Here is a 114,157-nt window from a genome sequence, read left to right on the forward strand (position 1 = left end):
AAAGGCAATGATGGACGTGATGAAAAGCCGGGATGGAGCCTGGAACAGAGGAGGAGCGAATCTAGCCCTCCCAAAAGGGAATCGGGTGGGCGGCGACGTAATTTATCAGCAGGCGGCCAGTCCAGGAAATACCGGCGATTTTGACGGAATTGGGGAGCAGATAAACAGATAAACAGATGAACAGAGAGGCCTGGTGCGTGAAGGCACTGTTATTGACTGTGAGAGAGTGTGTTGGCAGTGCCGCTCCGGGTCAATGACCCACATGAGATGATCGGCAGTCGACTGTTGCGGGGGATCGAGGTCAAAGTACGTTGCAGCGAAAAGGGGGGCGACAAGGTGGTGACAGTGCGGGTGAAGAGCGGGCCTAGCCAAGGGAATAAGCCGCGCCCGAGCTGGCGTCAAGTTCGTCAGACGTCGACGGTCGAGCTGGGGAGGCGGGATGGGAAAATCGGGGAGTGAATGGGATGGATGGAACAAGGTTTGGAATCCTGGCGCTGATTCTCTTCGCCGGCTTTGTTGTTTTCGTGTCAATCCCACGTGAATGTACGAAATACTCTGCAAATACGTCTGATTCGTGTGGTTGACCCCTGCACCAACCGGCCAACTTTAGGTTTCCGTTCTCGTAAGGTGGTTTCTTTATTTTCTGTTGTCCGTTGTTTCCGTGGTGCCTTCTTTTCGATTTCCGCGCCAGAAGCTTTGGAAAAAAGGCCACTTGTTTCAATACCACCCACCCAACCCAACCTGTAGCTCTTATTTGTGTCTTTTTTTGGTATTTTTGGTATGTCGTATTTTCTCTATCCCTTAGCCCGGCGTGTGGAGATAGTGAAGAGAAACAGTAGGAGAGGAACGGCGTCGGAGTTCCCTCTCGCTTTGGTTATGGGCAGGGGTGACTCGGCCAGTTCGGGCGACGTCAGGCCGGGCAAACAAAACACAACAGAATATGCAAACGGGCGGTCCAAGGTGCCGTACGAGGACGGCGGCTAGCGACGGCGATGGTCTCTGGATTCGACAGGGGATCAAACAAAGCTGTTAACGATTGCTGCAGGCTGTAATTTGATGCCGGTTGATGTCGGCATGAAGCAAGAGACTGGCCCGGAAGACTGCTTCAGGTTTGCCCCGGCAGACAAGAACAACGGGATTATGAATATGGGACGATGCGCGGGACGGGCAAATTGGGGCGAGAACAAAAGTGCTGGTGGTCGAGCCTTGGCGTTTGTCGTTTGCCGGTCCTGCTTCTATCGGAAGAACACATGAGAACGAATTCAAATTTAAATTCAAATTCAAATCCAACCTTGTCGGGTTCGTGAGCTGGGGCATGCACCCGCGTGGCTTGGCCAGGATCGGTCGAACCGTGATTGATGAGTCTGATGTCGTATTAGAACAGGTTGAGAAAGGATGGGAATAGCCATGGGGTGGGGGAGGACTAAAGAGAGGAACACTGGAAAAGACAAAAGAAAACAGAAAAACGAAAATGAACCACGAAAAGAAATCAGGATCCGCCGCCCGGAAGACCAATGCACGAAAAGGGGCGACTAGGACAAGACGCCAAACAAGCCAAGAATGCAATATACGAACAGGACGCCAAGTTCTTTCAGGGTCGTGGTATCCGTCCGTTTGGTAATTGGTAACGTCTTACCTTGGAGTTATCGTGCGTGGCTGCGGAGGCTGTTGGGTGCAGTCGTTGCGCAGTTGTTTTCGCGGTCTGCCCTACCGGACCGAGGATACCATCACGGGTGGCGTACAATATATGAAGAGGCGTGAACGAATCTGGTGGATGGAGAAAGGACGATAAAAAAGGAAAGTCGAGGAAGAGTCGACGAGATTAAGAATACCACGAGAAGATAAAACGTAGACGAGAACGAGCATAAAGGAGGCCAATAAAAGAGTGCGGGAGCACAAAAGACAGGGAGCAGAGACAGCAGGCAAGAATCAAAAATATGGCTACGTCAGGTGCATTTCTATGTGCTTTCACCAAAAGGTCAAAGCCAAGAGCGTGATTTTGCGAGTGGCTAAGAATATTGTGCGTAAAAAGGGTAACGGATGAAAAAAAAAGTGCTCGCCGCCAGGAAGCGAGTCTTCTTTTCCCGCGTTTCCGTCTCTTCTCTTGTGCGTCTGTTTCCAAAGGCACCATAAACTCGCATCGGACACAGCTTGCTCCGTATCACACACATGGCTCACATCACCACCGGCTCGTCGCGTCGCCAGGTTGCCGAGAAGGATTTTGTGCGCAGGCCGGTATCCTCTACACTTCATGCATGTCTCGACAAATGCCACATGGCAAGTGCAGACGGAGAACGGCCGGAGAACGATGATCAAAGGAAAGACCATGGGACAGTCAAAGGACAAGAGGCGACATCAAGAGTCAAGACGGCCTTCCGTAGGGACACAGCAGCTGCGTCAGGTGCACAGCGTCGAGAAAGAGAAGAGGACAGGAAACGGATTGACAAGGAGAGGATGCCGTGTGCCGCAACGCACGCGCTGTCCGTTGTGCATGCAAGCACGGAAGAGTAGGCAGAGGTTGATTCAGGGCTCACAGGCGAGCTTCTGCCCAGACGCACTTCAGGCGCACATGGACGTACAGAAATGGTCACAAATGGTCACAAATGCATGCGCGCATGCATGGAATGCATGGAATGCATGGAAGGATAGAAGAAGGCCAGGGTAGAGGACCAAGAGGATGAGCAAGAACGAAAGAAAAGAAAAGAAGGGAATGGAATGGGACACCGCGGAGAGAGCCCCGTTGTGATATGCTGTGATCGCTGTAAACTGCATACGACATATGCACACGCACCGGCCGGTGGTCTGAAGGCCCTGCTGTATTCCAAGAGCACGTTTTTTATTCTGGGCCTGCGGGACTCCAAGGAGTTACGCGGTTGCTGGCAGATAGCAACTGCACCTGGCAACTGTGCCTCCACGGAGAACATGCGTTGACATCGCCTCATCCTTCTTGCGCAGTCTGTTCTTTTCTTTTGTGGACTTGTCTCGGTCGTGAGGCCCGTCTTTATTTTTTGTTTGAAAACAAACATTCTCAACATCCCACATTCCTTGGCGTTGCGCTGTTCCCAGACCAGGCCGGCTTCGCTGTCGTGAACACATCGTCCTGTCCTACCCATCTGTACTTTGTGCAACAGTGACGGGTCACAGCCCAAAGATGTTGCGACTCCTTCTTTTTCCCTTCATCCCTCCTCACTCGTCTTTGCGTTCACTGCCACTGACTGAAACATACGATCAGAGACATGGCAAGAGACGAAGTGAGATTGAGATGTGTGGCACAGACGAGAAGAAAAAAGAGGGAGGCGTTGCTGCCAAAGAGGACAGAAACGATACACAAAAGTTCAAAAACAGGGATGGTACACAGACAGATAAAGGCGCAGCAGAAACCAAACCACACTGGGAGAAGACAACAGGAAAGGCCACTGATTTAGTACAAAGGGAAAGGATACAAGACCTAAGAGGACGTATGCCGCATATCATATTGAGGCTGATGGGAGGACGCACAGAGATTTGCGAGATACGGTGGTGGAAAAGGGATGTGGGGAAAATAGGATGGTGAATATTCGGTGGAATCAAAGAATGAGGCTGTATTATCAGAGCGGTTTTTCCAAATCCGTGTTTTTTTCCTTCTTTTTTTTGTTAAAAGAATAGAGGATTAAGGCGTCGTATGTCATTCGACTATTGTCAATATTACATTTCACATTGACGCACATAAATACAAAACTGTTCACGTAACGCCATTATCGACTGACGTCAAAACATCCTTTTGTTTTCCTTCTTAGTGCTCATCGCCCAGACTTTGCCCAGATACGCTCGGCCTCCCCTCGCCGCCTCCACTCTGGGGCATGCTTTAAGCTTTGCGGATCCAGTCCCCACGGCCCACGGAGTTATGTTTTGTACATCGTAGACCGGCGGGGGCGCGCCTCTTGGCTTTTCTTCCTGTCTGGCCATTTTGTGTTTTTCGCGTACGACATCTGTTTGTCGTCTCCTCTTTTATGTTCTTTCTCGCTTCTTCGCGTCTTGGCTTTTCTTCTAGTCAGATTTCAGATTTCGTCCCCAACTCCGTCTCCGGAGCATTACGATACATGTTGACTGATTTTCTCCAAACATCGACATACATGCGTCGTCGTTTCTCCGCACTCTCTGCCACTAGTCTGTGCCGAGGATAGTCTCTGGCCGCGACGTAACTCTATCCTGATCACACTCGACAAGGGCCACCATTGCATAATTTCATTTTTTTTTTTTTTTTTGTTTCTTTTCGCCGGCCGGCCACCTTTCTCTCAAGCGGCTTGCATCGGATAATGCCCCTTGCTTGGCTCCGTAATTAGTAAATAAGAAATGAAATTCTAAGGTAGAGAGGAGAGAGGCTCAACACCTCAACAACTCATATCCAATGTAACGATATGGCTTGGTTTGTTACCGAACGGCTTTAATGCTATTTCCCACTTTTTTTTCTTTTATAATCTTTTACGGTAGTGCAACACTGATGTACGAGGTGACAGTGAGGTACGCGCCCACAATACCGCGTTAGGAGACAATCGGACGTACACCGTAGCAAGGCCCATTGTCGTCGACCGGCTCGCGTTCTTTCAGTTCTCCGCTCGCGAGGCTTGAGACAGTTGTCGGCGATCGTTGACACTGCGGCGAGAGACCTTCTTGCACACGATTGCTGCTTTCGCTGCAGGATGGGCGTCGTGCGAAGATTGGATTTGGTTTGTCTCGGCTGCGTTTGGGTCTCCTCCGCTCCTCTGCCGTTGCTTCGTCGACCTCTTGAAAAGCCGATTCTTCCGCCAACACGACATCTTTTGGGATGCATCGGACATCTCTGCACACAATACGTCGCATTCACATTGGCGGCCGATCTCGGCGTCTGCACTTGAGAACAGGAAATTGCATTTCGGATCCTCATCACAACTATGGACTGTCCATTGTTGTTGCACAGGATGAGCGCCAAGGCGAAAAGCAAAGGCTCCAACATCCACGACGCTCACCGCTGCCTCGAGTTCAGCTGCGGCCAAACGGCAGGTCGGCACAAGCCTCGGCGTTCTTTGACCTCCAATAACAGCAACTACCCGCGCCCTGTCCAGTTAAAGGCGTGGATTTGCATCTTTTTTCGTCTTTTATTTTATTTTTTATAGAAGAACATATGCTGTGTTCCCCCAAAGCAATCACCAACAGGCAAGACTTGGGAGGCCATGGCCATGCCGGCGACCCGCGTACTGCAGCCGCTGTTTTTCTGCCCTTGCCTTTACCCATGCTTCGTATGTCGGTCCAGGCAGTCGGCACCGGCAAACGACAAGAAGAGTACATTGGATAATGGCCATAACGGTGGTAGAACGAAGAGACAACGAAAATAAAACTGCGAGCGCAGGAGTAATACACCGCAGTCCGCGGGATGCCTGCTCTCAAGTATTACGACGTACGACAATCCCGGTCCAATGCATATGCAGGAAGAAGATTGCTTTTGCCAATATTTCCCACATGGCTTTCTGCCTTTCCCCGTCTCGTCGCCTCTTTGTCTCGTTTATTTTCTTCTTTTCTTCCTTTATTTTATGACTGAACTTCTCCGCCTGCCTTGTCATACCTCACCGGTCAGCCACCGATTGACGATGGGCGTGGGATGCTGTTCATTGACGTGGACGTCCCCTTGCGCTCTCTTTGCGTTTTTTTTTTTTGCCCCCAGCCACACGATAAGCGGACTGTAAAATGTGTCACAATCTGCCTTGTTGCAACGAGACTGTGTTGAGAGCCCGGTTTGCTAAATGAAGGCGCTTTCATGTTGCCGTCCGAGGAACCTATGCTGTTGGGAGAACGCCCGTTTGGAAGCCAGGCCGGAAGCCAGCCCAAAGCCATCGCAGGACAAAACAAAGCCCCGGGGCAAAAACTCGTCTTCGTCCAGAACACCAGAGACCATTCCGACGCCGTGTACGACGAATGTAGTGTCATCCACCGCGCGCTGTCCAGCTCTGTTCGTCACTCGTCGTATGCCGCCACAGAGGGATATGCGTCTTTAAGCTTATTTAATGTCACGTCCATTGTGTCGCGTTTCGTTAGATGCTGCACTTCTCTAGGTGCATATCACTTGAGTATCCGCGGGGGTGCAATCACAGCATTTGATTTTATGCTGGTCGTGATATTCGTGCCTCTTGCCCGTCATTCCGCTATGGCGGTCGCCTGGAGTCGCGCCAAGACAAATGCGACAGGCCTATTGGTCACTAAAGGCAACCCCGAATTAGGGCCCGTTGGGGCTCTGCGTCAACACCCCCGCACCACTACACCCTTCTGATGTAATCGCATCAGCGTCATGACGAGTCTTGTGAGCGAGTGAGTCAACGATGTCGACCCTTGCGGCACAGCCTCGCCGGTGACTCGAGCAGAATCATTGCTTCGCCATCGTCCTCAAGGCGGGATGCCATTGCAGCAATATGGCTCTTATCGAGTGACAACCACAGCCTCATAAATGGCATGCGTTGTCTCGGACGGAAAAGAGAACAAAACAATAAATACAAACACATAAAAAGAGGAGTGACAACCTCCACGCGGATCATGCCAGGAAACACGACAGGGCACCATCACAACTGCATTTTGACCCAATCACTATTACTGTCGCCAGAGTAGTGTACGAATAAAACAATACGATACGCCGTCCCTCCACCAGGGGCATCCTTATCAAATATACCTGTCTGACGCTGACGATCCCTAGGTCCAATACAGAGCAACTCGAGTGTCACGGCAAACAATCGCATCGAGCCGCAAACATGGGCCGCAGCGAGACGTCAGGCTTCCGCGGCTATCTTGTCCGCGTCCAAACAAAACAGGGCCGTGTTTATCGCCACCGCAACCTCCGCTTGGTGCTCGACAAGAGCAAGAGCCACGGTCTTTCGCTCCAGACACACCGGCTGTCCGACCACCGCGAGGGAGTCACGTCTCACGATGCGGGCGACCTCGGCAACAGTTCGTCGACGGACGGCCTGCCGGCGGTCGCCTGGCGGTCGTACGCCAGCAAGGACGGGGGCAAGAAGTCGGCCGGCGGGCGCCACATCGGTGGCCACTACACGATGCTCGAGGAGACCTCGCTCGACGAGTTTGTGCAGCTGGCCCACGCCAACCCAACAAAACGGCCGGGCGAGTCGTCGGGCGTGCACGTCGTCGCTCGGGACGCGGCCAGCCTGGACGACGACGAGCAGGTGGCCAAGCTCTACAGCCTCGGCATTCTGTACGACGGCCCAAATGCGGCCGACCCTGCTGCGCCCGCCTCCGGCCCCATCGGCGCCCCACCCCCCACGACCGGCGATGCTGCCTCTGCCTACCAGGCCGACAGCCTGGACACCATCCGCCACGCGGAGCCGCTCTACACGGTGCGCCATGTAGCAGCGAAGCGCAAGGGCAGACGTGTCGCGGGCCACAGCGCTGCGACGTCACCGCTGAAGACGTCGGCGTCGGAGACGGCCGAGGCTGGTGTTCGGCCCGCCACTCAGGACGATGACGGAGATGACAGAGATGACAGAGATGACAGAGATGACAGAGATGACACAGTGACCCCGCTCTACGCACTGAACGGGGTCTGGGAAGACGCCGAGGGCCAGACAATCGATGGCCGTGCGCTGTTCAGCGATCTCGAAGAGTTTGAATATGTTGTGTTGGCGGACGACGACCTGGCGTCGCTGGCTGGGTCTTGGGTTGATCTGGAGAGTGTACCGGACACGGATGACGGAAAGTAAGAGGAGCAAGGCACATGCTGCTTTGATGTTTCATTAATATATCCAAAAGTAAATAAAACGGGTACCGTCGTATACTCCTCATAGCTGTGAAGTCCGTTTTTGACTGCCTCCTATCCATATTATGATATCCAAAAAAATGTAAAATAAAACACATTCAACAAAACAATATCCGCTGCAAAACTGCTGGGACAGCAAAAGGGAAAAAAATTATGCAGGGTATCGACAAATGTAAAAGATCCAAAAAAGGGCTGCAAAAAGTGCAAAGAATGCAGCAAAGCAAATTAACCCAAGTCAACACCAGCACAAGAGATCATGATGTATAAAAGATGGATGCAAAGGAAATTACAGCGTCATGTTGCCTGCGCAAAGGAGAAAAGAACTCATCTCCTTGGCGGCGTTGGCGGCAGTGTCGGCTGTGGCGTTTGTACCGGCAGCACGGTCCGCGGCGTGGCTGACAGTTTCATAGACAGCAGCGTGTTCATCAGGCGGTCTACCTCCGTGTTGAAGGCCAGAGACGCCTCGCCAAAGACGGCCGCTGTCTCTTCAATGTTGTGGCGAGCGTCGAAGACGGTGGCCTGTAATGTCCGCTTCTCAGCCTCGGCGTCGGCCAGCATGCGATCCCGTGCCGCCACGCGCTTGTTGGCCGCGTCGAGCTGTTGTTGTAGCTCGCGGATCTCTTCGCTTTGCTTCTCAACGACGGCGGTGGTGGCGGCATGTTGCTTTCGCTCAACATCAATCTTCTGCAGGTCGCCTGCGTGGGCGCGTCGGCTTACAGCCAATTCGTCGTCGACAGCTTTCCGTCCTTCTCTCTCGATCTGCAGGTGCATTTCAAGCGTCTGCTGCCGGGCAATTTGTATTTTCAGCTGTTGTTCGACGTGGCCGAGCTCAGCAATGTGCTTGTGCAGACTATCAATCTCAAGCGTGCTGGCCTCAACCTGATCTTTGAGGTCGCGGTTATCAATGCGGAAGTCCTCCATGATGTCGTTGTGGTCTTCGATTTCGTTGTTCAGTTTCTTGATGCGCTGCTCTGCGTTGGCAAGCAAGCGTTTGGTGTCTTCGTGTAGATGTTTCTCGAGACTGAGCAGCGAATCCTCTCCAGTTGATACTAAAGAAGGATTTTGCGGGTGTGATGGTGCCGGTGCGGGCGATCGTGGTGCAGGGGAGGCAGATGAACCATTGGCAAGGCTGGTAGCGTGGCTGCCACCGTTCAGGGAACGAAAGTTGTTGACGATGTGCGCGAGGCGCGCGACAACCTCCGGCGACAAACCGGCAAAGTCCAGCGGCGACAAAGGGTCGCCGGCGGGAAAGCTCCCATTTGTGCCAGAAGGAAGTGCTGCCGGTGGCGGCAGGACAGGGCTCGGCCCCGACTGGTCCTCGGGGCCATTAAAGGTGTCCTGCGCATCACCGTTGATGCGATCTGGCGAAGATGATGACATCTTGTCGAGGCCGAGACCGCCTGGTACACCGCCGACGAGGTCCAGCGGGAGAGGTTTGAGAGCAAAGGGGGCGAAAGAAGGTGACGACGGTCGGTCAGTTGTATAAGAGGCCATCGGACTAGTAACGACACTCGCAGTCACACAGTCTAATCGTCGCTTTGTCGTCCCGTGGGATCGTGGGATCGTCGGCCGTATCTGTAATGTTCTTGCGTTTGGCTGGTCTGAGGTAGGCTCGAGGATGGTTCGTGGTATGGAAGGCCGTGCTTAATGATTGCCGTTGTATAGTATTACGGAGTCGTTTTAGAAGGGCTGGCCACTATTGCGTGAAGCTTGATGTTGATGATAAGGTTGCCAACCACCGCAAACACGCAAATGGCGAAATATGAACAAGAAGAAAAGAAAGGCGACAGGAAGAGGCGAGCTCTATCCAAACAACCCCTGGGTCTACTCAATGACAAATGCGGTTTAGCGAGCCACCCTCTTCTCGCGAGCGCCTGGGCCGACAGATGGTGCGACCAGGGTATGCAGAGGTAAAATGACAGTGTCCGACCTGCGGAGTGCGAGTCAAAACGCGGTAATATTGGTGCTGCAAAGCAACAAATGACCCGCGGAGAGGGCGAGGGAATGTCTTTAGAGATGGGATATGTCCAAGAAAAGGAGGCTGTATAGCGTCTCCGCTATTGGCCAGCCGCCTGGAGCTGTGAGGGCTGAGCAATGGCGTCGAGACTGGCGATGATAAGCCGATCCGCAGCGATCGATAACAGATGCACAATGGCAGAAAAGAAAACGTCTCCTGGCACGACGTGAGGGGACGACGGCTGGTAAGGAGCCGATGCTGTGTACGCCCAAATAGGGAGGAGTGACGAAGATTCATCACGTAAACGTGCTTGGGAAGGAAAGAGACAACGACGGCAAGAGCGAAGGTCAACGAGCCGCCCAGACGCAAGAATAGCCCACAAGGCTGGCTCCCGCCGCCTCCCTCAGCATCTTTTGTTGTGGTCACTTGTCCAGCACTCCGCTTTCTCGCTCACCCTTCATCTTTCCCCAGCTCCTGCTGTCCAAACTGTCTCCAGAGCATGTCCGTGGCGAGATGGACAGGCTTGACGGGGTGGTCAGCCTTGGTTGGCGTGCTCCGCCGCAAGTGTGAGTGGGGCTTTGAAACAAACTGGCCAATTGAAAGCAATGGTCAGTGCTGAGCTTCTAGATGTGGGGGGAAGCAACGACGTTCAGGGTTTGTGGTTGGCCGTGAGAAGACAGGAAGGAACAAATGCAAACACCAGAAAAAGCCAAAACGGATGGGACGAGACGAGAGGGGCCCAGGGGTCGCAATGGTGGAAGAGGAATGAGTGGCCAGACACGAGCGAGCGGCAGAAGAGAAGCTGGGCCTCGAAGCTGGAAAACCCGCTTTCTTGGCCGGCCGGCGGCGGGGTCTCCCGAAGCACAAAAAGACAAGGTTTACTAGCGATGACACCAACAGTCAAAGACCAACTGCGGCCCCCAAAGAAACACAAACAAGTCTGACCACGAGCCCACGAGAGCCATGCGCTTGATCAACACAAAAACACTTGAGCTCGAAGAGCACTTCAACAACATCCCTCCGTATGCGATTCTGTCGCATACGTGGGGCGTTGGAGAGGTGACCTTCTCAGACTGGCGGGAGGGCCTAGAAACAGCCCGTAAGAAGGAAGGTTTCCGCAAGATCGAGCTGGCCTGCCAACAGGCAGCATGTGACGGATATGATCACGCCTGGGTCGACACGAACTGCATCGACAAGACAAGCAGCTCCGAGCTTTCCGAGGCGATCAACTCCATGTTCGCGTGGTATCGTGATGCAGAAGTCTGTTACGTCTTCATGAAGGATGTCGTCGTTCCGGGCGAGGACGGCAATCCCATGCCCTTGGTGACGCCAGGCGAGACACCACCGCCGCCTCCTGGCGGGCTCAAGAAGTATCTCGCGGACCCGACGGTGCGCCGTGCCTTCAAGTCGAGTGCCTGGTTCACGCGCGGCTGGACGCTTCAAGAGCTGCTTGCCCCGGCCAAGGTGCTCTTCTTCTCGTACGAGTGGCTGCCCCTGGCTACCAAGGAAACGGAAGGATCGCTCATTAGCGACATCACTGACATCGACCGCACCTATATCAAGCGTCCCGACTATGTCTCCACCGCGAGTGTTGCACGGCGCATGTCCTGGATGGCAAAGCGGCGCACGACGCGTATTGAGGACACGGCATATTGCCTGCTGGGACTCTTTGGCATTCACATGGCGCTGCTCTATGGCGAGGGCCACCGCGCCTTCCTTCGACTCCAAGAGGAAATCATCCGCGTGTCCGACGACCAGACCATCTTTTGCTGGCAAGCCACCAAGATGGGACTCCTGCCGCCGCCATCTCTGTCCAATACAGAGGACATGGTGCCGGCACCAGCTGGAACGGGGAACGCCACGTCGACAAGCTCGATCCAGCAAGACACGCATCGCCAGGCCGAACTAGAGCAATGGACCAGCATCTTGGCACCGCACCCAAAGGTCTTCCGCGATTCGGCTCTGTACTTTGCTGAGTTTGGCAACGCGGGAGGCGGTGGAGGCACTATGGGCGGCTGGAACAGCGGCGGCAGCATGTCCGGTAGCGTCGGGAGCCTAGGCACATCGAGTGGTGCCAATGCGTCGTCACACGCATCGGAGATCGGCCCATACTCCATTACAAACTTCGGCCTGAGCATCTCCCTCCCGCTGCTGTACACTGCAAAAGGTGCATGTGCCGTTCTGGACGTTGGCTACCGCCGCACATCCAGCGACCGGGCGTCTCGTGTCGTTATCCCGCTGCATCGTGTCCGAAACGGTCACTACATCCGCCTGTCCACCCAGCTCCTCATCATGCAGATACCGGCAGCACTGACTGCAACACGCACGCAGATTTTTGTCGACTGCCGCAACGCCCAGTCCCGCGGTATCTCTCTGCTGCTGGGCCAGCGCATCACCGCGCGTTCCATCAATATGGTTGGCGGGGCGGGTAGCAAGCACCAACCACAGCCAGTGTTGTTTTTGACTTTCAACCGCCCCGTGGACCTCGATCGAACGCCGCTGGCCGCGTCGGACATGGACTTTGTGCCTTTCCACAGCGCCATTGAGGTCAGCACCCACCGTCCAGGCACACAAAGCGCCGTGATTCTCTCCGGGAAAGCTACTGCTGCAGGTGGCAACAACGGCTATGGTAACGGCAAGGCGGGGTCGGCCATGACAGAGTCGTTCCACCTCCTTGTGGGTGCCCGTGCCAATCATGCGTCCTTCAGAGGCACCGCCGGCCCTCTGGTTGACTTTCCCGGCTCAGGTCGCAGCGGCGGCAGCGCAGCTACCAAGAAACAACGTGGCATCTTGCCACACAGCTCGTCGTCATCGACTTCCATGTCTTCATCAACCCCCGGAACCCCAACGTCTGCATCCACGGCGACTCCTGGGTTGGGCATCTCGGACGACCAGATCAGCATGGACTGGCACGCCGACATATGGGCGCGACCGCCCCCAACGTTGAGCATATCCACGAGAGCTTCAGGCGAGTCCGCGGCTCTCCAGCCACTTATCAGCCGCTTGTCGGCTGACTATTTTGGATCGTGGTGCACGTCGCCTGCCCTCTGCAATGTATTGTCGTGGCGGTATTCAGCCAACGGCGCATTGGTGGTGTATTTTGAACTGGGCGAGCTGTATAGCTCCGGTTCCAGTGACGAACCTGAAAGGAGCGACGGGAGTGAGCGTTCTGGCACACCAAAAATGCAGAACGGCGACGACGACGAACGGCTTCGCTTCAGCCACTTGCGGCGGTCGCCGACATCGACTTCGTCAATGCAGCAGCTGTTCGATATGATGACGCCGCCGTTGGCCTCAACGCCACCCAAAATGACAGTTGCGGCACGGGACGCACCGGTTTCGATAATGTGGAATAGATAGGCAACTCTGTGATGCTTTGACGAGTTTGCAATAATTCACAGTGTGAAGTTGATCAGCTCTTAGGATGTTCTTTCATGATACCAATTTCATATTTTATCTTTTAAGGTCCAGTAAATTTTTGATAATGTCAAATTTTATGTCCCAGCCATCTGCCGGTCACGACGTGTGGGGGGGGGGGGGGGACATTGTTCATTTCCATGGCGATTATGTGCATGATAAGCTCCTCAATCAGTATGTAGCCATGTCCTAACAGAACGGCTGACTCGATAGAAATGGTATCTGGTGTGCTGTGTGTGAAAGGATACAATATCCAACTCAACTATGCAGCAAGGTCTCGGAGTCACTTATTGTGCAATTTAAGATGCAAATATTTTTAAAGATATGACGATTTTGGTTTGTTTTCCGGGGGAACGCCATTGATAACGAAACTACGAAACTACCTGTCGTAAGTAGAAACAAAGAAAGCCTAATGCAACGAGAGACCCTCTGGTAAAGAAAAGTAAAGTTTACAATTTTGAAGGAGAAATAAATAAATGAAAACGAGCAGCACGTGCATTGCGTCCTAATTTTCACAGAAGGTATGGTCCGTCGAGCCTTATCCAGGCACGCCTTTCGAAGGTTGAAGAGCACGCGAAGGAAATCAACAGTGACAAACGAAAGTAAAGAGAGAGTGAGAAGAATCGAGAGGAGTAAACGCATCAAATATCGTGAAGGCATTTTCTAAACAAGCACGCAAAAATACAGACAACTGACCTTTTTGTTCCCATTTTTGTTTCTCCCTGCGGACGAGCAGAAAACGCCATGGAATACCCTTGAGTCGAAACATGGAAGAAAAAGCAAGCACACAAGGAATTAGGGAAGGAAAAGGCGACAGGAAATCAAAAGGGCCGATGGCAATAAGATGGCGTTATAAGCTGCTTGGAAAGATGTCAGGGAAAACAAGACGCAAAGCGTGCAACGTAATTCACAAGCAATCGTTTTTTGGCGTCGTCTCGCACCATCACCTCTAGCGCTTTTCAGACTCAACGGGCAGGCAAGAATACGAGCTGAAACATCGTTGGGCACAATAGACCGTAGCGGGAAGAGTTGGCAGAAACAATGGCAAGGACAGCAACGAGAAGACGAGAAATAAAACCACTCGACGCGAGCAACACGAAGCGGGTAGTAAGAGAAAAAGGATTTGAAAATATGACAAGTATGACGAAAGATAGGAGAGTTAATCAGCAATGACTAGGGGTTAGAAAAGGAGCCATAACGTGGTAAAGTTGGCAGACACAAGGAGGAAAAGAAAGAGAAAAGAAAACAGCCTTCGACAATATGAAAATGGAAAGACCATCGAGGAACAAAAAAACCCTCATGAAAAACGTTTAGACGTTTTGTGACAAAGAACCGCGCGAAACGAGAAAACATTACATAAGATGCATCCATAGGGTGTAAACCATGTGTGGGAAAGTAGGAACAAACACCAAAGCACAAAGGGTAAAAAGGACGTCGGAAGTCATGAAAGAAATGCCTTTTTTCGTTTTCAATTCTTTTTGCCACCTTGACGCCTTTCACATCCGCCGAACGCCAACACTATGACAGGAAAGCATTGCGCGACGAAGGAAACAGCCTCTTTAGGAGATCAAACTGGACATGGCAAGTCAGCGAACTGGTCTTGTCGGGCGAGACCTTTGCAAGTATCAAAAGACGGCGCTCCACTCACGTTAAACAGCAGGGGACGGACCGCCCGGGGGACCCTGGTTGCCACCGAAAGGACCAGGCCCGTAGGGGCTGACAGCGCCAGGGACGGCGCCGTGGACAGGGTAGTGCGGCGGCGGGGGAGCAGGGCGGTAGGGGGTGCCGACGCCCGAGTTGTTCTGCGAGCGGCCCCACGACAGGCGCACGCGCGAGTTACCGATGGGGTAGCCCTGCATCTGGTTGATGGCCATCTCGGCAGCGTGGCGGTGCACGAACTGCACGAAACCGCAGCCCTTGCCAGGAGGGATCTTCACGTAGGTGATTTCGCCAAAGCCCTGGAAGAACGAGCGGAGCTCGTCCTCGGTGACGTAGCCAGACAGACCACCGACGAAGACCGTGGTGTTGTTGGGGTCGGTGAACTGGTTCATGGGCTGAGGAGCCATGGGGCCGAAGCCGGGTTGGTAATACCCGCCAGCGCCGCCACCGTTGCCCATGTTCCAGCCACCCATCTGGTTGCCGCCCTGAGCAGGGCCGGGGCCGTGCATGTGGTTGCCACCGTGCTGGCCCTGGCCGTACGGGTGAGAACTGATATGTAGTTAGATTGGGACAATTCAAGCCAACAAACAATACCACAAACAGCCGAATGCGTATGCGTACCGAGTCTTAGGCGTAGCAGTCGAAATACGCATGGGGCGGTTGCCGCAGTAGACACCCTGCATCTCGAGAAGAGCACGCTGCTGGTCGTTCTCGTCCGAGAAGCGGACGAAACCGTAGCCACGGGACTGGCCGGTGACAGCGTCGGTCATAATCTTGGCAGACTTGCAGGACGGGAAGCGAGCCTGGAACAGGCTGACGAGAACGAACTCGTTGACCTCGGGGCCCAGATCTCCGACAAAAATGCTGAACTCTGGGCTGCGGTCGTCACTGTCGGGGCAAGTCAGGTTAGCCTTGTTGTAGAGGAATGAGAGAGAGACGCAAAGAAGAGACGTACCGACGATCGACCAGACCACCACCAGAAGCCCAGTTGAGCTTGAAAGCGCGGCCCGAGTTGGGGATGTTAGAGCCGTTCAGGCCGAGGGCCTTAGTGGCCGCCTCGACGGTGTTGAACTCCACAAAGCAGTAGCCAGCGTTGCCAGAGGCGCGATCGCGGATGACCTTGACGTTGACGTTCTCGCCCGAAACAGTGGAGAAGACGTTCTTGACAAAGTTCTCATCCATCCACGGCTCAAGCTCGCCCATCCAAAGAGTCTTGGAGGACTCGCTGCCCTGGGGAAGAGTCGCGGCAGGGGGGAACGAGGAGTCGATCGTCGAGCCGTTGATGGGAGTCGTGTTCGACTCGGCAGTCAGGTTGCCGTTGGCGGGGGGAGGGAAGTTGGCCATTTTGAAGACTACGCTTCGTTAGCATCACAGGCAGAGGACAACTTTAGAGAGGCACAATTGGACACGGCAACGAGGATACGTAGCACAATATCCAATGCAAACACCAGTCCAAGAATATAATCACTTACCAAAAGACAAAAGCTAAAATTGGAGAAGAGCCTGCAGGGAGACAAAGGTATGTGTTAGGCAATGGCGAAAAAAACAGAATAAGATGGCAAAATGGCACAGCCAAGGCAGCAATTGACGATGGTGCGCAGATGCAAAAGGTCCGAAAATCTTGGAGGATGTCAGCAATGTTGAAGAAGTCAGAGGCAACTTTAACCACGTGACGCTAGCGACCGGGTTGATCGACATCTCTCTATAGGCAGGATCTGATCCTATTGATAGAAATCTGCTCAATAAGATCTTGGGAAAGACAATGCCAGGTCCTTCTCTCCAAGCGGGACATATTATACGCTCAGAATCCTTCCTCATCTTGCTTTTACCTCACCGCCTCATAAAAAAAATGCAGCAATAACTTACCAAATGCGTGAATGGGCAGTCTTTTCTCTAGGAAGACAAAGCTGACGTACCGAAATAAGGAACCCAAAGACAATTCAAGTGTGATCGTAAACGTAAACGTAACGCCTCGCGCCTCGAATAGAAAATAGAGGTTGGAGAAGGATTGGTGCGTAGAAAACGTAGACGACGTGGGAAGATGCGAAAACGACAGTGACAGTGCTCAAAGGATGGCAGAAACAGTCGTATGCTAGTACAAGAACTGCGAGAAAGAGGAAAAGTCAGCGACTGCAATGCAATGACCGTGGAATAAAGTTGAAGCAGCAAACGAAACGTAAGGGCAAAGAAACACAAAAAGAAAGAAAAGAAAAAAGGCTCCAAGCGAGGAAACAAAGAACAGCGGATCGAAAAAAAGGAAGAAATGTGCACAAATGACCAAATCGAGTCTGAGCACCAAGACAGGTCGCTTGAGGGTCCAAGGGAAGCTCCCTCTGTGTGCTGTCCTGTCTCGACAACATGGCTATGGCCGGCTGAGAAACTCGACGGACAGGGGTTCGTAACACGCAGCCGTATGTCCCTTCGAGTAATGTCTTTGACGCATCCAGGCACCTCCGGGGAGCAACGACTGGTAGACGGTTGCTGGGTATATCCCATGGTCCGGTACATGGCACCGGATCCTTCAAAAGAGTCCAGTACGTTTAAACGAGATTGAGGGAACTGGCCAAGGCTGGCATGAGCAAGCAGCCACAGTGCCAAAAAAATCCCGCCATTATTCCATATTCCCGTTCCTGGGATTCCGCAGCCTGAACCTTTAACCGCGCGCACTGCTCTCGTGGCAATTCCGAGCGGCCGCAAAGCCTAAAATCCGGACGCAAGGTAGCCCAAAGTCCAAGCTTCGAGATATAGCGCAACGAAATGTGGAAGCAAAATTCGTGCAGACTTGACGATTGGTGTGATTGGCAGTATTGTCAGCGTGGGCAAGGCGCTCCAACAATTCGTATATTGTGGCCGTGAGTCGGATCGATAAGTCGAGGGTCGAGGTTGGTCTCGAAGATTATGGCAAGCAGTTCCGGACACGTTGCGCTGGCAGTCATGACCATAAGAAAATGTCAATCTCGCCTCAAAGGCGCAAAACTAGAGCTAGGCGCTGGCAACCGAAACCCGCAATGGTGTATCTCGCGAGAAACAGCCCCCGTGTGGGATAAAGGCGCAGCACCGGCAACTCTCGGTTCGCAGATCGGCGCGCTCTGGCCCGCCATGATCATCCGCGATTGCTTGCCGCGTCAAGTCCTTGAAGGCGAAATTGCCAACTCCATTCCCGTCCACAGGTTCACAAATGTGTGGGGCGCCGATATGTGTTCTGCCCTGTTCGACAACCGAAACATCCGGAAGTAACGGCGAGATCAAGGAAGCAATGTCGGCCGGTCTAATGTCGGGTTTTCCGGTAGAGCCGGGAAATAGACGGCAGAAGTTGAAAGCGCCGGCCGTATGAAATGGTGTTCTATGGCGGCTTCGTAGGTCGTAGAGGCGTGCGCATAATCGGTATGTCGAATGAGTGCCGGCGATGGTTCAACATTGGAAATCGTTGACGAGACACCTCGGACTCGAAAAGAGAGACACGGGCGTGAGGAAACAAGAGGAAGCAAAACAAGACACAGAGCGACAGGGACAGGGTCCAGGAACAGAGACAGAGGCAGAAACAGAGACAGACGAAAGACAGAAGAAACACTACACAATGCTGACACAGAGAAACTAGGCAGGGCGGCGGATTGTGACGCAGGTGTCGCAAGCGCGCACGAACGAGTCGCGAGTCGCGCCGGCGCGAGAGCAAAAAAAAGCTTACCTTGAATGGCAAATGCTCGATAGAAGAGGCAAACGGCGAGAAGAGCGCGAGCGCAAAACACTGTCGGTAGAAAGACTGGGCGTGAGCGGGTGGCAAGAGAGAAGGAGAGGTGTGACGAGAGAGTGAGGGGATATGCGTGAAGTTGCTGCAATGTTCGTCGGCAGAAACGGAGGAGTAAACAGAATCGACTCGAACGAAAATGCGTGATGCGACAATGACGGCAAAAATCACACCAAAAAGGAAGACTGTGCGATCGGGGACGAATTGGGGAGATGGGAGAGGCGAGGGATTGAGAAAGCACGAACAAGAAGCAGGCAACACGAACAAAACGAAATGCGCGTGACAAGATCGAGAGAAAAAAGATGAGGGAGAGAAAAAGATTCACGGAAATGTGAACAGAAAGAAAAAAGAAAATGACAATAGAGGGGAAGAAAGGAGAGAGTAGGTGGGGATGGGGGGTGTTACGTGAAGGTGAGAAAGGGAGTGGCAAGACGAGGAAAGTGCAAACTAGAAAAGGGAGGCAGAGAGGGAGATAGCCTGCAAGAAGTGCGAACGAGGAGATTTTCGGGGGGGGGCACGGTCGCGCTCAGATTCTAGGATGATCGGAGTGGATGACTGCTGGCAAGATTTAGTGGGTATTAGAGAAGAAGGGAGAACGGCGCAGAAAGAGCAAGCGCAGGGCAGTGAAAGGAAAGAGAAAAAAAAACGAGTTAAAATTTTAGTGCACTAAAAACTGGGCAGAAAAGACGGGCCCAGCCAGAAAAACTAGCGGGAATATTGCAATAGCACCAAATTATGCGAGGCACCTTGTGAAATAGGGCAGTCCCCTGGCAGAGAAAGTGGAGGCGGAACCGCAGGTAGGCGCGCCGGGGTTGGGCGGAAGGTGCCTGTTGTGTAGGTGCTTTCCAGCTTTGTTCGCCGTTTCTTACAGGGCAGAATGTGGTATCTCGCGCACTGTGCAATAGCCTGGCCATTTGCGGAGGAAGGAACGACAACACCCCAGGTGCACGCATCCAGGTCCATCCAGGTGTGCAACTTCGGCTCCTTACTAGTTCGCTAGCGGGGTGGGCAGTGCTGAAAGAGATGTGCGCGTCATGGTATCTGCGTATCCTCAAACTATCTGACAGCAACGCCCAACCCGACCAGCCGACGTCAAACGACCGGCCTGACGTCCCCTGTGAGAGCGCTGGAACGGTCGTGGGAATTCAGCAGAGGGGGATAAGTGCGTAAAAAGGCCGCACAAAGATGAGATGGAAGGAAGTACCAGAGGAGAGCGATGTCTCCACTTTTCTTACCCATTTTTGGCCCTCTGCCTGTATTTTGCACGATTCTGGATCCTCGAGACAGGCCATTGGCAGCTGCGGTTGGCTGCCTGCTTTGCTTGGTGCCCAGGTGCCCTAGCTCTCTTTAGCTTTTGTGCTGTCGCGAAAGAGGTGTCGAGGTGGAACGCGAACCGGAGGAGGGGCAGGCAGGCTCTCGATGCTCTCGAGGCAGCGACATCTCACAGCATTGCCACTTTCGCTTGAATTTACTCGCCGTGTCGCAGTTGCATCTGCATGCCGAGAACACCTGCGAGACCTGCAAGGTCTCTAGAGCAAAGGGTCGGAAAAGATACTGCGCATCTTGACGCTTCCGCCGCAATCTGCAAGTCAAGCAAGGGAGAGGCCAAGTGCGCATTAGCGCGGTGCCGTGGTGGTGTGTCGCTCTTGGCCCTACAGGGTGTGGTCATGACTACGACAAACGACGATATGCAAAAGGCCTGGTCTGACGTTCGGCTTGATCGCTTGCTCTGATTTTTTCTTTTTGGTCTCTTTTTCCTCCGAGTATCTTGATGCGTTGGTGGGCCGTGTGGGCCCGCACTGTGTTTCCTCTCCCAATGCCCGCAGCACCTCTTGGACGCGCTCCCCCTTCCCAGTGTTTCTCCCAGTTTTGCTCCTGCTTACCGAGGGTACTACTGCGATGCACAGAAGGCTCATCTTCCCGTGCATTCGGGCTTGCCTTTCGATGGTTTTGCTCGCTGGTCCTCCCCCCTGATCTCCACTGCAGCTGCAGCGGCATGCTACGAGCATTGCAGGCCCAATGAACGAGCCTGGTGCTGGACGACATCGTCGAAATGGTCATGGGCGTCGCATTTCAGCTGTCTGCTTGGAGGCTTTTGTCTGAGCTCCCGTACCCACTTCTCTTACGACGTCGATGCCACTAGTCCTGCCCTGTCGAACCTGCCGGTGCCTCCTCCAGCGTTTCGAGACCGGTCAAGCCGGAGACAGGACAAAGAGCCCGACGCAGCGCATGACGTGCAAGCAAGGTAGAGTCTGGCAGTATGAAGCTCTAAGCTCCTGATGCTGGCGTATATAATGATGAGGCCACTCAGTGTTTCCTCTCATTAAAATATAGGCGAGTTGGGAATGGTCCTGACATACTCTGGCCATAAAAGGTTTCAGCTTCTGGCCGCGCCGTTCATAACGAAGACTTTATGATTGGTCTCGCAAAGGATCGCCAAGGGACCATCCCTGGCCAGAAAGAAACAAAGGGAGGACAGACGCGAAAAGCGAAAGCAGAAGATCGGGATCCACGAACGCATCCGCCACGGTGTGCGCGGGACAAGGACGACAGAGGCAAGATGGATGTCACAGACGACGAGAAACATGACAAGAATACGAGAGACACGGGACGAGGCGCGCCATGCTATTTACCGCACCCTCCTGAGGCCTGGGCGAGACTGTCGTTGTGTTTCCCTTGGGTGGTCCTGGACGGCAACGCTCATCGCGTGTCCTTGGCTATTTACTACCCCTGAAACGGCCTAGTATTTTGCGCACGTACGTTTAAACGCGTGCGATCGAAAAATTAAATTTAACGCCCGTATTTTTAGACGGTGTTCAGGCTGTCGGGACGCGTCTCTGCGTTCCCCCGGCGTCGTCTTTTCTGCTAATGACTCTGTATTCTCTCTTTATTTTCCCCTGTCGTCGTCCCTGATCTTATCTAGCCGCTGACTCTCTTAAGACCGCTTCCAAGGAATAATCCAGGGCAAATGCCCGTCCGCCTTGATTGTTTTGATGAGCGAGAAGGGGTTCAAGGGGAGAGCGGATCAATTGGTTGGAAAAGAACAAGAACAAGAACACAAACGGAATGTGTGCTCGGACAAACAACGGCACACAAGCTTTGCGAATGCACAGCGAGGTTTTGCATTGAAACTCTGTACCAGACGGCATCAAGAGGCACTTGCTGTCAATCCGAGATCGATCTCGTTTTCTTGCGCCCGCTGTCGTAACTCCTCACCGTGTTCCCGGCACTGTCTTGGCCGGGGTGACAAAAGCGACGTGATGATGTGCAGAGGAGAGTCGGATTGTTTCCATCTCCATTCGCAGTCGACCAACCAGGACAACATGTCATATTCAATCCTACCATCTTACGTGGGTGGGCAGGGATGAAGGCACTTGGGCGAGAGAAGCAGCGCTGCAGCCCCTGCAAGCACGAAACAATGCCTGCCGCCTTGTGGCACTGCTTAATTTGATCTCGACAGAATCCCAGCCGTGCCAAAGTACATGGGAGGAAGGACGAAACCAACTGTGCATTTTGCAATCTACATGCCCATTGCTGGTAACAGGGAGAATTGCCGCCTCTTCAAGATGCCAATATACCTATACCAGACGCGGGAAATAGGCGTGACCAGAAGTACGGCCGTCATAAAGGCTAATTGAATTGAGATACATCAAGTATGTACATCAGGCGTCGTAGAGGAAGTTTTGCATGTGTTGGTTTGACTATGCCAGAGTGAGTTATTTACATTGGTACAGTTTTCAATTTAATTTAATTTTGGTCTTTAAGAAACTCATTAAATTGGACCAAAAAAAAAAAAAAAAAAAAAAAAAAAAAAAAAAAAAAAAAAAAAAAACAAAACATTTTCATGAAACAGTATTGGGCTGTATGAATGTGAAGAATAAGTAGTTGAGACTTTACAACAATAAGAAAACTTATACAAACAATTATTGTTGGCTGGTAACCTCGCCGAATCACGAAAGAGATACATTTTGTAATTGCTTGCTCACCAGTCCACCCGTTCACCGAGCTGAGACTGACAGGGTATTGGAGGCTATGAAAGGCGAAAGACGAGTAAAAACGGGCCGATGTGCATCGCGGCTGTTCTTCTTGCCTGCATTTTCGCAATATCAATATGCTGCTTTCTTGTCATCTATGCCTTTTACACCGTGAAGGCCTTCTCGCCACGGTGAACATGGGCATTGTTCCATAGTGTTTTCTAGAACGAAATTGACAACTCAGCCGTCATCTGTACCTTGCAGATGCAGTAGACGGCAGGCTGATAACTGACAACAATTCTCCGGGACAATAGCAAACCATATGCCGCCTAATATCTGACTTGGACGGAAGCAGATTGAACAACGTGGCTGCAAGATGCCACTGGTACTCTGATATAGTTTCATGAACCAATAAGTGAGATGTTGCCGTGGAGAGCGAGCCGGTAACCAACAGGCGCTGTTTTGATGCTTCAGCCGCGATGCTTGTCATTTGAGCCGAAAGGGCCTTTGTACTGTCTGGCAGGCTTCCCTTTGTTTGACGTCAACGCGATCACACGTGACTGCTTACTCATCAATCATTTGCTCGCTGCTCACGCCCGCACAGCCGTGTGCACGTCACAACGGCCGCCGCCTAGCGCCTAGCAGGGACCCCGCCTAGCCCGGAGCTCTCCAGTGGATGTGGCCCCCTCTACGATGGCCCCGTTCTCGCATGTTCCGGCCAGGCACGGCGATGTTGACGACAGCCGACGACGCCACGTAAACGAGGCTCTGGACGACGAACGAAAACAGCAAACACAACGAAAGGGACTGTATTATAGACTGGCGTTTCTCTTTCTGCAGCCTTTGTACATTTTGCCCAGCCATCATTGTCGCTTTAGCCCTCCTAAGAAGTCACCACAATCGCAAAACAAACCCATAGCATCTCATCGTCAAGCATTTGAAAGGCGATAGCAGTCATCTTTAGCCTCAACTTCACCCCTTACCTTCTGCGGCGTACCCTCACTTACATACATGCCACTGCCGACCTGAGATGGCAGAGCCTACGTCCGAGCAGCGCGAGCTCTCGCTCGTGGAAAAGGTCGACTTCCGCATCCTCAATGTGGCCAACAACGAGCAGAAGCTGCAGGACCTGCTGAGCAAGTTCCTCGTGCCGCTCCTCCTCAAGGGCGCCAGCGAACATGCCTCGGTGCGCGCCAAGGTGGCCACCGTCGCCCAGCGCCTCAAGCTGTTCATCAAGCCGCCAGGCGTCGTCCTGCCCGTGGCGGCCCTCGTCGACCAGTTCAAGTCCACCGCGTCGCCCGTCGTGCGCCACCTCGACATGGTCTTCATCCAGCACAGCATCGGCCGCCTGTCGGCCAAGGACCGCCGTGCTCTTTTGCCGGCGCTGTTGCGCGGCATCTCGCGCGTGAACAGCAGCACGCCCGCGCTCTTTGATATCGTGCTGCAGACGCTGCCGGTCCTCAAGGTGCCCGCGCGCGGCTCGCAAGAGGACGACGCTTTCGCCGAGGCCATTGGGCTGGCAGACCCGGCCGACGCCGTGTACGTGGCCGAGCGGTTTGGTCAGGTGTTTCTGCTGTCGCGGGGCGGCAGTGGCGGCGCAGCGTCCGGCGCACAAATGGCCGCTGCGGCCGATGTGGCCTTTTTTGGCCTGGACCAAGACGACGCCTGGTTGCGGGCCGGCACCAACCTGGCCGACACCCGGATCCGCGTGGCGCAGTTTTTGGCCAGCGGCGCGTTTGCCCACAACGACGACACGGAGGCGGCCCGCTTCATGCCGTCGCTCTATGCCGCCGTGCACACCGACAGCCGCGTGTCGTCGCTGGGCGAGGATCTGCTCAAGCGCACCAAGGTGTCTCTCGAGTCCAAGACGCTTGTGGAGCAGTTGTTTGCCGCTCATGCCGTGCTGCCCCCGGCCTACCGCATCCGCATCCTGAACCTGCTGAGCCGGTCGTCGTTGTCGACCTCGTACACCGACGAGATTTTAAAGGTCGTGGTGCGCGACATGGGCGCCAACAAGGATACGTCGGCCGAGGCGGCGGCGGCGGACAACGGCGCAACGGCCTCGTCCCGGTCGCGTGGCCTGGAAATGGCCAAGCTGTACAACGCGCTCTTCGAGTACATCAACTGGATCGCGCGCATCGGCCCCAACAAGCAGGACTTTGCCATTGGGCGGCCCCTGATCGAATACCTGCAGCAGTACATCCAGGACCTTGGCTGGCCGGTGCCCACGTCGACGGGCGTGGACAACGAGACGCTGCGCGCCAAGGCATACGAGACGATCGGCCAGCTGGCCAAGGGCGCGCGCATGACCACGGCAGAACGCCTGGCGCTGGCGCGCTACTTCTTCCGCTCGCTGACCGAAGACCCCGTTGCCGAGGTCGTTGTGAACGTGGACGGCGCACTGTCCAGCCTGTCGTCTGTGTTTGCGCCAGAGATGGCTGCCAGAGGAAAAGGGAGCGGAACGAGCAAAGCGCAGGAGCAGGAACGGCAGACCAAAGACCGCGAGACCATTGAGCCCGAGCTGCGTGCCATGCTGCTCGAATACATTGGCCTCGATGGCAGCGACGACGGAGATGCGCGCATCCGCCGAAGCGCACGCCACGCGGCCGCCAAGTGGGCAAACAACTGTCTCCGGTTTGCCGACCCCGTCGGCCGCTGGATCGACATCCTGGCCGCTGCGGGCCGGCGCGGCGAGCGCAGCGATGTGGTCGAGGAGGGCCACAAGGGCCTCGACCCGTGGACCTACTACAGCAACAACGTGGACGACCTGGTGCTGCCGCAGTGGCCGGCGCTCGTGCAGACCTTCTTCAAGGGGCGCGTGGGTGGCGAGGCGGCCGAGCACACCGAACCGGCCGGCATGGACGTGGATGCTGTGTCGGTCTTTGTCAACTTTTCCGGTGACATTTTGGACGCGTTTGCGCTTGCCGTCAACTACTGCAAGCGCATCTTGCTGTTGACAGCGCTGACCGACTTCAAGGTCGAGCCCGGCTGGGAGCAGCAGGTCGAGACGCTGGTGCGGTCAGACAAGGCCAGCCGGGACACGATTCGGGCCTACCTCGCGTCGTCGGCCGCGCTCCAGACGTCGCTGCAAGACCTGCTCGAGGCTGCCTTGGAAGGCATGCTCCTCAAGGACAAGCCGGCCGTCGTTGAGCCGTGTGGCCGCTGCTTTGTCGAGCTGGCCTCGCTCGCGCCGCAGGCTGCACTCGCGCACTTGGCCGGCCGAGCGTCTGAGCTGTTGCCCCTCGCTACGTCAAACAAGAAGGAAGTGCGAAAGCTCGCGGCGGCCGCCATTGGCATCCTGGGTGCCCACCCGCTCAATGGCGTTGCCAGCGTGGCCAAGCTCAAGGCCGATCTGGTGGCTGCCGCCCAGCCATGGAAGACAGCCGTGGGCTCGGAGCTGAACGCGACAGAGGGTGCCTTTGTGTCCCTGGCACACCTATTGTCGCGAATTGTGTTTTATGATGCCGCCGACGCAGACCGACGGCGAGCCTCGCTCGTGGACGACGTTGCGGCCCTGTTTCCGACCGCAAAGGAGATCGGCGAGGCGTCCATGTCGTTCCAAGACGCATTGTTTGACGCCCTGTCCCAGCTGTGGACGGCAGGCATTGCTTGTCTCCCGGGCTCTGTTCCCGACGGAAGCGACGCGGATACGACCAAGACGGTTGTTGGATTCGTCGACGTGCTCACCACGCAAGCCAAAAAAGGAAACGAGCGCGCCATCGCCGCCCTGGGCCGCCTTGCTGTGTCTGTCGGTGCTGACTCGACAGCGGCCGGGGCCGAATCCACCGACACGGATCAAGGGGCAGACGAGACGGACGTCACGGCGCTGATCCTGTCCAAGCTGTACGACTTGTACGAAATCAAGCAGGCCGAGGCACACTTTGCCATTGGCGGCGCGATCACGGCGGCCGTGGCCTGTTGGGACGCGGACGTGGTTGAGCTGTCACTCGATGTACAGTCGTCGTCGTCGTCGTCGTCGTCGTCGTCGTCGTCGTCATCTTCGTCTTCGTCTCCTTCCAGCACCAGCCCGGCCAAGCGGGCGCCGTTCCGGATCGCCAAGCGGCCGCACCGGCTGACCGCCGCTCTGGACAAGATCCTGACGGACGGCAAAACAACAAAGCCGGCTCTTCTCAAGGCGTCGGGCATCTGGCTGTTCAGCCTGATCCAGCACTGCGCGCATCTGCCCGAGGTGCAGAGCCGGCTGCGCGAGTGCCAGGTCGCGTTCATGCGGCTGCTGAGCGCGCGCGACGAGCTGGTGCAGGAGACGGCGTCGCGGGGCCTGGCGCTCGTGTACGAAAAGGGCGACGCGCCGCTCAAGGGCGACCTGGTGCGCGACCTGGTGGCGTCGTTTACGGGCAGCGGCACGCAGCTCAAGGTCGACGAGGACACGGAGCTGTTTGACGCGGGCGCGCTGCCGACCGGCGAGGGCAAGTCGGTCACCTCGTACCGCGACATTGTCAACCTGGCCAACGAAGTGGGCGACCAGACGCTCATCTACAAGTTCATGTCGCTGGCGGCCAACGCGGCCACGTGGTCGACGCGGTCGGCCTTTGGCCGCTTCGGCCTCAGCAACATCCTGTCGTCCGAGGCGGAGACGGTCGACCCCAAGCTGTACCCGAAGCTGTTCCGCTACCGCTTCGACCCCAACCCCAACGTGCAGCGGTCGATGAACGACATCTGGAAGGCGCTGGTCAAGGACTCGAACGCGGTCATCGAGACGCACTTTGCCGCCATCATGGAGGACCTCCTGAAGAGCGTCCTGGGCAAGGAGTGGCGCGTGCGCGAGGCCAGCGCGGCGGCCATCGCCGACCTTGTGCAGGGGCGGCCGTTTACGCAGTACGAAGCGTACTACCAGGACATCTGGGCGCGCGCCCTCAAGGTGCTCGACGACGTCAAAGGATCGGTGCGCGAGGCGGCGCTGCGCCTCTGCATCACGCTGTCCAACACGCTTGTGCGGCAGCTGGAAGAGGACGGCAGCAGCGGCAGCGCAGCCGGTGCGCGCAAGAACGCCGTCGCCATGATGAACGAGGCGCTGCCCTTCCTCATGTCCGACAAGGGCATCGAGAGCGGCGTCGAGGACGTCAAGGTGTTTGCGACGCTGACCGTGCTCAAGATTGCCAAGCACGGCGGCAAGTCGCTGCGGCCGTACATTGCGGCCATGGTGCCGCATCTGCTGGGCCTGCTGAGCACCATCGAGCCGCAGGCCTTCAACTACTACTACATGCGCTCCGGCGACGACGACCGGGAGAAGCTCGACAAGATGCGTAGTGCCATGGTGTCGCAGTCGCCCATCTCCGAGGCCATTGAGAACAGCCTGCGCAGCGTCGACGCCGCCGTGCTCACGGACCTGGCGCCCGGCATCGAGGCGGCGATGAAGAGCGCGGTCGGCATGCCGACCAAGATCGGCTGCGGGCGGGTCCTGCAGACGCTGGCCACGCGCCACGCGCTCGACTTTGCGCCGCACAGCGCGCGCTTCCTGCAGCTGCTGGGCAAGCAGCTGCTCGACCGCAACGACGAGGTCAGCCAGAGCTATGCCAAGACGGCGGCGTACGTCGTGCGGACGGCGCCCGACGCCGCGCGCGCGCGGTTCGTGGGCCACCTCGTCGACCTCTATTTTGGAGCCGAGGACGAGACGCGCCGCCAGAAAGTGGCCGACGCCGTGCTGTTCCTGTCCAAGATCAGCCCGGACCACTTCAACGCGCTCGAAGCGCGCCTGCTGCCGCTGTCGTACCTGGCCCGCCACGACGCCGACGACTACGTGCACAAGGCCGCCGACGAGGTCTGGAGCAAGCACGCCGGCAGCAGTCTGAGCGTGGCGCGGTACGTGCCCGAGATTGCTGCGTTGACCGAGCGCGCTCTCGACACGGCGCAGTGGGCGCTCAAGCACGCCGGTGCGCGCACGGCGGCGGCGGCCGTCGGGTCGGTGCTGGCCGCCAGCGACCTCAGCGGCCAGGTCAACGTGGCGCACCTCGAGCTGCTGTGGCCGCTCTACGAGCGCGCACTGGCCCTCAAGACATTTGACGGCAAGGAGACGCTGCTGGATGTGCTGCCTGATGTTGTGAGCAAGGGCAAGGCGCTGTGGCAGGACAACGCCAAAGTAGCTGCGTCTCTGCGCAAGATGGCGACGGTGGAGGCCAAGCGCAACAACGACGCATACCGCGTGCACGCCTTCAAATGCCTGTGGCGCGTGGCCGCGGCGCGCGAGGACGAGGCGGCCGTCGGCATGTGGGACGACATTGTCGCGATTGTGACGCCACACCTGGAGGCGCTCAAGGAGTGGGAGGATGCCAAGGACGGCGGCGACCGCATGGACGTCGACTCGGCCAATGGCAGCAAGAAGGACACGGCGGCCGCGACAAAAGAACGGCTCGTGCGGCAGACGGCGGAGAATGCGCTGGATGCGGTGGCTCGCGGCTACCACAGACCCTCACTGCAGCGCGACCCTCGCGCCGTTCTAGCGGCCGTCTGGGCCGTTCTGGCCCCCTTTGTGAGCAGCAGCGCCTACATCCTCGTCCGGCGGACGACTTGGTACAAGGCCATGGGTGAGCTGCTCGAGGCGGCCGCGTCGACGGATGTGCCGTCCTCGTCCTCGTCGGAAAGCGGCGGCGACTTGGCATTGGCGTACCTTGCGTCTCTCGACGTCGACACACCCGAGGCGGGCACAGAAGAGCAGCGCTCGTCACGAGCCAAGGCGCTCAAGGCACTGGTCAGAGCAAGCAAAAAGGGGGCGTTGGGCGCCGTTGGCAGCGAAGCGGCAAGCAGAATCAAAGCGGCCGTCGACGGGGCGCTCTCGACAGAGCGGTCTCTTGATGTGCAGAAGCTGTTGCGAGAGGCTGTTGCTGAAGGAAAGAAGTAGGAGGAGAAGGCCACGTCTTGACGAAAGCCGAAGCAAAAGAAGACGGCCGAGTGTACTTTTTGAGTACGCAGGGCATACGAGATTATTGTGCGAATATATTGTTTGAAATTGATGCGTAGTCAATCTACATGTATCACTGTACATATCCACGATGTTTGATATTGCATTCAAAAGACGTTGTAAGCGAGACATGAAATAAAAAGAGTAAATAAATTAAAACTTGATGCTCGTTGCCTGTTTGACGAGTGTACGAGTAATAACCCGTCGTTTGCAATCGTAATTGGTGATGATAAATAAACAGACAACGCGATTTCGGTTGCTCCAAAGTTCTGTTCGGCTGCTCTGATTGGCTTATTTACTCGGCAAGACGCAGCTCCCATGGCCCTAAAACGCCCTAACCGCTATCCGCCCCCATTGCGTCACGGCACTCGAACCCCACTGGACAGCTCTAGCAGGACGGCGCGGGGCAGTCAACTGTGCTGGAGCCGTTGGGGGTGCCTAGCGGGGCGAGGGCCAGGCCTCACAGAAAGCTTCGCCTGCCCGCGGCCGCTGCTAATTTCTTCGTCACCGTCGCGCCTGCCTGCGTTCGCCTAACGATTAGTGTCTACCTACCTAAAGCTTGCTGCACGACTCACTTCACAACCTCTTCCTCACGTTCTTCACTTTCACGCTTCACTCTTCACTCTTCCCACGCAGGTGTCTCACGTATCCTTTCTCTCCCAATCCGACCAACGCCCACTCTCGACGACAAATATACGAATCTCGGCTCGTAACTTTGCGCATCTCACACCGCGTCTTCACCTGCACCCAAAGGAGGGGCGACAGGCGTTGACGGCCACCAGCAAGAAACGCCAACAACCGCGTTTGTCCTGGCAGCAGTTATTATCAGCCCACGATCTCGACATCCGACATATCAACGTTGACCTCCTTTTGACTTTTGTCTCTCGTAACGCTCCCCCGACGGTCCCCCCCCACCACACGTTACAATGGATGACGACCTCGTAAACAACTTTGTGGCCATCACAGGCGCGTCGGAGCAGGTGGCGCGACAGCTGCTGGAGATTGCCGGCGGCAACATTGAGCAAGCGGCTGTGTTGTTTTACGACACGGACATGGCCGAGACGCTGGCACGGCAGCCCGCAGCAGCACCGTCGACGTCGGCGGCCGCACAGCAGAGCTCATCCAGGAACACAAGCAGACCAGCGGGCGCCAGCCGGACAGCATCGTCGAGCCGGTCGCGGCAAACACGAGCAGGCGCTTCGGGACAGACCTCGACCCTGTCACGAGGCCGCGAAGACGCCGACGGCGTGATTACGATTGACGATAGCGACGACGACGACGACGGCAACAACCACCACGACGTCGACGACAACGACATGGACTTTGACGAGATCGAGGAGTTTGAAGACATTGACGATGACGACGACGAGCATGCCAACGAAAACGAGAACGAGGTTATTGACGTCGACACGCACATGTCCGACGCGGCGGCGGCAGAGACAGTGGCCCGGTCGGCACAGGAAGAAGAAGACGCGGCCATGGCCAAGCGGCTGCAGGAGGAGATGTATGCCGAGCCGGCGGGCGGTGGCAGTGGCGGCGGTGCCGGCGACGACGACATCCGAGCACCCATGGGCCGTACGACCGAGGTGCTCGTCGAGCCGTCGTACGTAGGCGGCAGCGGCGGCTACGGGAGCTACGGCGGCTATGGCGGCGACTCCATCTACGACCAGATGCGGCTACAGCGGGCGCGGCAGGCGGCAGCACGGGGTCCCCGCAACCCCTTTAACCAGGTCTGGGACGACAACGACGACCCAGATGCTGCGGCCGGCGGCAGCAGCAGCCACCAGACGAGCGGTGTGACCGACGATGGCCCAGCGTCTCTCGGCCCGTCCGTGCCGGCGCCCTCGTCGCGGCAGGCCCGACTGGCCGATCTGTTCCGCCCACCCCACGACCTCATCGAGCATGTCTCGTCCTGGGACGAGGCGCGGGCGATTGGCAAAGACGAGAAGCGCTGGATCCTGGCCAACATCCAGGACCTGTCCGACTTCCAGTGCCAAGCCCTGAATCGCGACATCTGGAAGGACGCGGCCATCAAGCAGCTCGTGCGCGAGAACTTTGTCTTTTTGCAGTACAGCAAGGACGACATCCTGGCCGAGTCGTACATCCAGTACTACATGCCCGGCGGCCAGGACGAGAACCCGGACAACTACCCGCATATTGGCGTCGTCGACCCGCGCACCGGCGAGCAGGTCAAGGTCTGGTCCGGCCGCCCATTCCCCACTGCCCTCGAGTTCCACGCACAGCTCGCCGAGTTTCTGGACCGGTACAGCCTCGACGCGGCCAAGAAGAACCCGGTGCAGCGCACCAAGCCACAGGCCGTCGTCAAGGACGTGGGCCGCATGACGGAAGACGAGATGTTGGAGATGGCTCTTCGCAACAGCCTGGCGACGGCGGGCGGCGGCAGTGGCAGTGGCAGTGGCAGCGGCACTGGTCAGGCCGGCGAGGGATCGGGCGCGGCCTCGGGCTCGCGCAGTGCAAGCGGTGCCAGCAATGGCGTGCAGGATCCGGACGAGCTGACGGGCACGCCGGCACCAGATGCTGCAGCAGAGGCAGAGCCCGACGACGACGGGGCATTGTCCGCCTTCAAGGCCATTGCGTCCGACAAGCCCCACGAAGAACCACCGGCCAGCGTGCCCGCCGCGGCCGCCACTCGGATCCAGTTCCGGCACCCCACCGGTCGTGTGATTCGCCGCTTTGCCACCGACGACCGCGTGGTCCGCATCTACGAGTGGCTCAAGGCGGCGCCGCTCGAGGGCCACGAGGGCCTTGCCTTTGAGCTCAAGGTCATGCCGCAGGGCCATGACTTGCTTGAGGACCTGGACAAGACCATTGAGGAGGCCGGCCTGAAGCAGGCGACGGTCATGATTGAGTTTTTGGAGTAGGGCGGATGGACGGGGCTCTTCTTGTACACGGGTTGCAGGGATAGACATTGGATGCGGGCTTTCCACGTCACGTTGCCTCCCTGCCATGTCTTATTTCGCTGTGTTGTCTTCTGTTTCCCCATGTTAGGGCCAACGTATACAAAGCCTCTGTCTATTATGGAGTAGATAATCTGCTGCTGCCTGGGCCCTTTGGTCATATATTTTGCTAAACACAGCCGTTTTTCACTGATTCCTTGTTGTGATTGTGTCATTTTTAATAGATTTCACGGACTTTGCTATGTGTTTGCCTTGGGCGTATGAATATACGAAGTATTCAATGCCGTCCTTTGCCTGAGAGAGTCTGACATGTCGTGAGACGCAAGAATGGAACTGTTAACGCCAATCCCAGGCGAAAGAACTAAAACAGGTCTTTAGTTGCGCTAAAAAGTACAGTACGGCCGCTGACGATTGGCCAGCCCCGGGCTCTACAGCGGCTATTACAGCGGTCTTTGTTGGCCTTTGCACCTGCTGATTCTGAGCATTCAGCATCGCGGCGTCTTGTCCGAGATTTGTACACATGATCTGTATTTTGCCTGTCACACGTATTCTCCCCCAAACACAACACACACTGCCAGGAGTCCTCACAGCACTTGCAGCAACTGCAGAACACACGTTCAGGGCCTCTCGCACCCACTCCCACGGCGTCTCGACTGCTCACACTGCTGGCCCGCCGGCATCCGCTGCCCGCCATGGCCGACCGCAAGACGGTCTGCATTATCGGTGCGTTTTCTGTTCTCCTCGTTCTTTTCGCACCCCCTTACCTTTGTCGCTCCTGCTGACATCTACAGGTGCCGGCCCGTCCGGCCTGGCCGCGGCCAAGAACTTGCTCTGGGACCGCCGCGCCCGCAGCAAGTTCCGAGTCACTATTGTCGAGAGCCAGCCGCGCATCGGCGGCCTGTGGCCCAGCAGCCGCAGCGACAATGGCGGCCTTGTGCACCCACTCATGCTGGCCAACCAGAGCCGCCATACTGTCCAGCTCAGTGGGCTGGCCTGGGAGGACGACGCACCCTCCTTTCCCCGGGCCTGGCAGATCGGCGCCTATCTTGAGCGGTACTTTCAGCGGTACTGTCGTGGCCCGCAAGAGATTGGTGATCTGGTGGTGAAGCTGAGCCGGCGTGTGGTCAGGGCCGAGCCGATTGACAGTGGTTGGCACGTGTGGACGCAGGCCACCGATACAGAGGGCGGTGATCGCGAGGTGGTGGATGCCGGCGTGTTTGACTATCTCGTTGTGGCCAGCGGCTACTTTGGAAGTCCCAACGTCCCGGAAGGCCTGGAGACAATGTCAACGACGACGACGACGACGACGACGACGACGGTCAACTCTGGGAGCGTTCCCGTTGTTCACAGCAGTGCCTACCGTGACCTGGACACGCTCTTTGCTGGACACCCACCAACGAAGGACCAAAAGGGCAAGATCGTGGTCGCAGGCGGACAGTTTTCTGGTGTTGAGATCGCCGCTACCATCGCCAGCCACTTGTCCTCGGCCGAGCATGCTCCAGGCGCAGCGATAGACACCATACCTGCCGCTTCAGTGCACCACGTTATCCAGCAGCCCTTCTGGGTGTTCCCGCTGCACACGTCGCCAGCCCCTGCGGCCAACGCTCCCCCGTTCCTCCCGTTCGATCTGCCCTCGTACAACATCCGCAAGCGCCCGCAGCCACTGGCCGACACGCAGGGCCATATCACCGCGGAGACGGCTCGGTTTGTCCACGGCCTCTTTGAGACAGCGCTCGGCACCGACCAGGCTGAGATCCACCCGGCGCTCGCCATTGCCAAAGACAGCACCGTGCGCGACGCACCGCCCATGATGGCCGTCAGCGATACGTATCTTGAACATGTCCGTTCCGGCCGCATCACACTGTCGACTGGCAAGTTGGATGCTGTCACGGACACACAAGCCGTAGTTACAGACGTGTCACGGTCGGAGAACGTGGACAACGTGGCCGCGGTTGTACTGGCCACGGGCTTCTCGGCCGCGACGTCGCTCGCATTCTTTCCTGAAAGTGTCAAGCAGGCGCTGCACTTCGATGCAACCGACGCCCGTCAGATTGTCGCGCTGGCCTTTAACGGCACATACCACCCGGCTGTTGCCAACTTGGCCTTTGTGGGCTTCTATCGCTCGCCCTACTGGGGTGTCATGGAGATGCAGGCACGTCTGGCCACTGCCCTCTTTGTGTCGGACGCAGCCTCTCCGCCACCATCAAAAGACGTCGCCTCCTGGGTCCCTGCCACACCACAATGGCCACAGCTGGCCTCGGCACTGGCAGACGATCGTTCCATCGAGCGTACACTGTCGCTGCGTGCCGACCCGGAGCGTACATCCCAGTTCCCCATGGGCGACTACCTGTTCCTGATGCACACATTCGGCGAGGCATTGGGGATTCCGCGGCGGGCAGCCGACCCGGCAGATGCTGCTCTCCAGACCCGTGACGTCGCCCTGGACGTCGTGACACCAGCACACTATTTCGACGGCGACGGCGACCAGGGCGACGAGAACACTGGGGGTGGGCCGACGGTCGACAGCCTGGACACCGTCAAGGCCATCGAACACACGGCCGCCACAGTCAAGGCTGGCCTGCACGACACCCGCTTTGTCGCTCGTGCTGTGTTCCGCAGTCTGCAGGGCACGTGGAAGCTTGACCGCACACTCACAAGCCGCCTGCCCAGCCACCCAAGCGGCCGCTTTGTCGGTACCGCGGAGTTCCGTCTGCGCCAGAGAACCAAGGACGGCATGTCCGAGTCGGAAAAGCTCGGCGAGGAGGACGAAGACGAGTTCGAGTACCTGTACGTTGAGGATGGCATCTTCACGGCTCTGAACGGACCCTCGTTCCAGGCGACGCGGCGCTACGTGTGGCGGTACAATGCGCGCGACGACCGTATGAGTGTGTGGTTTGCGCGCACCGACGACTCCTCGCGCGCCGACTACTTGTTCCATGCGCTCGAGTTTTCGCCGTCGCTGATGCGCAAGGGGTGGAAGGCGACGGCGGGCCATCTATGCATCGACGACTTTTACGATGTGCACTATGAGTTTGGCGTGTCTGGCGTCAACGTCACCAACTGGACGCTCGAGTATGGGGTACGCGGCCCCAAGAAAGACTACACAATCTTCGGAACGTACCGGCGGTGATGATGATGCACAACCGATCATTGCATTTGCTATATAATGATGATCTATGGTAACGGTGCCACGATGGAAATCAAAAATAGATTCTTGTATTGGGTACAATATAAAAGGTGCTGCTGCCATTGACAGACGGTTTCTAAACCAAAAAAACACCGCCTCCAATGCTTCAATGCCGCCATCATGCGGTTCCATTCAAAATCCTTGAAATCTTTGATACGTCACCTTTAACCCCACTGCACGAGCACCTTCTTGCCCTGCCGGCCTTTCTTCTTGCCCTTGCCGGCATCGTCGTCAGCCTCAACGGGTGCAGCAGACGAAGCGCCCTCTGCAGCACCCTCGCCGCCCCACGAGAAGCCCGTCTCTTGGTTGCCACCGCCCAGGTCACGCCGCACCGCCTTGCGGCCGTAGCCAAAGACGGACGGTGGTGGCGGCTTGGGCGCCGCAGGCAATGCTGGGAACGCGTCCTCGCGGCGTGCACTGCTCAGGGGTGTGCTGGTGCCAGAGCCGGGTGCCGAAAGGGAAGCATAGCGGCCGGGCGTCGAATTGCTGCTGCCACCGCTGGTGCCGCCACCGACACGGGCCGCGAGCGTGGACGCACCACCCGCGCTGCCACTGACATTCACCCACGATGATGACGACGCTGCCGACTTCTTGCCGGTGGCACTGGGCAAAGCTGGGAACGCCGCCGAGGTCTGGGGACGCGGCGGGACCGGAGCAGCGGGTCGCGAAGGCGCTGTCCATGTGGCTCCAGGCACTGTGCGACCGCTTGGGTCGCGCGAGCTGGGTGTGCTAATCACAGACGACGAGGACGTCGATGGCCCCCCGAGCCGTGTGCTGTGTTTCAGCCGCAGAACGCGCGTCGACGAAGACGAGCTGGTGCTGTTCGCTGCCGACGGTGCATTGGCCGACGCTGCAGCCGCCCAGCCGCTTGTCGAGGTCGTTGCGCCGTGCATGCCGCCGAGCGTTGGGAGTGACGGGTAGTCTTCTTGGACGCTGCCCTCGGCACCGCCCGCTGCCGCGCGCCGGTCGTGCAGCGCCCTGCGGAGGGCGTCGGCCTTGGATGCGTCGTCGAACAGGTCGGCCACCTCGCGCACCAGACTGCCCAGCGCTGTGTCGCTTGTCTCGGAAAATAGACTCGAAAACGCGTCGATCAGCTGCGGAGCGCTGCGGGCACCCGACCGGTACGACGAGATGTTGTAACGGAACGCGTTGACCTTGCTGGGGTTGCTCCCGAGCAGGTTAGACGCGCGCTCAATGACAGCGCCGTGGCGCACAAGACGAGCGCGATCGGCAGGTGAGAGGCTCGCCATGTCGGAAACGTTCAGGGCGCTCATCGGGTCGAGGAGCTGATCCGTCGAAGATGGAGAAGCTTGCGCGGCAGGGGAAGTGGAGGCGGAAGAGGCGTTGCCCGGAGGAGGGTTCCGGCCAGTCGTTGCCGCGTTCGCATTGGCTGGAGAGGCCTGGCGTGAAGCCTGTGCGGGTGTGGGCGCGGGCGAGGACAGGTGGCTGCCAAAGGTGCGGTTGGAGATGGACTGCGCCGAGTGGATGGCCAGCTGGCGCTGGTACGCAATCTCGTCACGCCGCATGGTCTGGGAGGAAGACGCCGTGGGAACGGGCGCGTCCGCGTTGGGATCACGACCACGGCTCGCACGGCCCTGGTGGCTGCGGCCACCTCCACCGCGGCTCTCGCCGCCACGGACGTCAAAGTCCGCCATGCTGACGACTTGCACATCGCGCCGCACGTCCTTGGACAGCGAGTTGCCGTGCTCGCTCAGCTGGTGCGCCTTGAGATCGAGCTCGGCCTCAAAGACGACAAACTTCTTCTCGAGGCACTCACGGTCCGAGCAGATGAAATGGTCTTTCCGGAAGTGCTTCTCCAGTTCGTTGTAGTTGCGGTAGTAGTGAGGTTGGCGCGAGTCCCGCCGATCACAGAGAAAGCAACGTTCGTGCTTGTTGCGACAGTGCTCATACAGCTTGTCGTCGTCGTAGAAGCGCTCGCCACAGAAGCCACAGAGCGGATGGCCTCGGAAGCCTGTCTGGTCCACAGCGCCCGGCTTGTCGTCGCCGTGCCGCATGTGCTTCTCGTGGGCTTTTTCTGAGAACAGCTCGTGCTCGTGAGTAAAGACCTTCTTGTTGCGGGTACACAGGTCGCACATCTTCTTGTGGTGCGTCGAGCGCACATGGCGGTGCAAGTCGGGCCAGCCAAAGCCGGCATAATCGCAGCTCTCGTCGGGGCAGTTGTACCGCAACAGGAGCACCGTGTCGCCGACAATGTCCTCGTTGGTGTACTTGATGCCAATGTTGTCGTCGGTGCTGCTGATGTCGGCATCTGTGTAGTCCTCAAAACGCCGCGCCGGGTCGTCTGTGAAAATGACATATGGTGCCGGCGTCCGACAGTGCGGGCAGTCCTTGGTCCGGTAGAGCGCGCGCATGCGCAGCGCGCAGATGTGGCAGGTCAGGTGGTTGCAGGGCGCAATAGCATGGTGGATGACCGGGTTGGCGCAGATGAAGCACACCTCGGCGTCGTCACCGGCGGCTCCGTCCTCGCCGCGGCTGCCTTCGCCAGCTGGCTGCGGCGGCCGCAAAAGTGGATCTTTGCGAGATGGTTGTGGGATAGCCGCGGTGTCTCCGCTCTCTGCAGCATCGCCAGAAGCGTGTCGTCGGTGGTCGCCGTTGCCAAGCCGTCCGCCACGACCTCCGCCACCACCTCGTCGCCGCTGGTTGCCGCCCTCCGACGGGCCGTGTTGTGATTCACCACCACGCCCACCACTGCGGCCACCGCCACCGCGTCCTCCACCTTCACCACCCCGCCCACGACCGCCTCCGCGGCCGCGGCCGCGGCCTCCACCATCCCGGCCACCGCCTTCTCCACCGCCCCGCCTTGATTGTCTTTGTGATGGGTTTGCGTTTGCCTGGTCGCCGCCGCCGCCGCCGCCTGTAGTGGATGATGCGCCGCCGCTGTCAGCCATGGTGTGCTGGTCGGCTGGATCGCGGGTGTTTCGGTGGGGCAGGCTGTTGGATAGAAAAGAGGTCGTCGTCTTCGAAGTCGCCTCCGGCGTTCTTATCGTCGTTGTCGTCGTCGTCTTCGCAATCGTTCTCGTCAAGAAAGGGAGGGGTGGGGGAGGAGGGAAGGACGACGAGGAAAGGGAGCTTGAAATTTGAAAAGATGGCACAAACGCCTAGCGCAATGAGATATGTGATGCAGACAGGCTAAAATCAGAAAAGTATAACGAGCAAAAAACGCTTTTGAAAAGTAATGCAGAGTGGGGAGGAGAAACGAATATGCCAACGTCAAGACAAGACAGGCGAATATGTTCGTCTTTAAAAGGAAGTTGTGTCGTCAGCTGCTCTTTCCGTCTTCCAGCTGCTTCCTTCCTGTCTGGCAGGCCGACGTTTTTTTTTCGTTCTTTTGGGGCTTTCCGTTTGAATTTCCAATCGCTCCCTCCCTCTTTCCTTGCGTGTGCCACGACTCTCATTGGCTGATCGGCGGCAGACAAAAGTCCAGCAAAAAGCTTCGCGGTGCTGTTAGCTCGTGGATTTGGTTGTGGCGCACAGACCAGGTACCGAGGGGCAAATTCTTTGGATTCGAGAAGGTGCCGAGCGCCCTTACTACCGCTGGATCGATCACTGTAAAACTGTACCACACTCGCTGTAGCCACCGCTCCTGCCGTCTCAGCTTGCTACATGGTCCTTCCTTTCTGGGCAAACTGACGCTCCCTCTTTCCTCGTTTGTCGTTCCCCTGTTCGCCTTGTCCCGTCAAAATGTGTCATACGGCAGCCATACTGGAGTTTCGACAACGCTAACCGGCTCAGCCTTTGTACCGAGCCACATTGGCAAGAGTGGAAAGGTAAAATGATACGAGCAGGCGCGAGTGGCAGGGGTAATTACGACGTGGACACTGGGTGCTTCTTTAGGGTGCTACGGACTACTGTCTGGTTGGCTGCAACTGCAGACGGTTTACCAACTCACAATGAGTTCGTTTGAGTCATCCTACGGTCGTTACCCGGCATCACCATGCATGATTCAGGAAAATAGTCTTTACTCGGTCACGGACTGACAGTATGACGCATTCATCATTCCGCTAGGCTGTCGGCATAGAGCGAAAGCAATTGGCTATTCTGCATGTTATAGGTGCAACTGTATGCGGTTGATGCTACGGAGACAGAAGCAAAAGCAATTTGTTTGGGACAAGACAGACACCGACGAATCGATAACAAGACATGGGAAGGAACAAATCAAACATATCGGTGTCAGTGGCCGAAAGCAAGGGCAACGGAGGCAAGGTAAATGAAAAACAAAATCAATGAGAAACGGCAAAAGACAAAAGAGGATGGAGATGCAGTCACAAAATACATAAATAAATAACAAGACGAATGCAAAGTGCGCCAGCAGAGAAAAGATAAAGACCAAGACCCGCCATAACGCCATAGTATTTTCACGGTCAGCCTCACATATTTCACAGCCTTGCAGCGGCCTCGCCTCGCCACGCCCATGTGCTCCAATCGCAGATCCCCGGTCGTCATCGTGACGTCGTCCACCATCACATCGTCTCCGGCGTCGCTTCGCACCCCATCCCCCATCAGGTCGTTTCGCGCTCCACAAGATGGAAAGATGGCATCGGTGGTGCTCCCTTGCTCCCTCTACTCCTCGTCCACCGGATATAGGTGGTTGCTCAGCAGTTTGTTCATCTGAAACATGTCAATCTTCTGCTGCTTGAACACGGCCTGCATCTTCTCGTCGCACCGAATTTGTCGCTTGTCCTGCGGGTCTTGCAGCTCATTGCCCTTGATGTGCTCCCACAGCTTCTTCACCACCTGCGGCCGCGAAAGCTGGGACACGCCCACCAGCTCGCCGAGCTGATAGCTCAGGTTGAACGGCTTTTGGAACCCGCCCGACGCCTTGCGCTTTTCCTTGGGCGCGTCACCGTCGCCTCCGTCGTCGTTGTCGCTGTCCTCGATCTTGGCAGAGCTCTTTTTCGAATTTGGTTTGGACTTGCTCTTGGATATTGACCCGCTGCCGGCCTGCTTTCGCGGCTTCGACTTGGACGCGCTGCCGCCGCGTGTTGTCCGTGCCCGCGCAAGACGGTTTTCTTGTGCCTGCAGCTCAGCGGCGAGCCGCGCATCGGCGTCCTCAAGCGACGACGACGAGCGCTTATGTTTCTTCTTGGCCGGGCCGTCCTCATCCTCGTCGTCGTAGTCATGGTCGTGTACGACAGGCCGACTCCGGTCGTAGTCGTATTCCAAAGACACTTTGATCTCGTCCCCGTTGGCGCTGCCACCGCCGTTGACGGCCGGGTCCGGCGACTGCGACTGCGAGTTGATGGCATCGAACCGGGCCTCAATGAGGTCTTTGATGGCGACTTTTTGGTCGCTGAGGTCCTTGCCGCCCAGAGCCTTCTCGAGGGCCTTGCGGACCTTCTTGCGCGTGACGGTCTCGAGGTCGGCGGTCGCCAGGATGGCATCGACCAGCTGCGTGTACCGCCGCATCTCCTCGTCGGTGACTGTCAAGTCAGTATACACTCACATCGACACGAAAAACCAAAACCGACAGGACCCGAGACATACGTGGGGTCGTCATTGTGCCGGCGCAGAGCAACAGGCTCGTCACAACAACTTTCGCAGCGCAGGGACAGCGGAGGAGAGGAGGATGTACGCCGCGTGATTGTGCGGTTGGTGACGGCACCAAATCGAAGCTCGCAATCAATCGCAAGTCGTAGCGACGGATATCCACGTGAACTTGAGATGTGCGACAGGAAGCGACGTCGGGGGGCCCGCGTATCGGCGCCGCAATGGGATGCGGTCGTGTTCGGGTGAATTATTGTCTTGAGTTTGATGCGGGGACAGAGGGATGGCGTGTCGGCGCGGTATCTGTCGTCACTTTCGCAATCGTCGCGGCTGTCAATCGGTGGGTGAGAAGAGGTTCTGGTAACGGTTGCACGGAGGACGTTGCGGAGAAGCTGCTTGCGGGTGGCTGGTGTGGAAAAGCTCACCAGGGTGTTGTGTGCGTGTGAGCGCGGTGGAGAGGTGGAGGTGGAACTGGATGTGGAGAGAGACGACCAAAGTGGAGGCCTGTCGTGTTTGCAGTTGGGTATTGCCGGCGCACGGAATCGGCGTTTTTGGTGCTGGCGTTTGATGTTTAGGGCGCCTAGAGGGTGGCACAGTGGCAGGCAAAGGCTCTTTGGCTCGGTGTGGCTCGCTGGTGGCAGAAAAAGAAAAGTGGGCCCATGCGATTTGCTCAGCTGCACGGGATGGTCTCTGTCGTCCCTTCTACCGCTTGGAATCGCTGTATCGCATATTTTGCTTTATATGTGACGGGGTTAGACGAGCGGCTCGGAGCCCCGAAATGTAAAACAGACCAAAAAGGGTAAAAGAAGAAACGAAGGGGGCCCGGCGGACGCACGATAACAGACTTGGCCGCAAAGTGATCTGAAAGAAAGGGAAAATAAGAGGGCAACAACGGCTGTGACGTAGAGGTGTCGCGAGCACAAAAACCCATGAAAATCCGAGGTGCAGGGGTCACTATTCCTGGCTTCTCGATGTAGTATCTCTTATTCTTGTCTTTTGTCTTTGTTGGGCTCTTTCTCCCACGCGCGTCTGGTGTGATGTCTCTCGGCAAGTGTCTTTGTACTCGGCGAGTTTGCGGGGAGACGCGGAAAGGCGTAGTGTGCGAGTTTGGTCAACCAACAGAGACAAAAAAAGAAAAGAAAACAGAAACTGATAGCGGATGACAAAGGCTCGATACGCAAATCACGATTGGAACCAAATCGGGTGCTCGCGAGAACGACTTGAAACGGCTGGCAAGAAATGGGCAACCAGAAAGGGAGAAGGAATAACAATTGACAGCAAGTGAATGTGGAAGGAGCACGGTGCGCCGGTGTGCTAGAGCAAGGAAGGTACGGTCAAATTATGTCGGGTGAGAAAGAGCTGTAGCCGGAAGCGCAAAAAAAGACAATAATGCATAATACAGGAAGGAGTAGATGGAGTGTGCAGACTGCGGGGACGACTGCATGACCGGAGCGGTGCCGGGAGAGGAAGGCACAACACAAACTAAAATGTGAACTCGTGATCAAGTGATCTGTTTTGGCATCTAAGGAGCGTCACAGTAAGATACGTCGATACTGCTGTGCAGTCACCCAGCGCCAGTTGGAGGCGTTAGCACAGCTGCCATCGGCAGTGGGCCTGGCCATTTCAGCGGCTCCCTTGGTATGGATCCACTAACATGGCAGTTTTCATCGGTTGTCGTCTGCTCTTTGGCGGTTGAGCTGTTACTCGCAAAAGTTAGTAGTTTACAGTTGTTTCAGTGGCTGGAGAGGCTGCTTTAAGAATAGTGGCGTTTATGAACGATGTAATAACATAGTACCGTCATCCAAAAACAATTTTCTTTTCGCATGTAACGGGGCATATTTCACTTAAGAAGACTGGATTTACAAATGGATTAATCGATAATATGAACGCTCAGTATGTCGTACTATTCAAGTAACGTTATGTCAAGTAAGTTTGTTTTGTTTTGTTTTGTTTTTCTTTTTTTGTATTATTTGTTTTGCTTTCCTGTAATAAAACATCCAACTTGAAACTTCAATACATCTACGACCGAGCAACCAAATGTAGCAAAGAATACATGTAAATATTTATACGTACATAATGCTTCATATATTTCACCTATTGTATCATCGATGCGAAGAACAAGTAGAGGAAGCCGGACGTCAAATTTTTTTTGAAGCCATAGTTTAGAAACAATCTGGTCAACTTTTAAGAAGGGCTAATATTGATTGTCTTGAATAATGAACCGACCTCGCTTTCTCCATTTACGAGGAAATTGCCAAGCTATGATCAAGATGGCATATGAGCCACAGGTACATGATAGTAAACAAACTTTGCGTACGGTTTAGACTCAGTCCTTGTCCTGAATTTGTCCTGATGTCAATGTCCGTTCTGCATATCTTAGTCACACCCATCGCGGGTAATTGTCCCTGGCCAGATCTGGTCAAGACATTTCACATCTAATTCCAACACTTCGGTGACGACGGTAATCAAAACAGGCGAAGCCACCTCCTAGTCACTACTCAAGAAAGAGAAACAATATGCACGCAGAGGGCAGCTAATGACAAAGTAGAAAAACAAACAAATGAAGCAGTGAGACCTGCTACATTTAATTGCGTCTCTTTGGGGCCTTTCTGCCTCTGCTCGCCTCCGATTCGGCTGTCGTGGAACAAGCAGGTGTTCCCAATATTCCCAACGTCGTGTTCCGTCCTGCTAGACAGACAAAAGACATGAGTGAGCAAGCATCGATTGGTCCACGCCTCGTTGCTAACTGCCAAGCAAACGAAAAGGAAATAAAAGAACATTGCAATGGAACAACGAATAGGATCAACGAGCCACTCTCGAGAGGTTGCACAAGACGACACAAGCTCGCAAACACGTCGCCACGCAAGCCCACGCAGAAACCCATGCGCCCCGGCCTGCATCATGTTCTTTCCCAGAAAACAGAACATGCAGGAGTACAAGCATGCACGACATCGTCCACCAGGTGACGAAAATGGACGTTCCCCATCGGACATGACCGTGCCCCATGCTCGTATTCTAGCTATCCAGTACACTGCCCATCATTGGTACACTGCCCATCATTGGTGCGTTTGTGTACCAGGACGTGGGAAGATTGACAGATCCGAACGGGCCAAGAAACCTTCCTCAGAAATTTTAGAGTACCTGACGTGCGACTTGCAGCACTCCCTGTTTCCTCTGTCTCTTATGTCTTTATGCCAAACGAAAATAACGCCTGCTTCCGTTATCCCCTTGCATTGCGGTTCGTACTCTGAGACAGCGTACCTTGCAGAACAGACAACGAATTTTTGATCTGGCAACGCCGAGAACGCAAGAGAAGCCGAGGAAAACGAGGAAGGGGAGGTAAATGCACGGCATTGGTTCTCGAGCATAAAAACCTGTCACGGCCAGCACCCATTGTTGTATTGTTGGAAAGCATCTGATCAACAAGCTCACACTAATACCGGAGATCGACCAGAGTTACCTAGAACGAGTTGACAACCAGCCCACAGACTACTTCACACTTTCATTTCCACACATTTATCTTCATCATGGCTTCACCATCTCGAACGAGAACCTCTAGCCTCCTCTGCACTGTCGCCGTAGCCGCCTTTGCTGCTTCGGCATGTGCGGCTCCATCACTTACACCTGCACTGGCAGACCTCGAAGTTCGCGCCTCTGTCGCAAAGACCAACTTTGGCGCCTCATGCACCAACATCGCCTACTTTGGCTACTGCCGCATCGAGGCCGACTGTACGTCCGACGGAAGCGACGTCACAGACAAGAACAAGGGCAGCCTTCAGCACACCTTTCTCGACATGGGCCAGTGCATCGGCTACGATGCGCCTTCCAAGGCCCTCAAATGGCGCAGCAAGTCCGTGGCGCATTGGCAGTCCACGTACTGTGCGCCCTGCAGCCACTGCACCATCGACCCCAAGACGACGCAGCTGACGTGCCAGTGTCAGTATGCGGACGCCACGAGCAACCACGCGACGTATCTGACACTGAGCGACCATGTGTCCAACACGGCGGGCGTGTTGAGCTGCCTCAATGTCGCGGGTGACCGTGACCATAATGATTGAGGGACGTTTCAGGCGACTGGAAAAGAAGGGAGAATACGAAGAGTCATCGCTGTTATGTAGAACCAAACCAAGAAAGACCAGAAATGGATTGGCACAGTCGCAAAAGATCACGATTGCTATTTGAAGACCAGAAGGCCTTAGATTAGTGAAATAAGTATATCTAGATTTTGTATAAAAAGCAGTGGTCACGCATGTGCACCTATTTCGTTAAGCAAACTTCGTTCGCGCCTCATTCAATGCATTAATCATTACCTTCTTGTGCCTGCCCTTTCACACCTGACCCTGCTCACTGTCTTGAAGACATCCTACCTTATCTACATGTTACCGACAGCTACTGCACACACTCGAAAACGACTCCCTAAGAATGATCTTGCCTGGAAGATTGCGGCAGGCGCTTCTCTCGCGGGCCGCATAAGTGCACTGTTTAATGCTGTCGTAGATGTGTTCGTCATGGCCACAGCCTTCGTAGTGGACGGCAATCCATTTGATGTAGCACATTTTTTCGGCGAAGTAGTGAAGTTTGACGTCGTGGAGGACTGTTTGGGAGCGAGAAGTCCAGCACAGAACTGACAGTAAAGGACTGGACCAGTGTGGTCTATATATTGTCTTCGAGAGACACAAGGTAAGTAAAATTGTACATTGAAAGGCAATTTCAAATCGTGTTTTCGCAGTGATTCATCGAACCATTGTCCGTCGTTCTATACTTATGTCATTACATCCCGTCATGTATGAACTGCTCGCCCGGCAGCTCTTACGAGCGCAGGTACTCACACACGGCCTTGCCCCAGCGCACGCCACCTTTGTATGTCCACATGCCGGGAGCATTTCCTTTTTTGAGTCCCTCAATCGCATCGGCCAGGTCGGGACCCACACATTCACTCTTGAGATCTTGCAGTGGGAAAAGATGCGTCTTGAAGGAGAAGAGGATTGATTTTGTGGCGGGAAGGCGTGTCAGAGTTTGGCACTCGACCCGAAGGTGCGTTTGAGCAATGTCAACATCGGTGTCGTTTTCGGCATCGTCGCCTTTGTGAACATGATTTCCATTGGGCACGAACAAGTTCGCGTGTGTTTGGACAGACCACTATATGTATGAGTACGTTCTCGTGAGAGTGGAAGTACAAAGGAGGGCAAGAGAGAGACCTACATTAAGTCGTCTCACGCTCTGGCCAACGGCGAGCCGCTTGAAGAAGCGCTCCATGCTCGGCCCAATCTTATCGTAGGACGGAACCGGCTTGTGGATGTCCCTGAGAAGCAATCCGAGCTTTGCCGACGGGTCGAACCCAGACGGGAAGCAACAGAGGAAGGCCACCAGGCGGTGGCTTGTTTCAGGGTAAGCCGACCCACCATCGCCGGCTGGTGTTTGGATGCCTTCCTCTTGCAACAAAAACAAGTCGTCTTCGACCGTTTCGCCAAGGGTCCGCAGGGCGTCCAGTGGGTTGGTAGGTGGACTGCGCGGAATATCTTGTCCAGTGGCGGCGTTGTGTAGCGACGCTGTGGAAGCCGCTCTCGTAAAGATCGAGGAGTATCGTGCAGGCAGATAGTCCATCAAGTAGGCATATAGCTCATCCACTGCCGCCTTGGCTCCCGGTGTGCCGATGGTGCCCATGACTATGTTTGGGTTGCTCTCCATCAGTCTGCGCCGTGTCTCGATGCGCGCTCGATAGTTGCTGTCGAGGACGATAAGGTCTTCGGGCAAGGAGGACTGCAGCGCCATGGTAATGTGATAGGCTGGCTTGTAAGGACGGAACCGAGCTGGTCTGACTGTCGTATAGTCGAATGCTGGCAAAGGCGTGATAGAAGGTGGAGGCGTGATCTTGCCATCGTTGGCTGACTTTTCTGCGCTTCTGCCGACTGCTTCGTTGCTCCTGGGCTTCTTGTTACGCTGCTTGAGACAGAGACCGACCACTAACGTTGATACGAGGAGGACGATGAGATATAGATCCATGTTGTATAATTAGGAGATAAAAAATCAAAACGTCTAAATCAAAGCGAACACCAAAAGAAATACGAAAGAGGGTCGAGGAATTTATTGCTTGAACCGGGAGTCAAAAGGACAATCGAGAACATCTGGATCCGTCTGTTTTAGACAGCCGCGATATCGCTTTGATATCTCAATGGAGGTCTCGAGCGGGGTGCACACCAAAATAACCACACTACTAATACTCGTCGTAGCTCTGGTTCCTTGGCGATTGGATGGCACCGTTTTAGGAAGGTCGTGCCGTGTTCTGACTGAAGAGGGTGATCACACACGCGGCAACTGCCGACAGCAACCGTGTTGCCTGTCCATGTTGAGTATACATTCCCGATGTAGCGGCCTATGTGGTGATAGAGCCAAGGTCGACGATAAGAAGGGATAAACATGATGCGTCAAGAAGACGATGGCCTGGAGAAACGTGGGACGAATCATGAGAGGTGAAAGCCCCGTCGCCGAATAAACCCCGTCTCCACATAGTGCGTTGTTGCGATGTGAGACTGTAGGGAGTGTGTTAATGGCCGAAAGCGCATATGTCAACATCCAGCATCGAGCAGGTAAACGAATCACGAGTACGTACTATTGTCACCAGACCTCAACTATGTCGTCAAGCTGGCCGTTCTTTCCTCGTGCAAATGGTAAGATACATTCTGCCCCGGCACACCGCCTGGAGCTAATCATAGCAAGAATCACGAGGCTGAGGTGTGACTTCCTTTCCTGGTGTCTCGTACATAATGTGGCGTTGACGGTCAAGGGGGTCAATAAAAGGGGTCTTCACCGCCTTTCAGCTTTGTCGCTGGAGTGACAATGGCGCGCTGCACAACGCGCAGACCTGTTATCGTGACGGCGGACTCCACAGCCGTATCCAAGATCGGCCCCGCCGCCGGGAGGCCATCCGCGCTGAACAGCGTCTGCTCAACTATGCGCATCGCAAATTCAATTATCGAAACCAAGAACGGTTTGCCCGCTTTACGCATTTCTTGGCCTATGACCCAGCCCGAGGTTGAGATCGAGATCCAGTGCCACTTATTGTCGACATGCTCCCATTTGATGAACAAACTTGTAGCCCGAGATGGTAAAGGCCCCCTCTATTGCGATTTGGGTGATGCGAGTGTTTAATTCGAGTGTTTAATTCTTCTGCTAATGTTCTGCAATTCGTCTTGCTCATACGGTTTGTTCCGATTATTTGTCCTGTATCAAGCCGAGGGATACGGAACGGCCCACTGCACTTGCGGGTACTCCGGCCTGCCGTGTTGTTTTGACAGGCCTACAGGAGGTGCGTGGCCTGGTTAGGGGCGAAAAATACTTCTTTCTGTGTATTGTAATGCCCAGTGACCCTGGTGCATTTGTATTTGTGTCTGATACATTCGGCGGTCTTGACGACACAACCATCACATCCGCGCCAAGTACCAAATTGGCAACGTCGCTCATCGGTAAGAAACCACCATCCCAGTTCATGAATGGCACGAGACGATATGGCGCACATTCTGACACTTGTATTCAGAAGTTGGCGAACGACTGGACTAGGTTAACATTGTGGATGTCGAACGATGGCACGCGGTAAAAAGAGACGGACAGGTGTCGGAGCGTGAAGTCATAGCAGTCATGAAGGACACGCTCTTGGAAGAGGACCGATCTCGGAAGCGGCAAAGAGGGACTGAGTGAAGGTTTGCCTGAATGCAAATTCAGAACTCGGAGGGATATAAAAATGAAAGGAATGCGTAGTGTACCTTGGTGGACTGACTCAGAAGTGGCCGATTGGTGTTTTCTTTTTTCGTTTCTTTCTTTCTTTCTTTTCCTTTTCTTTTCCTTATTCTTTTCCTTTTCCTTTTCCTTTCCTTTTCTTTTTCCCTTTGTCTTTCTTTTATTTCGTTTCGTTTTTGTGCTATGCGGTCGCAACTACTAGCGACATAATCGATATTACAGAAGCAAGCATAATTTGCTTTTCCATTTCATTTTATTTTCAATTCTGAATAGAACGACTGTTGAACTGCCCAATGCTCCTCGAGGTTGACACTACGCGCCGTCATGTCCTGTTTCAAATCAATTTTGCTTGTTCCATAACCACGTCGTCGACCATGAAGACCACGCCAGGGCCCGTCCTTCCATAAAGAGTAAAGTACTCTGGAATGCCCTAGGAGTACCTGCAGTTGCTGGATAGTGGGCCGCTCATGTCGTCCGGACCAGGGATGCCAAAGAAAGTGTGCAGGTTCGGCGCGACGTTGGCCAGTGCATATTACGCATGTTGGTATGGTGCTCATGGATTCAGGTGCTGTCTGCCGCATAATTCCCCGTGGCGCGCTTATAGCGTACTGTGTCAGCAATACTGACAGCCCGCAAACGAGCAACGCGACAAAGACTGTGTCGTTGTGGTTGGCGAGGAGGAGATTCTTGTCGACGACCAGACCAACTAGCAGCACCGCGGATTCCCGTGTAGGATGTAGAGGGCAGTGTGGTGTGGGAGGGTCCATGGTTGATCGTGGTGAGGCAAAACGGTATATTCGTTAAATGATGCGTGCTGTCATTGTTGTTAAACAACCATGATTTGGGTTGTACGTGAGCAGTTGTCACCCCAATATTGGCTGCCCCCTCCGTGCCAGTTCCCACCGCACCGACGCAGCCAAATTGTCGTCGTGCTTGGCCACTGGTGCAAAGTGCAGAAGACGCCGGGCCTTGTCAATACTGTAACTGTGTGATTCGATGCAGTACGACAGAGACGCACTTGTGAATTCGGTCGGCGGCTGGGCCTTGCCAAACGAAAAAGCCCAATACGACCACTCGGCCACGGCGACTACAGCGACCATGATCCACGGTGGCAGCACCCAGATCTTGTCGAGGGCCTCTCGACCACGTGCAACGCCCCAGATCACACGGACGTGGTGCCAAAAGGGCACAGGCGAGCCGTCTGACAGGTTGAACGCTGCACCGGCCACGCCGGCGGTATTCCCTTCTAACAGTGCTTTGGCTGCCAGGACGTGGCCGGCCGCTACATTGTCCGCTGAGGCCGCCTCCATGAGCACTCTGCTGCTGTCCTCGGATCGCCTGCCCAACTGGATCAGAGGGGCGTTTCCCTGCGCTGCGGCAAGAATTTCGTAGAGTCCCTGCGTGTGCCGCTCGCCGTAGACATGTCCCGGCCGCAGCACGACCGTTTGCATGTGGCCAGGGTCGCTGTTGGCGGCACGCACAAGTGCATCGGCCACCGTCTTCGTGCGGCAGTACTCGCTCATTTTGGGGCGTTTCCCCTTTCCGTCCCCCAAAACATCGGTCCATAGTGGCCAGTCTTCGCCCGTATTGTCGTGCGGCGGATCGGCATAGACGTCGACGGTCGACGTGTACACGAATGCTTTGACAGAAGGGCATTCGGCGGCTGCCCGCAACAGTGTCGCCGTGCCTACGACGTTGGTCGCGTGAAATTCGCTCTTGCGGCTCGACGGCAGCGATGCCGGCGGCGACGCCATGTGGAACACGGTGCGTGGTTGCAGCGTGTCGAGCAGTGAGCGGACGGCTGCTTCGTCGGTGATGCCGCCTTATGAGTAGGACGAGACGCCATCGACGCGATTGTTGCCAGTGTTTATGTCGAGGACATGGACAGGCTGCAGCGGATGGGCGTCGTCTCGCAGCAGATGGCGCACAAGGTGGTATCCAAGGCAGCCGCAGCCGCCAATGACCAAACTGCCACCCGTTGCGGTCTTTGTCGTGTGGTGTTCAGACATGGTCGTGTTCTTATGTTTCTGTGCATGTGTGCGTGCGTGTGTGAAATGAGACGTCGGCTTCCCTTTCGTTTTCGTGGCTTAATTCGGTCATCTTGCGTAGCGTGTCTATCACAGCGTCCTTGATTATGGGGTTGTTCTCTGGTCGTTTCTGTCGATCGCCGTCGTAACGTGAGCTGCGGAAGGCTGATCTGATTTTGTCCAAGCAAAAGGCCAGGCCAATCGTCTCCTTAGCGGAACGGAATTACAGAAGCCTGTAGAGACAGTAGGGCCTGGTGCAGCAACACAAGCTGCTCGCTATTTCAGTGGGGAATACCGGACCACAGGCGATGGCAAGCACTACAAAAAACCGCACGCCGCCCATCTTGCGACTGGATCCTCATTGTTTCACTTTCAGCATCAGTCAACTTTTTTGTCCGTTTGTCTGTTTCTTAAAAGTCGACTTCCTCCACGAGCCCGCTTAGATTACAGTGCTCATACGGCAGATTTTGACAAATATTCCACGTAGACCATCTAAAGGGCCGTTCCTCCCCTTTTCGAACACAATGGGTCGTAGTCGCGCCCTCGCCACAATTAACGGCCATTCTTTGTCTGCCCAAACGATATGTCGCCAACACACGTCAACAAGCATTATCATCATCTGGAAGTTCACCGACTTTACATCTCACCTTATCCGTACATCCCGTCGACCTCTTTTTTCCTTGTAAGTTCACGCTCGTCACGCTTCGAAGGGCCAACGACGATGGACAGCCGCTGCTGTCGAATTGCTCATTAGGAAGGCAGAACGTGATGCCGTTGACGCACCCGCCCCAGGGCCGGTTACAGTCGCAGACGGGCAGCCCGGCGTTGAAGTCGGCCAGCTGCGACACGGACACTCGCTGATGACACGCCGTGGCTGCTCGGACTCAATGTGACTGTTCCAATCGTCAGGTCCGCCACTATCCAGCTCGTGGTGGCCTCCACATTCACGACCAGCTGCGTGCCGCGGAGAGTGTGTGACGTTGTTGCGAGACTTACGCTAGCAGCGTTTGGTGGTCGCACGCGGCACAGGTGCTGCCCGCGACAAACGCGTCACTCCATTCCAGGTCGTACCCAATGAGGGAAATATTGAGCCCGGTCGGGCCCCGTCCCGCTGTCAGGTACTGCTGGATCCACGGCCGGATTTCCTCGATCGACGAGGCCGTCATACCCGACGTGTCGCAAATCGTTCACTGTCTGCCAAGCCACTTGTACCGCAAATCAAAATACGGCCCGGCCGCCGTCTGGTGGACCGACTGAACCACGGCCGGCTTGGCCTTGCCGGCAAACAGTTCCGGGTCCGCGTAGATGGTGCCCACAACATGTCCCGGCTTGATGTACGCCGACAGCCATGCTGACAAGACACCACCAGACGGCACGCCCGCGACCATTACGGACCATTGCACGACAAGACCAATGAAGCGCATCAGAGCGGGCTTGCCGGATGAACCGGTGGCGGTGAAGTTCATGCGGATCTCGCCCAAGTCCGTCGCTTGCTCGCAAAAGCTGTGTGCTGTGATGATAGAGGTGTGGTCGGCTGCTTTTATGTAGTTGCTTGTGGCGACGGCTTTCGTCGTGGCGGTGTAGCCGACCTGAGCGGCAGCTGCCAGGAACGCTGCCGTGCAATTTCCTAGCTTTCTGGCACATGGCAAACGTGATACGTGTGACATGCGTCGACCAGAATACTGTCTTCATACGAAACGAAGCTGGACAGCGCATTGGGGTTGGTGAGCAACAGGACAGGAAAGTGTGCGGTGTTTTCACCTGTGCGAGAGGGGTCGCCTCTCGAGGGACGTGATGTGGTATTGCTATGTATAGATGTTCGTAGTGCTGTTCTGTAGTGCACATTTGGTAGCCAGTGCGTCGGTGCTTTTAAGGTCCGTGCAGTACGCGGTGTCATGCACATGAAGTATGTCGTAGATAACCTATATTGTGCATAGCGACGTGGTATTAATGAGCACCGTCGACCGTCCTTGGGACTCTAATCTGACTGACGAGATATTTTGGTTCACTGAAAATTTCGGGAAGTCGCCGGCACGATGACCTTTTTGCCAGTATTGGCATTTTAGTATATGCGTCGGTTTGCAAGTGAGTGTTCTCAAACGGCGTCCATGAGCCGAGTAAAAGTCAGTATGGCGATGTCGTGAATCTTGGTTCTCAAGCTAGGCATATTTTATATATACATGTGTACGGAATATACCTCATGACATGACCTTGCGACGTTGTGGTAGGTGGCTATTCGTCGATCCATGTGATATCAAACTGTGTGCATCCGTGCGTCACCACATCCGTTATCTCTATACGTCGACTTTTACGCGGCTACTTACAAGACTCCCAAAAGCCGAGAAGATCATCGTCCAACGACTTTGCCGAGAGCAACATGATTTCGACGTCGACGAAGGACACTATGTTTTGCTGGCACAACAGCCACTCTTTGGACAGCCAGGTTTGTCCGCCAATGAAATTGAGACTCGGCGATTACGGCCCACATGACATTCCATGCATGGAAGGTTCAGCGTGCTGTTCTTTCCAACCTTGCGCGCAGTAGCACGACCGGATTCAACGAAGACCAATATGGGAACGACCCGTACCTTGCATTGATCTTCGAGCGGCCAAGCGCAAGGACTATGGGGACCACTTCTACTGCTCTAGAGGCCAGGATGGAAGGTTCATCGAAGACTGTCAAGACGCACAAGAGTGGGATCCTGCTTCCGGGTCGTGGAACAAGAATTAAGAGCCTGTATCCCAAACATCCGACGATGGTCACAAGAAGGCCAAGATCTGGGCGGCCTCTCACAAACGCCCTAGGTCGGCGGATCGAATCTTGACTACTGTGCCAGCGTGTGCAATGCCTGTCTGGGCACCAAAGCTTGATTTCGCTGTAGGACGCACGTCGAAAGCTTGAAACACAGAACAAACGGAGCTCGAACGTTGCGAATTTGTTTTTCCTCTTCATGCACGTCTTTGTCCAGTATAAATTCTTGGGATTCCTGACTTCCTTTCTCAACCAGCCTCGGTCGCGCGCCGAGTAGCATGCATGCCGTGACAATCCACACAACGACAAAGCTGTAGCCATGTGCAGCCGTGTGCTCCTCTTGGGACGACCGAGTTTCTTTCCGTCGTAAGCCGTACTTTCGTATCTCATCCACAGCTATTCGATTCATGCAGAAGTGTTCTCCTTGGCACACGGGATCAACGAGCTGACTCGCTCCCTCCGTATCTTTTCCCGGACATTGCCACCCAAACCAATACCTTTCCGGAGCATAATGGACAATTTCTCTGACAATTTCTCAAAGAAAACACAGCAGCGGAGGAGGTAACCGCCCACACATTGGTGGGGATGCGTCGTGGGAAATCATCGCCAAGCCACCGAGGCCCAGTAGGATGTGAGACTGGACGTAAGAGTAGAAAACCAAAAGACATTTTCAGTTCCGCGGACGTATCAAAAGCAACTCACGAGAAAACTCGACTGTTTCTATCAATGCCTTCAAACGTTCCGACCAATGACAGTCGCTGTTTCTAACACGTTTTTAAGTTGCTCTGTGTGTCGTGCTCAAAGCCAAGACCGCCAAGGCTATCGCCAAGGTGCGAGAGTGGATCGATAACAAGACCGAATTGAACGAAAAAGACCAACTTGACACCGAACGGGCCACACAAGTCTTTGTCGTCAGAAAGTTTTCGGCGATGCAGACAAGTGAAAAACTAGACGATGAGACGCGGTAGCAAATTCGTCGATATGTTTCTTTCTCATAGAGGTAACGATCTGTTTCGTTATAGAAAACTCGGTCGATGATCGGAAAGCCCACCGAACATTTCCATTTTACTGGATGGCTACAAGTCCCTTTTTTTAAATCCCATGTGGCGTTCAGCACTACTGCATTAGCGCGGGTGCATGTGGGCCAGACAGGCATAATGGACCAATCAACGCCGCCCGGGTTCCTGTCAATGTAAATAAGCATAAACACCAACGGATTGCCTTCAGGACCAACAGAAGAACAGAACCCTTTCCAGGCAGCCAGAGACCTTTCCCGCGATTAGGTCTCGGTCCAGCCGGCCTTTGCCGTCACTTTGGAGTTTCCCAAGCTGTTGTTATCTTCTTGGGATAGAGAATGAAGGTAGCAAAAGACGGGTTGTAGGGTGGGCATCTTCAAAAAACAGTTTGGAGTGCGTCGTTCCTCAAGACCGCCCTTGACGGCGTCTCGACAACTCGACAACTCGACAACTCGACAATAGAAAGCAGATCCACCCAAATACCTAGTGGTACCATGTACGGAGTACTCCGTACGGATTTGGCCCCGTCTTCCAAAAATGGAACGTTCCAAAGATTCATGGCTCTTTTCAGCGTAAACGAGCACGTGTGCAATCCGGGCTCTCTCCATGAATGGCACGTGTCAGTATGCCCCCCTGCTCCTTTGGGCGACCGAGCAAGGTTTCGTTAACTCGTTCTTGGCGAATCCAAGTGCCCGTAGAAGATGCTTGTCGCGTGCGGTCCCATAGGCCAAGCATTCTGCGTCGGTGAACCATTCAGATATGCCAAGCAGCCTAGTAGCTGCGTGTGTGCCACAGGACGCTATTGGGATGTATTACCTTATTTTTCTATTACAACGTAGAACCGACGGACGATCGTTCCACAGCCGCCGTGCAGCGGCCGGCGTTCGACGTACATATCTACCCGTCGTCCTGGTCTTTTCTCAATTTCGATATTGTTCGTTTCTTGTTTCTTCTTGTCTTCCAGACGACCACCTTCAGCCAGCCAGCAACCCATCGACAACGGCCCTCTCACCGGTACACCACCGCCACAATGCCTACTCTTCACCAATACGACTATATCTTCGGCATTGGCACCGTGTTTGCCTTGCTCGATGCCTTCAACAACGGTGCCAGTACGTGACAACAGCACGCCGTTGTTTGCTTTTGTTTCGTTTTAATTTTCGTTCATGTTTTTGTTCACGCCGCTGACTAGATAGACGATGTTGCCAACTCGTGGGCCACGAGTGTTTCCTCCCGCTCCATCACGTACCGCTGGGCCATGGTCCTAGCAACCGTTTGTGAGATTGCCGGTGCCGTCGCCACCGGTGCCCGTACCGCGTCGACCATCAAGGACGGCATCATCCCGGCCTCCGCTTTTGAAGGCAACGCCGGCGTCCAGCTCCTCGCTTTCGCCTGCGCCATCGCCGCGGCCTCGTCCTGGGTCATGTGGTGCACCGCCCACTCCACCCACGTGTCGTCCTCGTACTCCATCATCTCGGCCGTCGCTGGTGTCGGTGTTGCCACGGTCGGTGCCTCGCATGTCCAGTGGGGCTGGAACAAGGGCAAGGGTCTCGGCGCCGTTTTCTCCGGCCTGGCGCTTGCTCCCTTGATTTCCGGCGGCTTCGCCGCCTCCATCTACCTGCTCATCAAGTTCATCGTCCTCCTCCGTGCCAACCCCACCAAGTGGGCCGTCTACACGTCGCCGTTCTGGTTCTTCCTGGCCGCGGCTGTCTGCACGCTGTCCATCGTCTACAAGGGTGCGCCGCAGTACCACCTGACGGACAAGCCCTCCTGGTGGGTTGCTTCGGTCATTGTCGGCACCGCTGCCGGCGTTGCCCTGATTGCGACCCTTTTCTTTGTCCCTTACATTTACTGCCTCATGATCAAGAAGGACCAGTCCATCCGCTGGTACCACATCTTCTACGGCCCCGCCCTCCTTCGTCGCCCCGTCGAGGCCGGCGAGAGCGTCAAAGTCCCCAACTACAACGTTGTCCAGGAGGAAGACATGGAGCCTGAGTCCGCTCCCGAGTCCGCCGATGCCGAGGCCGGCGCCGGTGAGCCGCTCAAGGACAATGCTGTCACTGTCGTCGATGCCAACAAGGAAGCCAACTTTGATGAGGAGAAGTCCCAGGCCAAGTACAGGGATATGATGGAGCAGTCCAAGCGCAAGCTCAATGCCAAGCTTGAGGCCAAGCCCGGCCCGCTCGGCTGGGCCATGCGCACCCTCCGCGACCACCCCATGGGCGCTGGCTCCATCTACGAGCTGCACAACATTAAGCGCTTTTTCATCCGTCTGCCCGCTATGATTGTCTGCGGCGCCCTCTACGGCGTCAACTACGACATCCACGCCGCGCAGACCGGTGTCCTCGGCACCCCTGAGGGTGAGCGCATGGCCCGCGTGTACTCCCACGCCCGCCGCTACCCCAACGAGGTTGAGCACTCTTACTCCTTCATCCAGGTCATCACCGCTTGCACTGCCTCGTTTGCTCACGGCTCCAACGACATTGGCAACTCTGCCGCTCCCTGGGCGGCCATGTACGCTGCCTGGAAGACGGGCACTGTCAACGAGAGCGGCAAGAACCCTGTCCCTGTCTGGCAGCTTGCTGTTCTGGCCATCACTCTCGCCATTGGCTTCATCACCTACGGTTATAACATCATGAAGGGTAAGTCGAAGAAAAGAGTCATGAACGGTCGGAGTATTTTGTGTTGTGACGTTCTTTGGACGCAAGCTAACAAAACATAGTCATGGGTAACAAGATTACGTACCACTCTCCTAGCCGTGGTTGCTCCATGGAGATGGGCGCCGCTATTACCGTCCTGCTCGCCGCCCAGTACAGCCTCCCCGTCTCCACCTCCATGTGCATCACCGGTGCTACCATTGGTGTTGGTCTCTGCAACGGCACTTACAAGGCCGTCAACTGGCAGCGGGTTGGCCTCTTGCTTACCGGCTGGATCCTGACCATCCCCATTGCTGGCACCGCTGCTGGCTGCTTGGTCGGCCTGTTCCTCAACGCTCCTCACTTCTTGACCTCGTAAGAATATATTAATCGGCATTGGAACCTGTTGAGAGACGTCCCCTCTACCCAAACACAACAAAAGTAGTTGAGTTCGGTTGGTCATTGCCTCTGAACAACAGGCCCTCCCAGTTTAACGCGATTTCTTTAAAACATCTACGGCTCTTTTCTCAAATTTCCTCCCTGGTGTAAAACACCTGTGAGATTCATATTGATAGATTCGCTTCGTTTATAAATTTGTTCATAAATTTGTTAATATACCATAAAGCATGAATCCACACATGTGAATCCATAGTCGTGAATCCCATGTCTACCACACGGACTTTACGATTCCCAACGTAGGTCCTGCTCAGTCTGTATTCAGACAACATAATCATAAGTGGCTGGTAGAATCTTCCTGCTGTGTCCTCCTGTCTTCCTCCCCGAATTTTAGTAGCATGAACTAAATACATCGACCATTGAAGTCGTGCCACCCGATCTCTCAGTCAAACCCTACTTTACAGATCTCGGAGATCCGTACTATTGATTCTTGCCCTCCGTTTTCACGGGAATTTATTCTCGTTGCAGGTTCGGGCCGCAGTCGGCGAATGTACAGCACTGACGATCCCGGTTGTCGACGCCAGTGCGCAGTTAAGTCGGTGTTCAGCGGCACTAAAGCTGCTTTCGTGCCCTGATAACAGCGCGCCAATAAGAGCACAATGCTGTCAGGTTTACCGAGGATAAGGTACCACAGCTCCATCGGACCGAGCGAGAGCCGATAAGAAAAGCCACTTTCAGTTATCCGAATTGCTTGTGGGGTGAGCCTTTGGTTTGTTCAACCCACAATGAAGAGAAAGAAGGGGATGGGCAAAAGGCCTTGTCAAACAACATTTAGAGATGCCACTACTTTGTACTCCGCAACCCGCAACATCATGGCCAAGCCTCTTTCTAACACACCCCACTTAGGCATGGCCGGATATTTGCGGAAGACAGAAAAAATGCCATTCACAGGGGAGGCGACAGTTCTCAAGGGAAGTGACGATGAGGCGCCAGGGAACCCTGTAGCATCCAATGAGTTCTGATGTGCCTTGCGCTCGCGTTCTTGTCCTGTCGCCGTCCTCTGTGAGATTGCCGAGTTTCTCAATATTTTATCGTACTCTTTCGCGCCCGCCGGGGCCGAGAAAGATACCACTCTTACACAAACCACTCCACAAACAGAGACAGCTTCAGATTCGCCGTGCTGGCTAATCGAACTGCAGCGGTGACAAAGAAACGACAGAGGCCCATAATTTCCCCATACTTGTGGCCCCTCCCCCCAGACTTTTCACAACCCATTGCCCTTTCAACCCCAGACTTATTCTCCATATTCGGTCTTCGAAGTCCTCGAAACACAGTTGTCAACGCAGCACGAAGACATAAACCAAACTGGTCTTCGGTAATCGACACTATAAGACACGTTGTCCTGGAAGTCGACGGATCCAGAGCCAGCCCCTGCACGGGTCACGCATAATCTACAAAGAGAGAAAAGAGCTGCCAAACAGAAGAAGGCACACCATGGCATCGGTTCCTCCCGCTCCAGCTCTCCCCAAGCAACCCACACAGAACGACTCGGCTAAGCGTCGACGCGCGTCACGGGCGTGTTTGGCGTGTCGGGCCCGTAAGGTCCGTTGCGATGTCATCGTCAGTGGCAAGCCGTGCACCAACTGCCGGCTCGACTTCAGCGAATGCGTCGTGCAACTGAGGCGCAAGAACAGGTATGACCAGGGAAGCGGAAGGCTTGTCCTGTGCTCTTCGACAGAAACTAACACGAGTTTCAGGTGCAGAACAATTGTCGTCCCGTCCGACAATCATCACTGGCCCACCAAGCAGGCCAGCGACAGCGACAATGATGGCGTCCCGAAGCACCCAACCCCGACCGCGCAGCTTGCCTCCTCGACGAAACCACCACCCACACAACTAGCCGATGCCCGCGAACACGAGGCCAATGCACCGCCTCCGTTTGAATGGAATGATCCTCTCGCCGCCGCCTTGCTGACTGCTGAGCCAGCAGCCACCACACAGTCCCGCCCATCCGTCTCAGAGCCTGCGTCGACCGAATCGGTGTCGCTTACCATGGTGGGGTCAAGCGACAGCAGCTTGAGGGACCACGGGCTGGGTGGCGACAACGACTTGGACGAGCTCGACTTGTTTCTCAATATGGAAGATGGAGAGGAACAACAGACAACAAAAACAGAAGATGCGGTGCTGACTTTGGCCCAGCCGCTGGGCGAAGACGACCCCATGTCCTATGAGATCCTCAGTCACACTGTGGACAACTTCTCGCTCTATGGCGGCGGGATCGACGGCACAACCCACGACAACTCGGACTACGGCTGTTCCAGCTCTGAGGCCTGGCAGCAGATGCACTTCCCCTTCTCGCCACCGCTGCTCAAAGCGGGCAACGCCAACCTGGCGTCCATGCCGTTTGCATCTGCGATGGACGTGGACAGTGCTGGTTTGGGGCTGGATTTTGATATGCCGGCAGACACAGGTGTTCTTCCACCCCGACTGACAAAGATCCGTACAAGAGAACCCACGCCAGAACGTACATCTCAGCACCAGCAGCACATGACCTCAGAATCCACGCCGCCGTCTGCGGAAAAAGCGGCATCAGCACCGGCCACGACCGGTTTGTCGACAGGCCTGTCGACGGCTGGGGGTCTAAAGTCGATGTCAACGGCTGTCGTGGCACAGCCGAGCACCGCTAACAACGGCCCTGCATTTGTTATTTTCTCGCGGTATCCCTTCCTCGCTTCCAAGACACTCTGGAAGCTCGACCACGAGGATGATGCCCTCCTCCTCGAGCAGAGAGGTTGTCTGCACGTCCCCAAGAAGCCCATCTTAGACGAGTTCATGAAGAAATATTTCCTGCACGTGCATCCCCTGGTGCCGCTGCTCAACGAAAACGACTTTTGGTCCATCTACAACCGCCCTACTCCGCAGTCCACTCCGTTCGGCCAGATGTCCCTCTTTGTCTTCCAGGCTATGCTCTTCATTGTGACGCCGTTTGTGTCCCAGTCCACTCTCTCCCAGCTCGGCTTTTCATCTGCCCCTGAAGCTCGTGCAAACTTCTATCGCCGGGCCAAGACCCTGTTCTACCTCGAGGAGGACCGCGACGATGTTTGCACGGCCCAGGGAGCTCTCATGCTGACATACTACGCACCCAACATGAAGGACCGCACCAACAGCTTCTGGATGAGCACCGCGATCCACTTTGCCCGCAATGCCAACGCCCACCGCTACTACGATCTCGAGGTCCCCAAGAACACGTTCAAGATGAGCACGAAGCCGAACATAACCTACCAGCGCCGCACCATCCTCAAACGGCTGTGGTGGTTCTGCGTTGTGCGTGACAAAGTCATGGCCCTCGGCATGCGGCGGCCCATGCTAATTGGCGCAGCCGACTTTGACATGTCGCGCCCGGGGTTAAATGTGCAAGATGCCAGCGACGAGATTGATGGATTGTCCGTTTATTCGCCGGCCACCAAACGTGTTTTTAGCCAAGTTTTCGCTGCGTTGTGTCAGCTGTCAGGTGTCTTGACAGGCGCTCTCGATTTGTGCTACCCAGCGAGCGGCACGCGGCCTCGCTCCGACCGCCCGCCCGCTGCAGTCGCCCAGGACTACGTGTCCAAGCTGGACGCGTGGTACGAGGCTGCGGCTGCAAAGTTTCAGGGCGCCCTGGCGCGCATCGGCAGCAACGTCGACGGCCAGCTGGTCCTGGTCACCAACGCCTCGTACATTTATTACTATATTGCGCGTGCCTCTGTCTACAACTACCTGTCCCACGTGCTAGCCACACACCCCGAGGCCGCCGCTAGCAGCATCAGCACATATGGCAGCCCGCCCGCCAAGGTCGACGAGTCCTTCCGCGGTGTGACGAAGAGTCTTGCCGAGCTTAAACGGAGAGACCTAGTCCGATACCTGCCAAATACATTGTACGTTACCCTTGTCTATCTGTGTATTTTTATTTTTATTTTTCGTTTCTCCTCTTCCAACTCGCTAACAACTCAGCGTCTCCATGGCGATACTGCCCTTCAAATGGCACGTGGCTAGTGTACGTATGACGGGCGGCAAGGTGTCGGGCAATGAGACTGACCTTACCATCTACTACGCGGTCTTCAAGGGCTTTGGTGAGCTGTATGAGATGACCGACAGCGCACTCAAGAGCGTGGGGACCATTCAAACATGACGTACGAGAAGGAAATTTATGACAGTGAAATTTAGGTTGCGTATTTCTTGGTATATGAAGCTTCTGAGACTTTGGCACTTTGATTTAGTTTCTCTGTATATATTGGGTCTTATCTTCTGGGGAGTTTTTGGTTTTCCTGTTTTGTTTTTTTGTCTTTCAAAATGAAATTATCGACGACGCAAATACACTAAAACATAACGGTAGTGATAAAGAAGCTGCTACTGTTAATCACCACAACACTTTCCGTCCCCCATTGCCTAACATATAAAACCACCACCCAGTCACGACACAAATGTTTGTAAAGATAAGAAATGGACCAGAAGAGAGAAATCATAAGTGGCATCGGTCAAGTACGGAACGGGTTTCGTCATCTGTCATGAAATAACTTCTCTGCGTCCAAGTGCTCCCTTGGAGTCGATATTGGCAAACGGTTGTGTTCTACAGACCAAAGCGCCTATTGCTTCTGTCACAGTCTTTACTGTAACAATCTACACCTGCTTTTCATTTTTTTGCCGACATATTCGACTCCCACTCTTATTCACCAATTTCGTAGGCACCTTTTCAGTTCTTGCCTTGGGTCTTTCGATCCCAGCCAGCGTCTTCGCGTCTTTCTGGGCCTGCAATAAGGATTCTTCCGGATTTCAGATGCAGTCCCGCCACTCACAGTGCTAATTGCATGACATAACTCGTAATCCTTGCGACCCTTGGACCTTGTTGTCCTTCCATGTCATTTTCATCTCGTATCTAGCAGAAAATTAGATTGAAATTACGTACATATGTACAGGCAGATGCTATTGCTATTTACAGAAAAGGTAAAAAAAAGGGTATGTCTCTTTAATAGTTGTAGAAGCCCGAGTTGGGAACGGGAGGTTCACCGCTGAGCTTAAAGTAGCCGGGCTGCAGGGTCTGGTAGATCTGGGCGGGGTCGTACTTTTTGGAGACCTTGCGCAGGCGAGCAAGCACCTCGGGGCCGTAGGAGCTGAGGACATCCTGGTACATACTGGCGTAATTCATGTAGACGTAGTCGATCTGGACACCGCGTGCCGTGGCATGGGCCTTGACCTGGGTCAGGACATCCGATGCAAAGGCAGCCACGGCGGCATCATCCGAGGCGTTGTCCCACATGGCGGCCACCAGCAGAATGAACATGGGTCCATCGCTCTCAGTGAGGCCCAGCGCGTTGCCGCCGTTGCGGGAAAACTGCTGCAACTCGGGCGTCGTGATGCCCTGGAAGACGATGTTGGGCACGATGCCAGGGATGTTGGTGACGTTACCAACGGTCTCGAAAAAGTAGGAGCGTGCAAAGACCAGCGTGTCGAGGTCGGCCTTGAAAGACATGGTATAGTACATCTCGCGCAGGCCGGGCGGGCTGTCGTTGGCGATCTCGGCGGCCCACGTGACAATGTTATGAATGCCGGTGGTGTCGCCGACGTTGGGGATGGCCTCGAACTCGTCCCATATGGCGGCCGTGGCACCGTTGGCGGCGTCGGCATAGTAAAAGGTGGGAGCGCAGATGTTGGAGCCGCCAGTAGTGACGTATACGACGTAAGCACCAGCATTCGGGTCGTCAGCCGAGTTGACGATGAGGTTGTAAAAGGCCTGGTCAACAGCGTCAAACTCGGTCTCAAGGTAAGTGCGAGCTCCGATATACAGGGCCCCGTTGTCGGTCAACGGGTAGGTTTGTAGGTTGAAGTTGACGACGAGGCCAAAGTTGTTACCGCCGCCACGCAGCGCCCAGAAGAGGTCGGAATACTCTGTGGCACTGGCGCGCACAAGCACGCCGCTGGCGAGAACGAGGTCGTAACTCTCGACATTGTCACAGGCCCAGCCATGAAGGTTGGAAATATACGAAATGCCGCCGCCGGTGGTCAGGCCGCCGACGCCAATGTCGTACAGACGGCCGCCAATGACGGTTAAGTCGTAGGCATCAAGGTAGGCATAGACCTGGCCCCAGACGTTGCCTGGGCCGACTGCCACAGTGCTCTTGTCGGCGGAGAGCTGAATGTTGTTGAGGTTGGCAAAGGAAATGGTCATGCCGCTGGGCACGTTGGCGGCGCCGCGGTAGGCCGAGTGACCACCGCTCTTGGCAGCAAATGGGCAGCCGGTTAGACGGTTGACGAGGACGGCAATGGAGACGTCAGCGGTTGTCTTTGGCTTGAACACGCAGTAGGGATGAACCTCTGCCTGGTTCTGCGACCAGTACGCGCCAATGAAAGCCGAGTAGGTGCTGGTGCCATTGGCGAGCACGTAATTGCTGCCGTAGAGAATCGCGAGGCCGTCGCACGCCAGGGAGCACGGCGACGAAGGTTTTCCGGTCGAGGAGCGCTTGGACGTGGCACCAGCGCTGTCGGTGTCGGCGGCGGTGGCGAGAGGCGGAATGGCGCTGACATTGACACCGAGCTGCAGCAGAGCGTCGGGGACATCAAAGTCGGCAGGCTCGACGGCAGACGAGGGTTGGGCCGCAGTCGCAGAGACTGGGGCGGTCGCAACCTGGGCCACGGCAGAGCTGGTGAGGGCCGCCAAAAGAAGGCTGGCTGTCAACATGTTGCTCAGGCGTGGAGGTGGGTGCCGAGAGGAAAAGGGGGGAAGAAGAAAATAGAAGGAGGAGAAAGAACGAAAAAATGTTTGAAAAAGTCAAGGAAGGAGCAACACAGGTGAGGCAACGATTGAAGTGGAAATGTTGCACGGCAAGAGCAACCCGAAAAAACAAGCGAACCACGAGACACGGTGCACAAAAGAGAAGTGCATACGACGTTGTGATTTATGAGAATAAACAAACCGGGGACATGCAGGTGACTTTAAATTGGCGGCGAGCCAAGGTGAGCGGCGGAGACCCCAGTCCCGACGGCATGGTCGGCGCGACGGACGCGTGGTTTGAAGGTGAGGCGCCACGTGTGGCCGGGGACCTTGCATCTCCAAGTTATGAATTACGACGTATGACGGAGTTTGTCGTATGTTGTACAACAATACAGCATGGACATTGCCATGATTGCCATTGCAATGATTCTCGCAATTGGCAGGAACAATCAAATGCATGCGAAAAATGATGGTCTGTTACAGCTGGACAATGGCCAGCGACCCTGTTGAGGTAGAGCTCGAAATACGCAGAAGAGATAGCTTGTAAGATACAACAATTACCCCATCAGCAACAAAGGGTGTCACCCACTGCGGGCTGCCAAACTTGCGTGGGAGCTGGCAGCGTCAGCCCCCAAATGCGGGTTCTCCACTCGGAATGAAGAGCGAGGACATCAGTGCTCAAGTGTAGCCGCGATACACAGAACGGCGGGGGTTGGCTGCACTCGAACAGGAAATTGTGTACTTCGGTATGTGTACGGGCACATAAACTTTGTTGCTCGTGCCGCAGTTCAATCTTCTGACAAGTCCTCAGATTGTGGCCTGAAATGAGTACGAAGGACAACAAGGGGAAGTCTCCGAAAGAGCGACAACATAGCGAACTTGTAGTCAGCTTCTTTTTTCCTCAAGTAGAGCCAAAGTGGTTAATCGTTCGTCTCCTCTGTTCCTTCGTCTTGTTTCTGAGGATACCTCTTACGTGAGAACCGGAAGGAAAGGGTTAAGTTGTATGTCGTAGTCTCCAGCGTTAGTGGCTACCCTGTTCGCGTTTCGGTCGTAAGAGGAAGTTTGGACAAGTGCATTCGACTACGTCCTCATCATCTCCGTCTTTACCTGTTTCGCCCTCTCCCTCTCGGTCCCCGGAAACGTACGATGTAAGCGTCGCCCGTTGGCCTGTTTCCTTCTCCACTGCCCCTTTTTTTCCTTCCTCCGTTTCGACAGTATTCCGTACAGAGTAACCGATTCGTTCGCTCGCTTTCCTCTCCCACTAACGGCTGCATGAACCCTGCAAGCGTGGCTCTTTAGCTTTGCTGAGGACGCCTATGAGCCTTAGCCAAGCCGTTCAAATGACAAACGTTGTTATCCCCCATTGCTACTATGCATACTTGAGGAACAGCTCTCCCGGGGCTTTTCAAAGTGGAATCCCCGAAAATAAGTCGACAATGTGCATGTTACAGCGAAATCAGTGCTTTCGTAGGCGACACCGGCAGCCGGTAAGTCCGTAATCACAGCCCAAAGGTGCAACGAGTAGCCAGGATGAACGTTTTCCGGGCAGGGGCCCTGGTTCCTGGCAAAGGATTGTCGGTGGCCATAACCTAAAGGAGACTTGTGCAGGAACGGGGCCGTCCTTCAGCCCATTCCGCCTTTACCTTTCTCTCCTCTTTCTGACGAGACTCATCCTTCCTCGGTTTCGGGTTTTTAGCGTTTGGCGATTTGCCTTCCGTTTTTGCTTTCTTCTCCATCACTGCCCATCAGCGCAATTCTGCATGGCTTCCATCTTCTGTGCGCACCATATGTCGTATTCTGACCATCCTCGATCTGCCGATCTGCCCCTCAGTTTACCTGAGATAGGGCAGACAACCGAGAATGTAAATTGTTTGGGAGTACTGGAAGAACGATACCCTCTGGGCACCAGTCGCAGGTAAAGAGGACCAAAGAACTTTGTGATATTACCAGGTTGTCAAAGAAAAGGAACACTTCCTCAAGTCCACGCCATCTTACCGATCACCTTTGAAATATCGCAAAGCTGGACAGGCGGGAGCACAACCCAGACACCAATGCCATCTTCGACGTACTTGGCACTGACTCGTCGGCTCTGTTTTCAGCAGGATCTGCGCTTCGAGGTCTGCCCATACTCTCAGAGGCATTACTGCAAAGTCGGGATCAACGCCAGACCCCCCTGCTGACACAACCAAAGAGATCGATCGGTGTTTGCCATGGAGGCCTTGAAAGGTGGTGGTGTTTCTTCTTGTCTTTCTTCTTCTCGTGTAAATGTGCGTCTTTCCGTTCACCACATTACTTTCCATTCCATTGACTCGACTCGTCAACCCTTCTCGTCATGGCCGCCGATGTGACTGAGGGCTCTCTTCGTGCCACTGGCATTGCCATGCTGGTCCTCACCACTTTTGTCATCGTCCTCCGCATTTTGGGCAACATCCAGCTGTGGTACCAAGGTCGTCTCGCCGTCAACGGGCAATGGTGGCACGAAATTCGGATGGAAGACTTCTGGCTGTTTCTCTCGTACCTGTTCTTCGTCACCGTCTCCGCCCTGTACCTCTACATCGTCCCGGCCTTCTTCCGACTGACCCTTCTGGGCGAAGGTCTCATCGAGCCCTACGCAACTGCCACCGAGGATGCCCTGTTCATCCAAAAAGGCCTCTTTGCTGCCTCCGCCTGCCTCTGGTTCTGCCTCTGGTCCGCCAAGTTCTCGCTGCTGTGCATGTACAAGAAGCTCTTTGACAAGCTGGCCCAGTACAACCGCCTGTGGTGGGCGCTGGTCATTTTCTCGACGCTGGCCCTAGTCGGCTGCATCGTCACGCTGTTCGAGGCCTGCGAGAACATGACGGCCTGGTTCTCCGTCGGCGCCTGCGTGTCTCAGCGTGACATTGTCCACGCTGCCATCAGCATGTGGTACGGCTACGCCGTTGACCTGCTGACAGATTTGCTGAGTTCGTTTCCTCGTTCCCTTTTTCCATTGTCATATTGTGTATTTCACACGTGGCCGCCTTCTTCTAACGAGCTAGTCATGGCGCTGCCTCTCCGTCTGCTCATCGGCCTTCAAATGCCCTTGTCCCGCAAAATTTCCATTTCATGTCTGTTTTGTCTCGGTTTTGTCTGCATCATCGCCTCGACCATTCGTGTTACCCAGATCAATAACGGCACTCGCCAGCCTACTGTGCCTTGGCTGGCCCTTTGGGGTACTGTTGAATCCGCCACAGCCGTCGTCATTGCCAACTCCCCGAATCTGTACCGCACAATCAAGCGGCAAACCTCGCGCGCCAAGTACTACGGCGGGCATGGCAGCTACGAGAACACCGGTGGCAGCAGCAGTGCCCGGCCCCAACTGGCAACCATCGGAGGCACCGGTGGCCGCAGCTCGGGCTTTCCCAGCCGCAACCGCGGCACGATCAATGACAAAGACAACACTGACGACGTCGAGCTGAAGAGTTTTGGTGGCAGCGCCGGCAGCAACCACAGCCAAGTTGGCGACGGTGGTGTGAACGGCGGTGCCCCGTACCCCGGTGGCCGCAATCCAGCAAATATCGGCTTGGTCGACCCAGACAACAGCAGTCAAGAAGGGCTCGTGGATGAGTTGCGTCGCGCTAACGGCGGTATTGTCAACGTGACCGTCAGCGGTGGGAAAATGAACGCCGCTGGTGACGTCGGAGGCGGAAACTGGCAGGGAGGAGGGATTGTTGTGACCAATACACACGTTCTGCAGCGGACAGAGGGCAACAGCTAAATGAGAAATGTCGCGCAGTTCACATTTATTTCGGTCCTTCGAGGACCTATGATGTTATCATTTACGACTTTATTCTTGCCGTGCACTGTGTATTTTTATCGTCTGAAGGCGCAAGAGGCAAGCGCTGTGTCATACGAAATCCATTGGGCTTCCCTCCGCATGACCCCGTTCAGCCTTCGGGAGCCGGCCCGCCGCACGATGGCAGCGGCCAACTGACATGTGGGCATTCGAATCGCACGTCGTTCGAAATGACTCCTCACAACTAACCACTTCGCAGATACACGTCAAAATACTAAACCATACATCGTTTCTTAATTAAATGTAAATTATTGCCCCGGTTCCACTTATCTCCTTCGTCATCTTTTGTTTGCCGGCCGAAGACGGTTGCCGAAGGCGATGGCAATAATCTGCTCCGGACCACTGCCCCGGGATTCACACTGTTGCTGCGGTCGATTCAGTCCTTATCTCGTCACCACCATAAACGAGGCAATTATGAGAGTACACCGGAAGGATACAGAAGAGGTTCTGCGCATCGTATTCCAGTATGCCCATCACTCGTCCACCAACACCGTGCTCGAGGGGCACGAAGCCCTCAGCGTCTACTGCCAGTCTCGCTGCGGTCGTTCATCTACCACATCAACAACTCCATTGTTGAGTATTTCATCACTAACTCCAATGGCCTTCTCCAAGGTCTCTCGGCCAAGTGTATCTATGCGCTGTCAGATCATGTCATTGACTATGTTGGTGGTGAAAGCCGAAAGGTTGTTGAGGGCCTCAAGCGGCTCTCCAGCAAGATGGCCACCTCGGCGCGGAACACGACGCTGGCGTACGACAGCAGACAGAGCGCGAGCCAATACAGACGCCCCTTCACATTGGTTAACGAGCTGTATTTGGTGATATCGTCATATCGTCTGGCTGGACATATATTGCCTAACGTATTTTGACAAAAGATAAACCACCCATTGAATGAGGACCAAACGTGTTTGTTGAAGCAAGGAGCATTGATCATAATCGCTTGTGGTAACTACTTATGAGATAGTGAGACTGGAGACGGTTATTACTTTCTGCAATTGATTGGGTAATTGTGTAAAGACAGTGATGAAAAGTTTTGCGGTTAGTTTAATAAAGAATGATGTAGAATCACGTTTTATTTTAGATCCTCAAGATGTTTAGTTTGGGTAAAATAGTTGAAAATAATTTAAACGTAGACATTTTTTTTTTCTAAGAAAAAGTAATGACGATATTTAAAAGGTTAATAAACAATGTCTTACGACAAGAAATTTTGAGATAGAATTTTGTTTGAAATATTGAAAACGAATAAAATAAATGTATGAATTTATGGTTGTATTTTGATTGGACCCGTAAATTCTCGCAGATTTTAGAGTACCACAGATCGATTCATCTGAAATACCACATGACGGGACGAAGGTCGCTTATTATTTCCCGGCTTACCGCGTACTAAAAGCCTGAAATAGATTCATTAGTGTTTCATTTCGGTATTCTATCTGTATGAGTGTGATCCCAGTCCACTGTGCAGGATCACTGTTACCCAGCACCTTTGTGTATTATCTAGAAAATGCAAAACAAAATAGACTGCAAATGACCGAGGCAGTAAAAGCACGACTGATAATGACCCCCAAAACGCCGTTCCATTTATAAAATCCATATCCTGCAGATTATGTTTAAGACGCACAGACAAGCCCAATGAGTAAGACAGTTATGACGTCGTCACATCAATGGACAGCTTGGGTACAGAAAAGGTCACATAGTCGGTGGAGTAGTAGGCCTCCGACCCAAAGGCAAAATAGCCGAGATAATCGCTGGCACTGGGGAAGTTGGCATTCTTCAGCGAGAATAGCTTTGTAAAGAGTGGTAGCAGGTCACCATTGAACTTATCAGTGGTCTCAGAGGCCAGCCACGTCAGCACGTTCTGCTTCAGACTGTTGGTGCCGTAGTAGAGGCTGAACGTGGTGCCGTTAAGCACTTCCGTTGCGACAGCACCGGTGGCGAGGCCAATGGGCTGTGCAGCAGCGCCAAAGTCGGCAAACCACACCATGACTTCGTACGCCGCCTTGGAGCTGTCTCCCGACTTGGCCTGGTCCTTGTCCAGGAACATATCAACGGCAACGTTGGCGTTGACGTTGTCGGCGGTCAGGCCGGACTCGTCGGTTGTTGCGGCGGTTTTGTTGCCGACACCATACGTCCACTCGACGTCGAGACCGATATGGGCCAGGGACTCAACAGTGGCCGGGAAGACACCGCCGTCCACCAGAACGTTGGGAAATGCGTGCACAGGCTGGCTCTCGGGGCCTTGCGGATACTCCCAGGTGATGGACCAGGCAGGTGCGGTGGTCTTGGTCGGATACGTGCTGTTGTCGTATGTGGTGACCTGGCAGTGTTAGCAAGGCGTTCGAGTGTGGTGGGCCAGAACCGCTGCCGACACGTGCCGGCGATTGTGCGTAATTGTAAGTTTGTGTAGGTGGCAGAAGGACCAAAACGTACATTCATACAAAGACCACCACCTTCGGTAGGATCCCAGCCCCACTGGTTAGGGTTCACTGACGAGGCGTTAGTAAAGACAATGGTGATGCGAGACAACAATGACCAACACGAGACAGTGCGTGAGTGATCGTGAAGCTTAGTAAGCATGGGTTGGAGACGGGAGACATCGACTTACGTGTGAATTCCTGGCCTTTTGTGATTGGCGTGATACCGTATGACTTTTGGCAGTACGTCTTCGTCGTGAGCTTATTTCCCGTGCCGCCGCCGCCGTCGGAGCCGGCGCCGCCGCTGGGCTGCGGGGTGTAGATAGGCGCATCGCCGACGGAGGAGCGCTGGGCGTCAATGCCAAAGAGGATGGCGAGCGTCACGCCGACTGGGATGACGAGCAGCGCAAAGTTGACGAGAAACGGCACGCCGAGAACGGCCATGGTGAGGGGATGCTCGTAAACAAGGCGCGCAGAGCGGGTATTGCGAAGACGGCGGCGAGGAAGTTGGTGACGAGGGCGCCGAAACGGAAAATGAAGCCGGCCGGAGGAAGAAAAATCGGAAAGACGAGATCGAAACGAGAGCAGGAATATGCAAACGAATGAGAAGCTACACGAAAGCACGGGAGGTCGAGGGATATGAGAATCGGCGATTGGGACGGAAGGGAGGGAGAGCGGTGATGGAAGCGGGTCAGGCGTAGGATTGTGGTCAACGAGTACAGAAGACTACCCGGAGGAGAACAAAAAGAGTGAACAGCTAAGGAGCGTACAAAACAGGGCAAAGAACAAACATCGGAATGCAAAGACGTCAGCCACGGTCTGTCGTGTTTCTTTTACAAGAATGGAGCCGGACAAGAGAGGGCAAAGTGGAGATGGTGCAGCACGGCAGGAGTGGGATGTTCAGGAACAAGTACGATGTAGTGATACGGCGACGCCCGTGGTCTTGGGAACAAAACAGGAAAGGAAGGGCGGCGTGCTGGGTGGGGGTTTGGGCGATCGATGACTTTGCTTGGCACCTGCAGGCCTTGCGACTTTCGAAGTGGTGCGGTGTTCTGCAGTGGGTTCTAGCTCCAATCGAGCTCCGCCCTTGCCACCTTTTGTCCAAGCTGGACGATCTTTCGCAAAAAAGGTGCCGAAGTTGCTCCTGTTATGTTTTTTACCCTCTCTGGGTTTCCCCCCTTTGCTGTTTGATTTGATCTGACACGCCAGAATCTGTTTAAAAAGGGGTGGGTTGCCGATGACAGGCCATATGCGCGTATTGAGAGAAATGTGCGTCCTTTGCTCCGCGGTATCTCACAGCGCAGTCTGTGTGCCCAGTCTTTGTGCTCTGTGCTCGTATTACACTCTCCGCGTCGCGTATTTTTCACACTGGAATTGTATTACGACGCATGCACACCCAGGCCGACAACCGAGCGGGTGGGGGGAGGGGCCGGAAACGTCAGTAACGGAATTCGGTTCTTGGGACGTAAAATGATTGTCACACTAAGATACTCGTACTCCTTACACAGTACGGATGACGGTTTGCACGCACAATGCAGGGAGTGAAAGGGTGTGCCTCAAAAAAACAGAAAACAAAAAAAAAAGCATCGGCAGGGCGTCAAGGCGTTTGTATTTGTCCCCACTTATTCCCTGCCGGTCTGGACTGCTTCCCTGGCTCCCTGGTTCTTCGCTCTGCAAGCCCTGTCTGGACTTGCCCATCAAAAGACAAAGGCGACCTGGGCGGCGGACTCCCACCTGTCCAGTGGCATCCGGACCACGCGTTGCTATAATTAGGCACCGACGGTGGCCAGCGCTCACAGAGATACGAACAAGGGAGCCGCAGGAAAAGATGGAAATAACGAGTGGCAGAGGACCAAGGGGCAAGTAGACGACGTTCCTAATATTGGCAAAGAGATGGAGAAGCTTCAGCTGCATTGGACATCATCGTATGTTTCCCATTGTTTCTACGATGTAATAAATAAGCGAAGAATCACGAAGAAAAAATATAATAAAATAAAACAATACAACCACACTGAAAAAATCACACCGAAACTATCCCACTGGGCACTCTCATTCAGAGGCAAAAGACAAGCCATTGGGTGCCAGAGGGCCAAAGACGCGAATTTTTCTGGCCCCAGTGACACCGCACCGTGCTAACCGACCTCCTTACCAGACCAAGCCCCTGCAACGTAACTACCAGAGCCCAGACGAGCCCACTACGAGCCCACCCAACACACCGAACGCACCCACCACACCACTCTAGCAATCCTGCATCATCCAACGCGTTGGTGATAGGCGCCCCATTAAGGCACAGTGGGTCTCGAATCGCGCACTAGCCACTAGCCTCGCGGGATTTTCTGCAGGGGCATTCGGTTCCGTCTCGTACAGCCTCCCAAGATTTTTTTCATTACTTCGTATGCTTCCTTGTCACTTTTCAGTCGTGTTGGGCACTGGCAGCTCGTATTGGCATTAAGTAGGTGTTATTGTCGTTTCGCCAGTCTCACTGCCAACGGAAAATGCTACCATATCATTCCGTTCCCTTCTCCGCTGTGGTCATTTCCCTCACGATGCATACTCCGTCGTGGGCGCTGTTTATAACGCTCATATCGCAGATGAACAGGAAGTGGCTTGGCTTGGTTCGAAGGTAGGCTTCTCCAGGTTACGAAGAGTGCCCGCGTGCGAGAGAGGGTGACGAAGGTGTTTTGTGCCTTTTGCCTGCCTTACGACGCCCGATTTGTACGCGTTGTGACAGCCATTCTTTCTTTGTTTGTCCCTACCCTCCTGGAACTATCTCCCCTCCCCCCCTGTCTCTGCATGATTAGTGCACGGTTGTTGAATTTTTAATAGCAGCCCTGCCAGGAATGGTCACAGACCGCAGCCACTACTCAGTGACAAAGCACATCAGCAACGCAGTAAATTCAGCGTGGCGCGTTTCCGTATGAAGTTTGTTTTGGGGGCACGAGCCGGATGTTTCGCTACTTTGACTGGCCACCGCGCTCATGTACTGACTGGAATGATAGACCAATGAACGCCATGAAACAGGGAAACGGCAAAGGAGAGACGTCAAAGGCTGAGGAGATAAGACGACTACCGAAAAATTGGAGCAGCTGGATGAAAACTGAGATAAACAAAGGGATAACAAAGGACTTGCTGGGCCAAGGGTGGATCAACCACCCAAAAAGGGGAGAAAAGGAGCCAGTGTTTACACAGTGGGTAAGAAGGGAAGAAGAAAATTTTATTGACAAAGACATTGATACGAGAGAGACAGGAGGCACTGTCGCTCTATTGCTGCACAAACATACTCGAAGAGGACACGCCCGAGCTGCCCGACGCCTGCAGTGTTTTCGCAGATTATTTCTGGATTTCAGCACTGCCTGCAAGGCGCATTGCTTTGTCGTGCCGGAGTGGCCGCAGCCATCCTCTGGTGAGTGTGAGTACCGAGAAGGAGTCGAGGAGTCGAGCTTTGCGTCAACAAGCCTGAGATAAGGCCCTGCGTTAGCGCCAAGGCCGGGCTACGGGGCAATATGTACTTGGCTTGGTGCCCGTTCGTACACTGTCTTTTGCACGTACCTTTTGCCTTCACGGTGGGGTGCATATTCCTTTTTGTTCTTTCTTGCTCCATGTATTTGTTTGAATCAACTAGATGATGTTAAGTGGTTCCTGATCAGGTGGACAGTCTCGTATCGCGCCACTTGTCTCGCCCTGACAGCGCCGCTGTTGCGTATTCAAAGCTAATCCCCGTCCTTTGATGTCGTACTCAGTATGAGTACACCGTATCGTCAAGGTGGCCTCGTCCACTGTGCTTTGTTTCCAGTGCCACGTCCTTGTTCGCCTGGCCGCTTTGTTTCTACTAACCCTTCCCTTCTTTCCTTGGATTCTTGGATGTTCTGATTTGTTCAATTCGTCTCCAGTTTATCTCCAGTTGTCTCCAGCTCCTGACTCTGCCTTGTTGTACTGTCCGATCCCCTCTTATCCTATCCGCATTCTTGATTTTCTTGCCTCCTCCTGTTCTCCCTCCCTTCCCTCCCTCCTTCATTTCCTCCTTTCCTTTTCTGTCTTGTCACCAACCTCTCAATTTGACTTGGCCCTCTTACTGAGTCCATCACTTCTTTCGTTCGTTTCTTTTCTTGCCAACCCTCCAACTTTCGCTCGTTCTTTTTTGAGTTTTGTTTATTTGGACCTGGCACCATCATTCCAGGACACACGCTCGTTTGCTGGAGGATTCTTCACGATTGCTGCGTATTAAATATTGGAATACTCCAAACCTCAAACAAAGAACGCGTGCAGCTCGACCAGGGGATCTCTCGGATTAACCCCCCCTTGGCATCCGAGCTCAACGTCAACGGACCTGGAACCCAATTCACTCGCTCAACCTCTGCCAGCTTTCAGCACCAATTTGAAACCATAAGCAACTACATATCATATACTCCGCCGCCAACATACATACGCTCGCTCCGAGAGACGGGATGCAGTCTCAGCGCGATTACTACGACGACGGCTCCGGCGCCGATCAGTCTTATGGCAACCCGGTTGAGATGCACGACATGAACAACCGGAGCCCGCCATACCAACGGATGCCGCCGCCACGTACTCAACGCCAGTATGCTAACAATGTGCAGCCGCCGGCGGCTGACCAGTACAGTTACGTACCCCAGGCCCAGGACGACGGCTACGCAACACCCTCTCCGTACCAGGAACGACCGGACCGGCGCTGGATGACCGGCCCGCCATCCACAGACTTCTCCCGGCCGCTTGTGTCGCCTCGCCAAGCGCCGATCTACCAGTCCGCCCACACGTCTTCGACCGCTGTCGACATGGACGGAGACAATGCGTCGTCTGGTTCCCCCCCCTGGGCGATGAATCTCAACAACAGCAGCGGCTTTCTGACCGAGTCGCACAACATGTACAACAGCGGCTTCCATTCCAACATGTCCTCGCCACGCAACAGCGCCCGCGCCAGCACCACGGACCTAGCCTTTCTGAAACGCCACAAAGCCATGTCGTCCATGACCGACTCGCGCCCTCCCAGCCGTGACCAGAGCCACGTCACACTCACCAACCTGCTGAATCAGACGCCGGAGCCCGTGCTCAGCGAAGACTGGGTCGTACCGGGTACCGTTGCCCAGATCCACAACCGCGACGACGCCGACACCTGGAAGGGCTGGCGCCGCTTGGTCTACAAGTTTACGCCGTACCTGACGGTCCTCAACATGGGCCTGTACCTCCTGTACCTGACGTACCGCATTATCTGTATTGTGTCCGCCCAGAACAGGTTTCGCACCGTTTTTGCCGCCGCCTGGCTGTTTGTGGCTGTCGAGGTTGCCACAGCCATTCCATCGCTTATGCACAACTGCTGGACTGTCATGGCCATCCACAAGCGCCGCCGGCCCAAGCTGCGGTGGATGGGTGACGACGCCCCGACCGTGGATGTGTTCATTACGTGCTGCAAGGAGGACAATGACGTCGTCATGGACACGGTGCGTGGTGCCTGCGACCTCGACTATCCCCGCAAGCGCTTCCGGGTTATTGTGCTTGACGACGGCGCCGTGGAGAGTTTGGCCAAGGAGGTCGAGGCGCTGTCTGCAACGTACCCGAACCTCATGTACATTGCCCGCCCCAAGTACCCCGGCGTGCCCCACCACTTCAAAGCTGGTAATCTCAACTACGGTCTGGACGCGTCGCTGTCGTTCCCCGGCGGTGCCGGCGAGTACATGGCTGCTTTGGATGCTGATATGGTAAGTGTTTGAGAATGAGTTGACGTTACTCCGTTTTATTAAGCTTATGACAACCCGCGTCTTGCGACATGGGTCCCACGTGGATTTTGCGCACCTCAAGCCGGGATGTAAGCCAACTGCGGGCGGTATGCACGAAGTCAGAACTAAAAACAAACCGTAGTTCTCGTGCTGTGGCGTCGCCGTCTGCGCAAGCGTGTAAAAATCCAGATATTTCGAACTCCACAAGACACAGTAAGCTGACTGAATATCCAGATTCCCGAACGCCAGTGGCTGCGTGCCGTCATTCCCCACCTCGTCGTGGATCCCAAGATGGCCCTTGCCTGCCCTCCCCAGCTCTTCTACAACACGCCGCCTGGCGACCCGCTGGCCCAGAGCCTGGACTTTTTTGTGCATGTCATCGAGCCTATTAAGGACACTATGGGTGTCGCGTGGTGCACTGGGTCTGGCTATGTGGCCCGTCGCGAAGCCCTGACTGAGATTGGCAACTTCCCGCTCGGATCCCTGGCTGAAGACGTCGCCACCTCCACGAAGATGCTTGGTAAGGGCTGGAAGACAGCTTTTATCCACGAACCCCTGCAGTACGGCACGGTTCCCGACGATTTTGCCAGTCACCTGAAGCAGCGCACGCGCTGGGCCATCGGCACCGTCGATACGTCCTTCAAGCTCAACTTTTGTCTGTGGGGCGACTCGGTGCGCCAAATGACCTTCGCCCAGCGCTTCTCGGGCTTCCTGTATGCCTCGCTGTCGCTCTACACCATCCTGCTCAACATCTCGCTCTTTGCCATCCCCGTCATCCTGCTGCTCGGCAAGCAGCTCGTTGCGTATGCGGACGAGAACCAGCTCCGCTGGCTTGTGCGCGCCTGCTTTGCTGCCATGATGTCGAACCGCCTGTGCGAGCTTGTCATGTTCATCCCCGCCGGCTACCACACCGGCCAGCGTGGCTCGCGCTACCAGCTGTGGATGTCGCCCTACATTGCGCTGTGCCTGATTCGCGCCTTTGCCCTGCCCAAGTGGCTCGGTGGCCAGGCCCAGGCGTTCACGCCCACCGGCTCCATCTCGTCCAAGCTCAACGAGCGCGACGCTCGGATGCGCAAGAACATGATCAAGCGGCTGTGGGCCATCGTCGTCAACTACATGGGCTGGTTCCACATGATCTTTGTGTACATTACGCTTGTCGGTGTCGCCATGTCTACCTACCGCTGCTTCTTTTGGTACACGTCGGTCAAAGCCGTGTTGCAGGGCCTGGTCACGCACGCCTACTGGCCGCCGCTGACCTTCCTCTTCATTTGCAGCTCTATGTGGACCCCCATTGCCTATGCCATCGACCCGCCCAGCATGCCGGACCGCGAGGAGCTGCTCAACCGCGACCCCAAGACTGGCGTTGCCCATCCCACTGACAAGGCCAAGAAGATTGCCATGAATGGCCAGACCGCATGGTACGAGCTGGAGTACACTACGACCACGCTGTACACCACACTCATCTTTGTCATGTCCTTCCTGCCTTTCTTGTTTTAGAAAGACTCGTTCACGTCACGATTCCTGGCTTTGGTGATGGCAATCCCTCCCGTTTTCTCTGACAACAGTGTACATGGCATTTCTTAGCAGATTAGTCTTTTTTCGTTTTATTTTCGTCTTCCGTGCTGCTTGTTGCCAGCATTTGCTTGCAATTTTTTTTGTTTCTTTTTTACTACTGTTTTCACATCATTTTTTGGTCTCGTCCACTTCGTTACTCTTTTCACTTTACAACAACCGGTACGGCGTGCACGCCTGCCATACACGACGCACGTTGGGAACACGATTTACGGCCACCGGATACAATCGGCGTTCTGCATTTGGAAGGGCTCTTGCCCGTAATGTAATTCAGTACATAGACCATACCGGGAAAGCGCCCGGGCATACACATACGGCAACGAGTATATATTATTTGATATTTGACATTCTATTTTATTTTAAATTATTCCGACTCCCGCCGTTGATTGGCATAGGATTGTAGTTTGTCGAATCGCCAACGGAAATGGCTCAGGCCCGTCTCGGCCCGCAGACTCCAAGTGGCTTGGGCCGCGGACGACAGCCAAGTGTTAAGTCTTACCGTGCAACACAGTGCACACATAACAAAAGTAGACCGTAGGCCGAGAAGAATCTTGCTCTAATTTCTTGATCTTGAACGAGGCGCACATAGTTTTTGTTTGGCTGTCATAGGAGCTGCGTTGTCGTACGACTCGTATTTCTTCGGAGGCCGACGCCACCATTCGCCCAGCTATGGCCACTGTAGACAGTGGGCGTTGCGGTATCTGGAGTCGCGTCAGCAGTTCATATAGCGCATTTCGTTTAGTGTCCAGTTGCTACGTGAGCCAGCCTTAGGAATTTCAAAACACGTTTAGCAAAGTTACGCGAAGACGCAAAATAAGTGTCGAATGTTCTCACAGGGTAACGCACATTTCAGAATCCTCGCCGCATATGGTGATTGGTAATGCGCAGCACAGATCGGACGAGAAACGCGCCGTTGCGCGGTGTATTCCGCCGTATCGGAGCCTCGCCGGCAACAGCACGTCATTACCTACGATGGCGAACAATGCGGCAGAGCTGACGAACCAACGGCGTGGGATAGGCGAAGGCTCAAACCCCGCATAGCACGCAAGACGACCTACGACAGCGCGGGCTGTGTGCGATGTGCTGGATATATGATCCGATGCGCCCACACGAGAGGCGAGATAATTCATTATTTGTTGACTTTGGTGGCATCGGTTGTCGGGCACTTTGTTGTACAGGCGCAGTGTTGCATACGTCTTCTTTCACACCGATATCGATACTTACACTGCAGCAAGGCGGCCGCGCGGTTCATAGCGCGAAGGCATCGAGGACCTTACGGTGTTGCCCAGCCTTTCGGAGTCGCAGAACAAACAAAAAAAACGAGACAAAAACACCCTATCGCAGTAGCCAGTTGCCATGGCACCGCCCATCAAGTCTGTCGCCATCATCGGCGCTGGCGCTTCAGGTGAGTTCCCCAGTGCCACCATCCTTCGCTGTGTACTCTACAAAACACATCTAATACAATCCCCAGGCGCTGCTTCTGCGTCTGCACTTGCAGCAGAAGGATACTTTGACGTGATCAAGGTTTTCGAGCGGCGCGAAGAGCCCGGCGGAACATGGATCTACGACGCTGTACCACCGGTTCTCAAGCTCGTCCCGGGCGGCCTGCCGCACGACATCGACCCGCCACTTGCCATTCCCGAGGTCCTACCGGCAACATTGGCGCCAAATAGCCAAGAGCGGTTCACCAAAACGCCCATCTACGACGGCCTCACGTGAGACAACTCATTGTTCCCGGGGAAGAAACATAGACGAACAATTAATTTGCTAATGCGCTGTCTTGACTGCAGTACGAACGTTCCAGAAATTGCCATGTCCCTCTCCGACCGGCGCTTTCCTTATGGCCCCTTTGTCCCTCACTGGATCCCAAAGAACTACATCCGGGAGTACTTCTCACTGCACGGCGACGACTCGCTCCTGTTCTTGAACACGACGGTGGAGGACATCTCCCAAATCCAGGAAAAGTCCCGCGGTGCGCACAACCGATGGCGGCTCACCTTGCGGAAGCACGACCGCACGCGGGACGTCGACGAGTGGTGGCAGGAAGAGTTTGATGCCGTTATCCTAGGCAACGGCCACTACGCCGTTCCATATGTACGCCGCCCCTTGCATTGTTTTGTCTTCCTTAACCTTGAGGGCCCCATGTCTAATCGCTGTAAATTCAGGTCCCCGCAGTGACAGGTCTGCCTGAATTTCTGGTCAACTACCCTGGTCGTGTAATTCATTCCAAGAGCTACAGATCACCAAAGGTGTACGCCGGCAAGCGCGTCCTCGTCATCGGCAATTCGGCCTCTGGCCATGACGTTGTTGACCAGCTCATAAAGTACGATGGTGTACACCACCCTGTGTACCAGTCGCGCCGCTCGCGGTCGCTGTGGGAGGGCGACGAGCCACCGGAAGGTTTGGTATGGAAACCAGTCATCGACGAGTACAAGGCAGACGGTACGATCGTTTTTGTCGATGGCACGGAATTGGGTCCGAGCGACATCGACGTCATCATCTACTGCACTGGCTACAAACCTTCCTACCCTTTCTGGAACGTGCAGCAGAACGGTCGCCGGCTGTACAACTACGAAGAAAATCGTTTCGAGGGCATCTTTCAGCATACATTCGTGCGCGACTTTCCCACGCTTGGTATTGTAGGCCTGCCTCGCACGTTGACTTTCCGGTCGTTTGAATACCAAGCAATTGCTCTGGCCCGGCTCTGGTCCGGCCGCGCTGTCCTCCCACCTGTCGGCGAGCAACAACTTTGGGAAGAAGAGCGCATTGCCGAGCGCCGACACAACGGCAAGAAGTTCCACGACATTGAATGGGATACAGGCGAGACGGACAACTACCTCAATTTCCACTATCGCTTGGCTGGGTTACCCCAATTGGATGGCAAAGGCCTCACGCCACCGATTCTCAACTCGGCTACACGCTGGGCAATTGAAAACATTAGAAAGTACCCCATTGTCCGGCCGTCACCACCGCCGGATAGGGACGCAAATCGGAGGGCAGCGGAGGATGACTGGGTGGTTATAGAGGGTGTCAAGGATTCGCTTTGGTACATTTAGTTCGCGCCACACATGTTGATTTCCATATTGGATTTGCGTTTTCTCTAGCTAGATAAATGATGATGACCAAGAACCTGAGAGCTAAATCCCACCAGTGCGAAACCTATGCAGCAGATGACACGGCCGGTGCCTCGACCGCAGTAGGATGTGCGACTCCAGCGACATGGGACGCTCTAGACGGCACAGCCGATTCGTACGCCTCTGCATTCAGTGCCGGCCCGCTGTTGACCAGTGTAGTGTACGGAATGGGGTTTCTGACAAGACGGGCATCTCTAAGACCGAGCTGCCATCGGTCGTATCCTTCCGGCGGAATAACAGGCGCGGTCCACATGCCATTGCTGCGGAATTGGTTCGTTACGGCAATCGCTGCCTCGACGGGGACATTCGGAAAAAGCTGTGCCAACTCGTCTTGGTATGTCTCGGGGTCGGTTTTGTTGACAAAGTCAATTCCCTTGGCCAATGCTTGGCAGAACCGCTTCTGCTTGTCCAGAACCTCGGGGGTCACCGTGGCCGCTTCCCGGTAGTACACGCTCCACGGAACGTCCCCCTGGGTCACCATCTCCATGGCCACGGATATGTTGGGATTCTTCTCAACCATAGCACGTGCCGACAAGTTGTCCGTGACGAAGAAGTCACCCATACCTCCCTGAAACAGATTGCCGAGCATGACGCCGTCGAGGTCTTGAATGTAGTCCACGGCCCGAGCGTCGATGTTGTTTTCGCGCAACAGCATCTTGAAAAACAGGCCGACGCTAGCACCCCCGCCAGACTTCATCAACACCGTCTTGCCGGCCACGTCATGCAGGTCGAATCCGTCTGCCGGGCCGTGTTTCAGAAGGGCCAATGGGCAGCGGTTGGCAATCTGAGCGAAGACTGTGTAGTTCTCCACCCGCTCTAGATACATTGACGGCACCCAGATGCCACCGAGGGCCATGTCAGCCTTGCCAGAAGCCAGCGCGTCGAGAACGCCGTCCCATGGCGCAGGGATGTTGGTTACCAGCTCGAGTCCCTGTTCCTGGAAATATCCATGGCGCTGGGCGATGTACTGGGGAAGGTAGTTGAGATTGTGGCCTGTGGCCGTAAGGTTGAACGTCTGCATTATGATCGTAGAATGATGTTTAGTTATTTTCTTTGATGTTCTTTGGGGTGTAGTCTCGCACACATGTCAATTGGTGTGGTATTGTAGTGCCTGTGATTTATATAAAAGATGAACTGGCGAGAGCAATTGTTACTAGTGATGACACTGCAACATTAAAATAGACGTAGGTTTGATCCGTCGGCGTTGTGCGACGACCGCCAAATGTCTTTTTATGGGGCGCAAACTGTCGCGGCACACACCCGTCGGAAATATGCGAAAGCTCGTATCAACAAACTAATGCCAATAATATACCTCATACAAGAGACGGAGTGTCCTCTAAATTTACCATGACTGTAGATAAGACAGTATCGGTTTTTGCCGTTAATGAGTGCAACGTAGGCCGCAAGGCGGTAATCACAGTTCCACGAACGCGTGCCAATACAGAAAGAGACAACGGACGCAAATCGTGTAAGCTAAATAATGTGAGGTACATAACTTAACTGACAACGCTACTCAAGTGACCAGCTATAAACAAATCGAATTCTATTTCAATGCTCACACCACCAGTGCTCTCACAGACGTGTAATTAACGTGCATCCACCGTTAGAGATGGCAAGCCGAACGCCCCTGGTGCTTTACACCAACAGGAACTGTCCATGTAAGCTCAGCAATCCAACCTGAATCCATGTAGAGAGAACTAACAAACAGAAGGGGCACACCGCGCCCATATAGTTCTCGCTGAGCTCGGAATCCCGTATGAGGAACACCATATTGACTACAGTGTGCCCCGGTCCCCGCAATATCTTCAGATCAACCCCCGGGGTCAAGTTCCTACCCTCGTCTGCGGTGACCAAATCATCCGGGAATCCGCTATCGTAGCGCAGTTCCTCGCCGATTCCGTCTCATCAACACACTTAACACTTCGCACAGGCGATATTGCCGGAGCATTGATGCGTGCGCGGATCGCATTCTTTGTTGAAACGTATTTCTCCAAAGCCAACAAATACTACTATCCCGCTATTGAAGCGCCGACAGACGAGGAGGCAGATTCTCTCGGCGCTTTGTTTGCGGTTGCAGTGTCTTCGGAAATTGAACCGCTTCTGCACGATGCAGCTCCCTTCTTCGGCGGCAGCGAGAAATTGACAATGGCAGAGGTGAGCCTTTTTTTGTACTGTCCACTAACGACGGCGACTTGTAGTAGCTAACCGTCATAGGTATTAACTGCATCGTTCATCTTGCGTATTTTCACATTGCCAACAGCCGAAAACCCTCCATTGCCATTGTCAATGATTTTGGATCTTGATTCAAAAGCGCCTCGATTTTTCAGTTGGGCCCAAGCTGTTTTGACCCACCCATCTGTCAATGGCATCTACAACCTGAACGGCTGCGCTGCAGAAATGCAAGAGAGAAGGGCCAAGGCAAGAGGCTTGTTGTAGTTAGCAATGGCATCGGCCAACCATATGGTTGCCGTTCCTAGTAGCCGTGAAGTTGGCACAAAATTGTATTGTATAATCAAGGACAAAGGCAAACAGCACAATACACAAAAAACGATGCCCCTCAACATTGGTGCTTTTGAATAACGCGGCAGTGCATCTGTGCGAAAACAATGACGGCACATAGACATGGTTGTAAAAATCTCGTTAAGAAGGCACGATCCAGCAGCACATCTTGAGAAATATGCGGAGGGGGACGCAACCTCACCGCCCATCCATCCGTGCGTTACTTTCAGGCCCGGCTCGCATTCTTATTAGAACACAACGGCACCTACATTCAAAGTAGTATACTATTTGTTGTGCTAATTGACATGTATTGTCAGGGCGGTGCTTGATCAGGGGGGTTGAATTTAATTGAATCTAGCCACGCTGCCGATTATCTGGGAATCATGTGATTATTCATGCCAGGTCGTGATACACATTGTCCATACCCAGAACCATCCCCTGGAGCTCCGGCCACTGTGCGGCTGAACTTAAAAGCTCACTGAACGCAAAGCAGTCAGTCATGGCTGACATGGCGGTACCTCCACCCACACCGTCTTCCACGGATGGCATAACCCGCTTGGAGGGCTGCACGTTCTGGAGCAAGTCGTTTAGTTGTTGCTCAAACTGCTGGCGGCTCTGCTGCACCTTTTCGGCATCGTAGGTAATCAGCCAATTGATTGTTGCCGACGAGAGTGTGTCAAACACATCGCGACACCCGGCAGCGCCATGCAATGTCTCGGACATTGCGAAGAGTGTTGATGCACACGACTGAAGCGTTTGGATGCAGCTGCCTGTCGAAAGGCTGTCGCGAATATCTTTTGAGTGCCAGAGACAGTAGATGACGCTCAGGCCGGCCATGAACAGTTGATGGACAGCACGCCAGAGCACGTCGACGCGCCCATCGCGCTGCAGCAGTTTTATATTGTTAATCATCTTGCAGCTTGCGTCAAAAGAGATCACCAAACTCTCCGCAGATACTTGAGACACCATAGAATTCGGTCGGTGCAGGAGGAGAATTGCGTTGTTGTAGACGGTGTCCCAGTACGCTTGGCAAGCGAAAATGGATAGTGGGTGAGCCTTGTTAATTTCCGGTATCGTTGTGTACCACTCTTGCAAGCGAGGTCCTACGTCTTGCAACCAGACCGCGTAGTTGGCGCGCGGGTAAGCAATCTTAACCGACCACGATTGAGAGTGCTGCACGTGCATGATTTCGGACTCGAGGTGGGTCATCTTAAAGAGGTGATTCAGGGCGCGTTGGCTGTGAATGCCAAATTTGTCATCCGGCGACAGTTCATCAACTGGGCGGCAGGTGGCAATTGTCACCCATGGGTTTGGGAGCTCTACCCGTATGCTCTCGTCGATTATGCCAAACGGGCGGCCCAGCGTGATGCTGAGAAAACGGTCGAACTGGTAGGTAGTGTACCAAAGACGGCGACGATCACGAAGGACAGCGGGATCCATGGTCAGACGCTTTTCGTCCGATTCCCAGTGTAGGCCTATGTCAATGCACATGCGCAAGGCAATGCCTGTGAGGTGCCATAGGCTGCCCTGTGATGGACAAAGAGCCACAAATTGGGCAAGAAGGAGTATCGACCGCAGAGTCTCGATGTCACTCTTTGCATATACAATGGCGCGCTCGACGCTCGCTATGGCGGATCTGAAACAGCCTTCACTTTGAACTGGGCGACCTTTTCCTGATGGCCCAGGAACGCCGCAGAGTGCAATGGCAAATATCATATATGTGGTGAATACGTCTTTGTCGTTTTGTTCAGAATCCGAACCGCCACTGCTACCACGATATGCGCCGTTGATGGCAGTTGTCGCATGCGACCGTTCGAGAATGGGCAGGTGCGGTGTAAGGTGTTGAAAATATGTTTCAACAAGATGATCAGCCGCCTGATGTGGTGGCAAGGAAGCTTCCTCGGCCATCATGCTGGAAAATGATCCATACGGACGGCTGTGTGACTGAGAGGGCGAGGGCAGTGCATCAACCCGAATGGCTGCCATAACGAGTTTAGCGAGAGTGATGCCGCCACCTTGACCGAGAAATCGAGGTTGTCTTCCAGTTGGCTCCACGACAACATCGCTGACACTCTGCACCAAGTTGAAAAGATGGTTCGGCTGTCTTTCAGTCAAGCTTTCCGACTGCGAAACTCCGAATATGGCCAGGTCACTCGTTGGCGATGATTCGGTCTCGGCTGATGTTGCAGACGTTGTCCGCACCCGCTCTTTCAGTTCTGCGTTTTCTCTGGTCAGTTGTGCCAGCTGTGCTTCTAGGTTGGCAACATAGTTTCGTGGGAGCTGGAAGGTAGTTAGCGTTTTCGTTCCCGCGATATTTAAATCCCGGCCTGCCCTGTGCAATACCTCTGTGTCTTTGCCCAGGTGGTATGTCAAACATGCAGCACCAACCGTGGCGCAGTTTGTGCAACTGGGATACTTGAGATCGCACTACGGGGGAAGCCGACAGTCAGTATTGTGCGTGCTAGCTGTAGTGGATAACGTCCTTGGCAAATGTGGCCAAGATACCTTTTGCTTTCGTCTGCGGCACCTGGAAAACATAGTTAAATGCCATATCCAAGTATATCATTGCCATCAGTGAAGGGTCTTACCTCTGACATGCATTGATACCACGAGCAATTCGGTCGTGCACGCGTGCGTGCGGGTGAAGCCGAGATGTGCCATAGTCTGCCATGCTCTCCCGTATGTTGTGGTTTCAAAGGGATAAAGGCTCAGGGCAACGATTTTCAAATGATTGGCATTGTCAACGGACAGGATCATTCTTGAACTCCACAGTGGCAGTGGCAGTCGGATTTATTTGAGAAACGGTGTAAGATGGCAGATGCGTCGGGTTCGTCCGATCGGGCTAATGCGGGTTCTATTGCATGGAAAGGTTTCTTATCATAACTTGGGATTGATAAGGCTAACGTGCTAGTCATGCATAGATAGCGATGCACTGTTGTGATGCCGCACAGTGGTTCGTTTAAACCGAACTGGCATGATTGCACGTTATCTAAACTATGAGAAACTTGTATCACACCTCGCAGCCCAAACATACTAATGCGCATTCTTATCAAGACATGTTGAACCGCTTATCGCAATAGCCACTGTATTGTACCGGCAACACCTATTCAAGTCGGCTTGAAGCGACACATGCTCTCGTTCAAGTGTGCCAACGAAAGTTGCAATCAAAAGATATGGCGATGATGCGTCGTCGTATTTGCACACGCCAATACCAAATCTCGCCAATATTTTCTCCATTTGTTATCGACCAGCCCAGAGGACAGTGGACTCAGTACAGATTAAGCCTTGCCAGTATACTTAATGATTATTTCCTCTTCGATCTCATTGTGACATTTACAATACAATAAACGAGTTTCAGATGTGCTAGACGAACAACCACGAACCGCACAACAGCTTCTCTTAAAGGATAATATTGATTTTCGCACATTCCAACCACAGACATGGCTGCCGAGCCCGCCAAAGAGGTCGATGTTAAGACCACGGCCATGAATACGATAATTGATGACTGCGCAGAGGGCGAAAGTGCGGCGATCTATATTGACCCAAAGAAAGAAGCAGCAGCGCTGGCGAAATTCGACAAGACGGTGCTGCCCGTATCCATGATTTTTTTGATTTTATCTAGCCTTGACCGTAACAATGTAAGTCCTCCTGTCTGCCCTTTTTTCAATTTCCTTCTATTCTAACGGAAAAATACTTTAGCTCGGCAACGCCCGTGTTTTTGGATTCGATGCTGACATTGGCCTCACTGGCGGCGACTTTGGCAATATAACGACACTATCTAGTGTTTGCACCATTGTTTTTGAACTTCCGTGGGTTCTTGCCGTCCGTCGTTACGGTGCGACCAAGGCAATTGGGACTGCGTTTGTTTTGTGGAGTCTGTGTACGCTGGGCACTGCATTCATCCACACTTACGGCCAGGCCATCGCCTGTCGTATGCTGCTCAATGCAGCCGAGGCGGGCCTTGCACAGAGTTTTGCGTACCTATTTTCAACCATATATCCACGGGAGACGGCTGGCAAACGCATCATGACGACCAACCTCGCACAGTGCATCTCTGGCTCATTTGGTGGACTTTTTGCGTACGCTGTCCAGACAATGGGCGAACGCCGCGGCCTTGCAGCTTGGCGCTGGCTGTTTATCATCGAGTTTTGTATCACGATCGTCATTGGCGGCATTGGCTGGCTATTCATTCCCACGTCTGCCGAGTCAGCTTGGTTCCTGACCAAGGAGGAAAAGGAGACCATGCGACTAAAGAAGCAGCGCGATATTATGCACCGAGGCGACACCAAGTTTGAGCGCAAGTGGATCCGGATTGCGCTGTTGGATCCCTTTGTGTGGATGTTGGCCATCGCCTTCTTTACGTCGTCTATTGCAATCAACGGGTTTGGCGTCTTTTTGCCGACCATTCTTTCTGGCCTTGGGTATGAGCCGTGCCACTACTTATGTCAATGTGAATGCAGCCGCAGAGGCTAACAACAGAAACAGGTTTGCCTCGTTGACTGTGAACTATCTCACAATTCCAGTTTATATCTTGGGCGCAATCTCGCTCGTGATTCAGTGCTATTTTTCCGACAAACTCCGGCAGCGTGGTGTCTTCATTATCGCATCATGCATCCCGGTATCTGTGGGATACCTTATTTGTGTCGGCACTTCCAATCAACATGCCGGTTACGCTGGCATGTTCATTCTTGTGTTGGGTAAGTGTGATTCGCAGCCCCAACTTATTTCCGAAGGCAGACTTCCGGCCACACGAATAAAGTAGTATTCAGTAACCAAGGATGAACTACTAACTTTGACAGGTCTTTATTCTATCTCGACACTGGCCGTCACTTGGATATCGACCAACCTGTCCCCAGACTCTAAGCGCGCCATTGGTATGCCCATTGCATACTCCATTGCCAACATTTCCGCTGTCGTGTCTGGGCAGCTGTATCCTGACCAGCATGGGCCGCGATACATCCCGGGCAATGCAATCTCGGCGGGCCTCTCGGTCGTTGCAGGACTTTTGTACGCCTCCTGCTATTTTTTGTTGCGGCACCGCAACGCCAAGAAGGCCAAGTTGCTCAACGAGGGCGCGACGACCAACGGCTTGGAAGGAGACCAGAGTCTCGAGTCAATGTATATTCTTTAATGTCCCAATATATAGAAAGCAGGATAATGGGTCAGCAAATGGAGAGCATATGACGCGAAGATGCCATTAAATCAGCTGCACAGTTTAAACGCAAGGACAAGATCCGGGCAACAACAAAAGCCTTGTAGGAATCTGTTAAGTATATTTGATATTTTATTTTCAAACCATGTGATGTTTAACTTTCTACAATCTGAGGGTTGTTGCTAGCATCCACCTATCAAAGAGTCATGCAGATGTCTCAATGTATCATCATACTCCCCAACAACCCAGGGGAACTGACCTATTCTGGCTCGCCACCCCAGAATTCCCATTTTTCCATTTCCGGGGTCACCCGCAATGATTTTTCCGAAATGGCTTTGCAGTTTTGACCAGCATATACTGCCAATTGAGTCTCGTACTGCCGCGGCATCCGCGGCAACTACACTTCCAGCTGTAATTATGGCCCACAACTGCAGACCCTGAAGTTCCATCACCGCCAAACTCATCTCAGGTTCGGCAGAGGCTTCTAGCATGCGGTTTAGTTTGGAGGCAAGCTGTAGGCCGTAATGTGTCTTTGGGGGCATTTCTTTTAGCGTTGTAAGTGAGAAAAACAGGAGACCTATACGGCATATTTCTTGCATATGCCTCTCGGACACACTTGGCACAGCTGTGATGAACTGTCGTAGTGCGTTGGAAAGCAGCGAGTACTGGGCCCCGGTCAATAAATATCGTATCCGAGTAGCGGTTGCCGCATTTTGGCTGTTGATCGTCGAATTTCCTTTTGAAAGCCCCGTAGAATGACGTTTGGCAGATGGAGTGCAGTATGTTTTAAACAAAAAGACTGCTTCGTCAATCTGAGACAGGCACCGAGATATTACGGGATTGTGTGAGCATACCGCCAAAATATGACCAAATCCGTCATTGTAGAAAGTATGAGACGAACCGGGCAAAAGACCCGGAGAAAGAGGACCGACGAGAAGACTGCACACCGAATGTCCGTCAAAGTAAGTTGGCTGATCGCTCTCCAGCGAACCGTATAGATCAGCGCTGTTGCAACACGTCATCAGCTCAGGACACGGGGAGAACATTGAATAAAGAAAGAAAGCACACCTACCGAAATATCTTCTGTAAGACATACGGCTGCTCATAGATACGTTCAATCCCCCCGTAATAGTGGACGAGCTGCTTCAGACCCTCCATATACACCTTCCAATTGTCGGGATGGTCTCGACCTCGCTGGCAAAGTTAGATGGGTAGCATAAAAGGCATTGGAGTACTGACTTTGTGAGATCCCTACCTCGAACATGGCAATCCCCGCCACCATGATAATTGTGCTTGAATCAATTTTCCACGGTGTGTCCTGCTTCCTTTGCACAGTCGTTTCCGAGATTCGCTTGTTGACAATGGAAATGGCACGGTGGAAATGCCAGAGCGAGAGGGCACTGTTGTTGTTGCGGGCGAAGTAGCATAGAAATGTGTCGGCACAGCTGATAAATGTGTGCATCAGGGCTGGGTCAGCAAACCCCAATGGAAGACCATACTCTATGAACGGATTGAACCCAACAGCCCATTCTAGCGTGTACAGAGTTTTCCAGACAGTTGTAGTGACTTGACTTTTTGTTAGATTAAGCTTCACAATGACATGGGAGTGGGAGTGTAATGACAAGCCTGAACATACGGGACACGAGTAGATCATGCATGTACGGTTCGAATTGGACGGGAAGCGAGTTAAAGGGATCCACACCGTCGATCTGGCGAATGTTGTAATGGTGAACAAAGCCGGAAACACTCAAGCCAGCTTCTGCACCATTGATTCTCCGTTGTTGGCGGCTCAGTTCGTTGTTTAATTCCGAGGTCTTTGATCGAGCATTTCGGCGAGCGTGGCGGCGGATTCTGTCCTGTGAATGGACGTCAATGAGTCGAGTCCTTGGAGACAAATGGATAAACTCAAAGTGGGTTGTCTGCGCCGTCGTCCTTTGTCTGTCGTCTCTGCTTCGTACAGTCGCCTGTTTTGATTTGTCACCTAGTCCGAAAGCATCAGCAAAAGTACACAGTAATTTATTTATGACAAATGCAAGTAACAACCAACCTTTGGGACGACCACGCTTCCACGGACCCGGAACCTTCACAGGCCCAGCATGGTAAGAGAATATGGCCTCGGGCTCCGACTTGTCCGAAATCTCCGAATTAGCTGCCACAGGGAATACGATTTCAGCCGGGTCGAGGGCCATATTGACGGGAAGGACGTCCTGTACGAAGGCACATTTGAAAATAGATATGATACGATGCAAGTAAGAAGAAAAGCTTAAAACCGCAAGAGGCTGGACGACAGGGTTAATAAATATTTTGGTTTCAGGCCAGCCGAGTGGCAGTTCGCTAAGCCGAACTTGGTATATGAGATACAAAAAATTCAGCCGAAATGGGTTAGCGCAAATATGCCATGTTGTAGCCTTCCTTAACTCCTGGTCCAAAGTCCGATTGGGCCTGTCGTAAAAGTTTTGAGAGAGTCAACGACAAAATAGGAAACTGACATGTTCGAAATGTGTCTCATTTGGGCATAGTTTTGAATGATACTGCCATCAATTTTGCTGAACATTGTGTGAAACTCTCCTCATGTAGTCAAGATGACTGGCAGTTTCCCTTTTGATGATCGATTATAAAAACCCGACACCCATCCTACAATTCGAGAGCATGACTGCACATTCCTTTTTTCAATCGCAGACCATCACCCTCAAGACAACAATTGCCGCTCCTGGACAGCGTAAGAAACTTCATTCCCCCTTCATTAAATATCTACTATGCCCAACTACACGTCCAAGACTACTGGAGATGAGGTGGCGCGGGACTGCAAGTCTCAAATTGCCAACAAGACCATCTTGGTCACGGGGGCCACCCCCGGCGGCCTGGGCGCGACATTCGCAACTACGATTGCACCTTACGGCCCGGCGGTGATCATTCTTGCCTCCCACAGCGTGGTCAAGGCCGGCGATACGGCAAAGGCCATCGAGGCTGTTGCACCAGATGTGAAGACTGTTGTTATTGAGCTGGATCTTGCCTCGATTTCTCAGGTCCGCAAAGCCGCCGAGAATATTCTAGGCTGTGTGGACACGATCGATGTCATCGTCAACAACGCCGGAATTATGGCAGCGCCATATAGCAAAACCGTGGACGGTATCGAATCGCAGTTTGGGACAAACCATGTCGGTCATTTCCTATTGACCAACTTGCTGCTGTCTTCAATATCCCGTGATAAGAAGAAACGGCCTTTACGTGTCGTCAACGTCTCGAGCAATGGCTTTCGTTTCAGTCCCGTCCGCATCAAAGACATTAGTTTTGACGTTAGTCATCCTGCCACTGACAAAATTGAGTGCACCAACAACGGAGCTAACACTATTAGGATGGCGCTACATACGACCGGTGGACAGCTTATGGACAGTCGAAGTCTGCCAATATGTTGTTCTCCCGATCCCTCGCGGCGAAACTCGGTAGCCGTGGTGTCGTATCTGTTAGCCTCCACCCAGGTGTCATTATAGAGACGAGCCTCTCCCGTCACGTTGCCATGGAAGACTTCGCCGAGCTTGGCGTCTTGGATCGAAAATTGGGAAACCGCGAGTTTTGGGACCAACCGTTTATGCTAAAGTCTCCTGCGGAGGGCGTCGCAACACACGTTTTTGCAGCTTTCCACCCGGCCCTCGAGGAACCGGAGCATAACGGTGCTTATCTGGAAGACTCGCAAGTCGTTGATGTCAAACAGATCCAAAGTTGGGCTAGAGATACCGTGGAGGCTCAAATGTTGTGGCGTCTCAGTGAGGAGATGGTGTCAGAGACATTCTCCTACTGATGCTATTGAGCAAGCCGCGTCAGGTTTTTGCATTGGCAGTCGTATTTTGATAACAGGAGATTGGAATGAAGTCGGTATTCGCTTAGTAGCATCGCAGGTATCGGGTGTTTCCAATTGTTCTTTATCGCAATGCGGGCGTCATAGTTTATAGTTTATTGAAGAGCTACTTCTCTTACATATACGGAGGTGATACTCCGAAGTACCATATACAGAAATACCTCGAAGTAACACGCCTTTCCTTTAGGATTTGTGCCTCTGACAATGATTTAGCGAATTCTGAAAAAAACTGACCTCGATAGATGCGAGGGTGGATGTGGGCGATTTTCTCGACGGCCCACTGTATCTGCACTTGTTCTGTGCTCTCAATTGCATACAGGAAGAGCGCTCGAAGAAACCCGCCGTTCACATTATTTTCGCTGCCTTGGTTCCCACAAGTCGACTCTCTTTCAACGGTTTCTCTGATCTCGAGAAGCGCGTCTCGAGAGTCGGGTAGCTTTGACAGCGGATCGCCCAGCTGCCGGCCAATTTCCACGAGCTCAGCAAAATATGCTGCGTTGCATATTGAAATAAGCGTTGTGAGTCGAATGGCGATGGTAGGAGCAAGCTGGGCGCGTAACTCGTCTGCCAACTGAGACTGCGTCACTGACCGGCTTTCCCATAAAGCATGAAGCTGGGCCTTGAGACTAGCCATGCGGTTGACAACCTCCTGCTGGTCCCTGCTTGTCGTACGCGAGCGATGGTATAGGGTCAGCTTCGCGATCTGCCGCGACAATTCTTGGAGACGGCAGTAGAAATGGAAAATGGGGCCACTGAGCAGCTGATACAAGTAGTTTGAGGCATCTGCTTCATGCCCGGGTGGTGAATCGACGTCTGGAATTGGGCCATCGTGGCTTGGAAGCAGGCGAAAGACACGTTTTGATAAAAGCCCCGTGGCTCCACCTCGCGTCGTGCTGGACTGCAGTATTTTCAGCCACGCAACAATGCGTAGAGCCAGCTTCGAGTGTGACGAGACGTCTTGAGACCATGTCTCCAACCTCCTGACGAGCAGCGGACTCGGTTCTTGCAGATGCGGTGTTAGGTCACCTGCATGGATAAACTCGAATAAGCACAGCAGGAATATCGCAACCAAAGTGAGGTGAAAGTGTTTGCCATGATCGTTGAGGAGATCATCCACATGCCGCTTTGCAGAATAGTAGTGAGACTGGGCACCGCTAAGGGGGAGAGCATATAGGTGGCCCTTGTATAGCGCCGAGACAGCGGTGATGCAAGAAAGAATTGCCGGACAGGATTGTCCAAAATGCACAATGTAGCGCTTCGCAAGTTCCCAGTTGCAAGAGTCAAATGGCGTGATTCCAGGGCACTCTACATGTTCGAGAAACAGTGTAGTCATATGTGGCGACTCAGTTCGCAGCGCCAAGATGTCGATGGTCACAGTGAGCTCGATGTCCCGGGATATCAAGGCCATGGATGTATCACCACAATTTAGGCTGGACTCAGAGCTGAACGTAGCTGTCGTTTGATCTGGTGGAGTGCCGTCGGCTCCCACGCTCGTATCGGTAATCACATTGCTGCCACTGCTCTGCGTGTGGATTGTTCGCGTAGCCTTCCACGGGACGAACGTGTCCACGCTTCGAGGGGTTTCGGGGTTACCCTGATCGTCCGGGCATGTTGCAACCAGAGGCCCGTGAGAGAGACGGTATGACGTAACACGTTGGCTGGCCCTACTAATGTTTTGCGGTGTTTGCTCCAGCTGCCCACCCGTTGCAGTAACAGAAGACTGCCGTGCTTTTGCGGACTTGTATACGCAGTCGCGTTTGAGTCTTACGCAATTGCTGCACGACGGCTTCGTCTCGTCACATTTGACTTTACGGGACCGACAAGTAAGACAGCCGCTCCGAACACGGATAAAGTGTTTATGCTGGCTTGACCTTTGCATAATGACCGTGTTGCTGGCGAGGAAAACGGGAGATCAATATGTGCTAAGGAGCGGGTCGATATCGAGGCCACATGTCAGGGCTAGCCAGTTGTAGAGCGAGCTTTCGGTGCGAGCCGACAATGGGTCGTGATGAGGGTCGTTGCTGTGAGGTCGGCTGCATGCTAAGCGAATCGGCAACATACGTACGTTAAATCCTGAACTGGACATATATAGACCGTTTTGTGTTGGTAAACCCGTTGAATTAAATATCGTGTGACAGTCCCCAAAGTTCGAGATTCTCACTTCCCACGTCGACTGGAAATCCAGACGTGGGGGAAACTTACCGAGCTGGACATTGGACTTGTTGCCGACCTGGTTCACGTCTCGCTGTGCTCGTGTGCCAAAGACTGACACGGATTGGTCGGTTTGGCCTGGTTTTTTTATTTAGAGTATGTAGTGGAGCTAGCGTCATTGGGAATTGTCCACGAAGCCTCAGGGGCGCTGTCGCCTCCCGGGGGTGGGATTTTACTTTTTTTTTTTCAACGCCTTTCAGTCGATGCTCGGTTGGGAATGGAATGGCTTCACTTTATCTCGCTTATTCTTGCCGAGCCGTAATAAATATGTACGATTGATTTGGGAGCGGTTTCGAGAAGCGAAGAGGATGGCTCCACTTCTTGTTGTTACTACCGACGCCCGCCTTGCCTGCTTGGCACTGTGGCAAGAGAAGATAAAATTGGCGGCACGTGGCTTAAGCACCTTGGAACTTTGATCACCACGTTGAGGATCACGGTTCGATAATGAAGCTGTGTCGTCGCCCTTCCCAAAGGCGAAGATTGGTCGTTTATTTTTATGGAAATCCAGGTTTCTAGCTAGACCTGCCGTAGTTCAAGTTTTTCCCATATTCTTTTGCAACTGTCGCGAAAGTATGGGTCTCCAGCTCTCAAGATTCCTGACCTCCAGGCCCTCGATCTTGGCCTCATCGTCCCAGCGCCTCAGCTGGCACATCTCTTGGCACCACTTCTCAGCACCGAACGTGTCCCGCTCGTCATCGTTCATCGGACCTCCTTGGTAGGCAAGGCTCCTCTTGCTCGCATCAGATAGCTTGTCCATGTAGCTGTGATCGACCGCGCATAAGTAACGCTTGGCTGCGACGTGGGATTCCACGAGGCGAGCCACCTTCTGCGAGAACCCGAGTGCCAGGAGAAATCGACCTCCCAGGACCTCGTGTCCAACCCGTCCCACACTTTGGCCTGCCGGCTGGCCTCCTAGATTTTGGATGGTACTGGCGCCAGCAAGCTCGCGAAGATCTTTGGCCGGTGCATACTGCCCGATATCGTGGAGCAGGGCAGCAACCTGTGTTTCCTCGTCCACAGGTGGAACTGCTGAGGCAGCCTGTGCGGCACATTGGAGGGAATGTTGGAGCTGGGAAATTGACTCGCCGATGTACGGTGTGTTTTCACAAGTGTGGAGAATGCGTATGATATAGTCAGCGACAGACTCCGGTGTATGGTTTGTCGGAAGGCCCATGGTGAAGAATTTCCCTTCGTGGGTGGTTATAGATGTTGGTTTGGAAACTGACGTGGCGGATATGCAGCTTTGCTTATACTGTAAGCGGGCGTCGAGTATTGAGGACGGACAGGATTAATATATATAATTTTTATGTGGCTTCTTACGGACGGGAAAAGGGCCATTTTCAAAGTAGACTTCGGCTAATTGACGAGTTGGATGTTATCGGTCGGCTGCCGCATTCCTAAGGGACATGACCTTAGCTCCCGTCCCCGTAACCCAAAGATGTAGTTCTAATTACGTCACTGGATGAAGGATGTCGCACGAATGGTTTTCATGCCAACAGTAAAGAGATCAAGCTGTCAATGTGTCCCGTGCTAGGGCTGTGAATACGGTATATATTTTATACAAATTCCACGTCTTGTCAAACGTATGCAAGAAAGTTATGGCTCTAGCTCCGGCATAATTGTATTACGACCGAATCGCACTTTCGACTAAAACGTGACCTGCTTCCCTTCGCCAACACTGAGCATTGGTGAACCAAAACCGTAGGTCAGTGCGCCCGTCGCATACGATTCTCCCTCTTTGCGCATATGTGTCGCCGGCCACTCCTTTCCTCTATGTTCGTAGTATCCCTTGCGCAGATCACCCTCGGACAATTGGTTGTAGGTGGCGTAGATGGCCTTTCTGTCGGAAGTGCTTTTGTTGGCGCCGCTGCGGTGGGCTACATAGGAAGTGAAAACGAGAAGCTGGCCTAATCCGGTGAGAGTATTGTCAGTGCATGTGAGTAAGTACAGCCTCTCGCTTTAAAGTTAATCACGCACCGGCTTCGAGCTCAACCGGCGTCCACGTGTGGGAATCCACCCAGGTTGACTCGATGCAGTTTGTGGCAGGGTCGATGGGGACGTCCATTTTATGACTTCCATCAACGACCTCCAGGCCACCATTCCGAAGGCTTGATGGGTCCACACTCAAAAGAATTGTCAGATGCTTGACACGCTTGATGTGAGTGTAGGCAACCGCATCGATATGAGGCGCAAAGCCACCTGTAGCTCGTTAGTAATCCGCACCCCAGGCAACTCCCATCGACATTACCACGCGCAACGTTTCCGTCGTTCATACCGCTTCCTGATAGCTTGTAGTTGATTTTCTCTTTGAACAATTGCATAGGCTGTCCAGAAAGGCATTGCAAGAGATCCTGCAGCGTAGAACCTCGAAGCAATTCTTTAAATCCTTGGTGGCAGTCTGCGAAATTTTCCGTCCGGCAGAGAACAGTATGGCCTTTGTCGTTGACCTCCTGTAAACGTGTTAGATATTAAACGATTTAGTTTGTAAAACAAAGAATAGATAAAATCTGACCTCATAGGGCATGAACTGGGATGTTTCCGTTGGCACCCAGTCATGAACTTCCTGGGCCCAGCGTTGTATATCCGCGACTTGTTCGGAAGATAGGAAATCACGAACAATAAGATATCCGTTTTCCTTAAAGAAGGCAATTTGGTCGTCGTCTAGAACCATGGTGGCGGAATAAGGTAATCGAAGGGAGAGATAGGCGAAAAGGGGCAGGAATGAAACGACCAAATGTGCTTGTTTAGAAAATGGATGCTTGTGTAGGTGTGTGTGTGTGTGTGTTCTTCAAATTGGAGCGGAAAATGCGATGGCATGTCCAATATAAATCTTTATACAACGCACGCACTCGACAAGATAAGTTGTCATAAGTAAATTTTCTTCCAAATACGGTTGATAGACTGACGTTGAATGCTTCGTCGTAAATATGCTTGTTATGCCCCGTTTTTCGTCACACTTTTGTGGAAACGAGGACTCCTGTTTGGCTGTCGCTTATTCGGCTAATGGCCGTCGCTTGCATTGCACGTCGCTAAGATCAACGGCACTAAAATATGGGACAGAGTCGCACTTGTCCCGCTTATGTAAAGTGCATTTTATCTGGCGACCATCTTGGAAAACGTAACTGTGAATGAGCACCCAATAAATATACCCACGTGGGCTTGGATAGCGCTGGTAAGCTCACCATGCTCTCGCAACCGATGTTGTTTCTTGAAAGATGATTGGGGCATTCGCAGAACCGAATGGCTTCCTTGCAGACAGTGTGATGGTCACAACATCGACTCGACATACATCTTGGTACCCGGTGGACGTTTCTCAACTACTTAAGCTCGAAGCATAAGTCTCGAGCTTGCAATTTCAGTCACCGCACATAATTCAACCTCTCGCTTACATCTCAAGCTTAATTCTGGCTAATATTTCCTCAACTCGCATCTCGAATACAATGGACGAATTTGGTTCCGAACCCAAAACAACCATGGTGGTCAACGAAGCTATCGACAATGAACTACCAGCAGAGGGGAATGTCGCCGACCGCATCACAAAACGTTCTTCCATTACCACGGTTGTGGTCAGCGGTGTGGCGTTGTTTTCGGATGGTTACAATGCGCAGATTATTGGATATATGAACCTTATCCTAGCAGAGCTTTACCCGGTAGCCTTCACCAGTGTTATCAAAACGCGGCTTTCCAATGCGTACCTCATCGGCGAGATCTTTGGTATGCTATTTTTTGGCTATGCAATTGACCGACTCGGCCGTCGTACCGGCATTATCTTTGCCACGCTTTTCCTCGTGCTCGGCATTATCATCGCAACGGCTGCACACGGAACGACAGATCTTGGCATGCTCTGGATGATGATCATTGGCCGAGGCGTCTCAGGCTTCGGTGCTGGTGGTACGTCAATACAACCTCTTTGTCCATTTCTTCCCGCTTATATAATGTAACTCACACCGGATGAACATATATAGGTGAATATCCCACATGCGGCACGGGCAGCACAGAGGCGTCCGACGAGACCGCGTATGGCCGCCGTCGGCGAGGTATGCTTGTGGCTGTCGCAACAGACTTTGCGATCGACTTTGGCTTCGTCGTTGCGGGCATCGTGGCGCTGGTCGTCTTGGCTGCGTACCACCAGAACCTTGGTGACGGTGTGTGGCGCGTCTGCTTTGGTCTCGGATTCATCTTGCCCGTAACACTCGTATTTTTCCGCCTCAGCCGGTTCCAGTCAACCCAGTACCGAAAGCATGCTATGAAGAAAGACATCCCATACCTGCTAGTGATCAAGCGTTATTGGAAGCCTATGCTTGGGACGTCGCTGGCTTGGTTCATGTACGACTTTGTGGTACGTATCTGCTAGCCCAGGGCGCAATGGCTCCATCGTCCCCTTCTTTTCCGACCCACGCTTACCCGTTGCAAACACCCAGACCTACCCGTTTGGTATTTTCAGCTCATCCATCGTGTCCACATTGAATCCAAACAACACAATTACACAAAACATCGGCTTCGGAACTGTTATCAACTGCTTCTATCTCCCCGGGTGCCTTGTTGGCGGTCTACTCATGGACCGGATCGGCCGCAAGCAGACGATGACTCTGGGGTTTTTCCTGTGGGCCATTTTGGGATTTATCATTGGTGGCGCCCTCGGTCCTATCCAATCCGTTTTCCCTCTCTTTGTAGTGCTTTATGGCATTTTCAATGCGTTGGGCGAGATGGGTCCCGGCGTACGTATCTACCAGCCATTCAACTGCAAACAATATTGAATAAACACTAACGGGCAGACAGGTGGCAACATTTCTTTGTGGTGCTGAATCGTTTCCTACGCCCCTGCGTGGTCACTTTCTGGGTCTCGCAGCAGCTGTGGGCAAAGCCGGCGCCGCAATTGGCACACAGGTGTTCACACCAATCCAGAACTCGTTCCCCGACGCCGAGAAAGGTATCCAGGGTGTTTTCCTCATTGGTGCGGCATTTGCTACGGTTGGCGGTCTCATCTCATGGTTTTTGATCCCGTCCATGGACAAGGAGCTGGAGAACGAGGATACTCGCTTCCGCGTGTATCTGGAGCAGAATGGGTTTAAAGGGTCGTTTGGAGATCTGTCAACAGTCAACTAAGGGTAGATACATTTCCGGTAGGTATTACTGGTATTGTTCCTACATTAGCAATTAATTAAGCTAAAGTACTTACTTTGGTCGGTCTATTTTTTCTTCCGGGGGTAAGGGAAAGGGACTGGAGAATACGTAGCCTTCAAATACACAAGAAGTGTTGTGTATAAGAGCCTATACTTGTCACATTTTTCCAGCTGTTACCATTACGGAATTATTATACACATTGACATATGGATTGACAATAGGATTCGATTCTACCAAAATTTACACTTTGGAAACACGTCATGCCAGTACATAGAAACGGACTGGCATGGAAGATCAATACGTATAAATAACACTAGCTTAATATTCCCACCGCTTCAGAGTTTGCTCCAGTGAGTCTTTTGCGTTGCGCTTCACAGCTTGGATCCGTTGTGGTCCCATTTTGGCCCGTACGCGTGACATATAAAACATGCCCGGACTGAGATTTTGAATGAACCAGTAAAGATCCGAGAGCGTATCAATGCCCGGCATCAGGTCTACCGGCCGTATGACGCCTTCTACAACAAATGCGGCGTTGGTCTGTTCAATCAACGTCCAGTCCGCCATCGGCACGCCGGCTTTGTCTTCGTCGGACACAGAAACCAGTCCGTGCAGAAGGGCACGTCGAATGGCATTGGAGGGCGACGTTGGGTCCTCGGGCGTCACGATGTGGAACAGCTCCGGAAACGAGTAAAAGTACTCGTCATACAGTGAGGCCACGTGACTGAAGCTCCAGTCGACTAGTGCCGTGATGCGGCTCGTCTGGGGATCGTAGAGGAAATTCTGCAGGTCTTTTTCCGCCGTTAGTGTCGTGCATCCAATAGTTTTATGCGATTTGGATGAACATACTCATATCACCGTGAACAAGCACAGGGCGCGGGTTTGCCTCAATAGACCGTTCGAGGAGAGGTTGGAAGCCCCGCTCGACAAAGGCGTCAATACGGGCGCGCAAGTCCGGTGCATCCTGCCAGCCCTGCACGACGTCACACATATCCATTCTCTGAATTTGTGTTCGTAAATACCTGTTGGTGTTAGTATGTCATTTCCGCTGGGGTTGAATTACTCGCTGTCACGCACTGATAGCATAGTTCGCGATACGTGGCACATGCTTTCGTCGCGCCGTGGATAGTCGTCGGTCCCGTAATAACCCGGCCATCGTCATCAAAGTTGAGACCACCGTAACCAACAACTGATACCGGAAGCTTGTACTGCTGTAATAGGTGAAAAATCCTGGCGATGTCTGTCAAGACAGAGTTCTTGGCGGCACGATCTAGTTTTTTGAACACCTCATCATTCAGTCCCACGCCGCGCTTGCGCTCTTGCAGGATCCAGCCAGAGACCTTTGTGTCCAAATTCACAGAACGCCATCCGTAAATACGGGGCGTGACGGGCTCATCGAGCGACGCCAGGGCGACGCGGGCGAGAGAATAAGCCGCCACCTCGTTTTGCACCTGGACGGTGTCGTTGAGATCCGCTCCCGCGTCAGTGAAGCGAAGAATAACGGTCGTGGTGTCGGCAGGCAGGGTCTCCGTTCCAGGTTGCGGAACGCGTTCCATTTGTACGCCGTATGTGCTTCTTGCGGTCCGGGTACTGGTATTATTCGTCCTGACGTTCGACCCAGGGGCAATGGTCACGGTATACACCTGGGTATTGTTAGAGCCCAACTGAAGCTCGACGGACTCTACTTGGCGACTAAATTCGGATTGGAGGATGTCATGGATCCACGCCTTGGTCTCGGCCGAGATCGTAAGAGTTTTCTTAGCAGGCATTTTGTTGGTATTGGCGTGCGGTGTTGGGCTCTTATGTGGCTGTATAAAACCGAGGATGAAGAATAGTGAAAAATATTAAAAGGGAGAGAAGTAGTAAAGAACGAGGAGGGGATTATGATAAAACTTAGTTTATATGAATTTTGAATCTGATGACTGTCACACGGCGCGAAACTGCCCTTTCATTAATTTATATATTAGAAAGGGTGCTACAGCGGTAAATTATGCCCGGGTATTTAAATAATAATTTAATACTAATAATTACGACAGGGAATAAGACGTGCGTGAGTATGAAAAAATGACTACACGGGTTGTTTCGGCGTGTCCGACTCACATGCCGCATCCGCAGCTTTACTACTCGGTGTCTCATGGATTATTTTATATCTTTAGATTACGCAGTGGTAAACAGAGACCTGGGATGTTATTACATGTATCGTTTAGAGAACATGTAAAAAGAGAGATAATCGTAAATGTAAAATACGACGCAAATGAGACAACAACAAAGTACAATTATTTCGACAACCATCGTTTAATCCTGTAACCACGGTGCGGGCATTGCTGGGGTTATTTTCCGCAGATCTGCGAGCGAGCCCTGGTAACGGTTCTCCTCGGTCCATGAAAGCACAGCATTAAAGTCACGGCAGTTGTGGCGGCTTTCATGACCAAACGTCCAGAAATCCTCAGTGGCATCCAGAGACAGATCCACGTTACACATCAGAGCCTGCCGGATCCAATCAACACAGTGCAGCGGGTGGTCCATGGGGTCACCGGGGTTTGAGATGCCGGGCAACGGTGGCACGGAGATGCCCTCCAGGGCCCATTTAATGGCTCTCTGGCAGTTAGATCGCGGTTAGTTAAGTTAACAAGCTAAGAATAGGGGGGTGGTAGACATACCAGGCAGTGAAGGTGGTGGAAGACTCCAACCTGATAAATTAAGTGGCCGTCGTCAAGAGGCGATGCTCGGGAAGTTTGAGAAGCATTTAGGTTATTATTTCGTGGAATGCTGATCAGACCCTCGCCATTCGGAAATATGTCGTCCCACAAGGTCTCGTTTGCATTTTCACGCCGATACCCCCAGAGATCAAACACTTCTGTGCTTTTGTAATCCTTCAGATCGTCGTCTTTGTGAACTTAGTACTGAGTGTCCAACAAAAGGCGAAGCAAATTTCAAAACGCATTTTGTTGAGTAAAAATTAGAATCTCACAGGTAAAATCAGTATCTCTTCGCCACGAGGGGCGCGACCAGATGGCGTTTAGTAACAAGAAAAGTAAAATAATATGAGCTAATTCGAAGAGGAAGAACCTCAGTCCTCTTCCAAGCCACGACTGCCGTTTGTTCGGTGGACTGTCGACGGTGGGACTTCCTTGTTCATTAATAGAAGGCAGGATCTCGTAGTTCTTGGGCGCCATCATGAAAACCTTTGAATGGTCTGAAACTGGCATCATCGAGAGAGAATGCTACAAGTTGAAGAACTCTTTGGAGTTACGTTTTGTACTTGAATTTTGTCGGCAATCTTAATATATCTACATTACCCTAGCTGACGACACTCCCTCCCCTCTGTCGGAAAGGCTTTTGTATATGTTGTTTTTAATTAGTGAAACAACTATTGGAACAAAGCGGCAGATATTTTTTCTCCCTTTTGAAAATAATCGGGCCTCACTTTATCGCCGTCAGGTATATTTATATCGGCGCCTGTCCCCGTCTGCCATTTTCGAAGAACAGTACCCGCTTCCCTGTATCTAAATACTACATTTCACAGCTACAACAGTACACACACAACAATGGACTCGGCCCGAAACGACGAACTAAAAGAGCACTTATTGGGCCACTCCTCAAGCGAGAATCAGCTTGAAAGAGGCACAGAGTGGTGCCAGTCCGCAACGTTGCATACTCCGCGGCTCCATTATGTCGTTGTGGTCTCCAACTGCATCGCCTGGCTGTTGGTTGTTTGTCTACTTCTCTCACAGCACATTCTGCCGCTTCCTAGACGGGAATTGTGCCCCGCGCACTTATTGTACAGTACGAAAAACCAATATGCAGCCATTAATACCGCAACCATCATTCTTCATGCTGACGAGCTCTTGTACAGCCCCTGTTAAAGATGCCATCGAATATGAAGTACGCACCTTCCAGTTGGGTTTCGGTGATAAGCAGACACCCTACCAGGCAGCACCATCTCCGGAACTTGACAAGCTCTGGAGGGATCTCTACAGTGGTTAGAAGTGGTCGTTATTTGTCTTAAGTTTTAAATAGCGAACCCACGAGTAGCTAATATTTACATCTTCTAGCCGGAATACCGAGCCTTATCCCCCTGGACGCAGCATTGCGGCTACCAAACATGACAATTCCATTCCCCCACGATGAACAGGGTCGCTACATTATATCGCTGGATGTTTTTCACCAACTACATTGCTTGGTACGATAACAAAATTAGCATTAGCCGAAGAAATAAACTGGGGTACTGCTGACACGTTCTCAGAATATGATTCGAATGGCTCTTCGACCAGACTATTACAAAAGCCACACAGTGTTACAGGACAGAAATTTCGCGCGGCACGATGAAACCGACGAAGAGCTGTTCGGGATGGACCACATTGACCACTGCGTGGACTCGATTCGACAATCACTCATGTGCAATGCAGACACAAGCGTTTTGACCTGGGCATGGGACGTCGCGACCAAGACCAATGTACCGCATGTAGATGTGGCACACGTGTGTAAGAACTTCGACAAGATTCAAGTATGGGCGGCTGGCTATTCGGCGCACGGCCGGGAGTCTGATGCCGAATTCGAGACCGCTAATGATACCTTGTAAGTAGGCGCCCCAAGGACATGGCGGCAATCGAGCCAAAAATGCATCTCAGACTGATAAAATTCAATGGTTTTTCGAAATGTAAAATTAGGAAACGATGAATAGCCGGCCAAAATTCGCCAACAACCAACATACTGAAACTCATACGGCAGCAAGGTCCTGCATGGTCATCGCCTGTAAAGGCGATATTAACGGACGATAAATAGCCGGTCAACAAGTCGCCAACAACCAACAGCCAGAAACTCACACGGCAGCAAGGTCCTGCAGGGTTGCCACTCGTATCATGTGATTTTTGTCTGTCTAATGGCGGCGCAACGGCTGAACTGACGGTGGCGCCAACAGACAGTACGTCACCTAAATATTTATTGTTTGTTTTCAGAATCTAAATTTTTTATTTTTTTATTTTCATATCTGCAAACTTTTATTACATCCATACGTGGACTAAAACCTACGCATCACACGCAAACCATTTGGGGGGTTTGGGGGGTGGTAAGGGGCACCGAAAACGGAAGGTGTCATCGACAAAGTTTAAAATAGTACGGATATCATTTAGACCTGGCTGTGCGTGCTACAGCATTCCTGGTACATCGTTGGAGCAACCTCAATCACGGTCTTGTAATCACCAGTATAGACCTCAATCAAAGAAGTGTCGGTCAGCTCAACATACATTTTTTTAAAGGGAATAAATCAGGAGTGACAGGAAAGAAAGACAAGCCCCTCATTAACAAGAATAACAGTGAACATAAAATACAAATCATACGCCGCTCACCCTTCGTCCTATTTTCAAAAGATGAAACGCTGCAACTACAAGCACAAAAAACAAAATTAAGATTCGAAATAGATTCAGCCTTATATCGTCAAAAATGAAGTTCGTCACGATCACGTTTCCCGTTTCCCTGCTCGTTGTCGGAGCCATCTCCATACCCATGGCCCACTATGCGAACCCGGAAACTGCTTTGGACAAGCGAAGCTACTTTCTTCGAAGCGCCTGGGGACAAAAGGCCCAGGACGACATCAAGGAGTCTGCTTCCGTGAGTGGTCTCGATACCGTGACCGAAGCAGCTGCTTTGCTGGACAAACGGGACGAAGCCGCGCCCGACTGCTACTCGCTTCGTTCTCAATGGAGCGCCGAGGTCAATTCCAAGCGCGGCATTGCCTGCTAGATCCTTGGTCTGTATCTCAGGTGAGCTTGTATACCAGAAACTTCCACTTTTCATCTAGTCATTAACATTTTGATAGGCCCTTTAGAACTACGATAATGTAGTCAGAAGCTCCATGCTTGGCAACACTCGTTTTTCTTGTGTTGTAATCGTCCAATAGCGCCACCGTAGTTTAGTTCCCTATGTATACGTATACCTCCCTAGTGAATTAGAACGGAATCAGGTTGTATTAGCGAGAACGCGATGCTCTACATAATGCGCAATGTGAATTGCTTGTGACTTTTTTATTTTCTGACTATTGCTGTATTTTCAGCACTCCTATATTATTTGTCAAAGAATAGTAGAGTGAGAGTAGCAATAGGAAATAACCATAATTTCCGAGGCGGTTATGGCGGCGTATGTGCCGTGTTCTTGTGATGGCCGATGAAATTGCTGCGCCGCGAATTGAATTGTCATCATGCGTCGGTAGAGGAATCCAGATGAGGTATTTATACTGAAATAGTAGTAATTTTAGGGTGACTTATTCACGACGAGACTGAAATAAGTAAGCTCTCGCATTCGTGAGTTTTGTTTTACTCAGCCAATTAATAAAGAAAATATGGATCACCACCGCCACCTATTTCAGGGCAGGCATAACCATGGCCTAGATACCGACCAGGACGTTGAAATGGATATGTCTAGACGTTTGCGGAAGACCAAAACGAGAAAGATATCATGGATTTACGCTGCGCCCTGGTGCTTATCTTTTCTCCTGTTCATTGTCGTCCTGTATCTAATGCAGCGACAGGGCTCACCAAGATGCGCATTGAACGGAGAGTGTCACGAAAGTCTGCTTTATAGTATGTATTCTCATTCTTTATTTCTGCAGTCATTTCGCTGTCTTCGTTCCTAATGCGAATCAAATAAAAAGGCCCGGCGCAGGATGTCGTTGAATACGAAGTTCGCAAATTTCGCCTTGGCCTGGACGGCGACGAGACCGAATACCAAGGCAAACCATCTCCAGAGCTAGACCGACGTTGGAATGGTCTGTACGAGAGTAGGTTATGTTGCATTTGTTCGCTCACACCAATTCTTTGATGCATTATTTTAATTTTATTCTTAGTGGGCATCAACCTGATCACAAAGGACATGGCCGCACGACTGCCCAACAAGACAATCCTATTTCCTCATGACAAACAGAGACGATATCTCGTCGAGCTAGACGTGTTTCACCAGCTACACTGCCTTGTATGTCGATAAACTGACTCACCCCCAAATGCGCTATGAATATTCCGATAACATTGTCGCCTATCTAGAACATGGTCCGTAAAGCGCTGCATCCCGAATACTACGAACCACACACACCCGGCCTTCATACTGGTGATGAGGACGAGCTACTCGGGCCACATCATATCGAGCACTGCATTGATGCCATCCGGCAGTCTCTTATGTGTAGCGCCGACATCAGTTCGTTGACGTGGAGCTGGGACGAGGACCGGCACCGACACATGGAACGGGGCACCGTCCTACACACTTGTAAGCGCTTCGACAAGATCCAGGAATGGGCTCGTGCACATACGGTCCGAATGCCATTTGACGCTACCTATAGAGAGAGAAATGATCCTCTAGACCCTGAGACATGGGACTGACTTGTCAGACGGCCAATAACTTGAAATTTTGAAGACATGTTCTATATAATCTACTTTACATCTTACCTTTTGTACGGTGAAGAAGCTTGCCGATGCAAACTACGGGAGCTACGAGGACTTGAAACCCTGATATCCGTTGTGATTCCGGACACGGGCAGCACCGTCCATGTCTGAGGGGGGACGACGCTGCTAATCACAAACCATGTCAACCAGATCCACAGAGATGCTGCAGCGCGCGGCGTGAACAATACAGCCCGCCTCGACAAGATGAAGCAGTCCTAGACCGCGTGCTGGCGTACCGCATCGCGGAGCAGGGAACGCGGACCATTCCAAATCTCAGCGAGTAACACGAAGAAACAAGGCAGCACACTAACGTAAACTAGGGTTTAAAGATCCCCCGTCGTCGCCAACAAGACCTTACACGATAACATCACGCACGGGAATCTGCTTAACAATATCTAGAGTTTCATTTTTAAACAGTTGAATCAAGGCGCAACTCAACCACTACGTGGCCATCAACGCCATCTAGGAATACGTCAGCCGCCTGGAAGTAACCGTTAGACGTGGGCCTTGTTGCCCCACGTGTCATAAGAAGTGACACATAAGTAACTCGTTTAGTTGAAAAGGACACGGTGTAAGTGGTATATTATGGTGAGGTTAAGTGAAGAACTAAGCTTTAACTAAACAAATGTTTATGCAAGGTAAAATAATACACTTCGACGAATGAAGACTACCGGGAAACGGAAAAAAGTCGACGATCTTACTACACAGATTTAAATTTGGTGGATACCCTTTATCTACCTCGACTTGATTTGTGTCGCGTCTTCTTGGTGCTCCACTACCTCCTCCATCTTTGTCAGGTTGTTTACCTCCTCGTAAGCATCGACCTTCTCAATTGTAAACTTGCGTGCAGAAACACCGCGGCGAAACAGAATGTCAAGCTCTTCGTAAGTGCGGCCATTTGGTTCCGGAAGACGGAAATAAGCCCAGACCAGCATAAGCACACCCGTACCGGCCCAAAAGAACGCAGTCTTACCCTTGGCATTAAGCGCTGTGGGATTCATAAACTGCGGCTCGACAACCTGCGAGAAGATGTTGACAATCTGATAGAATGTACGTGCGAGACACACTGTCAATGGTCGAAGGCGGGCGGAGGAGATTTCTGCGATAAACGAGTAGGCGATAGGGCCCAAAGTCATCGCGTAACACAGTACCCAGAGGATGCACAGGGCAGACTGCGCCCACAGAGCGCCCTTGGTGTGAGAAGACACACTGACGATACCGATGAGTAAAAGCAATACGAGCGTGATAACCTGGCCACCAAGGTAAATCGAGCGGCGGCCAATATAGGCAATAAGCCACCAAGACAGTATGGTGCCCACAAAGGCAATCGAAGTGGTGCCAAGATTCAGCTTATACGCGTCATCGGGACTAAGGCCGGCATTTTCAAAGAAGTATGTTGGGACCTGGTTTTGTTAACATTGGACGAGGAAAATGACGTAATTAAAGTACTGAACGAATCGTGACCGACAAGGACGGGCAAAGACTTACATATGCAAACGTGCTGCCAGAGAGGATCTGACCTGCAAAGGCAAGGCAAGCAATCTCGGTGCGCCGCAAGTCGCTGCCCTTGAAGCACTCCAAGTAACTAGTGCCGGCTGTGACTTCAGATTCCATCTTGATTGTGTGAAGAATCATGGCCAGCTGGCCGTTAAGCTGATCGTTGGTGCGGTCGGATGTAAGCCGACGGAGGCTCTGTTTGGCTTCTTCAATTCGATCGCGGCCGACAAGGTACCAAGGGCTCTCTGGCATGAGGTAGCAGCCAATAGTTAAAGGCAAAGGCCAAAGCCACTGAATGGCGAAAGGGATGCGGTAGGACCACTGATCCGAGCGGTTAATCAGGCTTTCCATGACACCGGCAGCAATCAACTGTCCGATGGCCCAGCAGAGATTCACGTAAGTCGTCAGGTACGCGCGCAGGTTGGTCGGACACACTTCGGAGGCATAAGACGGACCGACGGTGGCGAAAACACCCCAAGAGAAGCCGCACAAGATTTGGCCGACGAGTAGTACAGCGAGAGAGTTGGCGAAGAAGGTGATGAAGATAAACGCAGCCATGAAAACCAAGGAGATGCACATGACTTTTCTGTAGCCAAACCGTGTGCACAACTGACCGTTCATGATGCCGCCTAACTAGTCAGATTACGACATGAACTATGGAGACGTTAAAGTCCAGAGAACGTACCGAAGATGGCGCCGACCGTGCTGCCCATGCTGATTCCTTGCTGCCACGGCGTGGAGATGAGGTAGCCCCTATCAGGGCCATAATAATTTCCATATTTCTTTGCGAAGCTAGGATAGCCGATAAAATTGCTGATGAGGATTGTGTCATAGCCCTCCATAACCACGGACATGGAAACCATGAGCGACCAAAGCACAGCCTTGCGGTTTCTCTTTAGGGCAACCCAAGTAGACTCCTCGTGCTCGGCATCGGATGCTTTCTTGGCCTCGAGCAGGGACGTGGCACCTAATTTGTCCTGTAGGTGCAGTGCGGCCTGCGTGCCGATTTCGATATCAGCCATGTTTGCACAGACGGGCGGGCGGAAATGGAACCACAGTTCTGGAATACGATACTAAAATGACGTTTAGGGGGCGATAGTTGTCATGAAGCATAAAACACATGCCTGGTAACGGCACAGGTAATATATAGCACAGAATATAACGTGCCAGTAAGATAAAACGAGAAGCCTGTTACAATGTTTCGTGTCACGCAAATTTTCCAAGGCGGTTTATCTCCGCTGCTCGGTACATGTTAGACCGACTACAGTAACTTTATTCGATTTCACAGCGGGGTTTTGTATGAAAAAACGACGAGTTTTGTTATGTTGTTTGATAATGGCGCACGGGCCGGTATTCCTACCAAACGACATGCTACCCTGTATTATTTGCTGATTGGTTAACACTGGGCGGGGGACATGTACGATCGAATCAACTTTGCATCCTTTGCTTTCCCCCATTTCAAAACAATGTCCCAGGGTCTCGGAAGTCCATACGACACGTTCGCCGTCAATAATATATATCCGGGGCCCCTGTCCTTATACCGGTAAGGCCTAGAATGAAATGCTTCTGTCCCTTGAATTTTAGACAACGAGGCTCCCTCGCCTCTTAGATAAGTAGCCAAGCTGGACCTCACTGTGTTCGAGGACGGCGGCTTTCGTCATTTTCCTTGGCAACAGCATAATTTGGTGCGTTCAACACATCGAGTCCAGTTTGGTCTGTTCGCGCGACACAGGAATCCCAAAAACGATCAAATGCTCAGACACCAGAAACCAGGAACGTGTTGTGCCAGACTACTTAAGGACTGTGCATTGGCAAACATTGCACACGCGTAGTGAACGAACGCAAGTTGCCAGATGTCGCCACCGGAAATCTATCACCTTCTCGTCTTTGATCGGCGAGTTGGCGATGTCACTCTAATCACGCCGACGTTGGGATGCTCTACGTCGGCCCTTAGAGCCGAGTGGCGTCCATGAAATGTCCACCTACCCCGCACCGCAACTCCGTCAGCGAGCCGATCCGTTTCTTATTATTCCCGGATGATATTTTGATACGTTCTGTGATTGGAGCGAAATATTCGCTGCTCGCGAGAAAATTAAAACGTGTCGTAATTTTTTGCTATTTTTTTTGTCCATTTTTTGGTACTAGTGACTTCCGTTGCCTTCACTTTTTGTAAATTCTGAATCACTCGTGTCGGCGGTCCACTGCAAATTACACGTCGCCGACAGTAGGTCGTGGCTCTGATCTGACCTCTCTTTCAGCCGATGTATGATACAAGAGTTTCTTCCGTCCTGCCAATGTCATTTCATTTCGCGCTATACACCGGCCGGAACGTCTCGCTTGCATTCGACAAACACTCCCCTTTTCTCCAATATGAAGATTCGCGATGGAATGTGGCACACGGCTGAGGGCATGTCTGTCAGCTACGCCGAAGAAATATACGAGACAACCTCAACACCGCGCGGTATCCGGCTGCTGTGCCCGACGGGTAAGACCCGGTCCCGCGGCGACACTCTCAACCAGCCGACTGTGACGCTCACCATCGAGGCCGAGTCTGATGGAATCGTATCAGTGGAAGTTGTGCACTGGGACGGTGAACTGCGCCGCGGCCCCAACTTCGAACTGTTCCCTCATGGCCGGCTGGCAGTCGAGGCAGTGGTGACCAAAGACGCACTGAGCACGACCGTGGCATCGGGAACGGTGGCCGCAACGGTAACAACGAATAACGAGGACGGTTCCCGAGCGTTTGGTATCCGTTTCCACCCGGTAGCAGCAGGTGAGAGTCGGCGCACTCTGACTTCTCTCAGCCACCGAAGCGTGGGCTTTGCAATTAGTCCGGCCATATCGAACCCGCAACAAATAGAGACTATGAGTGACAAGACGCACTACATCTTCTCGCAGACGGACCTCGGCGTGGGAGAGTCTATTCACGGACTGGGCGAGCGATTCGGCGGGTTCAACAAGGTCGGCCAGCAGGTACAACTCTGGAATGCAGACGGTGGCACCAGTAGCGAGCAGGCCTACAAGAACATCCCCTTCTGGTTGAGTTCACGTGGGTACGGAGTGTTCCTTGACACGCCCGATCGCATTGAGCTCGAGGTTGGTAGTGCGCGCTGTTCTCGCGTTGAGGCACTTGTGCGTGGTCAACGCCTCAAATGGTATCTGATTTACGGACCTACTCCGCGTGACGTGCTGCACCGATACTCTTTGCTCACTGGCCAGCCAAACATTCTGCCGCCCTGGAGTTATGGCCTCTGGCTTAGTACTAGCTTCACCACAAACTATGACGAATCCACCGTCCAAAGCTTTCTGAGTGGCATGCGTGACCGCGGCATGCAGGTCGATGTCTTCCACTTTGACTGCTTCTGGATGCGTGCCTTCACATGGACTGACTTTGTTTTTGACTCGGAGCGCTTTCCCGACCCGGCCGGGCAAATTGCGCGCCTCAAGGCTTCGGGCCTCTGCCGCAAAGTCTGCGTCTGGATTAATCCATACATTGCTCAAAACGGGGCCGCTTTCTCCTATGCTGCCGAAAAGGGCTACTTGTTGCGCCGTCCCAATGGGGACATCTGGCAATGGGATATGTGGCAGGCAGGTATGGGACTTGTTGATTTCACCAACCTAGACGCATGTGCATGGTATGCAGCCAGCCTTGAGAAGCTGTTCGACATTGGTGTTGATGCTATCAAAACCGACTTTGGCGAGCGCATTCCCACACGCGACATCCAGTGGCACGACCGTTCCGTTGACCCTTCCCGGATGCACAACTACTACACGCTGCAATACAACCGTGTTGTCTATGAGGCCCTAATTGCTCGTTTCAGAACCGGCCAGGGCGTCCTATTTGCTCGATCCGCTACAGCCGGGACGCAACGCTTCCCCCTGCACTGGGGCGGTGACTGTGAGAGTACCGCTGTTGCTATGGCCGAGTCTCTGCGCGGTGGTTTGTCGCTTGGCTTGTCTGGATTCAGTTTCTGGTCCGTCGACATTGGTGGCTTTGAGGGCTCACCGCCGCCTTGGATATACAAGCGGTGGGTTGCTTTTGGCCTACTTTGCAGCCACAGTCGTTTGCATGGCAGCAATTCCTATCGGGTACCCTGGACTATTGATGATGACGACCGATCTCCTGGTAGTGCCACCACGACACTTGCGCGCTGGACAGCACTCAAGATCCGATTGCTACCCTACATCTTGGCCCAAAGTCACGAGTCGGTCGCCGTCGGTCTTCCTGTAAGCGTACGCGCCACTTGTATTGAGTTTCCCGATGACCCTACTGCCTGGACCCTCGACCGCCAATTTTTTATCGGTAACAGCCTCCTCGCGGCACCTATTTTTGAGGAAGGTGGTGAGGTAGAATTTTACCTACCGCGCGGCCGCTGGACGTCGTTCTTTACTAATAAGGTCCGGATTGGCCCTGGCTGGTTCCGTGAACGCCATGGATTTGGGTCCCTAGCTCTCTATATTCGTGATAACACCATTCTCGTCCTCGGTTCTACCAACACAGCAGGTCGCAGTGCCGTGTACGACTATGCAAATGATTGTGAAGTTGTCACATACGGGGCCAAGCCAGGTGCCCAAACAGCCGTTGTGGATATCGATGGAAAGATTTGCGGATCACTGGAAGTGGACCAGGACGGAAACCTCGTTGGAACTAATGTCTTGACTGGCAACTGGACACGTAGTCGAGATAAACGGGTCTTGGAGGATACTGTAACTGTAGAAGAGATTATCGATCTTACGGTTTAGACTAGTTAGAGTGCTATGGGTTGGTTAGATACGTAGCAGTGACAGTAACTCTAAATAACACCTACTTAATAGACAGGACAATTAAATACGGTTATTAAAAAAAGGTGCCCGGTCTTATTACTGTTATAGTTGCTGGTCGGATAGGTCTTGACGATGCTATTGGCTGTAGTCCAGGGGATGAAGTCGGGAAATGAGGCTTTTATAGATTTAATGAGAATTCCAGTAGAAACAACAGAATATGGCCCAATTCATGCCCATACGCTTATTTGACAACAGATCGAGATAAGCGAGTGGGATGGGAGATGGGTGTTGTCGATGTCGAGTCGTCTTGGCCGTCGGTTAAATATCACAACGAAAGACGAGCAGACAATTCCGACGACTGTTTGCCATGTTTATTTAGGACCTGGGTGTGCTTTGGAGAGGCTTGAGTGACTAGAAACCACCGATGTATTCATTTGTTAGTTAGGGTTAAGGGTTAGGGTTAGTTAGTTAGGGTTAGGGTTAGGGTTAGTTTTAGGGTTAGGGTTAGGGTTAGGGTTAGGGTTAGGGTTAGGGTTAGAGGTTAGTTAGGGTTAGTTAGGGTTAGGGTTAGGGTTAGTTAGTTTAGTTAGGGTTTAGTTAGGGTTAGTTAGG

At 53.4% G+C, this 114,157-nt stretch overlaps 33 protein-coding genes across 33 annotated transcripts; 17 read left to right on the forward strand and 16 right to left on the reverse strand.

Annotated features, from left to right (window-relative positions):
• Nucleotides 1-6,752: 6,752 nt before the first annotated feature.
• SPBR_01913 (uncharacterized protein) lies at nucleotides 6,753-7,715 on the forward strand (the record flags this gene model as incomplete). The annotated part of the gene is made up of 1 exon (XM_040760223.1): nucleotides 6,753-7,715. One exon carries the CDS (start codon nucleotides 6,753-6,755, stop codon nucleotides 7,713-7,715), a length of 963 nt encoding a protein of 320 aa, XP_040619973.1.
• A 380-nt stretch (nucleotides 7,716-8,095) lies between these two features.
• Nucleotides 8,096-9,151, reverse strand: SPBR_01868 (uncharacterized protein; the record flags this gene model as incomplete). Its single annotated transcript, XM_040760178.1, has 1 exon — nucleotides 8,096-9,151. One exon carries the CDS (start codon nucleotides 9,149-9,151, stop codon nucleotides 8,096-8,098), a length of 1,056 nt encoding a protein of 351 aa, XP_040619974.1.
• Nucleotides 9,152-10,691: 1,540 nt separating this feature from the next.
• On the forward strand, nucleotides 10,692-13,088 carry SPBR_01385 (het domain containing protein; the record flags this gene model as incomplete). Its single annotated transcript, XM_040759696.1, has 1 exon — nucleotides 10,692-13,088. One exon carries the CDS (start codon nucleotides 10,692-10,694, stop codon nucleotides 13,086-13,088), a length of 2,397 nt encoding a protein of 798 aa, XP_040619975.1.
• A 1,706-nt stretch (nucleotides 13,089-14,794) lies between these two features.
• On the reverse strand, nucleotides 14,795-16,148 carry SPBR_01726 (mRNA binding protein post-transcriptional regulator (Csx1); the record flags this gene model as incomplete). The annotated part of the gene is made up of 3 exons (XM_040760036.1): nucleotides 14,795-15,353; nucleotides 15,426-15,692; nucleotides 15,760-16,148. The coding sequence occupies 3 exons, from the start codon at nucleotides 16,146-16,148 to the stop codon at nucleotides 14,795-14,797; spliced, it is 1,215 nt and encodes a 404-aa protein (XP_040619976.1).
• Nucleotides 16,149-23,553: 7,405 nt separating this feature from the next.
• Nucleotides 23,554-29,379, forward strand: SPBR_01182 (proteasome component ECM29; the record flags this gene model as incomplete). Its single annotated transcript, XM_040759493.1, has 1 exon — nucleotides 23,554-29,379. The coding sequence occupies one exon, from the start codon at nucleotides 23,554-23,556 to the stop codon at nucleotides 29,377-29,379; it is 5,826 nt and encodes a 1,941-aa protein (XP_040619977.1).
• A 986-nt stretch (nucleotides 29,380-30,365) lies between these two features.
• On the forward strand, nucleotides 30,366-32,321 carry SPBR_01484 (ubx domain containing protein; the record flags this gene model as incomplete). The annotated part of the gene is made up of 1 exon (XM_040759794.1): nucleotides 30,366-32,321. One exon carries the CDS (start codon nucleotides 30,366-30,368, stop codon nucleotides 32,319-32,321), a length of 1,956 nt encoding a protein of 651 aa, XP_040619978.1.
• Nucleotides 32,322-33,049: 728 nt separating this feature from the next.
• On the forward strand, nucleotides 33,050-35,487 carry SPBR_01376 (pyridine nucleotide-disulfide oxidoreductase; the record flags this gene model as incomplete). The annotated part of the gene is made up of 2 exons (XM_040759687.1): nucleotides 33,050-33,080; nucleotides 33,149-35,487. The coding sequence occupies 2 exons, from the start codon at nucleotides 33,050-33,052 to the stop codon at nucleotides 35,485-35,487; spliced, it is 2,370 nt and encodes a 789-aa protein (XP_040619979.1).
• Nucleotides 35,488-35,708: 221 nt separating this feature from the next.
• SPBR_01328 (C2H2 finger domain protein) lies at nucleotides 35,709-38,453 on the reverse strand (the record flags this gene model as incomplete). Its single annotated transcript, XM_040759639.1, has 1 exon — nucleotides 35,709-38,453. The coding sequence occupies one exon, from the start codon at nucleotides 38,451-38,453 to the stop codon at nucleotides 35,709-35,711; it is 2,745 nt and encodes a 914-aa protein (XP_040619980.1).
• A 1,672-nt stretch (nucleotides 38,454-40,125) lies between these two features.
• SPBR_01928 (upstream activation factor subunit UAF30) lies at nucleotides 40,126-41,062 on the reverse strand (the record flags this gene model as incomplete). The annotated part of the gene is made up of 2 exons (XM_040760238.1): nucleotides 40,126-40,985; nucleotides 41,050-41,062. 2 exons carry the CDS (start codon nucleotides 41,060-41,062, stop codon nucleotides 40,126-40,128), a joined length of 873 nt encoding a protein of 290 aa, XP_040619981.1.
• Nucleotides 41,063-44,576: 3,514 nt separating this feature from the next.
• Nucleotides 44,577-45,107, forward strand: SPBR_02079 (uncharacterized protein; the record flags this gene model as incomplete). The annotated part of the gene is made up of 1 exon (XM_040760388.1): nucleotides 44,577-45,107. One exon carries the CDS (start codon nucleotides 44,577-44,579, stop codon nucleotides 45,105-45,107), a length of 531 nt encoding a protein of 176 aa, XP_040619982.1.
• A 751-nt stretch (nucleotides 45,108-45,858) lies between these two features.
• On the reverse strand, nucleotides 45,859-47,052 carry SPBR_01805 (uncharacterized protein; the record flags this gene model as incomplete). The annotated part of the gene is made up of 2 exons (XM_040760115.1): nucleotides 45,859-46,188; nucleotides 46,252-47,052. The coding sequence occupies 2 exons, from the start codon at nucleotides 47,050-47,052 to the stop codon at nucleotides 45,859-45,861; spliced, it is 1,131 nt and encodes a 376-aa protein (XP_040619983.1).
• A 2,594-nt stretch (nucleotides 47,053-49,646) lies between these two features.
• SPBR_01951 (uncharacterized protein) lies at nucleotides 49,647-50,537 on the reverse strand (the record flags this gene model as incomplete). The annotated part of the gene is made up of 1 exon (XM_040760260.1): nucleotides 49,647-50,537. The coding sequence occupies one exon, from the start codon at nucleotides 50,535-50,537 to the stop codon at nucleotides 49,647-49,649; it is 891 nt and encodes a 296-aa protein (XP_040619984.1).
• A 1,460-nt stretch (nucleotides 50,538-51,997) lies between these two features.
• SPBR_02096 (uncharacterized protein) lies at nucleotides 51,998-52,477 on the reverse strand (the record flags this gene model as incomplete). The annotated part of the gene is made up of 1 exon (XM_040760405.1): nucleotides 51,998-52,477. The coding sequence occupies one exon, from the start codon at nucleotides 52,475-52,477 to the stop codon at nucleotides 51,998-52,000; it is 480 nt and encodes a 159-aa protein (XP_040619985.1).
• Nucleotides 52,478-55,608: 3,131 nt separating this feature from the next.
• On the forward strand, nucleotides 55,609-57,593 carry SPBR_01474 (solute carrier family 20 (sodium-dependent phosphate transporter); the record flags this gene model as incomplete). The annotated part of the gene is made up of 3 exons (XM_040759784.1): nucleotides 55,609-55,690; nucleotides 55,775-57,220; nucleotides 57,301-57,593. 3 exons carry the CDS (start codon nucleotides 55,609-55,611, stop codon nucleotides 57,591-57,593), a joined length of 1,821 nt encoding a protein of 606 aa, XP_040619986.1.
• A 1,511-nt stretch (nucleotides 57,594-59,104) lies between these two features.
• Nucleotides 59,105-61,778, forward strand: SPBR_01338 (c6 zinc finger domain containing protein; the record flags this gene model as incomplete). The annotated part of the gene is made up of 3 exons (XM_040759649.1): nucleotides 59,105-59,304; nucleotides 59,368-61,524; nucleotides 61,601-61,778. 3 exons carry the CDS (start codon nucleotides 59,105-59,107, stop codon nucleotides 61,776-61,778), a joined length of 2,535 nt encoding a protein of 844 aa, XP_040619987.1.
• An 834-nt stretch (nucleotides 61,779-62,612) lies between these two features.
• SPBR_01568 (FAD binding protein domain protein) lies at nucleotides 62,613-64,322 on the reverse strand (the record flags this gene model as incomplete). The annotated part of the gene is made up of 1 exon (XM_040759878.1): nucleotides 62,613-64,322. One exon carries the CDS (start codon nucleotides 64,320-64,322, stop codon nucleotides 62,613-62,615), a length of 1,710 nt encoding a protein of 569 aa, XP_040619988.1.
• Nucleotides 64,323-66,687: 2,365 nt separating this feature from the next.
• Nucleotides 66,688-68,091, forward strand: SPBR_01703 (uncharacterized protein; the record flags this gene model as incomplete). Its single annotated transcript, XM_040760013.1, has 2 exons — nucleotides 66,688-67,297; nucleotides 67,568-68,091. The coding sequence occupies 2 exons, from the start codon at nucleotides 66,688-66,690 to the stop codon at nucleotides 68,089-68,091; spliced, it is 1,134 nt and encodes a 377-aa protein (XP_040619989.1).
• A 1,717-nt stretch (nucleotides 68,092-69,808) lies between these two features.
• SPBR_01794 (xyloglucan-specific endoglucanase) lies at nucleotides 69,809-71,021 on the reverse strand (the record flags this gene model as incomplete). Its single annotated transcript, XM_040760104.1, has 3 exons — nucleotides 69,809-70,480; nucleotides 70,594-70,649; nucleotides 70,769-71,021. The coding sequence occupies 3 exons, from the start codon at nucleotides 71,019-71,021 to the stop codon at nucleotides 69,809-69,811; spliced, it is 981 nt and encodes a 326-aa protein (XP_040619990.1).
• A 4,001-nt stretch (nucleotides 71,022-75,022) lies between these two features.
• Nucleotides 75,023-77,806, forward strand: SPBR_01321 (glycosyltransferase family 2; the record flags this gene model as incomplete). The annotated part of the gene is made up of 2 exons (XM_040759632.1): nucleotides 75,023-76,291; nucleotides 76,544-77,806. 2 exons carry the CDS (start codon nucleotides 75,023-75,025, stop codon nucleotides 77,804-77,806), a joined length of 2,532 nt encoding a protein of 843 aa, XP_040619991.1.
• Nucleotides 77,807-79,237: 1,431 nt separating this feature from the next.
• On the forward strand, nucleotides 79,238-80,937 carry SPBR_01572 (uncharacterized protein; the record flags this gene model as incomplete). The annotated part of the gene is made up of 4 exons (XM_040759882.1): nucleotides 79,238-79,286; nucleotides 79,353-79,596; nucleotides 79,672-79,975; nucleotides 80,047-80,937. The coding sequence occupies 4 exons, from the start codon at nucleotides 79,238-79,240 to the stop codon at nucleotides 80,935-80,937; spliced, it is 1,488 nt and encodes a 495-aa protein (XP_040619992.1).
• Nucleotides 80,938-81,040: 103 nt separating this feature from the next.
• On the reverse strand, nucleotides 81,041-82,036 carry SPBR_01891 (uncharacterized protein; the record flags this gene model as incomplete). Its single annotated transcript, XM_040760201.1, has 1 exon — nucleotides 81,041-82,036. One exon carries the CDS (start codon nucleotides 82,034-82,036, stop codon nucleotides 81,041-81,043), a length of 996 nt encoding a protein of 331 aa, XP_040619993.1.
• A 1,871-nt stretch (nucleotides 82,037-83,907) lies between these two features.
• On the reverse strand, nucleotides 83,908-84,954 carry SPBR_01872 (uncharacterized protein; the record flags this gene model as incomplete). Its single annotated transcript, XM_040760182.1, has 1 exon — nucleotides 83,908-84,954. One exon carries the CDS (start codon nucleotides 84,952-84,954, stop codon nucleotides 83,908-83,910), a length of 1,047 nt encoding a protein of 348 aa, XP_040619994.1.
• A 2,000-nt stretch (nucleotides 84,955-86,954) lies between these two features.
• SPBR_01578 (high-affinity nicotinic acid transporter) lies at nucleotides 86,955-88,645 on the forward strand (the record flags this gene model as incomplete). Its single annotated transcript, XM_040759888.1, has 4 exons — nucleotides 86,955-87,152; nucleotides 87,214-87,935; nucleotides 88,000-88,211; nucleotides 88,314-88,645. The coding sequence occupies 4 exons, from the start codon at nucleotides 86,955-86,957 to the stop codon at nucleotides 88,643-88,645; spliced, it is 1,464 nt and encodes a 487-aa protein (XP_040619995.1).
• Nucleotides 88,646-91,422: 2,777 nt separating this feature from the next.
• SPBR_01874 (uncharacterized protein) lies at nucleotides 91,423-92,465 on the forward strand (the record flags this gene model as incomplete). The annotated part of the gene is made up of 2 exons (XM_040760184.1): nucleotides 91,423-91,828; nucleotides 92,146-92,465. 2 exons carry the CDS (start codon nucleotides 91,423-91,425, stop codon nucleotides 92,463-92,465), a joined length of 726 nt encoding a protein of 241 aa, XP_040619996.1.
• Nucleotides 92,466-95,265: 2,800 nt separating this feature from the next.
• Nucleotides 95,266-95,907, reverse strand: SPBR_02048 (uncharacterized protein; the record flags this gene model as incomplete). Its single annotated transcript, XM_040760357.1, has 1 exon — nucleotides 95,266-95,907. The coding sequence occupies one exon, from the start codon at nucleotides 95,905-95,907 to the stop codon at nucleotides 95,266-95,268; it is 642 nt and encodes a 213-aa protein (XP_040619997.1).
• Nucleotides 95,908-96,380: 473 nt separating this feature from the next.
• On the reverse strand, nucleotides 96,381-96,798 carry SPBR_02111 (uncharacterized protein; the record flags this gene model as incomplete). Its single annotated transcript, XM_040760420.1, has 2 exons — nucleotides 96,381-96,610; nucleotides 96,711-96,798. 2 exons carry the CDS (start codon nucleotides 96,796-96,798, stop codon nucleotides 96,381-96,383), a joined length of 318 nt encoding a protein of 105 aa, XP_040619998.1.
• A 1,375-nt stretch (nucleotides 96,799-98,173) lies between these two features.
• On the forward strand, nucleotides 98,174-99,839 carry SPBR_01592 (uncharacterized protein; the record flags this gene model as incomplete). Its single annotated transcript, XM_040759902.1, has 4 exons — nucleotides 98,174-98,624; nucleotides 98,699-99,072; nucleotides 99,155-99,451; nucleotides 99,639-99,839. 4 exons carry the CDS (start codon nucleotides 98,174-98,176, stop codon nucleotides 99,837-99,839), a joined length of 1,323 nt encoding a protein of 440 aa, XP_040619999.1.
• Nucleotides 99,840-100,175: 336 nt separating this feature from the next.
• On the reverse strand, nucleotides 100,176-101,623 carry SPBR_01680 (uncharacterized protein; the record flags this gene model as incomplete). Its single annotated transcript, XM_040759990.1, has 3 exons — nucleotides 100,176-100,637; nucleotides 100,726-100,876; nucleotides 100,932-101,623. The coding sequence occupies 3 exons, from the start codon at nucleotides 101,621-101,623 to the stop codon at nucleotides 100,176-100,178; spliced, it is 1,305 nt and encodes a 434-aa protein (XP_040620000.1).
• A 526-nt stretch (nucleotides 101,624-102,149) lies between these two features.
• SPBR_02150 (uncharacterized protein) lies at nucleotides 102,150-102,380 on the reverse strand (the record flags this gene model as incomplete). The annotated part of the gene is made up of 1 exon (XM_040760457.1): nucleotides 102,150-102,380. One exon carries the CDS (start codon nucleotides 102,378-102,380, stop codon nucleotides 102,150-102,152), a length of 231 nt encoding a protein of 76 aa, XP_040620001.1.
• A 2,916-nt stretch (nucleotides 102,381-105,296) lies between these two features.
• On the forward strand, nucleotides 105,297-105,596 carry SPBR_02141 (uncharacterized protein; the record flags this gene model as incomplete). The annotated part of the gene is made up of 1 exon (XM_040760448.1): nucleotides 105,297-105,596. One exon carries the CDS (start codon nucleotides 105,297-105,299, stop codon nucleotides 105,594-105,596), a length of 300 nt encoding a protein of 99 aa, XP_040620002.1.
• Nucleotides 105,597-106,391: 795 nt separating this feature from the next.
• On the forward strand, nucleotides 106,392-107,568 carry SPBR_09083 (uncharacterized protein; the record flags this gene model as incomplete). Its single annotated transcript, XM_040767209.1, has 5 exons — nucleotides 106,392-106,409; nucleotides 106,515-106,629; nucleotides 106,696-106,820; nucleotides 106,889-107,108; nucleotides 107,435-107,568. The coding sequence occupies 5 exons, from the start codon at nucleotides 106,392-106,394 to the stop codon at nucleotides 107,566-107,568; spliced, it is 612 nt and encodes a 203-aa protein (XP_040620003.1).
• Nucleotides 107,569-108,018: 450 nt separating this feature from the next.
• SPBR_01552 (MFS transporter, SP family, general alpha glucoside:H+ symporter) lies at nucleotides 108,019-109,803 on the reverse strand (the record flags this gene model as incomplete). The annotated part of the gene is made up of 3 exons (XM_040759862.1): nucleotides 108,019-108,687; nucleotides 108,773-109,410; nucleotides 109,467-109,803. The coding sequence occupies 3 exons, from the start codon at nucleotides 109,801-109,803 to the stop codon at nucleotides 108,019-108,021; spliced, it is 1,644 nt and encodes a 547-aa protein (XP_040620004.1).
• A 1,348-nt stretch (nucleotides 109,804-111,151) lies between these two features.
• On the forward strand, nucleotides 111,152-113,524 carry SPBR_01386 (family 31 glucosidase; the record flags this gene model as incomplete). Its single annotated transcript, XM_040759697.1, has 1 exon — nucleotides 111,152-113,524. One exon carries the CDS (start codon nucleotides 111,152-111,154, stop codon nucleotides 113,522-113,524), a length of 2,373 nt encoding a protein of 790 aa, XP_040620005.1.
• Nucleotides 113,525-114,157: the final 633 nt, after the last annotated feature.

The sequence above is a fragment of the Sporothrix brasiliensis genome (assembly GCF_000820605.1).
Source record: "Sporothrix brasiliensis 5110 chromosome Unknown Cont18, whole genome shotgun sequence".
NCBI classification, from domain to species: domain Eukaryota; kingdom Fungi; phylum Ascomycota; class Sordariomycetes; order Ophiostomatales; family Ophiostomataceae; genus Sporothrix; species Sporothrix brasiliensis.